This window comes from Equus caballus, chromosome 6, assembly GCF_041296265.1.
Source record: "Equus caballus isolate H_3958 breed thoroughbred chromosome 6, TB-T2T, whole genome shotgun sequence".
In the NCBI taxonomy this organism is placed as follows: domain Eukaryota; kingdom Metazoa; phylum Chordata; class Mammalia; order Perissodactyla; family Equidae; genus Equus; species Equus caballus.
Window position 1 is genome coordinate 50628922 of NC_091689.1, and position 144179 is coordinate 50773100.

The 144179-nt window shown below is 33.6% G+C and overlaps 3 protein-coding genes across 9 annotated transcripts; all 3 read right to left on the reverse strand.

The window, feature by feature from the left end:
• Nucleotides 1-1190: 1190 nt before the first annotated feature.
• LOC100062823 (NKG2-A/NKG2-B type II integral membrane protein) lies at nucleotides 1191-101494 on the reverse strand. 5 transcript variants are annotated; one of them, XM_070269879.1, is made up of 7 exons: nucleotides 16513-16653; nucleotides 14556-14750; nucleotides 14089-14184; nucleotides 13551-13604; nucleotides 12862-13013; nucleotides 2918-3021; nucleotides 1191-2687 (listed from the first exon to the last, which is right to left on the reverse strand). In XM_070269879.1, the coding sequence occupies exons 2-7, from the start codon at nucleotides 14740-14742 to the stop codon at nucleotides 2567-2569; spliced, it is 714 nt and encodes a 237-aa protein (XP_070125980.1). In that variant the 5' UTR covers nucleotides 14743-14750; nucleotides 16513-16653; the 3' UTR covers nucleotides 1191-2566. The 5 variants fall into 5 exon arrangements, with proteins under 5 accessions (XP_070125980.1, XP_014595993.3, XP_070125978.1 ...); XM_070269877.1 differs by lacking the exons at nucleotides 2918-3021; nucleotides 12862-13013; nucleotides 13551-13604; ... (1 more) ...; nucleotides 14556-14750; nucleotides 16513-16653 and adding exons at nucleotides 93102-93205; nucleotides 97497-97648; nucleotides 98270-98323; ... (1 more) ...; nucleotides 99279-99473; nucleotides 101243-101494 and having other exon boundaries at nucleotides 2477-2687; XM_014740727.3 differs by lacking the exons at nucleotides 1191-2687; nucleotides 2918-3021; nucleotides 12862-13013; ... (2 more) ...; nucleotides 14556-14750; nucleotides 16513-16653 and adding exons at nucleotides 91176-92871; nucleotides 93102-93205; nucleotides 97497-97648; ... (2 more) ...; nucleotides 99279-99473; nucleotides 101243-101484.
• LOC100062789 (NKG2-A/NKG2-B type II integral membrane protein-like) lies at nucleotides 21138-51139 on the reverse strand. Of its 2 annotated transcripts, none has more exons than XM_070269880.1 (6): nucleotides 50701-51139; nucleotides 50204-50302; nucleotides 49665-49718; nucleotides 48980-49131; nucleotides 21711-21811; nucleotides 21138-21392 (listed from the first exon to the last, which is right to left on the reverse strand). In XM_070269880.1, the coding sequence occupies exons 1-6, from the start codon at nucleotides 51014-51016 to the stop codon at nucleotides 21266-21268; spliced, it is 849 nt and encodes a 282-aa protein (XP_070125981.1). In that variant the 5' UTR covers nucleotides 51017-51139; the 3' UTR covers nucleotides 21138-21265. The 2 variants fall into 2 exon arrangements, with proteins under 2 accessions (XP_070125981.1, XP_023498884.1); XM_023643116.2 differs by lacking the exons at nucleotides 21138-21392; nucleotides 21711-21811 and adding exons at nucleotides 43526-44072; nucleotides 44302-44405.
• Nucleotides 101495-104222: 2728 nt separating the features above from the next.
• On the reverse strand, nucleotides 104223-110162 carry LOC100062846 (NKG2-A/NKG2-B type II integral membrane protein). Of its 2 annotated transcripts, XM_003365155.5 has the most exons (6): nucleotides 109928-110162; nucleotides 109433-109528; nucleotides 108900-108953; nucleotides 108216-108364; nucleotides 106469-106569; nucleotides 104223-106149 (listed from the first exon to the last, which is right to left on the reverse strand). In XM_003365155.5, the coding sequence occupies exons 1-6, from the start codon at nucleotides 110112-110114 to the stop codon at nucleotides 106023-106025; spliced, it is 714 nt and encodes a 237-aa protein (XP_003365203.1). In that variant the 5' UTR covers nucleotides 110115-110162; the 3' UTR covers nucleotides 104223-106022. The 2 variants fall into 2 exon arrangements, with proteins under 2 accessions (XP_003365203.1, XP_070125982.1); XM_070269881.1 differs by lacking the exon at nucleotides 108900-108953 and having other exon boundaries at nucleotides 105246-106149.
• Between the last annotated feature and the right edge of the window lie 34017 nt (nucleotides 110163-144179).

The window sequence follows — 144179 nt, forward strand, 5'->3', positions numbered from 1 at the left end:
TGTAACGAAGTCACAGGGCTAATAGGGTGCGTGTAGAATTTACACTCAAGTGATCTGGTTTCGTTGCCTGTGTCCTAATCTTTACACCATATTGCTTACTCCCCATTTGTACATGGATCAAGGACCTTGGTGAAAGCATCTATATGATGATCTTTAGCACTATACAAAACTACTTGACCAGAATTTTTGGCAGAGAGGAAACAAAAATCTAGATGGGAAGTCAAAAAAGTACTAATTTTTTTTCTATTTTTCAATATTTTTATTTTAGGAATAAACTTGCCTCATGAAATATAATGAGACAAATATTCCTATGGCTATTACGGTAGATTAGCTTATTTATCAGTGAATCTATATTTCCTCCTTTTGACTGCAATAGAAGTGTATACTTTACAGATAATTAATAAGTTGGCCATGTGACTTCTTTTGACAATGTAATGTGAATGGGAAATGACAGCTTATGAGTTCTGAGCTCCAGTATTAAGCAGCACATTTCTGCTTGCCCCTCTGAGAGCTGCTAATCTCTGCTACATAAGGTCATGTAACAAGTAACCCACTGTTTTGAGGATAAAATATAGAAAGAAGATCTGAGCTGAATGTGTGATTTAAAGCCAAACCCACATATGCCCAGCCTACACGAACTGAAACCCAGCCAAACCACAAATGGGTGAATGAGAAATAAATGCTTATTTTTAAATGTCAACACCAGCTTGGGTTTTTGTAACACAACTTTAGCATTTAGTTACATCTACCACTTACATATTACATGAAATTAATTTTTAATATTCATGTATTTTCTCTACATGAATACAAAGAATAAATATAGAGAATATAAAGAACATATACATAATCAAAGAGATAAATGTGTATGATGTATTAATTTATTTTCTAAATAGTAATGTGTAAGCTTTCTCCCTCTTATAAATTAATTATGGTGGAAATATTTCTGAGTTTTTGTCAACTTACAAAAGTTTATCTCGAATTCTGTCAATAACCAGTTGCTTGACCCATACAAAGATTTTTATCAACTTATTTAATGTTTTCTTGATTAACATTTTATGTTTTCCATCAAAGTATTTTCTAATCATGATAATAAAGAGTGACAGAAGGGGAAAGATAGAAAATTTAGTAAAACAAGATGTGTCCTAAAATATCTGAAATCCAGTAGAGGAAAAGAACAGACATGTAAAAAATAACAAAGGACACTGTTTATTACCCCATGAAAATGCCAACCTCCACCAAAATTAAATCTAACCATTGATCATGCTGCACTAAAACAAATTCAAAAGACACAGGTTGGTTTCATTCCTTGAGGAAGTGGGGCACACCCAAATGACTCTTGTACAACAACCTTGTGGTTATTGCATATACCTTTGACTGCCAGTTAACAATTTATTACTCTCACCTCCAAATCTATCCTTCAAACCCTGTTCTGAGATAAGGTAGCTAGATCCTATAAACTTTTCTCCCTTGTCAGAGCGCATGATGTTAAGTTGTGTAGTAAAAGGCACTGGACAGGCACTGCAGGACACAGGCTCTTCTTCCTGGTTTCATGGTGTTCTCTCTCCTTTGGCTACTATGTGGCTGTGGTATTCACTCTCCAGAAAGTTTTTAGGTCCATTCCTATTTATAGTTCCCTGTGCTCTACCCTCTGCCTGCTAACACTGGCAGGGAGGTCTTCCTTGTTGCCAGTCACAGCCTGAGATCCATCCTCACCAATTTCAGCCTACCGACTGAGGAATCAATCTGTCCCAGGGCAATCCAGTGAACATGTCTGCCATGAAGTTGTCTGCAGCCACACTGTCTTCAATGATATCCAAAACCCATCCTTAAGCAGTAGACCTGGCTACAAAGTAGATTCCTTCCTTGGGGGCTCTCCTTTAACCCTAAGGTATTCTTTGTAATTTTCTATTATCCCCTCTTCCTAGGCTATCCTCTAGAAACAGTTAATAATGTTTTACATCAGGCCTCCCCTAGTTTCCGTCTCTTGAGTTGACTCTGACTCATACACCTTACCATTCCAGGCTCTTGAATTCTCATTTTGAACAATTTCAAGGTCTAGGACAAATGAATTAATTTGAAAATATGAGTGGAATTACTCACCTCATTGAGACTTAGGAGTAACAGTTTTTGATTTTAGGTTTTGTCATTTATATATGATTATTTTAGTAAATAGTAAAAGTTTAAGAAACATATAATATGTACCTGGGTATATATTTAAAAATAATATAAATAAAGATTTAAAAATAATTCTACAACAACAAGAGTGAAGCCCCAGGCAAACTATGGACTTAAGGTGATTATGATACATCAATGTGGATTCATCCTTGGTAACAAATATACCATTCTGGTGAGTGATGTTGAGAATAGGGGAGGCTGTACATGTTCAGGGACAAGGGGCATATGGGAAATCTCTGTACATTTCTCTTGATTTTGTTGTGAACTTAACGCTACTCTAAAAAACAATATGTTAAAAAAATTCTAAGAAAATAATTGTATGGCTTTTCAAGAAACTACAAATATATTCTTTACAGATGGTGACAGTAACATTACACCAAATTTAGTTAAGCTAAAGTGCCTGGTGCTTACAAACATATATTTTTGTTTCTAAACAAGATGCAGGAGAAAGTTTGTTTTCTGGAAAATCCAAGAACGCACAATTCTTATCCCTCCCTGAAGATACTGGGAACCTGAAATACACAGATATCATTTATCTTAGTAAAATATAACGATATTTTGATGAATAAATATTATATTTAGACTAATAGTTATATATCTAATTCTGAATATTTCCCATGTATTTTTTCTATGGAAAAGTTTAAAGAACTGTTTTTATATAATTCTTCATATATTGCTTCCTTTTTCTTTCTAAGATTAATCCCTTTAAGGAATAAAATATAAAATTTCTCAAGAAACTTACAGTTTGGAAGAGATAGTTGAGCCATTTGGCCACACCCATGCATTATTACTGGTGCTGTGACAGAGTCCAATCCATGAAAAAACATAGAAGGAGTTCAGAAAATTCTATAGAAAAGAAATTTTATTAGAATTCAAATAAATTTTTATACTAATTTAAATTTGGTAATAACAAACAAAGTTATTTATTTTTTTACTTTAGAGAGTCTCTCAATTTACAATATGTTACATATTGGACAATTAGGTAAATGTATTAGTATGACTAAGTGAAGAGGACAAACTGACAATGACACAATTTCAAGGCTCTGAGAATTGATCAAAGACAAACAATAATTTGTGAAGTGGAAAAAAATAAAGCAAATTTGTAGTCTTCTGGTCTAGTACTGCTCCAATGTCTACCCTCATCCACACCCCATCTCACTGAGCAAAAGAATTGTAGTATTTACAATTTGAGGAAGGCTGCAAAAACAATGCCGTAGTTGCCAAAGGTGTAGATTTGATTAGGAGAGAAGAATGGGTCACTAAACAGTCCACTACTTTTTCATTTCAAAGTGCTGAATTTTCTAGGTAACTAATGAAGAAAATATGTACTTTTTCTAGTTCAAGGTTATGGTGTCCTTTGTGTCAAGCATAGTGCCAACCATAAATATAATGGCAAGGTACTAAAAATGAACGTACAATAGAAGAGATGACGTTAGGTCTACACATCCTTGACTGATGGAAAAAAACATGCAGATCTGTAGAAGAGACCAAGATGATCCTCGTAACAAGTAAAAACCAAAGTAGATGTGAGAACTAATTACAAAGTTATAAGCATTCCCCAAAACACACACACACACACACACACACACACGTAGACAAATGGTAGACAGTGGAAGCCCTACTGACTTGCAATATTTGAATACAACCGTTTACAAGAATTACTGGTTGACAACTAAGCAATGCAATCACAAGGGTAATTCCTAGGAAGTCAAGCTAAAAAATAAACAATAAGAATTTGAAAAAACTGGGCAGAACTATCACAGGCACACTTCAGAGGAAAAGATTCTGGAGAAAAGTTTATGCATGTTCTAAAAGGTAATAAATCTAAGAAACATGAAATGGAATCCATGTTTACCACACTATATTATAAAGTGTCTACTTAAAAAGGAAGAAAACTTGCAAAGAAACTAGAAAATGTCTTCCATATTCAGGGAAAAAGTCAGACAATAGAATCTTTTACCAAGATTAAATGTTAGATGTATTAGAAAAATATTAATTATTATAGACATACGCAAATTATAAAGTAAACTATGTTCAAATAACCTAATGAAAATATGATGGTAGTGACAAAACAAGTAGAAAATATCAATAGAGAAATAAAAATTTTATAAAACAATTGATTAGAAATTTTGTGTTGACAAACATATTACGTGAAATGAAAAATTCATCAAATTGAATCTACAGAAAATTTGAGATGCAGAAGAAAGAAGTGATGAAATTGAGGATGGAATGATAGAAATTATTTTTCCAAGAGGAAAAAGAGAGAAAAATTAACACAGCTCAGAGACCTTTGAGACAGTATCAAGAAAACCAAGATAGGCATAAATATAGTTTGAGAAGAAGAGAGACAGCAAGGGACAGCAAAAAAATTTTAAGCCACAATGAATGAACAACTTCTTAATTTATATTTCAAAAATATTGATAGACCCAAGGAGTCCAGCAAATACTAACATGTTGAACACATTGAAATCCATATCTGAAAACATCATAACAAATGAGTGAAGAACACTTGAAGACAAAGACAAAGAAATAATCTTGATGGAATAGATAGGATTATTAGGTGACTTGAGTCAGTGCGAAAATCAGGGAATGGGTGAGATGTCTCCCACCTCCAGCAACACTTAGACCACATTATGTTCACATTTGTCATGGATGCTATTCCAGTATGGAGGGGGATGACATTAGCAAAATGGAAGAATAAGAAGCCTCAGTCTCTTGTTCCCCCATGAAAACAATTTAACAATATTTTCAGAAATAAACCCACGTATATTTGGTCTAATGATTTTTGGCAAGGATGTCAAGACCATTTCATGGGAAAAGGACAATGTCCTCCACAGACATGTTGGGAAAACTGGCTCTTCACATTCAAAGAATGATTTTGGATACTTACATTACACCACATACAAAAGTTAACTCAAAAAGTATTAAAGACCTAACATAAGACCTAAAACACCTAGCAAAAACCATAGAGGGAAAGTTAATGACATTGGATTTGGCAGTGATTTCTTCAAAATGACACCAAAAGTACAGGCAACAAAAGCAAAAACAGACAAACGGTACTACATCAAACTAAAATATTTTGTGCATTAAATGGCACAAGGTACAGAATAAGAGAAAATATCTGCAACTGATATCTGATAAGGGGTAAATATCCAAAATATATATAAAAAAAAAACCTCCTCCAATTCAACAGCAACAATAAAGAACAAGTAACCTAATTTAAAAATGGGCAAAGGAATTGAATAAACACCTTTCCCAGGAAGATATCCAATGGCCAACAAGCATATGAAACGATGCTCAATATCTCTAATTATTAAAGAAATGCAAATCGAGACCTCAATGAGATATCACCTCTAACCCATTAGAAAGGCTACTATCAAAAAAAAAAATAACAAGTGTTGGAAAGGATGTGGAGAGAAAAACAACTCTTGTACACTGTTGGTGGGAATGTAAATTGGCCATCCATTATGGAAAACAGTATGGAGGTTCCTCAAAAAATGAATAACAGAATTACTACATGAATCAACAATCCCACTGATATATGTGGAAATAGATCCAAAAGAATTGAAAAAAAGATCTTGAAGAGATATTTATACATCTATGTTCATAGCAGTCAAGAATGTTCGATGTTCAAGATAGCCAAGTGGTAAAAGCAACCCAAATGTCCATTGGTGGATGAATGGAAAAGAAAATGTGGTATATACAAACAATATGACATTATTCAGTCTTAAAAAGGAAGGAAATCCTGTCACATGCTACAACATGGATGAAACTCATTCAATATGCTAAGGGAAATAAGCCAGTCACAAAAAAGTGCATGATTCCACTTACATTAGGTTTCTAAAGTAGGGAAACTCATAAAATCAGAAAGTAGAATGGCAATTGCCAAAGGTTGCATGTTTAGGGGGATGAGGGAATTTATTGGCTATAGAGTTTCAATTTTGGAAGTTGAAAAATTTCTAGATATCTGTTGCATGACAATGCAAATATAGTCAACACTGATAAATTGTACACTTGATCTCTTTGTAGTGTATACAGATGTAGAATTATAAGGTTGCACATCTGAAACTTATATAATAAAAGAAAGATTCTCCTAATTTAAAAAAATGGTTAAGATGTATGATATAGTTAAAATGTCACAGATAATTTGTAAAATATTATATGATTCCACTCTATGACATTCTGGAAAATGAAAAACTGTTGTAAATTTTATGCTATGTGTTTTTGAAATCAGCAAGGGGGACAAACTACCCATTACATATGGAAAATAACAACATGATTAATAGATGAGTTCTCCTCAGAAACAATGAAGGACAGAAGGCAGTGAATGACATATTCAAAGAAGTGAAAGTAGTGGAAAAAAAAACAACAAGACTCTGTCAAACAAAAATTCTAAATTCAGCAAAACAGTCCTGCAAAAAAGGTGCACTAAGGATCTTACAACATACATGGAAACAGAGAGAATTTCTTATTAGCAGAACTGCCTTCCCAAAATATTCTTCAGCTAAAAAGTAAAAGATACTAGATGGTAACTCATATCCACAAGAAGGAATGAAGATCAGCACAAATCGTAAATATGTAGGGAAATAAGAGTTTGTGTGTGTGTGTATGTGTGTTTTCTTCTCTTAATTTCTTCAAAAAATAAGGTTATTTAAGCAATAATTATAACACTGTATGGTTGGGTACTTATCATATATGGATACAACCTTGTATGGTAAGTAGGCACCTAGCGGGAGGAAAGAAAACTGTACTTTTTTAACATTTATTCATTTCTCTGGTGCAAAGACACCTAGAATGGTCATTTCAAGTCACCAGTGTGAAATCATAAATGCAGTGCTGGAAAGGATGTGCATAATTGGTGTTCACCATCCAGTGCTACCTGGCTTCAGTACATGGTTAGGAGTAATATTAAGACCATAAAGGAGCGGGGAAGGAAATGGAGCTATGTTGGTGCTAAGTTGCTGTATTTTACTGGAATTAGTCAGAATTAACTTGAAGTAGATCAGCTAAAGATATATTTGTAATACCCTCAGCAATTACTAAGAAGATAACTTAAAAAATATAGCCAAACTATCAATAGAGGGATTAAAATGGCACACTAAAATAATGTGTGTTTAACACACAAGATGTCAGGAAAGGTGGAAGAAAAGAAGAAGAGACACAGATATAGAACACATAGTGAAACAGCAGTCTTAAATCCAACTATACCAATAGGTATATTAAATGTGAATGAATAAACATGGCAATCAAAAGATAGATGTTGTCATATTGAATAAAAAAGTAAGATTCATCTGTACGCCCTCTATAGCAACCACACTTCAGATTCAAACACACAAATAGACAAAAGTAAAAAGATGGAAAAAGATATACCCTATAAACAAAACACATAAGTGAGCAGAAGTAGCTAATCTAATATCAAAGTAGCTGTTAAAACAAGAAATATTATTAGAAATAAAAAGAAACATTTCAGGGGCCAGCCCCGTGGCGAAGTGGTTAAGTTCGCGCGCTCTGCTTCAGTGGACCAGGGTTTCGCTGGTTCGGATCCTGGGCGGGGACATGGCATAGCTTGTGAGGCAACTCTCAGGCAGGATCCCACATGCCTCAACTAGAAGGACCCACAACTAAAAAATATACAATTATGTACTGGCAGGATTTGGGGAGGAAAAGGAGGGGGGAAAAAGAATATTGGAACAGTTGTTAGCTCAGGTGTCAACCTTTGAAAAAAAAAAAAGAATCATTTCAAAATGTTAAAACCATCAGTATAAGAGGAACATAAAACAATGAAAACATATATTCACCTAACCAGAGAATCCTCAAAAAAATGAAATGGAAACTATTGAGTCAAAAGGAAAAATAAACAATTCAATAATTATTGTTGGAGATTTAAAAGCTCTTCCTTCAGTAGCTGATAGAACAGCCAATCAGGAAACCAGAAAGACTATAAAACCACTAGGAACCAGCTTGATATAGCTGGCATATATAGAAAGTATTCTAGTTCATACATAAGTATCAATAATTTAAAAGAATTGTAACAATTCAAAGGATATTCTCTGAAGACAAAGCAATAAATTGGAAATCAGAAAAGATATATGGGGAATTCTCAAACATTTGCAAAGAAATACACTTCTGGAAAACGTATAGTTCAAAGATGAAATCAAAAGTGAAATGAGAAAATACCTTATAATAAATGATAATAAAATGAGAATATACAGAAAATTTACAGTGGAACTAAATTAATACTTAGAGGTAATTCATAGCGTTGTCTCACATTTAAAAGGGAGAATGTTGTAAATGAGTTATCTGAGCTGCTTTCCTCTCAAGCTTAAAAGAAGAATCAACTAAAGTTGTAGAAATAAGAAATAATAAACATATATTTAGTTGAAAGTTTATGCTGAAATCTGTCCAGCAGAATAACTCTTGGTAACCCCAAATGGAACGGTATCCAAACATTCCATGAGAATCAGCAATAGAATGGATAAATACATCCTAGTATCATTAGACAATGCAACACCAAGAAGGTGTGGACCATTTCCAACTTCACCCAACAATATGGATGAATCTCACAATTTAGCTTCACCTGAAAAAGCCCAAAGTAAAGAATATATATTTTGTGATTCCATTTATATAAGGTACTTTTTAATGAAGAAAAGAACATGAGATGGTCATTTTGTAGTGCAAGTAAATTTCAATTTCTCATTCCGGGTGATGGTTACACTTGATGAAAATTCAGTAAGCTGTAGGGAGATAGTATGTGCATCCTCCTGTATGTATATTATACCCCAATAAAATTATCATAAGACAATATTATGAAAATATGCAAATACATTTTGAAATGGACACAAAGTGGAAGAAATTCTAACAAATACAACTTGTGAAAACTAAAACAAAAAGCAACAAAAATACAGGAATTTTCTTATAACTTCTATTAGAAACTTATCTGTAATTCAAAAACTTCCCACACTCAGTCATAGACCATACTGATGCTGATGTAAGCGATACATGTAAAGAAAAATATAATGCCAATCTTACAAAATCTCTTGTAGGGTAGAGGAAAGAGAAAACACCTGCAGCAAGATGAAGGAGGCTAATAAAATGTATGCGTATTTTTGATGATAATACACACAAGAAAGAAATTACATGTCATTGGCAATCATAAAGTGATGTAAGCATTTCAGCAATATATAAAATTAATAGACTATGACACAAGGAGATTTATTGAAGCAATAGCATGTTGGATTTACATTTGAAATTCCATAAAATTAACCCATCACATTAACAGAGTAAAAAAGAAAAATGATGTCATCACTTTGATACAGAACATATTGATGAGATTAACAGTCATTCTTGCTTTACAAAAAAGGCAAAGTAATCTTTACAAAAATAGGAATAAAAAGGAAAAATCCATGCAAAGACCTAGAAGAGACCATAACTTTGAAAAAGGAGAACTGATATCAACTAGTACAAATTTACCATTAAAAAAACAGTGCTTAGAGTAAGGAATTGGCATAAAAACAGATGACTAGATCTTGAAAACTGTTAGAAAGTACAAAACTATACCCACACGTATATGGAATGCATATTTCAACAAAAATGCAAACTCATTAAGTGGAGAAAGTATAATGTTTTCAATAAATGTTGCAGAAAAGATTGGCTATCAATATGCAATGTAATAACAATAATTTTATCCATACGTCACACTATATGCAAAAATAAGCTCAGAATTGGTCACAAACCAAGGTGTAAGCTATAAAACCTCAAGATGTATTAGAAAAATCTACATGACCTTGGCTTAGGCAGAGATTTCTTAGATACAACACTAAAACTGTGATCCAGAAAATAACAAATTAATGAACAGTACCACATAAAATTAGAAAACTTTTGCTGTTTCAAGAGAAAAAAAGACAAATCATTGACTTGGAGAAAATATTTGCCAATTATACATACGATAAAAGAGTAATTTCCTGGAGGTAAAAGAACTCTCAAAACAAAAAACAAAACATATGCAAAATATTTCGATGGATAGTTCACCAAAAAAAAAAAAAAAATACAGATGGCAAATGAGTACATGAAAAGATGGTCAATATTATTAGTTTTAGGAAAAGTCAAACAAAACTACTACAGATCGGACCTCCTGTTCTGGGAAGATGGAGCGGATGTACTTTTCAGCGGTAGCACTTTTACTGTATAGTACTTCTGGAAAGAAGGAGTGGATGATACTTTTCACTATTCCTTCCATTAAATACGGCTAAAAACACTGGACACTGTATATAAGACAAACATGAGAAGATTCTGAAAAGTGATGAGAAAGCTGACGGAAATGGGACTTGAGACCTGAGGAGTGATATTGCAGTGAGCTCGCTGAGAATTTCTTTTAATCTCGGATATCCCAGGCTGGATGCTGGAGAAATAGGCAAACTAGAACTCCAGTGGGTACGGACAAAAATCCCAAGAAAAGACTTCTCTCTGCAAAGGACCAGGAAAGGGGCAGGCTAGATAAACAGAAACATTTTAGACTCTTAACTGCCTTATTCCAACCAAAATCCATAGAAAAGTTCGGTGAAAATATCACTCAGGAATGAAGGAGAATTTAAGATATTCTCAGATAAAGGGAAACTCAGAAAATGTGTCATCATCCAGGCCCAGTCTAAAAGAATAGATAAAAGAAATCATCTAAGCAGAAATTAAATGGATCTTCAAGAAGGAAGAGAGAACAAAAGAAAGAATAAAAATATCATTAGATACAATAGACTTTCCTTCTCCTCTTGTGTTTTCTAAATTGATAGTTGAAGTAAAATTATCAGTTGAAGAAATATTGAACATTCTTCCATGTAATTCTTGATATATGTAAATGAAATACATAGGAAGATTATAAATATACATAGTAAAGGGACATAAAGGAAAGTAAGATTCTCCATTTCACTCAAACTGCTGTAGACTACTACAGACTATACAGACTGTGATAAAACATATATTATCATCAATACTAATATAATATAGAATACATATTATCCATATAAAGCAGACTAGAGCACATATGTATATATGTTTATAAACATAGGAAAGATATTTATGAAAAGAAAGATCATCTTTGCTATAAATTATGCTCTATCAATTAGGTAATGATGTAAAGAAGTATAAACTTCACTTCCATCTCATCTTCACATGCATCACAAATACAGCATCACAAAAAATAAATTCCCAATGGATTATAGACCCAAATGTAAAAGTTAAGAAATAATGAGAAAAGATAAAACCTAGAGAGTAATATAGAAGATTATATTCACAAACTTGGACTAATTTCTGAAAGGGGTCCAAAATAATCACTAACACCAAAAAAGAAAAATTGGACTCTGATCACATTAATAAATTCTGGTCATTAAAAGACTCCAATATGAGAGTAAAACTCAAAGTCACAAAGTCAAAAAAATTTATTTGCATCTCATAAACTCAAAAAGGAGCACATATCCAAAATATAACAAGAACTCCTAGGAAGGTAATTGACAGACATCGTGTAAGAGAAATGGTGGACAAGGCAAGGACAAGACAAGACACATGAACAGGCACTTCCCATTACTGCAAAAGAGATGTCTTAATGGTTAAGAGCCCAGAAAAATATGTTCAATCCACTAGGAATCAGTAAAATGTCTACTAATGTCATAATGATACTGTAATATAACAATCAGAACTTTAAAATTTCTGAGAGTACTAAGTTTTGGATCAAGAGACTATAGGATAAAATATGTATTTACACAAAACTAGGAAAATGTTTTGACAATTTAATCAATTGGACATACACATATATTTATGAACCTGCAATTTTATTCTGATGCATAGAGGACACTATATTATAATTATACAAAGTGCAATTATAATAATATAATAGTATTTATAAATTATCATATTTTTATAAATATAATCATGTTATATTAATATAATTTATTACATGACATATTTATATATAATATATAAATTATTTAATACATCATGTGGAAAAAGATATACACAAGAGTTTTCATAAAAAATTATCCATAATACCCGTTTTAAAAAGTAACTAAATTTTTACTCAGTAGCATAGATTAAAAAATGTCAAATCCATACAATACATAGCTGAAATTAACAAACTACAGGTAAATGCAAAAGTATGGATGAATTGCAAAAATATAAGGTAGGAGTGAAGAAGACACAAGAATGCATACTGAATCTTCCATTTATATAAATCTCAAAAACATGCAGTGATACTTTATAATGTTGAAAACCAGAACAGTGGTTAAGTGAGGAGGTAGCAGAAGTGTTGAGAGTTCACCCAGGGGCGGGCTGCCTGGGGCTGGAAACTTCTATTTCATGACCTGAATTGTAATTACGTAGGTCTTTTCAGTTTGTGATCAACTTGCACAATCATGATATGTTTAGCTTCCTTGATGCATGGTATAACTAAAGAGTAAAGTTAATTTAGGAAAAAAAGCATTTATAGAAACATGGTTTTCTATGAAAAGCAAGAAGTGAAAACTATCAAATGTGCATTAGTGACATAAAAATATAAATAAAATATAAAGTTAAACAATGGAATAACAACAGGCTTTAAAATAAAACTCTACAGATAGGTAAAAAAACATGGCTGAATTCTACAATATAAGATTGACTGAAATAAGCTTTTAATAAAATACTAGAAACAACTTAAAATCTTACCATTTCTTCTTCATTATCTATATAAAGCAGGTTAGAGTTCTTCGAAGCACACGCCATCAAGCTCTCATTCCATGCTTTTCTTTCAATACTAATGTAATAGCAATTGTTGGAATATGTTAACCACTCATTTGGACAATGACCACAACGATATTCTGAAGAAAGATTATGTATTGTTATTCAAAGCAATTGAATTTTTGAATTCTAAAAAATGAAAATTATGTACTTGCATAGGTGTAAACATATATGTACGTAACATATCTATACATCCTCACACGTTGGTACACATAAAGAAAACAAAACACACTTACATACACACTTACAGAGAAGGGCCAGTCTCTCATCCCCTAATTTATATGCCACTAATTTAGAATGCAAGCACACAAAGAAAAGTATCCACTCTGCACATGTCCTGCAAGTCAGCAAATGGAAGTATTTTAGATTAGTAAAATTATTTATCTCTTATCAGTAGGAAATTTGAGCCAATCCACAACAATGGGTATGGTGATTTTAAATGAAATTTCTTCATATTGTTGCATAAGAAGGAATACTCTCCTCTAATCATTATTTATGAACATTACTCAATTTTAATTCATTTCCACAAAAAAAATCTATTATCATTTTTTCTTAGCTTAAGATAGACATAAAATGTAAACTATACTAATATTAGAACTTTGAAAATCAGTATATACCTGTCTGGTTCCTTGTTATCGGGGTTGAATTGTTTTGCTCCAGAATTACAGTAGCTATAAAAATTAAAGTAATGCATATAAAAATTAATATCTAAATAAATCATAGCTTCTTACTTTAAAATTTAGTGTATTGTTTAGAATTAGAATAATCTAATTTTAGAAGATGTTACCAAAACATTAATAAAGTAATGAAGACCAAGGGAAAAATATCTCCAAAGCCTAAAGGACCAAGCCTTACCATCTCTTATAGTATTTGGTTTAATCAATCTTCAAGAACTAATTTGTTATTTCTCAATAAGGTCTTTCAGTCTCCTCAAGTATGTCTTTGAGTTATGAAATCAGAATACATACATACGCAAGACTTTCTATATTCATTCTGTTATTTATAATTTGACAAATTCAGAATAACCATTCCACATTTACTCTAAAACCATACATTAAAATGAGAGTTCTAATCCATAATATTATGAAACGTTTGGAGGCACTGACGATCATTAAAGTAAAAAGTTCCCTTATAATCTTTCAAAAATGTACTTACAGGTAATAACAGCTATTGTTACCACTGTGGATAACAAGACAAAGCAGATGATTCCCAGGATCCCAGCAACGAGCTTCCCCGGTGGTGATGGTAAATCTGCAGAGAGAAAAATGAAAACACTGAGAAAGGAGAGATGGAGACTACATACAAGGGAACTCACATGCACAGGAATCATACATATAAACTCGGACCCCAAACTCACATCTACCATTGTAATCTCTCTCTCAGAATATTCCATGGCATTTTCTGTAAACATAATGCTCCGTGAGCTGTTAGTCAAAAACTAGAAATTTTGACAATGCCTGAATGAAATTAGTCCTCGGATGTCGTATTAGAATGCCATATTCCAACTTCAAGCTCTGATCCTCACATATAAAAATTAGGTGAGCTTATTCCCTTTTCCCACACTTCTGCACCCAGCTGCCCATCCTAGAGCAGTTATACTGTGTGTCTGTTAGATGTTTTACCTTTGCAGTGGTCGTTCTTGTCATCCCCTAGAAGATCCCGAGAGGCATCTTGAAAGTTTAATTCCGCATAAGTTATTTCCTGTTCAGTTACTGAAATGGAGCTTTTAGTGCCCTTAGACTTCATTTGCTGTCTCCTTGAGTCCTTCACCATATTCAATTCTGCGTAGTTTTCTCTTTGGTTATTCATCTCTACAGCTGAGTAATGTCAGAGACAGTGTTCTATGAAAGCTGCACTTAAGTGGTTAATAAATGGTGTGTATCATAAGATCCCTAGTATACCTAAAGGGGTGGGGTGTGAGATGAGTAATAGTACTAATTTTGCAGATGAACAATGTAAAAGTGTGGTTCTAATTTCCTTAGAACTTTAAACATGTGTTTCGTGATAGTAGAAGTGGTTTTCAAAATAATATTATATGTTTGACACAATGCTATTTGTTGGAGAAATGTAAAGCAATAAATTAGTAAGGAATATAGAAGTTCATGAATAATAACATCCTTGTAACTTAAAGTCAGATTCCATAGAAACATTTTAATACTATTAGAATATTGGGTTAAAATTAAAATGCCGTATTAAGAAAAAAATGATGCACCAATCATTATGACAATTTTTAAATCCATTCATGGTTAAAAATTGAGTGTTAATAAGTTGGGGGAATAGTAGTGTTAGCATATATAGTAATTTCCTGCACTAAAATTTAGTGACTTACATTTATTTATTAAAGAGGATGAGATACTATCACATCATCTTTTATTTTGAATGATTGTGCAGATGTGAAAAGTCATTAAAATTATAAGGAAACATTTTATATGTTGAAAAATGTTAGATGACACACTAAATCTATTCAAAACCTAAACAATATTGAAAACAAAAAAAATTAAATATTTATTTGACATTAGAAATGGCCTATTGATTCAATGGCAAAGATGCAAAATCATAAAATGATAAATAAAAGTGTAGATCATTTATGGAAGAGCACTGTTGCTTCAAAATTCCAGAAAGATCCCATGGCTGTTAAAGTCAGTGAGAGTAGTTTAGTTGTGCAAACAGTTGTGATAAATCAGGTAATGTAATTTGATAATTCACTCAATGAGCTCTACAATCAGTGAGATCTGGAATTAATTCTGGTTTTAAAATTTGCAATGTACGACCTTTAAAAAGTTACTTAGTGTCTAACAACCTGGTTTACTAATCTAAAATGAGAATAAAAATATCTAATATATAATGCATGTAAAACACATATTACTCAATCTGGCTGCTATAAGATCTCAATAATATGCTTATTATTTTAATTATTGTTTTAACATAATTGCTATGTTATTGTTTCTGAACTATAACAATGAGACCATGTAACATAATTCATGAGAGAGGAGTCGCTTTATCAGTGTGGTGTATCTTTTTTGAACTATTTTGTGTAACTTAAAAAAATTTTTGATTGTTTATAGTTAACTTTTAACTAGCATTTTACAGAAGGTAACTCATCCTGATTTTGATTAAAAATAAAACTGCTTTTATTTAATCTAAGTACGTATACGAGGAATTACGTTTGACCTTCATGATTTGATGAATTCATTCTAAGAATCTTTTTTTAAAGGCTAGGCTAATTAAAAATAATATCTATTTATATCTATTTTGATTATAAAATCCAAAATTAAGTATTTATTGTCATGATGCTTATAAGATTTCACTTTTAGTTGTGTTGATTTACAAACCCAATTATGCATGTGTGTATGCATTTAACTAATCCTTCAAAGGCAGGAATTTGAATATTTTAAGAAATCCTCCTACATATTTTTTATTTTATTCTTGTTTTTACCTGCATTATTCAAATAAAGATACCAATGTTTTTTTCTGATTTGATTGTATACTCACTGTACCTCAGTTGCATCATATCTAGCATTTGTAATCTCCCACTAAATGAGCTGGCTAGTAGAGAGACAGGAGAGTAGCCACACATACCTTCTGTTAGCCAGAAAGTGGTGCATCCTGTAGGGGGAGGCCAGGTTACTCCTGTAAACAAACAATATCTGCGGTCTTCACACACTGCCTGGTGAAGATGCAGAGTGAAGCCATAGGAGAGACAGCAGATTTCTCATCAATGTGTCACTTAAAGTTTGAACAGGAAATTCTTACACCTGGGCTGTTTTGAAGACAGTTCATGTCCTCGCACACCTTCAGAATACAGGAAACTTTGAGCTTGTAGTGAGTCATTCAGTTTGTACATTAGTAAGTGCCTCTGAGACATTGTTTTCATATTCTAAAAGATATCAGGCGAGAGATACTTGATCACCTCATGCTGTTAATTTGCTTCCATCTCAATCACAAAGACTGAAAACCCAGGTCTTGTTGAGAGTATCTGAGATGTTTAAATTTTACTTTCAGACAAGTTGCTAAAATATGGCATTGCATACTTCTTTTCCTTATACCCTTGTTATGTCATTTCTATTATCATGGAAAAATTTCTTAAATCATAATCCCATTAACAGTGTATATTTAATGATATTTGTCACTAATTATTCTGAAGAATTACTATATGTTCAACCTTATTGTAACTGTTGCAAAGACATTGGTTCCCAAACGTATCTTCTCCAATTCTCTGCCCTAGTTCTTAAACTACCTACATTTAATTTTATTATTTTAAATACGTTATTTAGATTTCCCTTGATGAAAATAATTGTCTCTGGGAAGGATAAAACATTTAAAATATGGAAAAATATCACCATGCCAGAGATTGAGATATTAAATAACTACTCACTATATTATTCATTGATACATCCTACAATCATAACTAATTGTCTGTATTTTAATAAGAATATTTGTAGTAAATGACAAAAGCCGAAGTCTAGCCATGTAAGGGGAAGACAAAGATAATTTTTTAAAATTTCACGTAACCAAAAAATGAGAGGACCAAAAAGCAGACTTTTAAAATACAAGTTAAATGACACAAGCATCAAAAGAAATAAAACGTTAAATATAAATGATCTTGTTGGTATCAAATGGAATTCTTTTCATCATTCTTCACCTTGTATCAAGAAAAGGGAGAATGTTTGCCTATCATTTATATGGAAATCCACTTTCAATACAGTCACTAGGAGGTTGAGTTCAGACAATCTCAAACTAACTTTTTAAAATCTAGAAAAATGGAATTAAATCCATAGTTATGTCCTAGTAATCTGGACTAATATTTGAGCCTTCTATAAAAATGGCTAATGATGGCTGGCTATCTGTGTATTTCTATCATATTTTATTATTTTTTCAAAAACTAAATTGATAATCTCTCCTTTTCTATTAGCCACATTACAGAATTGTAACAAAGTATTCATTAATGATATCAAACAACGTAAAGTTCACTAATGTTACCTTTTTAAATTTGAAGTACTTATATCTACTATTCCTATAGTCATACACTTTGCTATTTTAGACTAAATAACGTTATATATAAATGTATGTAGGTATACACAAAAGTAGAAGTATGTGTTCACTTCCTGGCATTTAACTTCAATGAAATTTATGCTCAGACAATATAAAGCCACAATAAAAATTACTCAAAATAATAAGATCAATTATAATGTACTTTTTATGATATAAATCTATATATATATATATCATATACAATGAATATATAAATATATAAATATATATCATATATGATACATATATATAGTGACTAATTCTAATAATGGCTATACCTAGTGACCTAAGAGAGATGGATAAATTGGAAGTCAATAACAAGTGAAAATGTCCTTTTATATGATGGCAAATTCATTTTCAAAAAAATTGTTTTTTTTAATTATTATTATTATTTTTTTTGCTGAGGAAGATTAGCCCCAACCTAAGATCTCTTGAGAATCTTCTTTTTTGCTAGAGGAAGATTAGCCCTGAGATAACTTATGTGTCAATCTTCCTCCACTTTGTATGTGGGTCACTGCCACAGCAGGGCTGACGAGTGGTGTCGGTCTGCACCCAGGATCTGAACCCAGGAACCTGGGCTGCCGAAGCAGAGTGCGCCAAACTTAACTACTACATCACAGGGCTAGCCACAAGAGAAAACTTTTAAGCGAGAAATTAATTACTAAGGGACTGTAACTAAAGGAAATATTTAAGGATCCTCTAAATACGATCCTTTCTCTTATTCAAAGTGAAAACTTAGATATGCGGAAAGAAAGAAGAGCTGAAGAAAACGAATTATGTTGATATATCGAAATATGTATTTGTATTAGAATTCAAGGGGGCACACATTGCATAAGCAGAAAACAAAAGTAGAGGGCAGTTAGATCGTTTTGCTGTTTGAGAAGGGGTAAAAGTACTAATTTGGTAGACTTTAATGAGTAAAGAATGTAAGCTGAAAAATGTAGGGCACAAATAAAAGAATATCTAAAGCATTTAAATTAATAAATACTAAAAGAGGAAAGTGAAAACAAAATTAATTGTGAAAGATAAAACAAAGAAAAAGTAGAGTTTGAAGAAATAGTAGTGTTCACCCTAAATTAAAAAACTACATTATACTTAACAGTTAATTGCTTCTACATATTTGCACAAATAAATCAATAATATTATATTACATAATTTAATAATTCTATTTAATAAAAATAGAATAATATTCAATTTAAATTCCAAGAGTGTTTACATTTAAAATGTTTGTCTTGATGAGACACTCTTTTAACATAAGCATAAAGAAAGATGAAAGTAAAAGGTGAAAAAATACATGGCGCAACACAAACCAGTAGAGAACTGCTATAGTTAATGCACTGTCACAATGGAAGGCAAGAACCATTGTCAGAAATGATGACACATGTTTCATAAGGATAGATTGAGTATCCAAACCATTAGTGATGTGTTTTAAATCCACATGTTCCTAATAATATAAGTTCAACATAGATTTCAAGAAATTGGGAAGTGAAAAGTCATGAATGGAGCTTTAAATCATTTTCTCTCACTGTTTATCAAACAGGTATACCAGTAAGGTAATAAAGATTTAAACCAGATAATTAACCACTATATATATGGACACACACGCACACACATTATACTAATATAGAATACACATATATTTAACTTCACATGGCAATTTTCCAAAAATACACTGTATACTCATATTTCTAAGCACTTTAATATAAAATAAACAGAACTGTGGTGTCATGGCAGGAGCTGCTAGCCAACTTTGGCGCGTGTGCACTTGAAATGTGGGGATTCACATTTAATTTTTAATTCATTAAAAATAAATAAAATTTTAAGATCAGTTTCTTAGTCACACTAGCTATGTTTAAACAGAGATGGAACATTACCAGCTTCACAGAAAATTCTCTAACTAGAGTTAACCAAAAATAGATGTCAATAACCAAAACTTTGAAAACTCCTAACATACAGTTTGAAATTCAGTAACATTTTTCTAAATAACATATGAGCCAAATAATTAATCACAATAAATGTTTACAATTTTTATATGAATTACAGAGAGATCCGTCTTGTGAAATATTGATTGCCTTAACTGCATATCTTACAAAAAAAGAAAAAAGAAAGGCAGAAATGAGAACATGCATCACAAGAAACTAAAAACAGGAAAGCTAAAATTAGAGGAAATTAAGTCCAAATGAAGTACAAGGAAGAAAACAATAAATAGTGACAAATTACCACGGGGAACCCTAGTGGCCTAGTGGTTAAGTTTGGCGCACTCTGCTTCAGTGGCCCAGGTTCGGTTGGTTCCCAGGCGTGGACATACACCACTCTGTGAGTGGCCATGATGTGCTGGGGGCCCACGTACTAAAACATAGAGAAAGATCATCACAGATGTTAGCTCAGGGTGAATCTTCTTCAGCAAAAGAAAAAAACTATCAAGACACAACAAAATTACAGTAGAGAGGATCAACAAGGCCAAAGTTATTCTCATTGCAAACACTTAATAAAATTGATAAAAGACCGTTGAAGAAAAAAGTAGATAAAACATAAATCTTTTATATCTAGATTAAACATGAGAGTATCATTATAACATTAAACACATAATAAAACCATATAATAAATACATTTTAATATCTGTATGAAATAGAAAATACCTAGAAAATGGAAATTATTCATTGCCCTACAACAAACAGAAGCCTGAGTAAAACTAACATGCATTAAAGAAATTGGATTCCTTATATAAACCTTTTTACAAAAATATCTACAAGCTCAGATGGTATCAGTAGTGAATAATAACACTTGAAAATATAACAGTACTCTTACACAAAGTCTTCCACGTAACAGAAAAAGAGAAATGCTTCCCAAAATAGCCTTAACAACAAAATCTGTCAAGTATGTAGCTATAAATGAAAATTCAGTCTAATCCCTTTGGGAACATGAATGAAGAAAAATATGTTAATGTAAATATAACATAAGCACTGATTTTTATAAAAAAGACAATAAAGAATGATCATTGTGGTTTTATTTCTCTTTCTGTGTCTTATAGGTTTGCCTATTCTTGATATTTCATATAAGTGGACTCATAAAACATGCGAGCTTTAAAAAGGTCTGAATGCCACAAATATAATGTTGAGTAAAAAAAGCCAGACACAATATAAAGATGCTTGTACTTTTTGTTATGAATATTATATTCCAATCATTGCTTTTGAAAAAATTTTCATTAATAAAACAAATAATATAATTCATTTTAAGTCTTGTGCAATCATAATATTATTTCCATTTCATGAAATTGAAAGTTATCCAACAGAATCCAAACTCAGGTGTTTCCATTATAAAGCTTATGCTTGCAATTATATATAATTGGAGATCCACAACTTTCTGCTTTGAGGCCAGATGAGTATAGGAAAGCACAGTTATGTTTACCATATGATGATTCTGTTATGCTGTAATGGAAAAATGCATAATTCAGTTGTTATATGGTATGGAGACAATCCATAAAACAATAACATTTTCTGGGTAACTATAATAAAAGTATATTTTGAAAATGGATAATGACATTTTTCATATGACATTTAGTAAGAATTGATTATTAGGAAAACTGAGGAATCCATTTTTTAACATTTATATCAACATTTCATTACTTTTCAACATCTTTCTTCATATCTATAATTCAACTTAAACAAATGTATTACTATTATTGTTCTGAATTTTTCATTTTTTATATTTTCTTCTTCTATATAGCATTATTAAAAACAACTTACTTCATTTTGAAAGTTGAGCCATTTCTTGACATCCACGCATGATCACTGCTGTTACGAAAGACTCCAATCCATGATAGAAGTGATAGGGAATTCAGAAATTTCTACCCCAAAATAAAGAACTTTTACTTAAATAATCACTAAAAAAGCTTTTATTATTTGTTAACCTGCAAATAGTTTATTCTTTCATAGGATCTTTAATTTTCAGAATGAAATGAGAGTGTTAGATTTTAATCAAATGCCAAAGATATAAGTTGAAAAGGATTTTTCATTTTGCCAAAAACTTTCGTCATTGTAGTTTTGCTTAAAATTAACACTGAAACACTTATAATTAGTAATTTCATTTTCTTCTTATAATAATAAGGAAAGTTCCAATTCACGTAATTTAATAGATACAAATGTTGACAAAAGTAACATAGCAAGGCTTTAAATAAGTTTCCAGATACTGTGATATTAATTTCTTCAAATATTGTGATTATATCAATGTTTTTTCTACTATATTTCTCAATTAGAAGAAAGTTGTTGGATTACCATTGGGGAAATAAATGACATAAAAGCCTAAAATTTGGTTTTCTGGGCTCCACATAATTCTGAGCCTCAAATCGATCTGTTTCTATATTTATACAATCTTATTGTCCAGACAAGGTGTCATAGGCTAATTTCTCCTGGCTACTCCCTGCTGAGTACAACTATAAATTCAGGAACTACTGGAAAACAAAATTAAAGAAGAAATCTGAAAGATGAAAAGAGAAAGACAAAATGGATTGAGACCTTGGGATTCAGGAACAACAGAGTGATAGGACATCTTATATCCCGCATCCAACAGAAGGAAGTGACCTAGGCCACTGCTTCCCAGCAGCCAACCCAGCAATAGGAAGCCATTCCTCCACTGTGTTGAAACAAATCCTGTCCAGCAACACTAGGTAAGCCTTAGAAGCGTAATGGATCAGGAAACCCGCTAATAACCAGAAGCCAGAGGAAGTGCTTCTCTTCCCCCACCAAGAGACACCAGGGTGTGTGAGAGAGTGCAGAGGGGTGGAGGTGGGACCAGCAAAGGTAGTAAAGTACTCATGCTGGGAAGTCTTTTTATCCCTGTGGGCATGAGACTCATGTCCCCAGCCAGGGACATTGGATAGAACGGATTTCAAAATTTTGCATTCACATAATTCAGCAATGAAAACTAACAAACTACAGATAAATGCAATAATATGGACGAATTGCAAAAATATCATAGGAGAGTGAAAAGAGAGGAGGAAAAATGCACATTGTGTGATACGATTAACATGAAGTTGAACTAATCGAGGAGATTCTGTGATCGCAAAAGTCAGGGCAGCCGTTAAATAAGGAGAAATGAGAAGTGCTAAGAGTGCACCCCGAGGTGGGGCTGCTGAGGGCTGGAAACTTCTATTTTGAGATTTGATTTGTTATAACATGATTATATTCACCTGTGATCAATCTGTGCAATCATGATATGTTTAATTTCATTGGTGGATGGTAAAATTAAAAGGCAAAATTTATTTTAGAAAAAAACATTTATAGAAACCTGGTTTTCTATGAACAGTAAGAACTGGAAATTATCAAATGTACATTAGTAATATAAAAATATAAATAAAATATCATAAGGTAGAACAAAGGAGTATTGCAGAATTTAAATTAACCTACAATATGTACAAAAATATGGATGAATTCTGCAAATATAATATTGACTGAAATAAGCCTTTAATAAAGTATATGAAACATTTAAAATCTTACCATTTCTTCTTCATTGTCTATATAAAGCAGATTAGAGTTCCTGGAAGCACAGGCCATCAAACTCTCATTCCACGCTTTTTTTTCACTACCAAAGTAATAGCAATTGTTGGAATATGTGATCCACTTCTTCGGATAATGACGACAATTACATGCTGAAGAAATATTATGAATTGTTATGCAAAATAATTTGAATTTTAAAAATGAAAGCTAACTTACATTCTGCATAGGTAGAAACATATATGTACATAGCATATCTATGCACCCTCACAGGCTTGTACATATAAAACAAAGCACACTCATACACACACTTACAGACATGGTCAGCCTCTCATGCTCTAATTTATAAGCTCACATAAAACAAACACACAAACAAAAATATCCACTCTATAAATGCCTTGAAATTCAATGAATGAAACCACTTTTTTAGAATGTTAAAATTATTTATCTCTTATCAAATGAAAATTTGAGCCAATTGGCAACAATGTGTATGATGATTTTAAATGAATACATCTTCATATTGTGGCATAAGAAGGAATACTCTCCTATAATAACTTTTTATGAACATTTATTACCTTATTTTGTAATTCACTTTTCCCCCAAAAATCTATGATTTTTAACCAGCGTAAGACAGAGACAAAATAAAAACTATAGTAATATCAGAACTTTGAAAATCATTATATACCTTTCTGGTTCTTTGCTATCAGGGATGAATCGTTCTGCTCCAGGATTACAGTAGCTAGAAATATTAAAGTAATCATCATAAAAATTAATAGTGATCTAAATAAATCATAATTTTAGTTTCTTTCTTTGAAATTTGTTTTATAATTTAGAATTAGAATAATCTGGAAAAATATAATTACACCAAAAAATAATAAAGTAATAAAGATCGAGGGAAAAATATTTCAAAAACTTTCAGGACCAACTTCACCATCTTTTACAATATTTGGTTTAACTAATCACAAAAATTAAATTATATTTCTCAGTAAGATCGTTCAGTCTCCTAAAATACATCTTTGAGGTGTGAAGTCAAAATATAGGCATATATATTCATGTATAGTACTCTCTAAAATCATTCTGTTATTTATAATTTGACGAATTCAGCATAATCTTTCCACATTCAGTCTAAATTCATTCATTAAAATACGAATTCTATCCCTCAATATTGTGAAATGTATAGAGTCATTGACCATCATTAAGGTGAAAGTTCCCTTACAATCTTTCAAAAATTTACTTACAGGGAAGGAAGAGCATCATTTTTACTACAATATACATCAAGATAAAGCAGATGACTCCCAGGATCAGAGCAATGAGCTTCTCCGGAGGTGATGGAAAATCTGCAGGGAGACAAATAGAAACACTGAGGAAGGAAAGATGGAGATAATTCTTCATACAGTTTACATACAAATGCTAAGGGAATCAGATATTTATACTTGGAACCCAAACCCATATCTACCATTGTAATCTCTCTCTCAGAATATATTCTATTGCATTTTCAGTGAATGTAAGGCTCTACAAGTTGTTGGTCAAACACTACAAATTTTAACAATGCCTAAATAAAATTAGTCCTCAGATTTTATATTAGAATACCATATTCCAATTTCAGTCTCTGATCCTCACAAATGAAAAATATTATTTTCTACTCTTTCCTCACACCTCTGTGCCCCAGCTGCACACCCTAGAACAGTTATATTGTATGTCTACTAAATGTTTTACTTTGCAGCAGTCGTTCTTATCATACCATTGGAGATACTGAGAAGCATTTCCAATGTTTAACTCCACATCAGTGATTTCCTGTTCAGATACTGAAATGGAGCTTAGTGGCCTTACCTTTCATTTGACATCTTCTTGGGTCCTTAACAGAATTCAGTTCTTCGTAGTCTTCTCTTTGGTCATTCATCTCTGCTGCTGAGTAATGACAGGGACTTTGTTCTATGATAACTGATCTTAAGTAGTTAATCAATGGTGTATATAATGACAAGATTGATAGTATAGTTAAATGGGTGGAGTGTGAAGTGAGTAATAGTACTCATTTGCATTTGAACAATGTAAAAGTCTAGTTTCCTTAGAGCTCTATTTATTCACTTTCATTGAGGTATAATTGACATCCAACATAATATTAATTTCAGGTGACTTAAAGCTTTAAATAAGTGTTTTATGATAGAATAGTTTTTAAACGATATTCTATGTTTCACACAATGTTATTGGTTGGAGCAATGAAAAGCAATCAGTTAGTGTGGAATAAAGAAGATGATGGATAATAATGTCCTTATTAATTTAAAGTCAGATTCTACGGACACAATTTAACACTATTGGAATATCTGTTAAAATTAAAATGCCATGTTGGAAGAAAAATGATGCAGCAATTTTTATGACAATTTTTAATTCATTAATGGTTAAAGATTGTGTTCTAAAGTTGAGGAAATAATGGTATTAGCATACACAGTAATTTCCTGCACTAAATTAATTTTATTTAGTGACTCACATTTATTTATTGAAAGGGGATGAGGTGTTACCAATTAAACTTTATTTTGACCATGGAGTTCTGAGAAAATATTAAAATTTCAAAGATATATTTTATAAAGTTTACATTTATAAATTTTAGTCTCCAAAATTGCCCAAAACCTTGTAAATATTAAGAATAAAACAACATATTTTTTAAATATACACATGTAATTGGCAATTGATTTAATGACTAAGATATGAAACTATAAAAGATCGATAAAAGTGTAGATGATTTATGGAAGCACACTGTTGGTGCAAGCTTCCAGAAGGATCTTATGGCTGTGAAATCAGAGGGTAGCTTCAATTGTGTAAGCAATTGTGATTAATCAGAGAATTTAATTTAATAATTCAGACAAGGGGCTCGTTAGTCAGTAAGATCTGGAATCAATTCTGGTTTGGAAACTTACAACATGTGACCTATAAAAAGTTACTTAGTTTCTAGCAACTTCATTTACTAACCTAAAATGGGAACAAAAATATATACGATGTAATGCATGCAAAACACTTAATACTCAATCTGGCCTTTATAAGCTCTCAATAACGTGCTAGTTATTTTAATTATTATTTTAACACAGTTGTCTATTATTTGTGAACCTTATCAGTTAGACAGTCTAACTTAATTCTTTAGACAGGATTCTCTTTATCAGTGTGGTATACCTTTTTCTGCAATGTTTTGTTCAAACATTTGATAGTTTACACTTAAGTTTAAATTAGCATACTATGGAAATTAGCTCACTGTGATTTTTACTAAAAGTCAAACTACTATATTTAATCTATTACCAAAAGTCAAACTACTGTATTTAATCTAAGTAAATGTACCGATGGGTTACATTTCACCTTCACGATTGGATGAATGCATTTTAAGAATCTATTTTTAAAGCCTGGGCTAAATATAAAAAAATGTATAAAATAATATCTATACTGATTACAAAATCCAAAATTAACGGTTCAGTGTCATGATCCTTAGGAGATTTCACTTTAAATTAATTGATTTACAAATCCAAATATGCATGTGTATACGCACTTGACTAATCATTCACAGGCAAGAATTTCGATATTTAAGAAATCCTCCAACTTATTTCATGTTTTTATGTTTGTTTTTTATCCTTAATTATTCAAATAAAGACACTAATGTTCTTTTGGATTTGATTATATATGAACTTTTGCATCATCTCTAGCATTGGTAATCCCCCACTAATTGAGTTGAGCTAGTAGAGAGACAGGAGAGTAGCATCACATACCTTCTGTTGCCCAGAGAGTCGTGTATCCTCTAGTGGGAGGCCAGGTTACTCTTGTAACAAACGATATCTGCGGACTTCATGGACGGCTCTGAGAAGGCTCAGAGTGAAGCAATAGCAGAAAAAGTAGATTTCTCATCAGTGTGTCACTTCAAGTTTGAACAGGAAATTCTTACACGTGGGCTATTTTGAAGACAGTTTATCACCTCACCCACCATCAGAATACCGGAGACTTTGAGTTTGTAATGTGTCATTTAGTTTATACATTGGCCAGTGCCTCTGAGAAATTGTTTCCCTATTCTAAAAGATATCAGGGAGACATACTTGACCGCTTCATGCTATTAACTTGCTTCCTCTCAATCACAAACACTAAAAACTTCGGTTTTGTTGAGAGTATCTTAGAAGTTTAAGTTCTACTTTTAGACAAGGTTGCTAAATTTTGAGATTTCACACTTCTTTTCCTCATACTTTCATATGTCATTTCTATTATAGTGGAAAAAATTCTAAAATCATAATCCCATAAACAATAGATATTTAGTGAAATTTCTCATTAATTATTCTGAAGAATGACTCCATTATCAACTTATGGTAACTCTCACGATGATCAAGTCCCAATTTTTTTTTCTCAGTTCTTCTGCCTTTGTTCTTAAAATTCCTGCATTCAATTTTATTACTCATAAATAAATTATTTAGATGTCTCCTGATAAAAATAAATGTCTCTGGGAAAGAAAAAAACATTAAACAATATTGAACTAAGTCACCATGCCAGAGATTGATTTATGAAATTACTATTCATTATATTATTCATTGACTCATCCTCCATTTGTAACTAATTCTCTATGTTTTTTTTTTTTTTAAAGATTTTATTTTTTTCCCTTTTTCTCCCCAAAGCCCTCCGGTACATAGTTGTATATTCTTCGTTGTGGGTCCTTCTAGTTGTGGCATGTGGGACGCTGCCTCAGCGTGGTTTGGATGAGCAGTGTCATGTCCGCGCCCAGGATTCGAACCAACGAAACACTGGGCCGCCTGCAGCGGAGCGCGCGAACTTAACCGCTCGGCCACGGGGCCAGCCCCACTAATTCTCTATGTTTTAATAGGAATTTTTGTTGTAAACGACAAAAGCCCAAGTCTAACTATGTAGGGGGAAAACAAAGGTAATTTTTGAAAATTTCAGTACCTAAAAAATGGTGATAGCATAAAAAGTAGACTTTTAAAACACAAGTTAAATGACATATGAACATCAAAAGAAATAATTTATTAAATTTAAATGATCTAGTTTGTATAAAATGGAATTATTTTTTATCATTCTTCATTTTGTGTCGAGAACAACGGAAATGTTTAGCTATCATTCCTCAGGAAATTAAACAGTGTTAGAGCATGCACTCTCAACAAGCTGATATCACTGACAAGGGGACAAAAATGGGTTCTGGAGGACAGTGAAAAAAATCTTATTCATTTTATATATAAAGCACAAATATACATAAAGTACATAAAGAGAGGTGTAGTATATTTTTGGTTTTGAATTTTCATGGGGCAGGCTAAGAAAATATGGCTGTAATGGCTCCTTAGTGGGTTGAGGACAATAATGAAAAAAAAGGTTGAAAATACGGTACTAGATGATAAGATGCAAGAGGTAACAGGGCTCAGATCAACCAGGCTTTTTAAGGCTTTAGCTAGGTTTGAACAGATGAATAACATGATCTGATTATATTTTAATAGTGTCAATTTGGCTGCTGAAGTGAAATACAGAATAAGGTCAGAAATAGGGAGACCCTTAAAATAATCCAAGCAAGAGATGATGGTGGCTTAGACCACTGTAAAGAGTGGAAGTGGTGAGAAGTGACTGGATTCTGGCCTATTTTGAAGTTAGTGTTAATAGGACTCTAACATAGAATGTGGTCTGAGAAAGAAGGACAGAAGTCAAGGATGAAGCATGACTTTTGCTTTGACCAATGGGAAGCATTTTGTTTCCATTAAATGAGTTGGGAAAGATTATACATGAGGTAGATGTGGGGCAGAGTGGTCAGACGTTTGTTTTCTGATTGGACATGTCAAGCTTGATTTATCTATTAAACATACAGCTGAAGCTGTTGCATAGGAACTCAGATATCTAAGTCCTGAGTTAAATTTTGAGATTTGGTCTGGAAAGTATAAAATTGGGGTTTTCAGCATATACGTGGTGCTTGAAACTAAGGGACTGATAATATCACCAAGGAAATTCGATGGGAAAAAGAGGAAGTCCAAGGACTGAGCCTTGTTGCACTCAGAGATAAAGAGGGAAAGGTGAATTCAGCAAACAAGACAGAAAGATATACCAAGGAGACAGAAATAAAAACCAAGAATATGTATTGCCTTGGGTGCCAAGTGAAGAAAAGCTTTCCATGAGGCCTGAGTGAACCACTGTGTCTAATGCTGCTGCTACCTTGAGTAAGATGAGAATTTATTAATGGATTTACAAAGTAGGGAATAGTTTGAGTGTTACTAGGGCAAACATCCAATGTGATTGGTTTAAAAAAAAAAACAGGAGAAGAATTTGAAATAGTTTTACCATGATGAGCCAGATGTTTATTAAATGTATGTTTTCTGATGATGATGAATTGTTCTTCTTGTATCTGAGTATCATATGTGTCATCAATCCTGAGTATAATCAGTTCTGGTCTCTTCTAATATTACTTGTCTTCATTTCCCTATCTTTCCATCCCGGAAAATTTATCCTTCATGTCTTAGTATCTTTTCTAGTTTCTACAGTTTCTCTTTTCTTCAATTGTTCTTTCAACTCAATTACTTTCTCCCTAAAGGTTTCTAATCTGGTTCTTCAATCAATCCACTGACTTTTCATTTAAATAATTTTGTTTTAATTTCTAGAATTCCTATTTGTGACTTTTCCAAATTTTTCTGGCTTCCTCCCATCACACAAATCTCAGGCACTAACTTCTTTTTTAATGTGTTCCTTTCTATCTCTTATATTTTATTGATTTTAATATATATAATTTATAATCTATATTCCAGAATTACATCATTTGATATCTCTTTTTTTATTGCATGACTTGAAATTTTGAATTGTGGCTTTCAAATTCTACACAAATTCTACCTGGATTGAGAATGTCTCTAGACATTTTCTATTTACACTTTTTTCTATATACCTTAATTTTATTTTATATGTATAGTTGTATGTTTATATTTTGCCCTCAATCATCACAAAATATCAATCTTCCTGATGGTTTTAAGGAGATTCCTCATCCCTCAAACCTTGCTTATATTTTTATTTCTTATTTCTCTACTTGTTTTTTATGCTGAGTATCTCTGAAGGGGAGGCAAGTTCAGATTTAAACTCTTCAATCATTACATGCTGCTTTTTCTACTTGCTGTTTTATACCAAAGTAGTAGCTGTTGAGATGAAGAGACATTTAACTATACACACAAAAGCCATCATTTTCCCAATATCATTTCAGGAAGTATCACTACTTCTGTTGGAAAGTCTTGTCTTGGATCAATTAATTTCTTGTTTAGACTTATTACCCTGTTCTTTTGGTTGGGGATTTTCTCCTCACAAGTTTGGTGATTCTTACTTGTCTGTTCATATTGATAACTGGGACTTTAAATTTGAGCAGTGTTTTTCCTATCATGAAATAGTATTTCTATTAATTTGTTAACTAATCATTCAGATATGCAAAGAAGCTTACCTCTGGCAATAATTGAAATTGTGGGAAGAACCTTGCCGCTGGACAGGGTATGTAGATATATTCTGACTTCTGGGATTTCCATACCTCCTGCAGGTAGTCATAACTGGTGGTATGCTACTGTCTTAACTACACTTAGCGTAAAATCTGGTATCTCCTATGCCAAAAATCAAACTCTACAGTGCCTTTCTCTCAGAGTCATAATAACAGGGAAAATTTTACTGCTTTTTATTTTTCACAGCTCAACAAAAAGCCACGTAGCCTTGATCATCTTTAAGTAAAATTAAAAAATTTAAGGAAGGTCTTTAATTTCTTGCTCTGACAATGGTCCTAAAGATCCAACTACTATTATTGTCTGCTACCTTTAAGCTGATCTTGTATCTCTTATTTATGTTTTATTTGCTGTACTTGCCATTGAATGATTTAATTTATAATTTAATTTGATTTACTTTTAAACTTAATTTAAATTTTGTGAATCCCATTGCATTTGTTTTATCATGTCAAGTAATTTTGAAAAAACATTTTTGTATTTATTTTATATTTTGTATTTATTTTAAGAGTTGATTATTTTATAAATATTTTTTCCTGTGGTTTCAGTGAATTTACCACTAGAAGTAAAATAGCCACAAAGGCTAAATCTGTTCATCTTCTATTTGTTTTTAAAGGTTGGCACCTGAGCTAACATCTGTTGCCAATCATTTGGTTTATCTCTCTCCCTAAAACCCTCCAGTACATAGTTGTATATTTAAATTGTGGCTCCTTCTAGTTGTGGTGTGTGGGACGCCACCTCAGTGTCTCTTGATGAGCGGTGCCATGTCCACCCCCAGGATCTGAAATAATGAAACCCCAGGCCGCCCAGGTGGAGCATGCAAACTTAACCACTCAGCCACAGGGCCAGCCCCTAAATCTGTTCATCTTGATCCTGTAAAGGAATAATATTTTAAAATTAAAATAATATTTGCTACTTTATATTTTATACTTATATTCAAATAGCCAAAAACTGCCAGTATTATAATATTCTCTTAGCATAGCTATGCCTTTGTCTCTAAAAAGCAGATAGAGGTTCTGTGTGAAAAGGTACATGTGAATATATATATATATACATCTATATAAATTGAGGGTACCAGAGTAAAGTAAATACACTGCATGGAAAGTTATTGAGAAAGCCAACTAAGGAAACACAGTTCTGTCTTGCCAGGAATCGAAAGGAAATAAGAAGCAAATACAGCATTCAAAACCATTATATCATTCGACATAGGTGAGATTTTCCTGCAATAACAATCCCAAAATACTGGAGGCTTCCATCAACAAATATTTATATCTGCAGCAAGAGTGCTTTATTTCTTACTTATGCCATAGGACCCCTCACCCACATCACCCTCACTCCTGGACCAAGTTTTATGGAGAAGCCTGTGTATGGAATATTGCTGGTCCTCGAGTCAGAGAAAAAAAAGCTACAGAAAACCATGAACTTCCTCTTAGTATTTCAGCTCAGAAATGTTCAACTTGAGATCCGCAGAGTGAAGATATATAATCCTCTCACCAGGCACATCAATACACCACAGCCATTAAGTTGAATTTAATGGTTACAGATTCAGCCAGCCTGATTAAATTGACTAGGCACGTGGAATAAATAAAACACTAGAAGTATATAACAATAGTGAAAAAACACATATATAAATATCTCGGAAATAAATATATATAAAAATAATAATATTAATAAATAATTTTATTTACATGTGTGTATATACATATACCTCAGAAATAAATGCTAGCAAGGACTAGACAATTCAAAAACTGTGAAAAGACAATATCAGGAAGACATGGAGGAGTTGTAATGTCAAATCATGTCTCTAGTCTTATTATAAGCATTGGTATTGGTCTCAGTTTAGGAATATGATGAGACGACTTTTCCAGTTACAACAATTGTGAAAGAGGTATGAATATCTTTCTTAGGACACGCATTTCTTATGCCTAAATATTTCGAAATCCAAAAGTAATCATAACAGCGAGTCAGATAAGAATGAAATTGCCAATTCAGAGAAAATGTAGAAGTTATGTCACCAGAAATGACCCACACTCAATACACTATCAGAGTTCCAGACACATAGAGATGAAAGGGAGAAAGAAAATTCATGGATTTTGAATGTACAGGTAAAGTACTTCGAGTAACACCGGTTAAGTTAAGTTGTAAACTTTTTGCATTTCTAACTTTGCAATATAAACAACATATCTAAGAGAAGATAATCTTAGAAGTTTATTTCTGATATATAGGCATACTGTCGAATTTAACTGTATCACGAAGAATTCTCCCAACATGCATGAGCTCATAAATCAAGTAAAGTGGACTATCAGCATTTAAAAAAAGCAGTCACTCAGAAAACATCAAGTCAGGATATTTTCCTTCGTTCAGATATCAAGTCTGCCGTTATATTTGCCCCAGTGATCGCTAGGCTCCGAGAAAATAATTTTGCCTATGATAAACTGTAAGGGCAGGGAATTCTGTTTTATTATGAAGATGAGGATGATGATATGGATGAGAGACTGTTGTTTGTCTCTTGTTGTTGTGGTTGTTATTCTTTTGGTGAAGAAGATTCACTCTGAGCTAAGATCTGTTGCGAATTTTCCTTTTTTTTTTTTTTTTTTGTTCAAGGAGGATGAGCCCTGACCTAACATCTGAGCGCATCTTCCTCTACTTTGTATGTGGATGCCTCCATAGCATGGCTGATGAGCGGAGCTGTCCACACCTGGGATCTGAACCCACGAACCCAGGCCACCAAACTGGAGTGTGCGGAACTTTAACCACTCAGCCACGGTGCCAGCTCAGAGACTAAAGTTTTAATAATTCTTTATGTGCTAATACATATTGGGAGATTTAAAGATAGGTGACATGAGATTTTTTAAGTCCATTTTTTTGTGGTCTGGAAAACACTACATCCACTTCAGAGGACGCAACCTAAATTGAATTTGCCAAAGGAATACTAACTTAATCCAGGCAACACAATCTTTATGGTGAAGAATAAATAGAATGAGAATCTGGCACAGATGAATTTTTTCCTTAATTACTCTTGGTCTTTTATATCATATGTGTTAATTCCAAAATTAAATACTTTTGGCTTTATAATTGGTTTCATCTTTGTGCCCTCTGTTCCTGCCTTCTTTGAGATTGTTTGAATACTTTTTAGAATTCCATTTCTATTAATATATTGGCTTCCAGACTATTCCTGTTTGCATTATAATTTTTATGGTTGTTCTAAAGATTACAGTATATACTCTTAACTTTTCACAGTCTGTGTAAACCGAGTTAATTTCATAGAACTTAAGAAATTTTGTATCATGCAGCTCTATTGACTCTTCAATCCCTTATGATATAGGTGTCATACCTATTGCATGTTACATTACATGTTATTCTCTGGTTGCTTTCAATATTTTCCCTTTCTCTGTTTCAGAAGTTTAGTTATTAGGTACCCCTTCATGATTTAGTTTTTTTTTTTTTTTTGAGTTCATCATAGTTTACATCAATGTGAGATTTCAGTTGTACAGTATTTCTTGACTGTCATCATATAAGTGCTCTCCTTCACCCTCTGTGGCTAACCCCCACCTCCCTTCCCCTGGTAACCACTGAACTGTTTTCTTTGTCCTTGGGTTTGTTCATATTCCACATATGAGTAAAATCTTCTGGTGTTTGTCTTTCTAAGTCTGGCTTTTTTCACTTAGCATAATTCCCTTCAGGTCATTCGATGTTGTCGCAAATGGGATGAATTTGTCTTTTTTATGGCTGAGTAGTGTTCCAATGTATATATTCCTCATCTTCTTTATCAAATCACCAGTGGATGGGCACTTGGATTGTTTCCATGTCTTGGCTATTGTGAACAGTGCTACAATGAACATAGGGGTGCATGTGTTACCATTTGGATTGTTGATTTCAAATTATTTGGGTAGATACCAAGTAGTGGGATAGCTGGGTGTATGGTGGTTCTATTTTTAGTTTTTTTAGAAATCTCCATACTGTTTTCCATAGTGCCTGCACCACTTTGCATTCCTGCCAGTAGTGTATGAGTGTTCCTCTTTCTCCACAGTCTCTCTAACATTTGGTCTTTTTGGTCTTAGTGATTATAGACATTTCAACAGGTGTAAGGTGGTATCTTAGTGTAGATATTTTTAAAGATTTGCACCTGACCAACAACTCTTGCCAATATTCTTTTATTTCCTGCTTTCTCTCCCCAAATCCCCACAGTACATAGTTTTATATTTTAGTTGTGAGTCTGTCTAGTTGTGACACATGGGATGCCATCTCAGTGTGGCCTGATGAGCTGTGCCATGTCCTCACCCAGGATCCAAACGAGCCAAACCCTGGGCAGCCGAAGTGGAGTGTGTGGACTTAACCACTGGGCCACAGGGCCAGCCCCTCTTAGTGTGGTTTTGATTTGTATTTCCCTGATGAGTAGTGATGTTGAACATCCTTTCATGTGTTTATTGGCCATCTGTATATCTTCTTTGGAAAAAATGTTCATATCCTCTGCCCAGTTTTTCATCAGGCTGTTTGTTTCTTTATCGTTCAGTGTATGAGTTCCTTATATATAATGGAGATTAACCCATTTTCAGATATATAATTTGCAAACATTTTCTCCCAATTAATGGGTTATTTCTTTGTTTTGATTCTAGTTTCTTTTGTCTTCCAGAAGCTCTTTAGTCTGATGAACTGCCACTTGTTCATTTTTTCTTTTGTTTCCCTTGTCTTAGAATACATGGTATTCAAAAAGATCCTTTTTAGTTCGATCTCAAAGAGTGCGCTACCTATATTATCTTTCAGGATTTTTATGGTTTCAGGACATATCTTCAAGTCATTGATCCATTTTGAGTTTATTTTTGTGTATGGCATGAGATAGTGATCTACCTTCATTCATTTGCATGTGGCTATCCAGTATTCCCAACACCATTTATTGAAGAGACTGTCTTTTCTCCATTGTATGTTCTTGGACCTTTGTCAAAGATTAGCTGTCTGGAGATGTGTGGTTTTATTTCTGGGCTTTCAGTTCTGTTCCATTCATCTGTCTGCCTGTTTTTGTACCAGTTCCATGCCATTTTAATCACTATGGCTTTGTAGTACATTTTGAAGTCAGGGATTGTGATGCCTCCAGCTTTGTTCTTTTTTCTCACGATTGCCTTAGCCACTTGGGGTCATTGGTTGCCCCATGTGAATTTTAGGATTCTCTGTTCTATTTCCATGAAGAATCTCATTAGGATTCTGATTGGGATTGCATTGAAGCTGTAGATTGCTTTGGGTAGTATGGACATTTTAATTATGTTTCTTGTTTCTATCTCTTTAGGACATGTGCATGGAATCTCTTTCTATCTCTTTGGGGCATTATCAATTTGTTTCAGTAATGTATTATAGTTTTCATTGTGTAAGTCCTTCACCTCCTTGGTTAAATTTATTCCTAGGTACTTTATTCTTTTAGTTGCAATTGTAAATGAAATTGCATACTTGAGTTCTCTTTCTGTAAATTCCTTATTAGAGTGTAGAAAAGCAACTGATTTTTATAAGTTGATTTTGTACCCTGAAACTCTACCATAGGTGTTAATTATTTCTATTAGTTTTCCAGTGTATTTTTTGGAGTTTTTTATATATATATAAGATGATGTCGTCTGCCAACACTAAGAATTTCACTTCTTCACTCCCTATTTGGATTCCTTTTATTCCTTTCTCTTGCCAAATTTCTCTGGCCAAAACTTCCAGTACTATGTTGAATAAGAGTGGTGATAGTGAGCATCCTTGTCATCTTCCTGTTCTCAGGGGGATGGCATTCAGTTTTTGCCAATTGAGTATGATGTTGGCTGTGGGTTTGTCATATATGGCCTTTGTTATGTTGAAGTAATTTCCTTTTATCCCCATTTTGTTAAGAGTTTTTATCATAAATGGCTATTGGATCTTGTTAAATGCACTCTCTGCATCTTTTGAGATGATCATGTGGTATTTATTCCTCAATTTGTTGATGTGGTGTATCACAATGATTGATTTGTGGATGTTGAAGTGTCCCTGTGTCCCTGATATAAATCCTACTTGATCATGATGTATGATCCTCTTTATATATTGCTGAATTTGGGTTGTCAAAATTTTGGTGAGAATATCTGCATCTATGTTCATCAGCGATATTGGCCTGTAGTTTTCCTTTTTTGTGTCGTCCTTGTCAGGCTTGGGTATCACAGTGATTTTGGCCTCGTAGAATGTGTTAGGAAGTGTTCCATCTTCCCTGGTTTTCCTGAATAGCTTGAGAAGGAGAGATATTAAATCCTTTCTGAAAGTTTGGTAGAATTCCCCAGGGAAGCCATCTGGTCCTGGGGTTCTATTCTTTGGGATGGTTTGGATGGCTTTTAGTCTCTTCCCTTGTGATTGGTCTATTCAGATTCTGTTTCTTTTTGATTCAGCTTTGGGAGGTTGTAAGAGTCTAAGAATTTAGCCATTTGCTCTAGATAATCCATTTTGTTGGCATATAATTTTTCTTAGTATTCTCTTATAATCCATTGTATTTCTGTGGTGTCTGTTGTTATTTCTGCTCTTTCATATCTAATTTTGTTTATCTGAGCTTTCTCTCTTTTTTTCTTTGTGAGTCTTGCTAGGAGTTTGTCAATTTTGTTTATCTTCACAAAGAACTAGCTCTTTGTTTCATTGATCCTTTCTAATGTCTTTTTTGTTTCAACAGCATTTATTTCTGCTCTGATTTTTATTATTTCTCTCCTTCTGCTGATTTGGGCTTTGTTTGTTCTTCTTTTTCTAATTTAGTTAGGTGTAATTTGAGATCCCTTATTTCGGATTTTTCTTTTTTTTAAGATGTGCCTGTATTGGGATGAATTTCCCCCTTAATACTGCTTTGCTGCATCCCATATGACTTGGTATGGTATGTTATCATTTTCATTTGTCTCCAGATATTGTTTAATTTGTCCTTTAATTTCTTCAATGATCCATTGTTTGTTCAACAACGTCTTGTTTAGTCTCCACATCTTTGTTCATTTCTCAGCTTTTTTCTTGTAATTAATTTCCAGCTTTATAGCATTAAGGTTAGAAAAGATACTTGTTATTCTTTCAATTTTCTTAAATTTGTTGAAGCTTGCCTTGTTTCCCAACATATAGTCCATCCTAGAGAATGTCCTGTGTGCACTTGATAAGAATGTGTATTCTGCTGTTTTTGGATGGAGTGTTCTATATATGTCTATTAAGTCCAACTGGTTTAGCTTTTAATGTAATTCCACTGTTTCTATGTTGATTTTCTGTCTGGATGATCTAGCCATTGATGTGAGTGGAGTGTTGAGGTCCTCTACTATTATCGTGTTATTTTTAATGTCTTCTTTTAAGTTTGTTAACAGTTGCTTTATGAACCTTGGTGTGCCTGTTTTGGGGGCACAGATATTTATGTCTTATTTCTTCTTGATAGATTGTCCATTTGATGATTATATACTGCCCCTCTTTGTCTCTTTACCTTTCTTATCTTGAAGTTGAGTTTGTCTGATATAAGTATTGCAAGACTTGCTTTCATTTTCCATTAGCTTGGAGCGTCATCTACCATCCCTTCACTCTGAGCCTGTGTTTGTCATTGGAGCTAAGATGTTTTTCCTCGAGGCAGCATCTTGTTGGGTCTTGTTCTTTAATCCATTTCACCACTCTGTGTTTTTATTGGAGAATTCAATCTATTTGCATTTAGGGTGATTATTGATTTATGAGGGCTTAATGTTGTCCTTTTATCACTTATCTGGTTTTCCTGCATTTCCTTTGTTTCTTGTTCTGTGTGTTTTGATCTACCCTTTGAATTACATATTTTTTCATGATGTGTTTGTTTGTTTTCTCCGTATTTATTATTTGTGTCTCTGTTCTGCTTTTTTCTTTAGCGATTATCCTCAGGTTTGTATTCAGTATCTCATGTATAAGAAAGTCCATTTTCTGATGGCCTCTTATTTCCTTAGTCTAAATTGATTCAGTCCATTTCTGCCTCCCCTCCTAAGTTGTTTTTCTCATATCTTATTCCATCTTGTGTTGGCATTTTGTGGTTAAAGTGAGAGGATTATCTTTATTTTTGGTGTTTTCCTTGCCTTTAGCTTAGTGCTATACGTGAGTATTTGCTATTCTATTCTGATTCTGTCTACCTATTTATCCCCTTACTCTGTGTTTTGTGACCTCTTTCTCCCCCTTTTTTTTCAGGTATAAGGGCCTTCTTTAGGATTTCTCGTAGCAGGGTCTCATCTCCTCCCACAAACACAACCTGGTTACAACAATTTTTGGAATTATTACCCTGAGTAGAAAACTGAAAACTGGATAAAAAGAACCCCCACAAGAAGGGACAGTCCTGACTGAGGCAGATATTCCTTCTGTAGAGAAAAACAGCCACCTCAAGGAATAGGGGAGTTTCTAAGCCAGCCAGGTGGGAGCCACCCTAATGTACACCCTCCATGGAGGAGTGATATCTGGAGTGGGGGCCAATACTGCTATAAGCATCCTTCAGACTCAGCACGATTGAGACGAGGGTCTTACTATCTGGCTTTGCTGGCTATTAACTGCAGCAAGGACACTTCCAGAAAACCTTGCAGACAAAACCAGAAAAAACCCAGGTCTTAAATGGCCCATGCACAAACTCACCCATCTCAAGAACTTAAAATCACCAGAGAGAAGGCTAACAGTCCTTTGGTGAAAAGACACACCTCGTGGGCTCTGGGTGCTTCTTGGAGAGAGGAGAGTCCTCTCTGCAGACTGAGACATTGGTGGGGTCCATTATTGTGACCTAGTCCTTGTGTGCCAACACAGACCCCTGCAGAAGTCATTGAAATTCTTCCCCTGGGCTGTTATCCCTGGGGTTTCCACACCCACTAGAGCACAGATTTAATCCACTTCAGCCAGGGTGGGCAGCCTGTCCTAGGGACTTTCCCAGCCCAACAGGAAATCCTCAGGTTACTTGTCAGCCTGCATTGACTGTGCCTTGATCCTCTACAGGCAGGAGAGTGTCCTAACTCTGTTGGGAAGGACCTGTGTGAGGACCAGGTGAACTGTGGGGGGCATTGGTGGGGAGGTGGTGGTCTTTGCAGGGGGCATCAGAGTACAATCGAGGGGTTTCGGAAGTGTACATGGACCAGGAATGTGTTGACAGTGTGTGTTGTCCTGTGGGGGGGTGAGGCTTATCAGCAGCAGAAGACCTGTGCTTCACAAATAGCCATAAAAAGGATCAGTCCCATGTTCCACAACCTGAAACAATTGAATGCTACCATGCCTAAGGCCAGCCCCACTCAGCTGCACTCCTAAGAGAACTGACAACAACCTTATGGGCCTGAGGCCTATAGAAACTGTAAGCCCCTGAGCCAAGCAACCAGCTACACTGGGTACCTACACAATTAACAGGAAAACTGCAACAGGAGTGTGCTCTTAGACCTTGTAACCAGTGGTGCTGAAGCTCCCCAAGCCAGATTTACAAACAGCTGGCTAGGAAAGGAGAAACTAGACTCCCTAGGTACCTGCACTAAGACCAACCCTGCCACAGCAGAAGGACACAAGTAGACCACAAAGGAGTCACTCCTGGATCATTTGTACTGGTGATGAGAAGGAAGCGCACTGCTGGGCCTCAAATGGCATCTCTTACAAAAGGCCACTTCTGCAAGTTATGGAGACAGAGCCGACTCACCTAATACTAGAGCTAAGCACAGAGAAAGAGGCATAATGAAGAGACAAAAGAATACATTCCAAGCAAGGGAAAAGGACAAAACCCCAGAAAAATGACTAAATGAAACAGAAAGAAGTGACCTATGTAACAAAGGGTTCAAACAAAAATCTCATAAGGATGCTCACAGATATTGGGAGAAGACTGGTGAACACTGATGAACACAGTGAACTCATCAACACAGCACTGGAAAATATAAAACAGAAGCAATCAGAAATGAAGAATACAATAGTGTAAATGAAAAATTCACTAGAGGGACTCAATAGCAGAGTAGAGGATACAGAAGAATGGATCAGTTAGCTACATGAAAAACTATAAGAAATCATCCAAGCAGAACAGAAAAAAGGAAAAAGAATTAGACAGAATAAGAACAGTCTAAGGGAACTCTGGGACAATATCAAGTGCACTAACAATCCTATTATAGGTGTCCCAGAAGGAGAAGAGACAGACAAAGGGACAGAAAATTTCTTTGAAAACTAATAGATGAAAATTTTCCCAACCTAAGGAAGGAAACAGACATCCAAGTACAGGAAGCACAGAGAGCTCCAAACAAGATAAGCCCAAAGACGCCGACAACAAGACACATTATAATTAAAATGTCCAAAATTAAAGATAAAGAGAGAATACTAAAAGCAGCAAGAGAAAGGCAACAAGTGATATACAAAGGAAATCTCATAAGGCTATCAGTGGCCTTCTCAGACAAAACCCTACAGGTGAGAAGAGAATGGCATGACATATTTAAAGAGTTAAAAGGAAAAACCCTACAGCCAAGAATACTCTTTCCATCAAGGTTGTCATTCAGAATGGAAGGAGAGATAAAGAGCTGCCCAGACAAGCAAAAATTAATGGTGTTTATCACCAAGAAACCAGTTCAGAAAGACATGTTGAAGGGACTTATTTAAGTGGGAAAGCAATGACTATAGATAGAGATAAAAATTATCAACAAAACCCCCGAAAAAAACATGCAATAAAATCTCTGGTAAAGGTTTAAATATAGTAAAGGTAGCAGATCAACCACCTGTGAAGATAATATGAAAGTTAAAAGACATAAGTACTAAAATTACCTATTTCAATGATAAGAGTGTAATGGATAGAGAGACACAAAACAGGACATTAGATATTATTTCAAAAACATAAAATGGGGGAGAAGGGGAGTGAAAAAGTAGAGCTTTTAGAAAGAGCTTAAGTTAAAGAGTCTATCAACTAGGTATAGACTATTATATACATGGAATATTATATACAATCCTCATGATAATCACAAATTAGAAACCAGTAAGAAATCAGAAACAAGTAAGCAAATAAGTAAGAGAAAAGAAATCAAACATATTACTAAAGAAAGCCATCAAATCACAAGAGAAAAAGAAAGGAAGAGAGAAGAACTACTAAAACACCCAGAAAAAAAGTAACAAAATGGCAATAAGTACATATTTATCAGTAGCTATTTTAAATGTCAATGGACTAAATGCTCCAATCAAAAGGCATAGGGCGGCTGAGCGAATAAAAAAACAAAAATCCATAGACATGCTGCATACAAGAGACACATTTCAGACCTAAATGCACTCACAAACTGAAAGTGAATGGATAGAAAAAGATATTCCATGCAAATGGAAAAGAAAAGAAAGCAGGGATAGTAATGCTTATATCAGACAAAATAGACTTTAAAACAAAAACTGTAACAAGAGGCAAAGAAGGACACTACATAATGATAAAGGGAACAATCCAACAAGAAGATATAACATTTGTTAATATCTATGCACCCACTATAGGAGCACCTAAATATATAAAGCAATTATTAACAGACTTACAAGGAGAAATAGACAGTAACACAATAATAGTAGGGAACTTTAACACTCCACTTACACCAATGGAAAGATCATCCAAACAGAAGATCAATAAAAAAGCACTGGCCTACCCTATGATCTACCATATGATCCAGCTATCCCACTGCTGGGTATTTATCCAAAGAACTTGAAAACACAAATGCATAAAGATACATGCACCCGTATGTTCATTGCAGTATTATTCACAATAGCCAACACTTGGAAGCAGCCTAGGTGCCCTTCAAGGGACGACGGATAAAGAAAATGAGGTATATATACACAATGGAATACTACTCAGCCATAAGAAATGATGAAATCCAGCCATTTGTGACAACATGGATGGAACTTGAGGGTATTATGCTAAATGAAACAAGTCGGAGGGAGAAAGTCAAATACTGTAGGATCTCACTCATAAGTAGAAGATAAAAACAAGGACAAACAAACACATAGCAACGGAGACTGGATTGGTGGTTACCATAGGGGAAGGGGGAAGAAGGGAGGGCAAAAGGGGTGATTAGGCTCACATGTGAGGTGATGCATTACAATAAGTTTTGTGGTGAACATGATGTAATCTACACAGAATTTTAAGTATATTACAATGTACATCTGAAAGCTATATAATGTTATAATCTAATGTCACTGCAATGAGAAAGAAAGGAAGGAAGGAAGGAAGAAATGAAGGAAGGAAGAAAAAGAGAGTTCTCATTACGAGAAAAACATTTTTGTTTGTAACTCATTTGGTGACGGATGTTAACTGGATTTTTTGTGGTGATCATTTTGCAATAGATACAAATATCAAATTATTACATTCTACACATGAAACTAATATAACATTACGTCAATTATATATATATTAAAAATAGATAATATTTAATAATGTTATTCTTTGTGATTTTCTTTTATCCTTTCTTAGTGGACTATTCTCAACAAATAGTTAATAATTCTTTGCATCAAATGTACCCTGATTCTGTCTTCTGACTTGACTCTGACTTATATACCTCGTCCCCCAAGGTTGTTACTTCCTTATTTTCAATGTCTTCAAAGATGAAGACATATCTTTTAATTTGAAAATATGAGTGGAATGATTCAACATACTGTGGCTAGCAATAACAATTCTCGATATTAGGATTTGCAATTTATACATGATTTATTTTAATACATAGCAAAAGCTTAAGAAATGTATAATATGGACTTGGTATATACTTTTAAAATTAATATCGATAAAGATTAAAAAATAGTTCTACAACACAGGAGTGAAGACTCAGGCTGACTATGCACTTTAGGTGGTTATGATGCATTAATATAGATTCATCCTAGGTAACAAGTGTCCATTCTGGTGAGTGATGTTGATAAAGAAGGAGGCTACACATGTGTTGAGACGGGGAGATATAGAAATCTTTGTACCTCCCTCTTAAATTTGTTGTGAAACTGAAACTTCACCAAAAAATAATATCTTAAAAAATAATTCTCAGCAAATAATTTATGGCTTTTGAGGAAACTACAAATATGTTATTTATAGATGGTGATAGTAGCATTATATCAAATTTATGTAAGCTAAAATGCCTGCTGCTTACAAATATATATTCTTCTTTCCAAACAGGATGTAGAAAAAGGTGACTTCATTGGAAAATAGAAAAATGCACAATTTTTGCCTCTCTCTGAAGATCTTGAGAACCTGAAATACAGAGAATCTTATATCATTATTTGTATAACTTCTTATTTTGATGAATTAACAATGTATTTAGACTAGTAGTTATAACCTAAAGTTGCATATTTTCCATACAATTTTTCTATGGAAACATTTGAATAATTGTGTTTATATGACTACTCGTATATTTATTTTTTTTCTTTCTAAGATTAATTCCTTCAAGGCATAAAATATTAAGAGTTCTCAAACAACTTACAATTTTGAGGAGAAACTTGAGCCACTTGGCCACATCCATGAATTACTGTTGTTTCTATCAGAGGGTGTAAGCCATGAGTAAACACGCAAGGAGACCAAAAAATTCTATGAGTAAAGAAATTTGAAGACAAGTCAAAAAAGTATTTTTATACTAATTTGAATTTTCTAACAGCAAATAAAGTTAATTCTTTTTAATTTATAGTCTTTCAATTTACATTACACTGTTACACACTGGACACATTAGGAAAACATAGTAGTATGGCTAAGTGAAGAGGACACACTGACAAAGACACAGTTTCAGGACTCTGAGAACTGATCAAAGACTAATAAAAATTTGTGAAGTATTTATTATTGGAAAAACTGCTGTATATTCAAGTAAGAATGGAACAAATTTGCGGTCTTCTTGCCTAGAACTGTTCCCATGCCTGCTCTCCTCCCCAGCCCAGCTCAATGAGCAAGAATAATTGTAGTTTTTACAGTTTCAGTAAGACTGAAAAACTCAGTGGTGTTGTTAGCACAGAGGCAGACTTGATTAGCAGAGGGTAATGAGTCACTAAATAGCCCACTACTTTTTCAGCTCAAAGTGCTATATTTGCCTGGTACTGAATGAGGGAAATCCATACTTTTTCTATTCCAAGGTTGTGATCTCTTTTGTGCCACACATAGTGCCAACCATAAATATAATGGGAAGGTACAAAAAATGAGAGTACAATAGAAGAGATGAGATTAGCTCTACACATTCTTGGATGATGGATAATGTGTACGTGTGTAGAAGAGACAAGGTGATTCCAGACTAGCTAAAATACTAAAATAACATATGTTTAACACAAAAGATGTAAGGAAAGGTGGAAGAAAAGATCAAAAGACACAAACTGAACAAATAGCAAATGGCAGACCTAAATTCACTATATTAGTTATTACATTAAATGTAAATGAATAAACATTCCAATCAAAAGATAATACAATATCTGAATAAAAATATTGAATGAAAAAAGTAAGATCCATCTATATGCTCTCCGTAGCAAACCACACTTTAGATTCAATGGCATAAATAGGTGAAAGTAAAAGGGATGGAAAAAATACACCTTATCACCAGTAACCATAGTGTGCAGAAATGGCTATTCTAATATCAGACAAAATAGCTGTTAAAACAGGAAATATTATAAGAAATAAAAAGGAACATTTAAAAATATTAAAGCAATCAGTACAAGAGGAAGATAAAACAATGAAAACATATAGTGACATAACAACAGAACCCACAAACCCATGGAGTGGAAACATAGAATTAAAAAGAAAGATAAACAATTTAATAAAGATGAAAATTTAAGAGCTCTTTCCTCAGTAATTGATAGAACAGCTAGTCATAAAATCAGTAAGAATATGAAAGCGTGTAAAACCACTATGAACCAGCTTGATATAACTGGCATATATAAAAAATATCTAGTTCATAAATAGGTATCACTAAGTTCAAAGGATTAAAACATTTCAAATTATATTCTCCGAAGACAAAGAAATGAAGTGGAAATCACAGCAGAAAGAAATATGGGAACTTCCAAAACATTTGGAAAGTGACACATTTCTGCAAAATCTATAGTTCAAAGTTGAAACCAAAAGCAAAATTAGCAAATACCTGATAATAGAATGAGAATATGTAAAAATTTTTAGGATGGAACTAAAGTAGTGCTTAGATAAAAAACATATTGTGTGAAGTTTTCAAAAGGAAGAATGTTCTAAAATGAAGGATCTGAGCAGCTTCCCTCTCAAGAAGCTACACAAAGAAGAGTCAATTAAAAGGTATAGTAGGGAGAAGTGATAAACATATTTTGTTGAAACTTTATGCTGAAATTCGTATGGCAGAATAACTCATGGAAGCTCCAAATAGAACAATACCCAAATATCCAAGAGCATCAGCAATAGAATGGATAAATACATTACAACATAATCAGACAATGGAACAGGAAGGAGGCATGGACCATCTACAACTCCATGCAACAATGTAGATGAATTTCACAAGTTTAGCTTTACCTGAAAAAGCCAAAAATAAAGAACACATATTGTATGATTCCATTGAAATAAAGTAATGTTAATGCAGAAAAGAATACGAAAGTGCCCTTTCGTAGTGTAGGTAAATTTCAATTTCTCATTCCGGGTGATGGTTACACTTGATGAAAATTCAGTAAGCTGTTGGGATATAGTATTTGCATCCACTTGCGTGTATATTATACCTCAATAAAATTATCATAAGACAATGTTATGAAAATATGCAAATACATTTTAAAGTAGACACAGAGTTGAAGAAATTCTAACAATTATGACTTGTGAAAACTAAAACAAAAAGAACTGAAATTACTAGAATTGTCTTAAAACTTCTATTAGAATGTTATCTATAATTCAAAAAACTTTCCACGCTCAGTTGCAGATCATTTCATATTGATGTGAGCAATATGTACCAAAAACATATAATGTCAATCTTATAAAATCTCTTGTAGGATAAAGAAAATAGAAAACACTTGCAACAAGATGAACGAGGTTAATAAAATATGTTATGTGTATTTTTGATGAGAATGTCTCAAAAAGAGAAATTACATATCGATTGCAATTATAAAGTGATATAAAGATTCCAGTGATATATAAAAATAATGCACGATGAGAAAAATAGATTTATTGAAGCAATGCCATGTTGGCTTTACATATGAAACTCCATAATATTGATCCGTTACGTTAACCAAGTAAAGAAGATAAAAGATGTGATCACTCTGATGCAGAAGGCATTGATAATATTAAGATTCATACTTGCTTAAAAAAAGGAAAAGCAAAATAATCTTTAAAGAGATAGACATAATGAGGAAGTATCCATACAAAGTCCTAGAACAAACAAGAAATCTTTGAAAAAAACTAATGTAACTAATATAAACTTACTATAAAACAAAAAGAATGCTTAAAGTACAGACTTGGCATGAAAATAGATAACTAGATCAATAAAACAGGTTAGAAAGTGCAAAGGTATACCCACGCGCATGTGGAATGCATATTTCAACAAAGATGCAAGCTCATAAAGTAGACATAGCATAGTCTTTTCAACAAATTTTGTGAAAACAATTGGATATTGTTATGCAAAATAAAAATAATATAGTTATTATTATTTTATACATACCTCAAATTATATACAAAAATAAGCTCAAAATTGGTCATAAACCTAGGTGTTAACTGTAAAACTTCAAGAAGATAAATTATCTATATAAAGCTGATTAGAGCATATATATGCATATGTATTATATATATATAAAGTTACATATGAAGAAAAGATCACCTTCACTATAAATTACGTTCCATCATTTAGATAGTGATGTAGAACAGCATAAACTTCACTTCCACCTCACAGCATCACAAAAAATAAATTCCTAATGGATTATAGACCTAAGTATAAAAGTTAAAAAATAAAGGAAAAAAATAAAACTTAGAGGGTAATGTGGGAGATTATCGTCATGAATTTCGACCAAGTTGTGAAATTGGTCCCAAATAATCACTAACACCCAAAATGATAAATTGGATTCTGATAACATGAGTAAATTCTGATCATTGAAAGACTCCAATATCAGAGTATAAAAGGTAAGCCACAAAGTCAAAAAAGCTATTTGCATCTCATGAAATCAAAAACAACCTCAAATTCAAAATGGCACCACTTCTAGGAAGGAAGAAGAAAGACAACACAGGAGAAGTGGGCAAGAGACAGGAACAGACGCTTCTCATTATCATGAAAAAGAATATTCTAATGATTAAGAGCCCAGAAAAATGTGTTTAATTTAATAGTATCAGAAAAACGCCTGTTAATATTAATGTTATAATGAAACTATTATATAACAATCAGACATAATACTAAAATTCTTGATAATATTAAGTTTTGCTTCAAGGGACTAATTGCTAAAATGTGTATTTGCACTACAAACTAAAAAACTGTGATAACAAAATAAATTTGACATACGCATATTTATGACCCCACAATTTCATTCTAATGCAAAGAAGACACTAAACTATAATTATACAGAAATACAATTATACTTATAAATTAATATTATTATAAATATAATATTTATATTACACGAAAATAATTTATTGTATATGAAATATTATTTATAATATGTAACTTATTATAAATACAATATATGTGGGAAAAGACATACACAAGGACTTTCATAAAATAATTATTCATAATACCATCTTCAAAAGCAGCCACATTTCTCTCAGTAGAATAGATTAAAAAATGTCACAATCATATTATACAGAAGTGAAAAATTAAAAAAATACAGATGAATGTAATAATATGAATGAATTGTTAAATATCATATGGAGGTAACAGAAAAAACACATAAAATGTATACTGAATGTTCCATTTATATAGTGTTTAAAAATAAGCAAAGATAATTTATAATATTAAAAATCAGAATAGTAGTTAAGAGAGGAGACAAGAGAAGTGACAAGAGTACACTCAGGGGCTGCTGGGGGCTGGAAACTTCTATTTTGTGACCTCATATGTAATCATACGGGTTTTTTCACTTGCGATCAACGTGCACTTTAAAATAAAAACTACCAATAAGCACAAAAATTTGGATGATTTTCACAAATATAATATTGACTGGAATAAGCTTTTAGTAAAATGTTGGAAACATTTGAAATCTTACCAGTTCATCTTCGTTATCTATATAAAGCAGGGTAGAGTTCTTAGATGCACAGGCCAGCAAGCTCTCATTCCATGCTTTTCTTTCAATACTAATGTAATAGCAATTGTTGGAATATGTTAACCACTCCTTCGGACAATGACCACAATGATACGCTGGAAAAAGTTTATGAATTACTATCTCCGAATAATTTTAGTTTAAAAAATGAAAATTAGCTTACATATTTGCATAGGTAGAAGCATATATGGACATATCTTATCTATGCACCCTCACAGGCTGGTACATATAAAACAAAACGTACTCATACACACAGTCACAGACAGAGTTAGCCTCTAATCTCCTAATTTATGTGCTCATATAAAGCAAAAAAAACAAGAGAGTGGATATTTAAACTCTATACATGTCTTGAAATTCAATGAACAATACCACCATTTTAGAATAGTAAAATTGTTTGTCTCTTATCAGTAGAAAATTCGAGCCAGTCAGCAACAATGGGTATGGTGATTTTAAATGAATTTTCTTCATATTGTTGCACAAAAAGGGAGACTGTCCTATAACTATCATGTATGAACATGTATTACTTGATTTTGTAATTCATTGTCCCTCCAAAAATCTATTATTTTTAATTAGCTTAAGATAGAGACAAAATAAAAATATACTAATATTAGAACTTTAGAAATCAACATACCTTTCTGGTTCCTTGTTACCAGGGATGAATTGTTCTGTGCCAGGCTTCCAGAAGCTAGAAAAATGAAAGTAATTTTTATAAAAAAATAATATTGATCTAAATAAATCATACAAATATTAGTTTCTTACGTGGAAATTTAGTGTATTGTTTAGAATTAGAATAATCGAAAAAAATATGATTTTACCAAAAAATAATAAAGTAGTGAAGATTAGGGGAAAAATATTAAAAACCTAAACTTCACCATCTCTTACAGAGTTTGGTTTAACTAATCTCAAAAATTAATTTAAATTTCTCCAAAAGTTCTTTCAATCTCCTAAATATGTCTTTGAGTTATGAAATCAGAATATATATATATATATATATATATATATATATAATATTCTCTATAATCACTCTGGTATTCTTTTGAAAAATTCCACATTTACTCTAAATGCATACATTAAAATGAGAGTTCTAATACATAATACTGGAAATATTTAGAGACACTGATGATCATTAAAGTGAAAAGTTCTCGTATAATCTTTAAAAAATTTACTTACAAGGAATAACAAGTGCGATTGTTACCACAGTGGACAGCAAGACGAGGCAGATGATTCCCAGGATCCCACCAATGAGCTTCTCTCGAGGTGATGGGAAATCTGCAGGGAAACAGAGAAATGGAAACACTGAGAAAGGAGAGATGGAGACAATTGCTTAGACAGTTTACATTCAAGAGAACTCACATGCACAGGGAATCATATGTATAAACTTGGAACCCAAACCCACATCTACTACTCTAATCTTACTCTCAGAATATACTATTTCGTTGTCAGTAAATATAATGCTCCGTGAGTTGTTGGTCAAAGACTACAAATTTTAACAATGCCTGAAAGAAATTAGTCTTCAGATTTTGTTAGAATATCGTATTCCAACTGCAACTGCAAGCTCTGATCCTCACAAATAAAGAATATGTGAGCTTTTTCCCTACTCTTCCCCACGTCTGCATCCCCAGCTGCACATCCTAGAACAGTTACTGTGTGTCTATTAAATGTCTTACCTTTGCAGTGGTCCTTCTTGCCATTCTCTTGAAGATCCTGAGAAGGATTTCGAAGATTTAATTCAACATAGGTTGTTTCCTGCTCAATTACTGAAATGGAGCTTTTAACACCCTTAGGTTTCATTTGCTGTTTCTTTGAGTCCTTAACCAGATTCAGTTCTGCATAGGTTACTGTTTGGTTATTCATCTCTGCAGCTGATGTCAAGGGCTGTGCTGTATGGAAACTGTCCTTGAGTGTGTGATAGACGGCATGTATAACAACAAGATGCCTAGTATAGGCAAATGGGTGGAGTGTGAGGTGAGTAACAGTACTCATTTGGCAGTTAGTGTCAAAGTGTGGTTCTAATTTCCTTAGAGCTGTAAACGTGTTTCATGATGGAATAAGTAGTTTTTAAAATGATTTTCCACATTTGATGCAAGATTATTGGCTAGAGAAACGTAAAGCAATAAATTAGTGAGGAATAAAGTAGTTCATAAATAATGTTGTTATACTTTTAGTCATATTCCTCAGAAACATTTTAAGACTATTAGAATAACTGGGTTAAAGTTAAAATATCACATTAGAAAAAAATGATGCACCAAGTTTTATGACAACTTTTAAATCCATTCCTGGTTAAAGATGAGTGTTCTAAAGTTGGGAGAATAGTAGTGTTAGCATATATAGTAATTTACTGCACTAAATTAGTTTGTTTAGAGACTTACATTTATTTATGAAGCAGGATGAGGTGTTACCAAATGATCTTTTATTTTGAATGATTGTGGAGATTTGAAAAGTCATTAGAATTTTAAAGAAATATTTTGTATATTGAAAAATGTTACGTGACACACTAAACTTATCCAGCACCTACTAAATAGTGAAAATTAAACAATATAAATCATTCTTTAAAATACTTATTTAACACGAGTAATGGGCATTTGATTCAATGGCAAAAATATGAGAGCATAAGATGATAAACAGAAGTGTAGATAATCTATGGAAGGACACCGTAATTTCAAATTTCTGGAAAAATCCTCTGGCTGTCAAAGTCGGTGAGGGCAGCTTTAGCTGTGCAACCAATTGTAATAAATCATGTAATTTATTAATTCAGTCAATGAGCTCTGCAGTCAGTCATTTTGGAATTAATTCTGGCTTTGAAACTTACAGTGTGTGACTTTTAAACAATTACTTATTGTGAACTAAGAGTGGCTTGCAAAAATACATAAAATATAGCAAGATAGCAGAAATTTAAAGATTTTAAGAAAAATGTGGGAAAAGTACAGTTAGTTCAGGAATGTCAGAAGGAACCAAGCATAAGGGAAATGAAGAGAAGGAAGAAAAGTCTAAGTATGCTAAGGTCATTCATGGCCGAGTGGTTAAGTTTGCCAGTCTTTAGTCATAGCTGAAAATCAGTAGCTACTCTCTAATGTTGAAAAAAATGCAGTTTAAAAATGTAATGACCTAATCTCTTAAGGTTTTTTGAATTTTTTTTTAATTCGAGAGAGATACTCCAAGGCCTAATATGACTTTGTAATTAAAAACAAGTATTTAGTCTAAAGTTAAGAAATTACTTCTGTTTCAGGTTTATTATTAATGCATGTTAAATGTTATAATTTAACTAAAAAATGCATTTAGAGTATTATCCCATCTGCTCCAAAATTATTTTCACTTAGCTATCTACCTTTATGTTTATAGATACAAGGACACATTGTATCTTAAATGCTAATTCAGCAAATATTTAAAGTGATTATTCCATCATATAGATTTTGGCTGATTTTTTACTTTCTTTGTAATTTTTTATATTTAGTTCTTTATACATAGTGACACTGTTCCATTCTTATGAAAATAATGAATATACTCTTCTTTTTTTAAAGTTAGTGTCTAGCAACCTAGCTTTACTAGTCTAAAGTGAGAAAAAATATGTAAAACACTTAATACTCAATCTGCCTTTTATAAATTCTCGATAATATGTTAGTTATTTTAATTATTATACTAACACAATTTTCATGTCATTATTTACAATTTCTATTTGTTAAACCACGTAAAGTAATTCGTTAGACAGATGTCTCTTTATCAGTGTGTTATATCTTTGTTGCAATGTTTTATTCATTTTTTTAGTTTTTTTATTGTTTATAGTTGTTTAAATCAGCATTTTTGAAACTCACCTCAAGCTGATTTTTTATTAAGAATCAAACTTCCTTTATTTCATTTAAGTACATGTGTGAGAAATTACCTTTGACCTTCATGATTTGATAAATTCATTTTGAATCAATTTTTAAAGGCTGAACTAAATATAAAATATACATAACTTTATCTATATTGATTACAAAATGCAAAATTAACTGTTCATTGTCATGATGCTTTTGGTATTTCACTTTAAATTTTATCATTTTACAAAGCCAATTATGCATTTGTATGCACTTCACTATTTCTGCATAGGCAATAATTTGAATAATTTAAGTACTCCTCCAACATATTTCATGTTTTATGCCTTTTTATACCCTGAAATAAAGATACTAATGTTCTCTTTGGTTTGATTGTGTATTAACTGTACCTCTGTCACATATCTAGCATTTGTAATCTTCCACTAAGTGACATGGGCTAGCAGAAGAGTAGCCACACATACCTTCTGTTGTCCAGAAAGTGGTGCATCGTCTAGTGGGAGGCTGGGTTACTCTTGTACACAAATAATATCTGTGGTCTTCACAGACTGCCCTGTGAAGGCTCAGAGTGAATTAATAGTGGAAAAAGCAGATTTCTCATCTATGTGTCACAGGAAATTATTACACTTGGGCTATTTTGAAGACAGTTTTTCTATCACACACCTCCAAAATATAGGAGACTGGGGTTTGTAGTGTGTCACTTAGTTTGTCAATCAGAAGTGCCTCTGAGATATTGTTTTCATATTCCAAAAAATATATGGGGAGAGAGACTTGACTACCCTATGCTATTAACTTGCTTCCATCTCAATCATACACACTGGAAACTTAGTCCTTGTGTAGTTGTTCAAATTTTACTTTCAGACAAGTTGCTAAATTCTGACATTACATATTTCTTTCCCTTATCCTCTTACTCTGCCATTTCTATTATCATGGAAAAAATTCTGAATTTTAAATGTCTCTGAGAATGATAAAACATTAAACAATGTTGAACTATATCATCATGCCAGAGATTGAAACATTAAATAACCACTTATTATATTATCATTTATTCATCCACCAACTATAACTGTCTTTGTTTTAATACGAATATTTGTTGTAATAACTAAAGCCCATGTCTCACTATGTAGATGGTAAAAGAACATATTTTTAAAAATTTTCATTTAACCAAAAAATTGAGAGGGGAGAGTAGACTTTTAGAACCCCAAATGATACATGAACATCAAAAGAAGCAAAACTTTAATTTAGATGACCCAGGTATAGCAAAAGAAATTCTTTTCATCATTTTTCATCTTGTATGAAGAAAGGGGAAAATGTTTATCATTCCTAAGGATATTCACTTCTAATGATGTCTCTAGGAGACTGAATTTACACAAACTCAAATTAACTTTCTAAAATTTAGAAAAATGGTAACTAAATCCACAGTTACGTCCTTGTAATCTGGGCTAATATTTGAGACTTCTATAACAATGGCTAATGTTGGCTCACTATATGTGTATTTCTTTCAATTATATTTTAGTATATTTTCATAAACTGTTATTAATTTCCCTTCTATTAGCCCCATTATAGAATTATAATGCTCAAGTCATTTATTACTGATGTCAAATAATGTAACATTCACTAACATTGTCTTTTAAAATGTCTTTTTAAAGTTGAGGTACTTATATCTACCATTCTTACAGTTATCCAATTTGGTGTTTTCACTGAAATGATATTATATATATCATTGCTTTTAATTATGCATAAAAAAATGGGTTTATTCTACTGACATTTAACTTTAATGGAATGTATGTTCAGACAATATAAAGCCAAAGGGAAATTACTGAAAATAATAAGTAATTAGAATTTATTCATTATTATATAAAAATTATATATATATATTTGTGACTATTTCTAATAGTAGTAATATCTACTATTGACTTAAGAGAGATACATAAATTAGAAGGCAATAACAAGTGAAAATATGATTTTAATATCATGGCAGTATGTATTCATTTTGAAAGATTATTTTTTTTAAGGGGGAATTAATTATCAATTCACTTTAAAGAAAATATTTAAGGATTTTCTAAAGACAAATACTCTTATTCTAAGTGAAAACCTGGATATGCAGAAAGAAAAGAAGAGTTGAAGAAAAGAGATGATGTGGATACATCTATATGGATACTGAATGAATAAAATATTAATGATAAGGTTTCAAATTGCAAAATGTATATTTATATCAGAATTCAAGGGAGCAAATACTGCTCAAGCAGTAAATAAATGTAAGGGATTGTTAGGTCTTTTCATTGCTTGAGAAGGGGTATAAGTACTAGTTTGTTAGACGTTAATGAGTAAAGAAAGTATGCTATAAAATGTAAGGCACTAATAAAGAATATTTAAAGCATATTAAATTAACAAGTTCTTATAGAGGAAAGTGAAAATAAAAATATTTATTGTGAAAGATAATAAAACAAAGGAAAAGTAGAGTTCAAATAAATGGCAATGTTCATCTCAAATTAAAAAGTAACTATATTATGCTTAACAATTAATTACATCTACATATTTACACATATAAATAAAATATATAATTAACACTGTATTGTATAATAATCAAAATTATATTAAATATAAATAGAATAATTCTCAATTTAAATTCCAAGAATATTGATATTTAAAATAACTGTCTGCAGTCCTAATGAGACACTCCTTTAACATAGGCATAAAGAAAGATAAAAGGAAAAAGATGAAAAAGTACACCACACAACACAAACCAGTAGAATACTACTATTTAATGTATAGTCACAATATAACGCAAGAACCATTGTTGGAAATGATGAAGCATGTTTCGCAATGAAAGGCTGAATATCAACACCATTAGCAATGATTTTCTTGAATCTGTGTGTACTCAGTAATGCAAGTTCAACACGCATTTGAAAAAAGTGAAGAAGTAAACAATCAGAAGTGGAGATTTAAAGAATTCTCTGTCACTGCTTATCAAACAAACAGATATATCAGTAAGGGTATAGAAAGATTTAAACAAGACAATTAACCAATCCATACACACACACATACAAGTAACATAGAACATTCCTTTTTAAGTTCACATACAAATTTCCCATAACTACACTATTTACCCATATTTCCAAACCTATTAATAGAAAACATATAGAACTGTGGTGTCACTGCAGTAGCTGCTAGCCAAGTTCGACAAGTGGAACTTGAAATTTGGGTATTTATCTTTAATTTGTAATTAATTAAAGCTAAATAAAATTTTAAAATTGCTTTCTCAGTCACCCTAGCCACATTTAAACAAATATGGAACACTTCCATCTACATAAAAAATTCTCTAACTACAGTTTATCAAAAACAGATGGTAATAACCAAAAATTTGAAAATCTTTATATGGTTTTAAATGCAGTGATAAATTTATAAATAGCATATGGGCCAAAGTAATGATCTTAATGAATGTTTCTCATTTTTATTTGAATTATAATGAAAATATAACAGCAAAATTCTGTCTTGTGAAATATTGGTTGCATTAAATGCATGCCTTACAAAAGAAAAAAAAGCAGAAATCAAAGCATGCTTTACATGAAACTAAAAATGGAAAATTAAAATTGGAGGAAATTAAATTGAAATGAAGTAGAAGGAAGAAAACAATAATAGTAAAAACTGAAAACAAAGAACAAAATTACGGTAGAGAGGATCAACAAGACCGAAGTCATTCTCATTGAAAACGCTTAATCAAATTGCTAAAAGACTGTTGAAGGAAAAAATTAACACAAATCTTTTATATCTAGATTAAACAAGGGAATATCACTATGGTTTTTACATGTATTAAACAGATCATAAAACCACATTATGAATACATCTTAAGATCTATATGAAATAGGAAATTCCAAAAAGTGCAAATTACCAAAATGCAGTACAACAAAGAGAAACCTAGGTAAACCTAACATATACTAAAGAAATTGAGTTTATTATATAAACCTGTGTACTAAAATACTCTACAAGCTCTAATGCTATCAGTAGAGAATAATAACGCTTGAAAATATGACAGTACTCCTACACAAAGTCTTGGAGGTAATAAAAAAGAGAAGTGCTTCCCAATACAGCCTTGATAACAAATTCTGTCAAGTACACAACATAAATGAAAATTCAAGTCTAATGTCTTTGTGAGCATGGATGATGAAAAACTACTTAATCTAAATATAATTTGCACTGATTTTTTCAAAGAATAATACAGAATGATTATTGTGGTTTTATTTCAGAAACACGATTGGTTTGAAAATTGAGAAATAAAGGTAGTTTACTTCATAAACATTATACCGAGAAAACATTTATCATTCTATTTGATGCAAAAATAATAAAAAGATGACATCAATTGATTATAAAATCTACTAGAAAAATAAGAATACTTTGGAATTATTTTAATATGAGAAAGGTATTATTAAACAAAAACCTTTAAACAAACCTCATACTTAAGGATGAAATATTGAAATCTTTTCCCCTGAAATAGGAAAGGATATATATAGAACCTTTTACTGTACCTTCTATTAAACATCGGAAATAAAACCTTAACCAGTAAAAATAAGCAAGGAATAAACAGTATTTGCACCTGGAAAGAAGAAACAAAAGCGTGATTATTTAAAGATGAAATAGTTGTTTATATGTACATATGAAATGATAGCGTTATTATACAAAAGCAGGGAAGTCATTAGATATAAGATCAACATACAAACCTCAAATGCATTTCTACTCAAAGCAGCAAAAATTAATAAAGGAAATTTAGAAATAATGAAGTCATTTATAAAAGCATGACTGTGAAATACCCATATTTGTGTAAGACTTCAGTATAGAAAAATACAAAATATAATAGAGAAATTAAAGAAAACCTAATACATAGAAGTATAAAGTATGATATTGATTAGAAGAGTCAATATTGTAAAGATGACTAATCTGTACACATTACTTTAAAGGTTAAATGCAGTCCCAAACATTATCCCAAGAGTTGTATGAAAAACTTTGTTAAGGTATAATTTATACAACATCAAATCGATCCATTTAGAGTGTAAAAATGACTGACTTTTAGTACATTCACAGAGTTTGTAACCATCACCACTATCAAAATTTAGGAAGTTTTCATCAATCCAAAACGAAACACTGTATGGATTATCAGTCATTTCCTGCTGCCCTTTCCATCAGCCCTTGGAAACTACTAATCCACTTCCTGTCTCTTATGGGCTTGCCTGTTCTTAATATTTCATATAAATGGACTCACACAACATGCAATCTTTTAAAAAGGTTAAATGCCACTAGCATAGTTTTGAGCAAAAAAAAGCCAGACGCAAAAGTAAAGGCATCCGTACTTTTTGGCGCGTATATTTCAATAATTGTTTTTGAGAAAACTCATTATTAAAATAAATAATATAATTCATTTTAAGACATGCAATCATAATACTATTTCCATGTTATGAAACGGAATGTTACCCAGCAAAATTTAACCTCAAATGTTTCTATTCTAAAGCTTCTCCTTGCAATTTTATCCATTTGGAGATCCACGATTACCTGCTTTGAGGCCAGATCTGTGTAGCATGGCACAGTTATGTTTTTCAGATGATGATTCTGTTATCCTGTAATGGAGAAAAATGCATAATTCTGTTGTTATATTCTATGGAGGCGATCCATGAAACAATAGCATTTTCCATGTTACTGTAATAAAAAATATGCTGAAAATGGATCTTGACATTTTTCATATAATGTTAGCAAGAGTTGGTTATTAGAAAAACTGTATAGTCTATTTTTTAATATTTATATTAACATTTCATTAATTTTCAACATCGTTCTTCATGTCTATAATTCAACTAAAACAAATTTATTAATATTATTATTCTGAATTTTTCAATTTTATATCTTCTTTCAATCTTATATCTTCTATGCAGCATTATTTTTAAAATCTTACTTTATTTTGGAAGTTGAGCCATTGGGTTTCATGTATGAATGGTCACTGATGTTAAAAAAGACTCCAGTCCATGATAGGAGTGATAGGAATTCAGAAATTTTTACTGTAAAATAAACAGTATTCATTTAAATAATCATTAAGAAAGTGTTCGTCATTTTAAAAAATACAAGTAGTGTATTCTTTCACAGGATCCTTAATTTTCAGAATGAAATGAAGTGTTAGATGTTTATCTAACACTAGGATATATTAACGTTGAAAACCACCTTTTCATAGTATCAAAAACTTTCATCAATATTTGTAGTTTTGATTAAAATTCACTCAAACATTTATACTTAGTAGTTTCATTCTTCTTCTTATGTTAATAAGGAAAATTCTGATTCATGTAATTTAATAGTTATCCACGTTGACAAAACTATCATAGCAACGATTTAATTAGGCTTCCAGATACTGTTATAATCATGTCTTCAGATACTGTGACTATATCAATGTATTTTTCTATTATGTCTCTCAGAGGTGGGGTTTTAGAAAGGAATTAACAGATTGCCTTTGAGGATTAAATGACAAGGAAGCCAAAAATTTGAATTTCTGGACTCCACATCATTCTTTCACTAGGTAAGCCCCAATCTGTTTCTAAATTCGTGGAATCCGGTGGTCAAGAGAGGGTGTCATAGACTTATTTCTTTCTGCTGCCCTTTGTTAAGTACTACTATAAATGCTGGAACAGATGAAAGATACAAGTGAAAGAGAATTTTGAAAGATGGAAAGAGAAAGACAACATGGCTTGGGACACTAGGATTAGGGGACAAGAGTGACAGGGCATCTTATATCTCCCACCAAACAGAAGAAAGCGACCTAGACTGCTGTATCCCAACATCCAACCTAGCAATACAAGGTGCCTCAGGAAAGCCATTCCTCCTCTGTGTTGAAAGGAATCTGTTCAGCCACACCTGGTAAGCCTTACAAGGGTGATCCTTTATGAAACCTGCTAACAATCAGAATCCAGAGGAAGTGCATAGTGAAGGGTGTGAAGGGGGAAGTAGGGAGTAGAGGTGGGACCAGCAAAGGACCTCCCTTGACTAAAAGTACTCAATCCAGGAAGCTTCTTTATCCCTGAGCACATGAGTCTCATGTCATCGACCAGAGACATCGCATACAATGGATTTTAAAATGTTATATTTCCATAATTCAGCGAGGAAAATTAACAAACTATAGATAAATATAATAATATGGATGAATTGCAAAAATATCATATGGGAGTGAAAAGAGACAGGAAGAAAAATGCATATTATATGATTCCATTAATATGAAGTTCAAAAATAAACAATGATAATTTATAATATTAAAAATCAGAATAATGGCTAAATGACAAGCAAGGAGAAGTGATGAGAGTATATCCAGAGGTGGGGCTAATGATGGCTGGGGATTTCTATTCTGTGAATTGATTTGTAATTACTTGGTTCTACTCACTTGTGAGCGACATGCACAATCATGATATGTTTCGTTTTCTTGCTGTATGGTAAAATTAAATGGCAAAGTTTATTCTAGGAAAAAAGCACTTACAGAAATATGGTTTTCTATGAAAAGCAAGAACTGGATATTATCATGTGCACTGGTGGTATAAAAATATAAATAAAATACTATAAGGTCAAACAATGGAATAGTAACAAAGTTTTAAATAAACTACAAATATGTACAACATATGGATGAAGTCTATAAATATGATATTGACTAAAACAAGTCTTTAATAAAAATGTATGAAACTTTTAATATCTTACAATTTCTTCTTCATTATCTATATAAAGCAGGTTAGAGTTCTTAGAAGCACAGGCCATCAGACTCTCATTCCATGCTTTTCTTTCAATACTAATGCAATATCAATTGTTGGAATATGTTAACCACTCTTTCAGACAATCGCTACAATGATATGATGAAGGAAAGATTAAGAATTATTATCCAAAATCAATTTGAATTTTAAAAAATTGAAATTAATTTACATATTTGCAAAAATATAAACATATATGTACATAACATATGTATGCACCCTTATAGGTTGGTATATATAAACAAAACAGACTCATGCACATTTACAGAGAAGGGACAGCCTCTCATCCTCTAATTAATGTGCTGACAGAATGCAAACACACATGGAAAAATATCCACTCTATATATGTCCTGAAAGTCAACGAATCAAAGTAGTTTATTAGAATAGCAATGTTATCTATCTCTTATTACAGCAGTAGGAAATTTGAGCCAATTGGCAACAACGGGTATGGAGATTTTAAACGAATATTTCATCACATTGTTGCGTAAGAAACACCACTTTCTTATGATCATTACTTATGAACATTTATTACCTGATTTTATAAGTTACGTCCTGCCAAAAAAAAATCTGTTATCATTTTTGCCAACCATAACATAGAGACAAAATAAAAATTGCGCTAATGTAGGAACGTTGAAAATCATAATATACCTTTCTGGATCCTTGTTATCAGGAAGGGATTGTTCTGCTCTTGTATTATATATAGTTCCTAGAAAAATTTAAAGTAATCCATATAAAAATTAATATAAATAAATCATAATGATTTTAGTTTCCAACTTTGAAATTTGGTGTATTGTTTAAGATTAGAATAATCTCAAACAAAATTGATTTACCAATAAAACTTAATAAAGTAATAAAGATTTGTGGGGGAAATATTTAAAACAGTAAAGGACCAAACTTCAACATCAGAGTAATTAGTTTAACTGATATTAAGAATTAATTTGTATTTCTTAATAAAGTCTTTCAGTCACCTAAAGCATGTCTTTGAGTTATGAAATCTGAGTATGTATATAACATTATCTATACTCATTATTTTTACTTTTGAAAAATTCAGAATAACCATTCCATATTTAGTCCAAATATGCACATTAAAATGAGAGTTGTATTCTACAATACTATGAAATGTTTAGAGGCACTGTCACCGTGTAATCTTTCAAAAATTTACTTACAGGGACTAATGGTTTCATTTTTACTATGATGTACATCCAGACAAGGCAGATGATTCCCAGAATTTCAGCAATGAGCTTCCCTGAAGGTGGTGGTGAACCTGCAGGGAGAGAAATGGAAATAATGAGAAAGGAGAGATGGAGACAATTGTTTAGACAGTTTGCATACAAGGGAACCCACACGCACAGGGACTCATACATATAAACTTGAACTCCACAACCATATCTACCATTGTAATCTTTCTCTCAGAACATGCTATTGTATTTTCCTCAAATACAATACTCCATAATTTGTTGGTTAAATAATACAAAATACAAAAGTGTCTGAATGAAATTAGTACTTAGATTTCATATTAGAGTACTTTATTTCAACTTGAAGCTCTGATCCTCACAAATGAAAAATATGTGAGCTTATTTCCTACTCTTTCCCCATACTTCTGAAACCCAAGTGCACATCCTGGAACAGTTATTTGGTGTGCCTATTAAATGTTTTACATTTATAATGTTAGTTCTTGTCATTCTGTTAGAGATCCTGAGAAGCATTTTTGAAGTTTAATTTCGCCTAAGTTATTTCTTGTTCAATTACTGAAATGGAACTTTAGTGTCCTTAAGTTTCATTTGCTGTTTTCTTGAGTCCTTAACATATTTAGTTCTGCATAGGTTACTCTTTTGTTCTTCATCTCTGCAGCTAAATAATGTCAGGGATGGTGCTCTATGAAAACTAAGTAGTTATATGTAGCACTATAATAATTAAGCAGTTAATAAGTGGTGCATTTAATGATAAGATCCCTAGTATAGTCAAACTGGGTGGAGTGTGAGAGAAGAAATAGTACTCATTTTGCAAATAAACAATGTAAAAGTCTGCTTCTAATTTCCTTAGAGCCTTATATAAATGTTTCAGAATAGAATAAGTAGGTTTTAAAATTATATTCTATGATTGATACAATATTGGTTGGAGCAATAAAAAGCAATAAATTAATGGAGAATAAATAAATTCAAGAATAATAATATTCTTGAGCCAGCTCTGATGGCCTGGTGGATAAAGGTATACACTCACATTTGCTGGCCTGGGTTCACTTCCTGGTCATAGAACCATACCACCAGTCTGTCAGTTGCCATGCTATGGAGCAGCTCACACAGAAGAACTAGAATGACTTACAACTAAGGTATACCACTATTCACTGGGATTTTGGGGAGGAGAATAAAAACAGGAGATTGGCAATAGATGTTAGGTCAGGGAAAATCTTTCCCTTCAAAAAACAAAAAGAGTAATAATATTCTTATTAACTCAAAGTCAGATTCCAGAGAATTTTTTTCTTTTCTGTCTTTTTTGAATTTTGAAGTTTCATTTGTAAAAATTGTCTACACTCAATTCTAAGTCTGAGAATTGCTCAATTACTTTAGTAATTTACAAGTAATATCTATGATTTCTTTATTTTCTTTTAAAATTAATTAATTAAATTTGTTGAGATTACATTGGTTTACAACATTATATAAATTTCAGGTATATGTCACTATATTTTGACTTCTGCGTAGACCGCATCATGGTCATCACCAACCAAAAGTTTAGTTGTCATCTGTCACCATACACATATGCCCCTTTACCACTTTTGCCATCCCCCAACCCCTTGCCCTATGGTAACCACCAATCTGGTCTCAGTATCTATGTGTTTCTTTATCTTGCACATATGAGTGAAGTAATACAGTAATTGTCTTCCTCTATCTGACTTATTTCGCCTAGGATAATACCCTTAAGGTCCATCCATGTTGTCACAAATAGAAAAATTTTATCTTTTTGATGGGTGAGTACTATTCCATTGGGGGGGTGTGTATGTGTATATACCACATCTTCTTTATCCATTCATCCACTAATGGGCACTTAGAATGCTTCCAAGTCTTGGCTATTATGAATAATGCAGCAATGAACATAGGGATGAATATATCTTTATGAATTAGTGTGTTTGTATTCTTTGGATAAATGCCAAGAATTGAAATAGCTGGATCATATGGTAGTTATATTTTTAGTTTCTTAAAGAATCTCCATACTATTTTCCATAATGGCTGCACAAATTTGCATTCCTACCAGTGATGTATGAGTGTTCTCTTTTCTCCACATTGTCTCCAACACTTGTTATTGTCTTTTTAATAATAGCCTTTCTGATGGGCATGAGGTGATATTTAATTGTCGTTTTGATTTGCATCACCCTAATAATTAGTGATGTTGAACGTCTATTCATGTGCCAGTTGGCCATCTATATATCACCTTTGGAAAAATGGCTGTTCATATCGTCTGCCCATTCTTTTTTATTGAAGTCATAATAGTTTAAAACGTTGTAAAATTTCACTTGCACATTATTATTTGCAGTCATTGTATATATATATATATATATATATACCCTTTTACCCCTTATGCCCACCCTCTGACCCCTTCTTGACTGGTAACCAGTAACCTTTTCTCTTTGTTGATGGTCTGTTTATCATCCACACATGAGTGAGATCAGACAGTGCTTGTCTTCGTCCTTTTGGCTTATTTTGCTTTACATAATACCCTCAAGGTCCATCCATGTTGTTGCAAATGGAAAAATTTTGTGTTTGTTATGACTGAGTAGTATTCCATTGTATATATATACACCACGTCTTCTTTATCCATTTGTCAGTTGGTAGAAAGTTTGGTTGCTTCCATGTCTTGGCTATTGTGAATAATGCCACAATGAACTTAGGGGTGCATATGCCTCCTTTGATTGTTGATTTCAAGTTTTTTGAATAAATACCCAGTAGTGGGATAGCTGGGTCACATGATGTTTCTGTTTTTTAAGTTTTTGAGAAATCTCCATACTCTTTTTCTGTAGTGGCTGCACCAGTTTGCATTCCCACCATCAGTGTATGAGAGTTCCCTTTTCTCCACATCCTCTCCAACATTTGTTATTTCTCGTCTTGTTAATTATTGCCATTCTAACAGGTGTAAGGTGCTATTTCACTATAGTTTTCATTTACATTTCCTTAATCATTAGTGATGTTGAACATATTTTCATGTGACTGTTGGTCATCTTTATATCTCCTTTGGAGAAATGTCTGTTCACGTCCTCAGCTCATTTTTTGATTGGGCTGTTTTTTTGTTGTTGTTGAGTTGTGTGGGTTCTCTAGATATTTTGGAGATTAATCCCTTATTGGATATATGATTTACAAATATTTTCTCCCAGTTGGTGGGTTTCCTCTTCATTTTCTTCCTGGTTTCCTTTGCATTGCAGAAGCTCTTTAGTTTGATGAAGTCCCATTTGTTTATTTTGTTTGTTTGTTTCCCTTGACAGGGTAGACATGGTATTTGAAAAGATGTTTCTAATGCCAAAATCAAGGAGTGGGCATCCTACATTTTCTTCTAGGAGTTCAATGGTTTCACATCTTACTCTCAAGTCTTTAATCCAGTTGAGTTAATTTTTGTGTATGGTGAAAGATAACGGTCTACTTTCATTGTTTTGCATGTGGCCGTCCAGCTTTTGCAACAGGATTTATTGAAAAAATTTTCCTTTGTCCATTGTATGTTCTTGGCTCCTTTATCAAAGAAAAGCTGTCTGTAGATATCTGGGTATATTTCTAGGCCTTGAAGCTTGTTCCATTGGTCTCTGTGACTGTTTCTGCAATAGTATCATTCTGATTTGATTACTATAACTTTGTAGTACATTTTGAAGTCAAGGATTGTGATGCATCCAGCTTTGTTCTTTTGTCTCGATTGCTTAAGCTATTTGGGGTATTTTGCCATCTGTATGAATTTTAGGATTCTTTGTTCTATTGCCGTGAAGAATGCCATTGGTATTCTTATTGGGATTGCATTGAATCTATAGATTGCTTTTGGTTGTATGGTCATTTTAACTATGTATATTCTTCTAATCCATGTGCATGGAATATCATTCCATTTCTTTATGTCATCCTCAATTTATTTCCATAATGTCTTATCATTTTCATTGTATAGGTCTTTCACCTAATTACTCTTGAAAAAACCTCCAGTACTATGTTGAATAAGAGTGGTGAGCATGGGCACTCTTGTCTTGTTCCTGTTCTCAGAGGGATGGCTTTCAGTTTTTCCCTGTTGAGTTTGATGTCGACTGTGAGTTTGTCATATATGGCCTTTATTATGTTGAGGTACTTTCCTTCAACAACTATTTTATTGAGTGTTTTGATCATAAGTGGATGTTGGATCTTATCAAATGTTTTCTCTGAATCTATTGAGGTGATCATGTGGTTTTTAGTCCTCATTTTGTTAATGTGGTGTATCACATTGATTGATTTGTGGATGTTAAACCATCACTGTCTCCCTGGTATAAATCCCACTTGATCATGGTGTGTGATCCTTCTTATATTGCTGTATTTGGTTTGCAAATATTTTGTTGAGGATTTTTGCATTTATTTTCATCAGTGATATTGGCCTGTAATTTTCCTTCTTTGTGTTGTCCTTTTCTGGCTTTGGGATCAGGGTGATCTCAGCCTCATAGAGTGAGTTCGGAAGCATTCCATCTTCTCCAAATTTTTGGAAAAGTTTCAGAAGGATTGCTATCAAGTCTTCTTTGAATATGTGCTTGAATTCTCCTAAGAAGTCACCTGGTCCTGGACTTTTATATTTTAGGAGGGTTTTGTTGACTGTTTCAATCGCTTTTCTTGTGTTTGGCCTATTCAGATTCTGTATTTCTCTTTGATTCCATTTTAGGAGGTTGTGTGAGTCTAGGACTTTATCCATTTCTTCTAGCTTGTCCAATATTTTGGCATAGTTTTTCATAGTATTCTCTAATAATCGTGTGTATTCCTGTGGTATGCATTGTAACTTCTCTTTCCTTTCCACTTATATTTATATGAGCTTTCTCTCTTTTTTTCTTAAAGATTTTGGCTAAGGGTTTGTCAATTTTGTTTATCTTCTCAAAGAACCAGCTCTTAGGTTCATTGATTGTTTCTACTGTTCTTTTTGGTTTCTAGTTCACTTATTTTTGCTCTGATTTTTATTATTTCCCTTGGGCTGCTGACTTTGGGCTGTTTTATGATGCTTTTTCTAGTTCTCTTGGGTGTAGTTTAAGATTACTTATTTTGGAATTTTATTGTTTGTTAATGTGGGCCTGTATTGCTATGAATTTCCCTCTTAGGACTGCTTTTGCTGCTTCCCATATGAGTTCGTATGGTGTATTTTCATTTTCATTTGTCTCCAGGTATTTTTTAATTTCTTCATTAATTTCTTCATTGATCCATTGGTTGTTCAGTACCATGTTGTTTAGTCTCCACAAACTTCTCATTTTCCCAGCTTTTCCTTGTGGTTGATTTCCAGTTTCACAGCATTGTGGTTGGAAAAGATGCTTGACTTAATTTCAATCTTCTTAAATTTGTTCAGGCTTTCCTCATTTCCCAACATATGGTCTGGATTTGAGAATATCCCATGTGTGCTTAAAAGAATGTGTATTCTGTTGATTTCAGTTGGAGTGCTCTATACATATCTATTGAATCCATCTGGTCTACTTTTTCATTTATTTTCACTATTTCCTTGTTGACCTTCTCTCTGGATGATCTATCCACTGATGTAAATGGGGTGTTGAGGTTCCCTACTATTATTGTGTTGCTCTGAATTTCTCCTTGTAGGTCTGTTAATAATTGCTTTATGTATTTTGGTGCTCCTGTTTTAGGTGCATATATATTTATAAGTGTTATATCCTCTTGGTGGAGTGCCCATTTTTTCATAATATACTTCCCCTCTTTGTCTCTCACTGCCTTGCTTTTATTGAGGTCTACTTTGTCTGATGTAAGTATAGCAACACCTGCTTTCTTTTGTTTGCCATTATCTTGGAGTATCATCTTCCATTCCTTCACTCTTAGCCTGTGTTTGTCTTGGAGCTGAGATGTGTTTCATGGAGGCAGCATACTATTGAATCGTGTTTTTTAATCCATCCGCCCACTCTGTGTCTTTTGATTAGAGAATATAATCCATTTATATTTAGAGTGATTATTGATATATGAAGGTTTAATACTGCCACTTTATCACTTGTTTTCCAGTTCTTCTGTATTTCTTTTGTTTCTTATCCCATGTATTTCCAACAGCCAGTTCACTTTGGTGTTTCTCTATGATGATTTCCTCAATTTTCTCTTTACTTATCATTTGTGTCTCTGTTCTGGTCTTTTGTTTAGTTGTTACCATAAAATTTGTATAAAAGATGAGATAGCCCATTTTCTGATAGTCTCTTATTTCCATAGTTTAACCAGGTTCCATCACTTTTCTCTTTCCAGTCCAAGATATTGTTATCACAACTTATTTTGTGATGTGAGTGTGGTTAAAATGAGGTGATTATAGTTATTTTTGATGCTTTCTTTCCCTTCAAATTTAATGTTATAGTTAAGTGCTTGTTAACATGTTCTGATAGAGGGCTGCAAAATTCTGATTTTGTCTATTTATCTCCTTGCTCAAGGCCTTATAAACTCTTTCTTTTGTTTTCAGGTATGAGCCCCTTCTGCATCATTTCTTGTAGGGAGGGTCTTGTGTCAATGTAGTGCCTCAGCTTTTGTTTATCTGGGAAAGCTTTTATTTCTCCATCATATCAGAAGTATATTTTCACTGGATAGAATATTCTTGGCTGAAAGTTTTTGTCTTTCAAAATTTTGAATGTGTCATTCCACTCTCTCTTAGCTTATAAAGTTTCTGCTGACAAATCTGCTCAAAGTGTGATAGGGGCTCCTTTGTAGATTATTTTCTCCTGCATTTATTCCTTAATATTTTTCTTCATCATTGACTTTTGCTAGTTTCACTAATATATGCCTAGGAGAAGGTCTTTATATATTTATGTAATTAGGAATTTTATCAGCTTTGTTTGCATGTAATTCCAGTTCCTATTCCACGTTTGGAAAGTCCTCAACTATTATTTCTTTGAACAAGCTCTCTGCTTCTTTCTCCCTGTCTTCTCCCTCTGGAATATCTGTAATACTTATTGTGTTTCTTAATTGAGTCAGATATTTCTCAGAGAATTTATTCACTTACTTTTAGACTTAGTTCCCTCTCCTCCTCCATCTACAGCATTTCTGTATTTCTCTCCTTGAAATTATGGATCCTGTCTTCCATAATCTCAAGTCTATTTTGTAAGGACCACATATATTCCTCCATCCCATTCATTGTGTTTTTCATCTCCAACATTTTGACTTTTTTTCTGTAGTTTCAATTTCTTTTTTTTTTAAGGTTTTATTTTTTTCCTTTTTCTCCCCAAAGCCCCCCAGTACATAGTTGTATATTCTTCATTGTGGGTCCTTCTAGTTGTGGTATGTGGGATTTGCAGCGTGGTTTGATGAGCAGTGCCATGTCCACGCCCAGGATTCGAACCAACGAAACACAGGGCCGCCTGCAGTACAGCACGCCAACTTAACCACTCGGCCATGGGGCCAGCCCCTGTAGTTGCAATTTCTTTAGTGAAGAATTCCCTCTGTTCATTCCTTTTATTCCTGAGATCCCTGACATTGCTTAGCTGCCTTGATGTGAAGCGTTTGTACAGGCTGGGAGACAATTTGGAGACTTAAGTGTTCCTGTAATCCTCTCAGTGTCACTCACCAGCCACCACAAGGTTCTGTTGCCTAGATCTCTACCACTGAGGGAGGGAGAGGAAATACCCTTACCACCTTCCACTGCCTCCCAGGTGGGTCTAGCACCCCCACCTTCACAGATACGGCTACATGCATTGTTCAGATATCTATTGTATTATATTGATGTCCTCTGTTGATTTATGAATGTTATTTTCATTGTATGTTAGCAGAGAGAGACTCAGGGAAGAGCTCACTCCACCATCATACTGACGTCACTCCCACTGTCCATTTTTTGATGAACTGTTTATTTTTTGTTGTTGAGTTGTCTGAGTTCTTTATATGTTTTGGATAATAATGTCTTATCAGATATATGATTTGCAAATATCTTTTTTCCATTTGGTAGTTTGTCTTTTCATTTGCTCATGGTTTCCTTTGCCATGCAAACCTTTTTAGTTTGATGTAGTGCTTTTTAATTTTTTTTCTCTGGTTTCCCTTGCCTGTGGAGAAATGATAGTCAAAAAGATACTGCTAAGACTGATGTCAAGGAGTGTAATGCCTATGTCTTCATCCAGCAGTTTTATGATTTTAGGTCTTACATTCAAGTCTTTAATCCATTTTGGGTTGATTTTTGAGAATGATGTAAGATAATGGTTTATAATTTTTTTTCTGTGGCTGTTCAGTTTACCTGACATCATTTTTTGAAGAGATTTTCCTTTCTCCATTGTATCGTCGTGGTTCCTTTGGCAAAAATTGTTTTTTTGACAGCCAGTACTATGCTTTTTTTATTATTATAGCTTTGTACTATACTTTGAAATCAGGGAGTGTGATACCTCCAGCTCTGTTCTTTTTTCTCACGATTCCTTTAGCTATTTGAAGTCTATGGTTGTTCCATATAAATTTTAATACTCTTTGTTCTATTTCTGTGAAAAAAAGTCATTGGCATTCTGATTGAGATTGAATTGAATCTGTAGATTGCTTTAGGTAATATGGACATTTTAACTATGTTAATTCTTCCAATCCATAAACATGGAATGTCTTTCCATTTCTTTATGTCTTCTTCAATTTCTTTCAACAGTGTCTCATAGTTTTCAGAGTACATGTCTTTCACTTCCTTAGTTAAATTTATTCCTAAATATTTATTATTTTTATTGCAATTTTTAATGGGATTGTATTCTTGAATTCTCTTTTTGATAGTTAATTGTTAGTGTATAGAAATGTGACTGATTTTTGTATGTTGATTTTTTTACCCTGCAATTATACTGTACTTGTTAATTTTCTAATAGATTTTTGGTGGGTTCTGTAAGCTTTTCTCTATGTAGAATAATATCATCTTCAAATAGTGATAGTTTCCCTTCTTTCCTTCCAACCTGGATAAATTTCTTTTCTATTTCTTGCCTAATTTCTCAGCTAGGACATCCAATACCATGTTGAACAAGAGCAGTGAGAGTGGGTATGCATGTCTTGTTCCTGTTCTTAGAGGAATGGCTTTCAGATTTTCACTGTTGAGTATGATGTTGGCTGTGGCTTTGCTGTATACAACCTTTATTGTGTTGAGGGGCTTTCATTTTATATCCATTTTATTGAGAGTTTTTATCGTAAATGATGTTGATTGTTGTCAAATGATTTCTCTGTATCTATTGAGATGATCATGTGATTTTTATTCTTCATTTTGTTAATGTAATGTATCACATTCATAGATTTGTAGATGTTGAACCATCCCACTTGACCATGGAATATGACCCTTTTAATGTATTGCTGTGTTTCATTTTGTAATATTTTGTTGAGGCTTTTTGAACCTATATTCATCTGCTAATTTGCCTGTTATTTTTCTTTTTTGTATTGTCTTTTTCTGTTTTTTGTATCAGGTAATGTTAGCCTCTTAAATGAGTTAGGAAACATCCCATTCTCTTTAATTTTTCTGAAGAATTTGAGAAAGATAGGTATTACATTTTCTTTAAATGTTTGGTAGAATTGACCAGAGAAGCTATCTGGTCTTAGATTTTGTTTCCAGGGAGGCTTTTTATTTTGATTCAACCTCTATGCTTGTTATTGGTTTATTTATATTGTCTGTTTCCTGATTCAGTTTCAGGAGGTTTTATGATTCTAAGAATTTATCCATTTCTTCTAGGCTATCTAATGGATTGTGCAAGCTTTACTTTCTATTCTCTTATGATCCTTTGTATTTCTATGGTATCCATCATCATTTCTCCTCTTTCATTTCTGATTTTATTTAAGCATTCTCTTTTCTTCTTAGTCAGTCTAGCTAAGGACTTGTCAATTTCATTTACCTTTTCAAAGAAACAGCTCTTAGTTTCACTGATCTTTTTTATTGCCTCTTTAGTACCTATTTCATTTATTTGTGATCTTATTTTTATTATTTCCTTCCTTATTTTAGTTCTTTTATGTGTATTATTAGACTATTCATTTGAGATTTTTTCTTGTTTCTTAAGTTAGGCCTATCTTACTATACACTTCCCCCTTAATATGGCTTTTGTGCATCTCATAAGTTTTGGTATATTGTGTTTTCCTTTTCATTTCACTCCACACATTTCTTGATTTCTCCTTTCATTTCTTCATTGACCCAATTGTTAAGTAGCAAATTGTGTAGGCTCCTATTTGTGACTTTTCAAGCTTTCTTCTTGCACTTGTTTTCTAATTTCACACCATTGTGTTAGAAAAAGATGCTTGATATGTTTTCAATCTTCTTAGATTTCATGAGACTTGGTTAATTTTCACAAGACATAGTCTATCTTTGAGAGTGTTCCATGTGCCTTTGAGAAGACTGTGTATTCTGCTACTTTTTGGATGAAGCATTTGAAAGCATCTTTTAAGTCTATCTGGTCCAATGTTTCATTTAAGGCCAATGTTTCCTTCCTTACTCTGTCTGGACGAATTACCCATTCATGATAGTGAGGTATTAAAATCCCTAATATTATTGTGTTGCTGTCAATTTCCACCTTCAGGTCTATTAGTAGTTTCTTTATATACTCTGGTGAGCCCATATTAAGTGCATACATATTAATAAATATGATGTCTTCTTGGTGGAATGCCCCCTTTATCATATAATGTCCGTCTATGTCTCTTGTTACATTTTTGGCTTGAAGTCTATTTTGTCTCATGCAATTATGGCTACACTCACTTTCTTTTGGTTTCCATTTGCTTGGAGTATCTTCAGCCATCCCTTCACTCTGAGCCTATGTTTGTCTTTAAAGCTCAAATGTGTCTCCTGGAGGTAGCATACTTTTGAGTCTTGTTTCTTAATCCATTCAGCCACTCTGTGCCTTTTGATTGATGAATTCAATCCATTTACATTTACAGTGATTATTGATATATGAGGGCTTAATACTGACATTTTATCTTCTGTTTTCCTGTTCTATATTTCCATTGTTTCTTTTCCTTTGTGTTTCTGTCTACCATTTCGGTTTTCTGTGGTATATTTCTCAGTTTCCTCTTTTTTGTGTGTTTTGTGATGTGCTCTGAGGTTTTTTTTTGTGGTTACCATGAGATTGGTATAAAAGAGCTCATAGATGATATAGTCCTTTGCCTGCTCATAGCATCTTATCTCCATTTGTCTATGCAGATTCCATCCTTTTCCTCTTCCCCTAGAATGTTTTAGTTGTTACAAATTATCTTTTTCTGTGTTGGGAGTTTGTTACCAAATTGAAGTGGTTATAGCTATTTTTGATGCTTTCTTTCCCTTTAGCCTTTATGCAATAGTTGTTTACTAACTTATTCTGATATAGAGTTGCAATTTTCTGATTCTGTCTATTTATCACCTTGCTCAAAGCTTTGTAAATCTTTGCCTTTTTGTTTTAGGTAGGAGGGCTCTTTTCAACATTTCTTCTAAGATAAGTCTAGTGGCAGTGAACTCCCTTGGCTTTTGTTTGTCTGAAAGTTTCTTACTCTCCTTCATATGTGAGGGATAACTTTGCTGGATGAAGTATTCTTGTCTGATGGTTTTTGCCTTTCAATATTTTGAATATATCATTCCACTTTCCCCTAGCCTTTGGAGTTTCTGCTGAAAAATCTGCTAGTTGCGCAATGTGGATTTCTCTGTTAGTTATTTTCTTCTTTCTAGCCACCTTTCATATTCTTCCTTTGTAATTAACTTTTGACTTTTTTAATATAATGTACCTCAGAGAAGGTCTTTTTGTGTTGAAGTAATTAGGTTTTCTATTGACTTCATGAATTTGTACATCCAGTGTTTTCCCCAGGTTTGGGAAGTTCTCAGCTGCTATTTCTTTGAATAAGCTCTCTGTTCCTTTTTCACTTTCTTTTCCTTCTGGGATACTCATGATCTTTATGTTACTTTGCCTAATTGAGTTGGCTATTTCTGCTAGAAGTTTTCCTTTTTTTAATAAAAATTTTATGTCTCTTTCCTCTTCCACCTAAATTATTTCTAGTTTTCCATCTTTGAGCTCAATAATTATCTCTTCTATATGGTCTGCCCTATTTCCACTGCTTTTTACTTTATTTTTCTTCTCACTTAGTGTATTCAGGACCACATTTTCTGGGGTTTTTTGTAAGTTTCAATATCTTTGGTAAAGTTCTTTTTCTTTTCATTACCTTTATTCCTGAGCTCATTGAACTGTTTTTATGAGTTTTCTCATAACTCATTGCATGCCTTCATGGCAACTATTTTGAATTCTCTGTCACTTAGATCACACTCTTCCATGGCATCAAGTTTTGTTTCTAGAGAGTTGTCATTTCCTTTATGTGCTATTATATTACTGTAGTTCTTCACAGTGCTTGATGAGTTGTTTCTCTGTTGGTGCATTTGTGGTCACCAACACTTTCTTTTTCTTTTTTTTAGGAAGATTAGCCCTGAGCTAACTACTGCCAGTCCTCCTCTATTTGCAGAGGAAGACTGGCCCTGAGCTAACATCCGTGGCCATCTTCCTCTACTTTATATGTGGGATGCCTACTAAAGCACGGTGTGCCAAGTGGTGCCACGTCCGTACCCGAGATCTGAACCAGTGAACCCTGGGCCACCAAGAAGTGGAACATGCGAACTTAACCACTGTGCCACGGGGCTGGCCCCTAACCAACATTTCTGTATTTGGATAAAGCTTTGTTTACTTTTATTCTGGTTGCATTTATGTGCTTGTGCTTTTCCCCAACCGCTGTCTCTGCCAGAGGCACCATCAATGCCTTCCTTATACTGTTACTGCCTCCAAGGTTGCTGGTACCTTGCTGCTTACAAAGCTGAAGCAGTCATGGGAGTTGCCACTGGGTCACCATGCTGGAGCACCTATGCTACTTTCAGAGTTGCCTGGGTCATGTGTTCCCCTACTGCAGTGGTTGGGGACAGGGAAATTGATGCAGGAGCTGGAGTCACTAACACTCTGCCATGTTTGAGTTTGTGGGGTCTCCAGGTTCTGCTGCTATGTGTGCATGGTCTGAATTTTTGGCACCTCTGCAGCTGGTGGGGCTGTGGCTGTGGTATCCACTATTGCTGTGATCTGGCTCTCTGAGCATTCTCCTTTGGTTCAGGCACTGCCGCCACATTTGCCACTGGCACTAGGCTCACACTAGGGGTGCTGGCATTGCCACTGTGGGTGGTGCTGGATTCATTGGTGTCGCCACCACTGCTGGGGGCTGGTGTCCTGTATGTAGCCCCTACTACGGGAAGGACCTGTGTCAGATTCAGTGCAATCAGGGAAGTGGGAGTGGCCTGGATCACAGATGCCTCTGCATTTCCTGAAGGCTTAGGTCAAGGGGATGACTCACCATTGCTGGGGGATGGGGAGGGGTTCAGCCATGTGTGCCTCCACAAAGCACACCAGCACCATCACCACTGCGAGGGATATCCTCTTCTCAGTTGCAGGCACAGCTTCTGGAAGGACTGTTGTCAGAGGTGCTGTGAGGGGAGGGAACGGGCTAGGTCTCAGGCACGTCTGCATTTCCTGGAGCTTCAGGTCTTGGGTGCCACCCACCACTGCTGTGGGAGGATGATAGGCTGAGCCATGGGTGCCAATGTGGTTCCTGCAGCCTCTGGCCTATGGCACCAGTATGCTCTTCGTAACCTCTGATCAAGGGCAACACCACCACTGCTGGGAGTGTCCACATCATGGATGCAGCCTCTGCTGCTGGAAGGGCTGGTCTTGGGGTGCTGCTGCTGGGGAAGGGAAAAGGGGCTGTGTCACAGGTATCATCATGGTTCCCAGAGTCTCCAGTCATGGCCTGCAGTAACTCCTGGTTCATGGAATTCTCAGTAGTTCCAGAGCGTGGGCTTCCAGGATTCTTAGGGCCTCCATTCATGGGTATTACCTCTGATGTCAGGAACTGGTGCTACTGCTCCCCTAGTTCCAATGCTTCCTGGAGGTCCATTGCACTCCACTTCAGATGTACAGATAGATGGATTTCTCAGGTGTTTAGTGTGCTGTTCAGAGAGCCCTTTGTTAGTCAATGGATATTCTCCTGGTTGTAACTTACAGGGGAGAGACAAATAGAATAACTCACTTCACCATGATGGTGACCAATGGAAACATTTTAACACTATTAAAACAACTGGATTAAAACTAAAGTGATGCATTGGGATGAAAATGCACCAAGTTTTCTAAAAATTCTTAAATCTGTTAACGATTGAAGATTGAATGCTATAAAGTTGGGGGAATAGAAGTGTTAGCATATACAGTAATTTTCTGAACTAAATTACTTTTAGTTAGTGACACATTTATCTATTAAAAGAGGATGGCTTGCATCAATATTTACAAGTGTTATATCCTCTTGTTTGATTGTTCCCTTTATCATTATGTGGTGTCCTACTTTGTCTCTTATTACAGTTTTGGTGTTTTAAACTCTATTTTGTCTGATATAAGTATTGCTTCTGCAGGTTTCTTTTCATTGTCATTTGCATGGAGTATCTATTTCTATCACTTCATTTTCAGTTTGTGAGTGTATTTAGGTCTGAATGGTGTCTCTTGTATGCAGCATATATATGGGTCTTGTTTTTTTGTCCAATCAGCCACCCTATGTTTTTTGATTGGAGAATTTAGTGCATTGACATTTAAAGCAGCTATCAGTAAGTATGTACTTGGGGCCAGCCCAGTGGCGCAATGGTTAAGTGCGCATGTTACACTTTGGTGGCCCGGGGTTCACTGGTTCAGATCAAGGGTGTAGACATGGCATGGCTTGGCAAGCCATGCTGTCATATGCATCCCACATATAAAGTAGAGGAAGATGGGCACGGATGTTAGCTCAGGGCCAGTCTTCCTCAAAAAAATAAGTAAATAAATAAGTATGTACTTATTGTCATTTTGTTACTTTTTTTCTGTGTGTGTTGTAGTTCTTCTCTGTTCCTTTCTTCTGTTTCTCTCTTCCCTTGTGGTTTGATGGCTTTCTTTAGTATTAGGTTTGGGTTCCTTTCTCTTAATTTGTTATGTATTTATTATAGGTTTCTGGTTTGTGATTATCATGAGGTTCATGTACAATAAGCTTCATAAATAGCAATCTATATTAAGTTGATGGTCTCTTAAGTTTGACCTCTCACTCAAAGCTCTACTCTTTTACTCCCCTCCTCCCATGTGTTATGTTCTTGATGTTACATTTAACCTATATTTTGTGCATCTGTATCCATTACTCTCCTATCATGGAGATAGATAATTTTAGTGCTTTTGTCTTTTGACCTTCATACTAGCTTCTGATACCTTCACTTTGTATTTTCCTTTACTAGTGATTTTACTGTTGGGTGGTTTTTTTTTTTTTTTTTTGGTAATTTTCTTATTTCTTTCTGTGGTATTTTCTTTTCCTCTTAAATCATTCCCTTTAGTAGTTCTTGTAGAGCTTGTTTCTTGGTGATAAAATCCTTTAGTTTTTCCTTATCTGGGAAACTATTTCACTTTCCTTCCAATCTGAATGAATGATAACTATTCCAGGTACAGTATTCTTTACTGCAGTTTTTTTTTTTTGCTTTCAGCACTTTAAATATTTTGTTCCACTCCAATCTAGACTTGAAGGTCTGCAGAGAAGTCAGCTGATAGCTTTATGGGATTTACTTTCTATGTAACTTGTTGCCTTTTCTTGCAGCTTTCAGAATTCTCTATCTTTAATTCTTGACATTTTACTTATATGTGTGTTAGTGTGGCCTCTTTGGGTTTATCTTATTTGGTGCTGTCTGTGCTTCCTGTATCCAGATGTCTGTTTCCTTCTTTGGCTTAGGAAAGTTTTCAGCTACTATTTCTTCAAACAGATTATCTGCCCCTTTGTCTCTCTCTTCTCCTTGAATGTCTGTAATATGGATGTTTAGTGTGCTTGATTTGTCCCAGAGGTCCCTTAGACTGTCCTCATTCTTTTTAATTCTTTTTTCTTTTATCTGTTCAGCTTGAATGATTGCCTCTAGTCATTTGTCCAGCTCACTGATCCATTCTTCTGTACCATCTTCTCTGCTATTGATTCCTTTTAAGTGAATTTTCCATTTCCATTATTGTATTCTTTGGTTCTGATTGGTTCTTTCTTATTTTTTCCATTCCTTGGTTGAAGTTTTCACTGAATTCATCCATTCTCCTCCCAAGATGAGTGAGTGTCCATTTGACTATTAGTTTCCATTCTTTATCAGGCAGATTGTTTATCTCTGTTTTGTTTAGTTCTTTTTCTGATGATTTGCCCTGTTCCCTTATGTGGAACATATTTCTTTGTCTCCTCATTTTACCTATTTCTTTGTGCTAATATCTTTGTATTTGGTAGACCAGCTATGTCTCCAAATCCCAGAGGAGTGGCCTTATTTAAGAAACACCTTATGAGACCCAGCAATGTGATTACCTCTCATCACCAGTTCCAAACGTTCCAGGAGTGTCCCCTGTGTGGGCTACATGTGTCTTTCTGTTGTGGCAGGGTGTATCTTACTGCAGGTGCACAGGGAGGGTAGGCTGTCCCCCTGACTGCCTAGCTATAAGGCTCAGCTGTGTGCAGCTGCTATCGTGTGATCATTCACTTTATCTGGCATGGAGAGTCCTGGCAAAATTGACTGCAGTATCTAATAGCACATTCCTGTTGTAATTTTTCTAAGTGTGTAGGGACCCAGAAAGGCTGATTGCTAGGCTTATGGGTTTCAAATTTCTGTAGGCCTCTGGCTTACAAGGCTATTGTCAGCTATCTCAGCAATGAAGCTGGGTGGGCCAGCCCCAGTGTGGAAGCACACAATTATTTCAAGTGTGGGAAGGTGGGGCCCATTCCCCATGTGGCTTTTTGAGAAGCATAAGTCTGCCACAACTGACAAGCCCCACTACCTGCAAGCCCATGCACCCCATCAATGCAGTTCTGCTCCATGCAGATAGCCTGACCCACTGAAGTGGACCCACTCACCCCATTGCAGAGATCCCACACACCTCACCTATGTGGGCCCACACACAGCCCAAGGGCTTGCTTTTGGCTGGGCCAGAACCTAGGGTGGGATGTCTGCCTTGGCTGAGCTGGATTAAATCAGTGCTCTAGTTTGTGGGATTGACCACTTCACTAACAGGCCAGGAGAAGGACTCTAATGGTGTCTGCCAGCATCTGTGTCAGCACTCCTATACTAGATCACAATAATGGCTGCCACCAATGTCTCAGTCCCTGGAGAGGTGGTCCCAGCCTGGCAAGATCTGCCCTCTTGCTGAGATGCACCCAAAACCTATCAAGTGAGTCCCTTTTCACCAAAGGACTGTGCACTTTTCTTTCTGGTGATTTTAGGCTGCTTTCTGAAATGCATGAATTTGTGCATGGGTCCTTAAGAGCAGACTTTTTCTTTCCCTTAGGTGGAAATGTGGCTTTTTTCTCTCCAGAAAGGAATTTCTTCCTCTTCTACCTCGGTCAGCATTGTTCCTTGTTGTGGGAGTTCTTTTTATCCAGCTTTCAGTTCTCTGTCAGGGGTAAGTGTTCCAAGGGTAGTTGTAAACTTATTGTGTCCATAGGATGAGGTGACTTCAAGGTCCTCCTGCTCTGCCATCTTCTGAGCCTAACTGTATTTTAATAAGAATATTTGTTGTAAATGACAAAAGCTCAAGTCTAACTATGTAGGGGGAAAACAAAGGTAATTTTTGAAAACTCTACGTAACAAAAAATGGGGAAAACAGAAAAAGTAGCCTTTTAAAACACAAATCAAATGACACATGAACATCAAAAGAAGTAAAACATTAAACCTAAATGATCTAGTCTCAAATGGAATCTTATGAAATGGAATTATTTTAATCATTCCTAATCTTGTAACAAGAAGAGAGGGAATCTTTATCTATCATTCCTAAGTAAATTAAAAATGGAAATACCATGTGATCTAGCAATCTCACTTCTGGGTACATATCCAAAGGAATTGACACCATTAAATTGAAGAGATATTGGTATTCCCATGTTCATTGCACCATTATTCACAATAACCAAGGTATGGAAACAACCTAAATGTCTGTCAGTGTAAAAATGGATAAAGAAAATTTGGTATATATACAATGGATTATTATCAGCTATGAGAAAGAAGAAATCTTGTCATTGTGACAAAGATGAACCTGGAGGGCTTTATGCAATGTAAGATGCTGGAGAGAGAATGACAAATAATGCGTGCATCATTCACATATGGAATAAAAATGGATTAAATTCATAGAAACAGAGAGTAGAAAAATGGTTGCTGGTGCTGAGAAGTGGAGAAAGTAGGGAGAGGTTCATAAAAGGGTACAAGCTTTCAGTTATTAGATGAATAAGGTCTGAAGATATTGTGTATAACATGGTGACTATAGTCAATAACACTCTATTGTTTATACATAAAATTTACCAAGACAGTAGAGTTGAATATTCTCATCCCAAGAAAAGGTAAAAAGTAAGGCACTGATTTTTTTCTTTTCTTGTATTTTGAGGAAGATTAGCCCTGAGCTAATCTGTTGCCAATCCTCCTCTTTTTGCTGAGGAAGACTGCCCCTGAGCTAACATCTGTGCCCATCTTCCTCCACTTTATTTGTGGGATGCCTACCACAGCACGGCTTGATGAGCAGTGCCACGGCTGCACCCGGGATCCAAACCAGCTAACCCCAGGCCGCCAAAGTGGAACGTGCACCACCAGGCAGGCCCATGATTTTTTAAAAATCCAATTGATATGCAATCTTAATGAGTACAAAAGCTCTAGTTGAAAAGTTCCATGTATTATCTCATTCTTAACTGCAACTTTTAACAACTCTGTGAACATGGCCATTATTTTTGTATTGTGAGAAATATAATCGAGGTCAGAAAATTATGTGATGAGAGTATAGAGTCTTAAAAACCTGAAATTCATCAACACAAAAGAAAACAACTTTCCCAAAGTGAATGATATGCTTGTTCGTTAGCAAAGTTTTCCTATTTTGATAGAAAAATGCTGACATTTAAAGTTATAAGCTTGACTTTCATGACATAACCTTTTAATTTTTTAAATTAATAAAATGAAGAAATGTGTTTGTGGCATCAGGGAGATTATTGATATATTTCCATTATATCATTGGAGAGAGAAATAATAATCTGACTGATACCATTTTTTTTTAAAGATTTTATTTTTCCTTTTTCTCCCCAAAGCCCCCCGGTACATAGTTGTGTATTCTTTGTTGTGGGCCCTTCCAGCTGTGGCATGTGGGATGCTGCCTCAGCGTGGTTTGATGAGCAGTGCCATGTCCGCGCCCAGGATTCGAACCAACGAAGCACTGGGCCGCCTGCAGCGGAGCGCGCGAACTTAACCACTCGGCCACAGGGCCAGTCCCCAGACTGATACCATTTTTTAACCAATTGGCTTAGCTGTGCAATTAGTCTAAAATGAGTTATTTAGGAAGAATTCACTAAAAAGACAATTATGTAGTCTCGGGTGTCATGTTTAGTCATTGCATATCTTAGCCATTCTTTTCCTAGTTATTTTTTCTCTCCTCTGCCTTTTCAAACTGTCTCTAACCTATCAGAATCAGTAAATGCTATAGGATAATGTAAACATGGCCTTGTAAACTCTGAAGCATAAATAGGCAAACAATCACCATTTGGTCTGGTATCTCTGGTTCTGATGGGGTGAGTTCACAAGCAACTTTCAAACAAATCTTATCATTGACAAGAGATGACCCTTATGAGGAAACTGTGAAAAGAGTAGATGAGCAGCTTAAGCAAGTAATAAAATAAACACATTTTAAACTATATAAATTATAAATCTAATCCTTAAAAAAGTGATGTATATTACAAATAAGATTTGTCTGTATTTCAAATTAAAATTTTGACCCTTTCTAAACTGAGACTGATTCAGGTTAAATAAATCACAGTCTGGTTAAGGAAATTCGTATTACATTCTTTCATGTTAACAGTAGAACAACGGGATAATCTCTATGCAGATGAAAGCCTGTAATTTTACATCGTTAGATCCTTACCTTGTGGATTTTCTCACCCATTTATGGGAGAAATTCTAGTTGACTGGGCTCTATTACTATTCATCTCTTGCTATACTCACATGTTTTCCGTGTCATTTGAATTTTATTATCCTCAGTTTTGTTGACCCCTAAAAGAATGAAAGAGTTTGCCTTTAAGAAAGAACAAAAATACTATGTTAATGAAATTCAGAAATTTCTATCATACAAAATGTGATATATGTCTACATGTATATGAGTTAACCATTCCAAAATAATTACTAATACTATCTGTTAAGACCAAATACTTTATTTGTTTTGGTTGTTATATCTTAAAAGTGTTGAGAATATTTAATTGCAATGCCATGGAGAGATGAATCTTAAGTGAACTGCTGCTTCTGATTTTATTTTAGCCCAGGACTTTTTTCTCTCCTGTTCTTCTGAGAAACTTCACATCACTCTGACAACCTTTAATGTGTACATGATTGGACTCAATGTTTCACAAATGCCACATCAAATATCGATTCCAGTCACAATGACACTCAGATAAAAGATTTCAAACACCGATCTGCTATTTTTAACCATTTTCTGTTTTTCACAATTTACCCAGTAGTGACACACTACCCCTGCCCCACCACCAAATTCATGCCCCCTCTAAGGCCTGTGACTATGACCTTATTTGGAAATAGAGTCTTTACAAATGTAATCAAGTTAAGAGGAGGCCATATTGGAGTAGGGCAGGCCTCTAATTAATACATCCGATGTCCTACAAGAAGAGGGAAATTTGGACAAGGATACAGAGACACTGGGATAACACCATGTGATGACAGAGGCAGAGATTGGAATAATACATCTATAAGTCAAGGAGTACCAAGGATTGTTGGCTAAACTAAATCAAAAGAAAGACATGAAATAGAGTCTTCAAAGTGAACATAGCCCTGTTGACACCTTGATTTCAGACTTCTAGCCTCCAGAACCATGATAGAAGAATTGTTTGTTGTTTTAATCCCAAGAAAGTTAAAATATATAATATGTTATGTGAAATGAAGGAGAGTAACCTCAACTAAATTGGAGTCAAGTAACCTCAACTAAATTGGAGTCAGGAAGTAGGGGCAGCTTTCAAACCCTATTATAGGGGCCTGCCCCATGGCACATCAGTTAAGTTCACATGTTCCTCTTTGGAGGCCCAGGGTTCACTGGTTCAGATCCTGGTGCTGTGGCAGGCGTCCCACATATAAAGTAGAGGAAGATGGGCACAGATGTTAGCTCAGGGCCAATCTTCCTCAGCAAAAAGAGGAGGATTGGTGGCAGATGTTAGCCCAGGGCTAATCTTCCTCGAAAAAAATTTTTAAAAATCCTATTATACCTGCTGATTGCTCCAAACAAGAAGAGGCCAGCTTGCATCTCTGACAAGAAGTACAACCACTTTACTACTGAAGGAAGATTTCTCTCCTCCTGGAAACAGCCCAGCCAATGAGAAAAGCTGCAGCTCAGCCAATGAGAAACCATTGCCACCCTGAACTGTTACTTTCACCCAGTGGACTTTCCCTCATAACAGCCCCTCGCTAATTTCCCTTTTTCTGTATGAAAGCAAGCTCCTGCTTTTGTTCTCTGGGTTTGCTTATGGTTCCCAACGCATGCACATTCTGAAATGCAATTCTTTTGTCTAGTCACAAATGAACTTGTTTTGAGGGTAAAATAACATATGTATTTGCTTTTTAAGTTGACAGAAGATGATAAATGTTACATGAATATGCTTTTGAAAAGTGTAAGAGGTATGGGGATTGCCATCTATGACAGGAAGTGCCATTCACGTGAGTGTCATTGAGGAGGTAATAATAGCACAAAGACTTGAAGTAGGTGAGGCAACTAGCAATGCAGATGGGTAGAGAAGAACATTTCTCATAGAGCAAATAACTAATAAAACTTGCTGTTGAAGAAGCAAGGTGGACATATCTGAGGATCAGAAAGGAGGCTGATAGGGTTAGAGCAGTGTGAGTGAGGCTAATAGTGTTAGAGCATGCATTTCTAACAGAGGTGATGTCGCTGACAACGGGACAAAAATTGATTCTTGAAGGTAGTGAAAAAATCCTTAATTTAATGTATAAAGCACTGATATACATAAAGTACATGAAGAGATGTGTAGTATATCTGTGGTTTTGAATTTTTATGGGGACGGGTTGGGAAAACATGTTTGTAAAGGCTCTTTAGCGGTTGTGTTTGGGCGTGATAATGAAAAAAAGATGGCGAAATACTGTACTAGAGCTCAAGATACAAGAGGTAACAACGCTCAGATCATCCAGGCTTTTGTAAGGCTTTTGCTTCTTCATGGAGAAGCATGGAGAGCCACTCCTAGCTTTAAACAGATAAGTAACATGATATGACTATATTTTAATAGTCTTTTTGGCCGCAGAAATGAATAGAGAGTAATATCGGAAATAGACTCAAAATAACTCAAGCAAGGGATGATGGTGGCAAACAGAAATGATGAGAAGTTATTGGATTTTGGCATATTTTGAAGTTACTGTTAAGAGGACTCATGTAAATTGTGGCTTGAGAAACAAAGAAGTCAAGGATGAACTATGGTTCTTGCTTTGGGAAACTAGAAATATTGTAGTTCCATCAAATGAATTGGGAAATATTATACATGAAGTTGACGCGGGGTAGAGAGATCAGGAGTTTGTTTTTGGATTAGACATGTCGAGTATGAATTATCTAATAAACATCTGAGTAAAGATGTTGAATAGGAACTCAGATATCTTAAGTATTGATTTAAATGTTGAGAAGTGGGCTGGAAAATATAAAATTGGGCTTTTCAGCTTATATGTGGTGCTTAAAACAAAGCGATTGATAACATCACCAAGGAAATTAATGTACATTTACAAAAGGGAAACCTAAGGACTGAGTCCCGTAGCACTCAGAGGTTAAGAGGTGAAGGTGAAGAGGTGAAATTAGCAAATAAGACTGAAAGGCATAGCAATGAGACAGGAATAAAAATCCTAAGAAAACACATTGCTCTGCGTGCTAATTGAAGAAAAGGATTCCACAAGGCACGAGCAATCTATTGTGTCTAATGCTGAGTCTAATTCAAATAAGATGAGAATTTATTATTGAGTTTACAAAATAGGCAACAGTTTCAGTGTGCTATTGGGACAAAAGTTCAATGTGACAGATTTAAAGGAAAATAAAAAGAGAAGAATCAGAAATACTGTTACTATGATGAACCCAGATGTTTTTTAAATGTATGTTTTCTGAGTGCGATGGCTTGTGGTTCTTGAATCTGAGTATCATATGTGTTATCAACCTCAAACACAATCAGTTGTGGTCTCTTGTAATATTACTTGTCTTCATTTTCCATATCTTCCCACTTTGGAAATTTTATCATTTACTTCATAATATCACTCATAGTTCCTATCTCCTTTTCTCTTTTCTCCAATTGTTTTTTCACTTCACTAACTTTCTCCCTAAATGTTCCCATTCTTGTTTTTTAATCACACTACAGATTTTTCATTTAAAAGGTTTTCTTTTCATTTGTAGAATTCCTGTTGATGACGTTTCCAAATTTCTGTGGCTTCTCCTCATCACTCAACCATCAGATGCAAACTTCAGTTTTGGTGTATCCATTTCTATTTCTTATACTTTTATTGACTTTAAGTTTTTATACCTTATCTATAATCAAGAATTCCAAAATTTGGTGTCTTTTTTTTTGCCTGAGTTGCCATTTAGACTTGCGGCTTCCAAATGCTATGTGGCCTAGATTGAGAATACTTCTAGACGTTTTCTATTTTATTCCATTTTCTATTTATATTTTATAATTGCATTTTATATTTATAGTTTCATATTAAATTTTGCCCCCAATCATCACAAAATATCAGTCTTTCTGAAGGTTTCAAGAAGATGCCTCATCTCTCATACCTTGTTTCTTATTTCTCTATTTGTTATTTATGCTGAATATCTCCAAAGTGGAGAGGGGTTCATATTCAAACTCTTCAATCATACATGCTGCTTATTCTACTTGTTATTTTTACCAGAGTAGTAGCTGTTGAGATGAAGAGAGATTTAATTCTATATACAGAAACCATCATTTTTCCAAAATCATTCCAGGAAGTCTGATTACTTTTATGTGGAAATCTTGTCTTTGATCAATTAATTTCCTGTTCAGCTTTTTCTCCTATTATTTTAATTGGTGATTTCTCTTCTCAAAAGTTTGGTGATTATTTGTCTATTCATATCGATAATTAGTACTTTAAATACGAGCAATGTTTTTCTGTCATGAAATGGTATGTCTATTAATTTGCTAACTAATTTAGAGAATATACAAAGAAGTTTAGCAATATTGAAATTGTTGGAGGAATCTTGAAGCTGCACAGGGTATGTGGATATCTTATATTCTGACTTCTGAGATTTCCATACCTCCTGCAGGTGGTCGTAACTTGTGATATGCTACTCTTCACCACACTTCGCATAAAATCTGGTATCTCCTATGCCAAAAACCACATTCTAGAGTGCTTTTCTCTCAGAGCCAAAATAACAGGGAAAAATCTATTGCTTTTTAATTTTTCAAGTTTCAAAGAGGCCACATAGCCTAGATCATCTTTAAAGCAAATAAAATAATTTAATTAATGTCTTTAATTTCTTGCTCTGACAATGATCCCAAGCACCCAAATATTTTTATTACCTTTTACCTTGAAGCTGATCTTGTATCTTGTATTTCTGTTTTATTTGCTATATTTGCCCTTTAAAAAGTTCAACTGAAAATTTAAATTTTAATTTAATTTTGATGTGTAATTTAATTTGATTTATTTTAGTTTAACTTAATTTTCTGTGAATCCTACTGCATTTGCTTTATCATGTCAAATAATTTCACAAATTTTTTTCTGTGTTCATTTGATATTGTTTTCAAGGTCTAGTAAGAATAATTGGTTATTTTGGGGGGGCTGGCCCGGTTTCACAGTGGGTAAGTTTGCAAGCTCTGCTTTTGCAGCCTGGGATTCACAGATTCAGATCCTGAGTATGGACATACACACCACTCATCAAGTCATGCTGTGGTGGGGTCACATATACAAAATGAAACAAGGTTGACATAGATGTTAGCTCAGGGACCATGTTCATCAAGCAAAAAGAGAAAGATTGCCAACAGATGTTAGCCAGCACCAGTCTTCCTCACACACACATAAATGGTTATTTTTAAGTATTTTTTTCTTAGGATTTCAATGGATTTGCCACAGGAAGTGAAATAGCCATATGTGCTAAATTTATTAATCTTGATCCAACAATATTTTTAAATGGAAAAAAGTTATTTAATTTATTTTTCATTCTTATATTTAAATAGCCAAAAAGTGCCTGTATTATAATGTTCTCCCAGCATATCTATGCCTTTGTCTCTAAAAAGCATATGGAGGTCCTTTGTGATATATATACATATATATATATAGGGAATACTCTAGTAAAGTAAAAATGACTGCATAGAAAGCTATTGAGAAGTTCAATTATGGAAACACAATTGTCTTTGCCAGGAATCAAAAGGAAATACAAAGCAAATAAAGCACCCCAGACCTTTATATCCATCAACATAGGTAAGGTTATCCTGCAGTAACAATGCCAAAATATTGGAGGTTTGCAAAAACAAAACTTTATATCTGCAGCAAGAGAGTTTTATTTTTACTTATGCTGTAGAACCCCTCACCTGCATCAGCCTCACTCTTGGAAAAAGTTTTATGAAGCAGCCTCTGTATGGAACATTGCGGGTCTTTGTGTCAGAGAGAAAAAAGCTACAGAGAGCCATGAACTATCTCTTAATGTTTCATCTCAGAAGTGTCCAATTTGAATTCAACAGGGTGGAGCTATATAATCCTCTCACGAGGAACATCAATAAACCACAGCCATTAAATTGAATATAACAGTTACAAATTCAGCTAGCCTGATTAAATTGAATAGGCAGATGGAGTAAATAAAATGCTAGAAGAATATAGCAAAAGTGAAAAAAATATATTTTATATATATAAAGATCTAAGAAATATAAATAAATATATAATATATACATTTACAAATACATATATTTACAAATAATATATGTACACACATAATATCTCTGAAATAAATGCTAACGAAGACTAGACAATTCAAAAGCTCTGAAAAGACAATATCAGGAAGACACAGGGGAGTTTCCATTTCTCTTGAGACAGATCACATTTTTCTGCTTTTCATGTTCAGTTACTTTAAATGTTGAACTTCTTGTGAGGATCTGGATTCAGTTACATTTTTCTGAAGAGCGCTGATGTTATTTTTTTAGGAGGCAATTAAATTAGCTAGACTAGTCCTGAAAACTATCTCTTGGCTAGCAGCTCAAATCTCATTTTAATTCTCTAATTTATCCTTAGATTCATTCTTTTTTACTGAAGGATTGTTTTGGTGTCAACCGGGATTTGGGGCAGAGGTAATACATTAAATATTTTATTCCCACTCTCTGCCTCTCTCCTTTCTGCAATTCCTCCATTCTTTTCCAGCTGTGGTTGTCTTGAATTCTATCCTCTGTGTTTTTAGATAGGAAAGACTGCACGGTTTTATTGGAAATTTAGCCAAACTAAATGCCGTTGAAATTGGTCTGCTCTCAGGCTACAAGTGGTAAAACCAGGTAACTCTCTGTGACATTTCCTCTGTCTAAGTCTGAACTGTTTTTCCAAACTCATTGCCTTTTTTCCCCAGCCTTCAGGGTGATGTTTGTATGTGTGTGTGTGTGTTTGTGTGTGTGTCCGTGTATGTGATTGTTCAGATTTTATACAGGTTATCAGTAGTAGAGTCCAGGAGGATCATATTTAGCCCTATCAGAAGCAGAAGACAAATTCTTTTAGTATCAAATGTGTTTTTATCTTAATTTGAAAGAGATTTTTAATTGTTTTACTTCTGAGAACATCATGATCTCTACAGTGCTTATTAAATTTTGAGGTTCCTCTCTGTTGCTGGCATTTATTTATATGTATGTATTTATGCATTTTTCTATTGTAGTACCTTTATGTTGTTATTGAATTTTATTCCAGAATCTCTAATAGGGAATCTTGGATAACATTGACACATATAATTTGGAACAAAAGGTGAAATAGAGCAGAAAAATATAAACTTGGCATACAGAAAGACATTGGGCTCATTTAACTAGTGCATGGTTTTTATCCAACTCAGAGCCTTTGGGAGACGAAAACCTAAATTTTTCATGTTGCCATAGGAGGAGCCACAGAAAACAATGGTTGTAATTTAGGGGGGAGACTCACAAAATTAGAGCAGAATGACACTTATTAAATGATAATATTATTTTATCCATAGCTTTACACTCATTAATTGGCAGAAAATAGAATTTTCAGAATAGTAAATTGGGAACAGAAGATTGGACATACACAATCTAACCCTTCCTTCATTCTCTTTGGAACTGGCTGCCTGCAAAGAACACACATTTTGTTCTGCTTCAACATATAGTAAATTTTAAAAAGGCACCATCTTTCCTTGACATTAGTACTGAAATGATACTGTTCAACTCTGGAGTCCAGAATAGCAAGCCTGTTATTTTCCACACTGAAGGTAGTACATTCTCACAAAGTTAGACACAGAAAAAACTACCATTGTCATCTTTATATCACTGACTTCTTTGCGACTGTTCCATTCTAAATTCACCTTTGTTTAGCATCCCCCTAATATTGTTCCACATATATTTATATATACCCAGTATTTTGGAGGTATGACCTAAACTCATTCCACCAAGTAATTTCCATGGCTTATTACATACACGTACAAAACTTTAGGCCCCTTCTTTATGCCTTTCACTTGGTCTCAAATCTAGGAACCATTAAAAGCTATCTTGCCAACATTTGGCAATTCCTTTAAAATTTATTCAATTCAAAAGAAGATAGCATTTCCATATGTAAAAAAAGAACACATCGGGGAGGAGGCTAGGGTTCTTGACCAATAAGAAAAAGAACTGCAATTGAAACTTGATTTCAATAATGGGAATACATGTCCAGTAAATCATTACTCTCGTTAATGTTTACATATGACATATATTGAATTTGTTAAAAGTCTACTTTAAAATAAAAATATCTTTGATATATATAATTGAATTGTTAAATGAGATGTACTTTTGGTGCCTGGCTAAAACCAGCTTATTGGAACAACAGAGATTTTCATAGGTGAGAGAAGGAAGACAAAGTTTTAGAACTTGGATCCTCTTGCAAATCAGACTTCATTGAATAGTTAAGGAAGTAAAATGTGAAAAGATCACATATAGCAAACACTTAATATAGTTAGATTTTATTTTAAGGCTTTTTAGGCATTATATTATTTATTCCTAAGAGCAGCCTTATTTGGTGGCTACAATTATGGTCGTCAAGTGACAGGTAATAGAACTGAAGCATAAAGCTTTTAAGTAAAAATAACTGGTATTTAGTGAATATTTATTTGCCAGGAGGCGTTTTTCAAGTGCTTTTCAAATATTCTTCAAGTAACGTTATGAGTAAGAAATTATTTCTATCATATTTCACAAGAGAAGAAACTGTGCCAGCACGTTTATGTAACTAAGTCACAGGGCTGATAGGATGCATATAGAATTTACACTCAAGTGATCTAGTTTCATTGCCCATGTCCTTAAACTTTACACCATATTGCTCACTCCCCATTTGTACATGGATCAAAGACCTTGGTGAAAAAATCTATATGATGATCTTTACCACTATACAAAACTATTTGACCAGAATTTTTGGCAGAGAGGAAACAAAAATCTAGATGGGAAGTCAAAAAAGTACTAATTTTTTTCTGTTTTCCAATATTTTTCTTTTAGGAATAAACTTGTCTCATGAGATATAATGAGACAAATATTCCTATGGCTATTACGGTAGATGAGCTTATTTATCAGTGAATCTATATTTCCTCCTTCTGACTGCTATGGAAGTGTATACTTTACAGATAATTAACAAGTTGGCCATGTGACTTCTTTTGACAATGTAATGTGAATGGGAAATGACAGCTTATGAGTTCTGAGCTCAAGTATTAAGCAGCACATTTCTGCTTGCCCCTCTGAGAGCTGCTAATCTCTGCTACATAAGGTCATGTAACAAGTAACCCACTGTTTTCAGGATAAAATATAGAAAGAAGATCTGAGCTGAATGTGTGATTTAAAGCCAAACCCATATATGCCCAGCCTACACGAACTGAAACCCAGCCAAACCACAAATGGGTGAATGAGAAATAAATGCTTATTTTTAAATGTCAATGCCAGCTTGGGTTTTTGTAACACAACTGTAGCATTTAGTTACACCTACCATTTGCAGTTTACATGAAATTAATTTTTAATATTCATGTATTTTCTCTATATGAATACAAGGAATAAACATAGAGATAATAAAGAATATGTGTATAATCAGAGATAAATGTGTATGAAATATTAATTTATTTTGTAAATAGTAATCATATGTAAGCTTTCTCTCTCTTATAATTGAATTATGGTAGAAATAGTTCTGAGTTTTTGTCAACTTACTAAAGTTTATCTCAAATTCTGTCGATAACCAGCTGCTTGACCCACACAAAGATTTTCATCAACTTATTTACTGTTTTACTCATTAACATTTTATTTTTTCCATCAAAATATTTTATATTCATGATAATAAAGAGCGACAGAAGTGAAGAAATAGAAAATTTAGTAAAACAAGACACCTTCTAAAATATCTGAAATCCAGTAGAGGAAATGAACAGACATGTAAAAAATACCAAAGGGCACTGTTTATTACCCAATGAAAATGCCAACCTCTGCCAAAAATAAATGTAACCATTGATCATGCTGCACTAAAACAAATTCTAAAGGTACAGGTTGGTTCCATTCTTTGAGGAAGTGGGGTACATCCAAACGACTCTTGTACAACAGCCTTGTGGTTGTTGCATATACCTTTGACTGCCAATTAACAATTTGTTTACTCTCACCTCCAAATCTATCCTTCAAACCCTGTTCTGAGATAATGGAGCTAGATCCTATAAACTTTTCTCCCTTGTCAGCTCGTATTATGCTAAGTTGTGTAGTTAAAGGCACTGGACAGGCACTGCAGGAGAAAGGCTCTTCTTCCTGGTTTCATGATGTTCTCTCTCCTTTGGCTACTATAAGGTGGTGGCACGCTGTATGCATGCAGCTGTGGTATTCACTCTACAGAAAGTTTTTGTGTCCAGTCCTATTTATAGTTTCCTACCCTCTACCCTCTGCCTACTAACACTGGCAGGGATGTCTTTCTGGTTGCCAGTCACAGCCTGAGATCCATCCTCACCAATTTCAGCCTGCTGACTGAGGAACCAATCTGTCCCAGGGCAATCCAGTGAACATGTCTGCCATGAAGTTGTCTGCAGCCACTCTGTCTTCAATGATATCTGAAACCCATCCTTAGGGAGTAGACCTGGCTGCAAAGTAGATTCCTTCCTAGGGGGCTCTCCTTTAACCCTAAGGTGTTCTTCGTAATTTTCTATTATCCCCTCTTCCTAGGCTACCCTCTAAAAACAGTTAATAATTCTTTCCATCAGGCCTCCCCTAGTTTCTGTCTCTTGAGTTGACTCTGACTTACACACCTTACCACTCCAGGCTCTTGAATTCTCATTTTGAACAACTTCAAGGTCTAGGACAAATGGAGTAATTTGAAAATATGAGTGGAATTACTCACCTTTTTGAGACTTAGAAATAACAGTTCTTGATATTAGGTTTTGATGTTTATATATGATTATTTTAGTAAATAGTAAAAGTTTAAGAAACATATAATATGTACCTGGATATATATTTAAAAAATAATATAAATAAAGATTTTAAAATAATTCTACAACAACAAGAGTGAAGCCCCAGGCAAACTATGGACTTAAGGTGATTATGATACATCGATGTGGATTCATCCTTGGTAACAAATGTACCATTCTGGTGAGTGATGTTGAGAGTTGAGGAGGCTGTGCATGTGCAGGGACAAGGGCCATATGGGAAATCTCTGTATCTTCCTCTTGATTTTGTTATGAAATTAAAGCTACTCTAAAAAAAATACAAAAAATAATTCTAAGAAAATAATTTTATGGCTTTTCAAGAAACTACAAATATATTCTCTACAGATGGTCACAGTAACATTACACCAAATTTAATTAAGCTAAAGTGCCTGATGCTTACAAACATATATTTTTGTTTCTAAACAAGATCCAGGAGAAAGTTTGTTTTCGGGAAAATCCAAGAATACACAATTCTTATCCCTCCCTGAAGATACTGGGAACCTGAAATACACAGATATCATTTATCTTAGTAAAATATGACAACATTTTGATGAATAAATATTATATTTAGACTAATAGTTATATATCTAAATCTGAATATTTCCAATATATTTTTTCTATGGAAAAGTTTAAATGACTGTGTTTATATAATTCTTCATATATTGCTTCTTTTTTCTTTCTAAGATTAATTCCTTCAAGGCATAAAGTATAAAACTACTCAAGAAACTTACAGTTTGGAAGAGAAAGTTGAGCCATTTGGCCACAGCCATGCATTTTTACTGGTGCTGTGAGAGAGTCCAATCCACAAAAAAACATTCAAGGAGTTCAAAACATTCTATAGAAAAGAAATCTTATTATGTAAATAAATTTAAAATAAAATAAATAAATTTTTATACTAATTTTAATTTGGTGATAACAAATAAAGTTATTTATTTTTTTTACTTTAGAGAGTCTCTCCATTTAAAATACAATGTTACAAATTGGACAGTTAGGTAAATGTATTAGTGTGACTAAGTGAAGACGAAAAACTGACAATATTTCAAGGCTCTGAGAATTGATCAAAGACTAACAATAATTTGTGAAGTGGAAAAAAAATAGAGCAAATTTGTAGTCTTCTGGCCTAGTACTGCTTTAATGTCTACCCTCATCCCCACCCCAGCTCACTGAGCAAGAAAAATTTTAGTTTTTACGATTTGGGGAAGGCTGCAAAACCAATACTGTAGTTGCCAAAGGGGTAGATTTGATTAGGAGAGAACAATGGGTCACTAAATAGTCCATGACTTTTTCATTTCAAAGTGCTGAATTTGCTAAGTAACTAATGAGGAAACACGTACTTTTTCTAGTTCAAGGTTATGGTCTCCTTTGTGTCAAGCAGAGTGCCAACTATAAATATAATGGGAAGGTACTAAAAATGAAAGTACAATAGAAGAGACGACATTAGCTCTACACATCCTTGACTGATGGAAAAAATGTGCAGATCTATAGAAGACACCAAGATGATCCTCGTAACAAGTAAAAACCAAAGCACATGTGAGAACTAATTACTAAGTTTTAAGCCCTCCCCAAAACACACACACACACAAACAAATGGTAGATGGTGGAAGCCCTACTGACTTGCATTATTTCAATACAACCTTTTAAAAAGATTACTGGCTGACAACTAAGCAATGCAATCACAAGCATAATTCCTAGGAAGTCAAGCTAAAAAACAAACAATAAGAATTTGAAAAAACTTGGCAGAAATATCACAGGCACACTTCAGAGGAAAAGATTCTGGAGAAAAGTTTGCGCATGTTACAAAAAGTAATAAACCTAAGAAACATGAAATAGAATCCATGTTTACCACACTATATTATAAAGTGTCTACTTAAACACGTAGAAAACTTGCAAAGAAATTGGAAAATGTCTTCCATACTCAGGGAAAAAGTCAGACAATAGAATCTTTTACTGAGATTAAATGTTAGATGTATTAGAAAAATATTTTAAAGTAATTATTATAAATATATGCAAATTATAAAGTAAACTATGTTCAAATAACTAAATGAAAATATGATGGTAGTGACAAAACAAGTAGAAAATATCAATAGAGAAATAAAAATTATATAAAACAACTGAATAGAAATTCTGAGTTGACAAATATATTACGTGAAATGAAAAAGTCATCAGATTGATTCTACAGAAAGTTTTAGATGCAGAAGAAAGAAGTGATGAAATTGAGGATGGAATAATAGAAATGATTTTTCCGAGAAGATGAGAGAGGAAAAAGAGAGAAAAATTAACACAGCTCAGAGGCCTTTGAGACAGTATCAAGAAAACCAAGATAGGCATAAATATAGTTTGAGAAGAGAGACAGAAAGGGACAGGAAAACAATTTTAAGCCACAATGAATGAACAACTTCTTAATTTATTTCCCGGAGGTATAAAGAACTCTCAAAACAAATAACAAAAAATATGCAAAATATTTCAATGGATAATTCACCAAAAAAAAAATACAGATGGCAAGTGAGTACATGAAAAGATGATCAATATCATCAATCTCAGGAACATTCAAATTAAAACTACTACAGATCGGACCTCCTGTTCTGGGAAGATGGAGCGGATGTACTTGTCAGTGGTAGCACTTTTACTGTATAATACGTCTGGAAAGAAGGAGTGGATGATACTTTTCGCTATTCCTTCCACTAAACACAGCTAAAAACACTGGACACTGTATGTAAGACAAACATGAGAAGAGTCTGAAAAGTGATGAGAAAGCTGACGGAAACCGGACTTGAGACCTGAGGAGTGATATTACAGTGAGCGAACTGGGAATTTCTTTTGATCTCGTATATCCCAGGCTGGATGCTGGAGAAACAGGCAAACTAGAACTCCAATGGGTAGGGACAAAATCCCCAAGAAAAGTCTCTTCTCTCCAAAGGACCAGGAAAGGGGCAGGCTAGAGAAACAGGAAGCTTTTAGACTCTTAACTGCCTTATTCCAACCAAAATCCATAGAAAAATTTGGTGAAAATATCACTCAGGAATGAAGGGGAAATCAAGACATTCTCAGATAAAGAGAAACTCAGAAAATGTGTCATCATCCAGGCCCAGTCTAAAAGAATAGATAAAAGAAATCGTCTAAGCAGAAATTAAATGGATCTTCAGGAAGGAAGAGAGAACAAAAGAAAGAATAAAAATATCATTAGATACAATAGACTTTCCTTCTCCTCTTGTGTTTTCTAAATTGATAGTTGAAGTAAAATTATCAGTTGAAGAAATATTGAACATTCTTCCATTTAATTCTCGATATACGTAAATAAAATATATAGGACAATTATAAATATACATAGTAAATCGACATAAAGGAAAGTAAACCTTCTCCATTTCACTCAAATTGCTGTAGACTACGACAGACTGTATAGACTGTGATAAAATATATATTATCATCAATACAAAGATAATATAGAGTACATATTATCCATATAAAGCAGACTAGAGCACATATGTGTATATATAAGTTCATAAATATAGGAAAGATATTTATGAAGGAAAAGATCATCTTTGTATAAATTATGCTCCATCAATTATGTAATGATGTAGAAAAGCATAAACTTCACTTCCATCTCATCTTCACATGCATCACAAATACAGCATCACAAAAAATAAATTCCCAATGGATTATAGACCTAAATGTAAAAGTTAAAAAATAAAAAAAAAAGATACAACCTAGAGAGCAATATAGATTATATTCACAAACTTGGACTAATTTCTGAAATGGATTCAAAATAATCGCTAACACCAAAAAGGAAAAATTGGACTCTGATAACATTAATAAATTCTGGTCATTAAAAGACTCCAATATGAGAGTAAAAATGTAAGTCACAAAGTCAAAAAAAGATATTTGTGTCTCATAAAATCAAAAAAGAGCAGATATCCAAAATATAACAAGAACTTCTAGGAAGGTAAATGACAGACATCATATAAGAGAAATGGTGGACAAGACAAGGACAAGACAAGACACATGAACAGGCACTTCCCATTATTGCAAAAGAGAATGTCTTAATAATTAAGAGCCCAGAAAAATATGTTCAATCCACTAGGAATCAGTAAAATGTCTATTAATGTCATAATGATACTGCTATATAACAATCAGAACTTTAAAATTCCTGAGAGACTAAGTTTTGGATCAAGAGACTATTGGATAAAATATGTATTTACAGAAAATTAGGAAAATATTGGGACAATTTAATTAATTTGACTTACACTATATTTATGACGCTGCAATTTCGTTCTGATGCATAGAGAACAATATATTATAATTATGCAAAATGCAATTATAAGAATATAATAGTATTTATAAATTATCATATTTTTATAAATATAATGGTATATTAATATAATTTATTATATGACATATTTATATATAATATACAAATTTTTAATACATATGGAAAAAGATATACACAAGGGTTTTCATAAAAAATTATCCGTAATACCCATGTATTAAAAAGTAACTAAATTTTTTACTCAGTAGCATAGATTAAAAAATGTCAAATCCATACAATACATAGGTGAAATTAACAAACTACAGGTAAATGCAAAAGTATGGATGAATTGCAAAAATATAAGGTAGGAGTGAAGAAGACACAAGAATGCATACTGAATCTTCCATTTATATAAATCTCTAAAACATGCAGTGATACTTTATAATGTTGAAAAACAGAACAGTGGTTAAGTGAGGAGGTAGCAGAAGTGTTGAGAGTTCACCCAGGGGCAGGCTGCCTGGGGCTGGAAACTTCTATTTCATGACCTGAACTGTAATTACGTAGGTCTTTTCAGTTTGTGATCAACTTGCACAATCATGATATGTTTAGTTTCCTTGATGCATGGTATAACTAAAGAGTAAAGTTAATTTAGGAAAAAAAGCATTTATAGAAACATGGTTTTCTATGAAAAGCAAGAACTGGAAACTATCAAATGTGCATTAGTGACATAAAAATATAAATAAAATATAAACTCAAACAAGAATAACAACAGGCTGTAAAATTAAAAACTACAGATAGGTAGAAAAACATGGATGAATTCTACAAATATAATATTGACTGAAATAAGCTTTTAATAAAATATTAGAAACACTTAAAATCTTACCATTTCTTCTTCATTATCTATATAAAGCAGGTTAGAGTTCTTAGAAGCACAGGCCATCAAGCTCTCATTCCATGCTTTTCTTTCAATACTAATGTAATAGCAATTGTTGGAATATGTTAACCATTCCTTCGGGCAATGACCACAATGATATTCTGAAAAAAGATTATGAATTGTTATTCAAAGCAATTGAATTTTTGAATTCTAAAAAATGAAAATTAACTTTCCCACAACTAGAAGGACCTGCAACTAAGATACACACCTATGTATGGGGGGGTTGGGGAGATAAAGCAAAAAAAAGAAAATTAACTTACGTACTTGCATAGGTATAAACATATATGTACATAACATATCTATACATCCTCACACGTTGGTACACATAAAGAAAACAAAACACACTTAGATACACACTTACAGAGAAGGGCCAGTCCTTCATCCCCTAATTTATGTGCCACTAATTTAGAATGCAAGCACACAAAGAAAAGTATCCACTCTGCATATGGCCTGAAAGTCAGCAAATTTCAGAATAGTAAAATTATTTATCTCTTATCAGTAGGAAATTTGAGCCAATCCACAACAATGTGTATGGTGATTTTAAATGAAATTTCTTCATATTGTTGCATAAGAAGGAATACTCTCCTCTAATCATTATTTATGAACATTACTCAATTTTAATTCATTTTCACCAAAAAAGTCTATTATCATTTTTTCCTAGCTTAAGATGGAGACAAAGTGTGAACTATACTAATATTACAACTTTGAAAATCATTATGTACCTTTCTGGTTCCTTGTTATCAGGGTTGAAGTGTTCTGCTCCAGAATTAAAGTAGCTATAAAAATTAAAGTAATGAATATATAAAAATTACTATTATCTAAATAAGTCATAGTTTCTTACTTTGAAATTTGGTGTATTGTTTAGAATTAGAATAATCTAATTTTATAAGATTTTACCAAAACATTAATAAAGCAATGAAGACCAAAGGAAAAATATTTCAAAAGTCTAAAGGACCAAGCCTTACCATCTCTTAGAGTATTTAGTTTAATCAATCTCAAGATCTAATTTATTTCTCAATAAGGTCTTTCAGTCTCCTGAATTATGTCTTTGAGTTATGAAATCAGAAAACATACATACGCAATACTTTCTATATTCATTCTGTTATTTATAATTTGACAAATTCAGAATAACCATTCCACATTTAGTTTAAAATCATACATTAAAATGAGAGTTCTAATCCATAATATTATGAAATGTTTAGAGGCACTGACGATCATAAAAGTAAAAAGTTCCCTTATAATCTTTCAAAAATTTACTTACATTTGGTAACAACTATCATTGTTACCACTGTGGATAATAAAACAAAGCAGATGATTCCCAGGATCCCAGCAACGAGCTTCCCTGGAGGTGACGGTAAATCTGCAGAGAGAAAAATGAAAATACTGAGAAAGGAGAAATGGAGACTACATACAAGGGAACTCACATGCACAGGGAATCATACATATAAACTCGGACCCCAAACTCATATCTACCATTGTAATCTTTCTCTCAGAATATTCCATGGCATTTTCTGTAAACATAATGCTTCATGAGCTGTTAGTCAAAACTAGAAATTTTGACAATGCCTGAATGAAATTAGTCCTCAGATGTCGTATTAGAATGCCATATTCCAACTTCAAGCTCTGATCCTCACATATAAAAATTAGGTGAGCTTATTCCCTTTTCCCACACCTCTGCGCCCAGCTGCCCATCCTAGAGCAGTTAGACTGTGTGTCTGTTAGATGTTTTACCTTTGCAGTGGTCGTTCTTGTCATCCCCTAGAAGATCCCGAGAGGCATCTTGAAGGTTTAATTCCACATAAGTTATTTCCTGTTCAGTTACTGAAATGGAGCTTTTAGTGCCCTTAGGCTTCATTTGCTGTCTCCTTGTGTCCTTCACCAGATTCAATTCTGAGTATTTTTCTCTTTGGTTATTCATCTCTGCAGCTGAGTAATGTTAGAGACAGTGTTCTATGAAAGCTGCACTTAAGTGGTTAATAAATGGTGTGTATCATAAGATCACTAGTATACCTAAAGGGGTGGAGTGTGAGATGAGTAATAGTACTCATTTTGCAGATGAACAATGTAAAAGTGTGGTTCTAATTTCCTTAGAACTTTAAACATGTGTTTCATGATAGAAGAAGTGGTTTTCAAAATAATATTATATGTTTGACACAATGCTATTGGTTGGAGAAATGTAAAGCAATAAATTAGTAAGGAATATAGAAGTTCATGAATAATAACATCCTTGTAACTTAAAGTCAGATTCCATAGAAACATTTTAATGCTATTAGAATAACTAAGTTAAAATTAAAATGCCGTATTAAGAAAAGAATGATGCACCAATCTTTATGACAATTTTTAAATCCATTCATGGTTAAAAATTGAGTGTTAATAAATTGGGAGAATAGTAGCGTTAACATATATAGGAATTTCCTGCACTAAAATTTAGTGACTTACATTTACTTATTAAAGAGGATGAGATACTATCACATAATCTTTATTTTGAATGATTGTGCAGATATGAAAAATCGTTAAAACTTTAAGGAAACATTTTATATGTTGAAAAATATTATATGACACACAATCCATTCAAAACCTAAACAATATTGAAAACAAAAGGACAAAAAAATTAAATATTTATTTGACACTAGAAATGGGCTATTGATTCAATGGCAAAGATGCAAAATCATAAAATGATAAATAAAAGTGTAGATCATTTATGGAAGAGCACTGTTGCTTCAAAATTCCAGAAAGATCCCACAGCTGTCAAAGTCAGTGAGAGTAGATTTAGTTGTGCAAACAGTTGTAATAAATCAGGTAATGTAATTTGTTAATTCAGTCAATGAGCTCCGCAATCAGCGAGATCTGGAATTAATTCTGGTTTTGAAATTTGCAATGTACGACCTTTAAAAAGTTACTTAGTGTCTAACAACCTGGTTTACTAATCTAAAATGAGAATAAAAATATGTAAGATATATGTATCTAAAACACATATTACTCAATCTGGCTTTTATAAGATCTCAATACTATGTGTATTATTTTAATTATTATTTTAACCTAATTGCTATGTTATTGTTTCTGAACTATAACAATCAGACCATGTAACATAATTCATGAGACAGGAGTCTCTTGATCAGTGTGGTATATCTGTTTTGAACCTTTTTGTTTAACTTAAAAAAAATCTTTTGATTGTTTATAGTTAACTTTTAACCAGCATTTTACAGAAGGTAACTCATCCTGATTTTGATTAAAAATAAAACTGCTTTTATTTAATCTAAGTACATACACGAATAATTACGTTTGACCTTCATGATTTGATGAATTCATTTTAAGAATCTTTTTTTAAAAGCTAGGCTAATTAAAAATAATATATATTTATATCTATGTTGATTATAAAAACCAAAGTTAACTGTTTATTGTCATGATGCTTATAAGATTTCACTTTAAGTTGTGTTGATTTACAAACCCAATTATGCATGTGGGTATGCACTTAACTAATCCTTCAAAGGCAGGAATTTGAATATTTTAAGAAATCCTCCTACGTATCTTTTATTTTATTCTTGTTTTTACCTGCATTATTCAAATAAAGATACCAATGTTTTTTTCTGATTTGATTGTATACTCACTGTACCTCAGTTGCATCATATCTGGCATTTGTAATCTCCCACTAAATGAGTGGGCTAGTAGAGAGACAGAAGAGTAGCCACACATACCTTCTGTTAGCCAGAAAGTGGTGCATCCTGTAGGGGGAGGCCAGGTTACTCCTGTAAACAAACAATATCTGCGGTCTTCACAGACTGCGGTCTTCACACACTGCCTGGTGAAGATGCAGCGTGAAGCCATAGGAGAGAAAGCAGATTTCTCGTCAATGTGTCACTTAAAGTTTGAACAGGAAATTCTTACACCTGGGCTATTTTGAAGACAGTTTATGTCCTCGCATACCTTCAGAATACAGGAAACTTTGAGCTTGTAGTGTGTCATTCACTTTGTACATGAGCAAGTGCCTCTGAGATATTGTTTCCCTATTCTAAAACATATCAGGCGAGAGATACTTGATCACCTCATGCTGTTAATTTGCTTCCATCTCAATCACTAAGACTGAAAACTTAGGTCTTGTTGAGAGTATCTTAGATGTTTAAATTTTACTTTCAGACAAGTTGCTAAAATATGGCATCGCATACTTCTTTTCCTTATACCCTTGTTATGTCATTTCTATTATCATGGAAAAATTTCTTAAATCATAATCCCATTAACACTGTATATTTAATGATATTTGTCACTAATTATTCTGAAGAATTACTATATGTTCAACCTTATTGTAACTGTTGCAAAGACATTGGTTCCCAAATGTATCTTCTCCAATTCTCTGCCCTAGTTCTTAAACTACCTACATTCAATTTTATTATTTTAAATACGTTATTTAGATTTCCCCGATGAAAATAATTGTCTCTGGGAAGGATAAAACATTAAAAATATGGAAAAATATCACCATGCCAGAGATTGAGATATTAAATAACCACTCATTGTATTATCATTGATACATCCTACAATCATAACTAATTGTCTGTATTTTAATAAGAACATTTGTAGTAAATGACAAAACCCAAGTCTAGCCATGTAAGGGGAAGACAGAGATAATTTTTTAAAATTTCACGTAACCAAAAAATGAGAGGACCAAAAAGCAGACTTTTAAAAGACAAGTTAAATGTGACATGAGCATCAAAAGAAATAGAACATTAAATCTAAATGATCTAGTTTGTATCAAATGGAATCCTTTTCATCATTCTTCATCTTGTATCAAGGAAAGGGAGAATGTTTACCTACCATGTCTATGGAAATCCACTTTCAATACAGTCACTAGGAGATTGAGTTCAGACAATCTCAAACTGTTAATTTTTTAAAATCTAGAAAAATGGAATTAAATCCATAGTTATGTCCTAGTAATCTGGACTAATATTTGAGCCTTCTATAAAAATGGCTAATGATGGCTGGCTATCTGTGTATTTCTATTATATTTTATTATTTTTTCATAAACTAAATTGATAATCTCTCCTTTTCTATTTGCCACATTACAGAATTGTAACAAAGTATTCATTAATGATGTCAAACAATGTAAAGTTCACTGTTACCTTTTTAAATTTGAAGCACTTATATCTGCTATTCCTATAGTCATACACTCTGCTATTTTCGACTAAATAATGTTATATATAAAAGTATGTAGGTATATACAAAAGTAGAAGTATGTGTTCACTTTCCGGCATTTAACTAGTGAAATCTATGCTCAGACAATATAAAGCCCCAATAAAAATTATTCAAAATAATAAGATCAATTCTAATACACTTTTTATGATATAAATATACACATTTATGTATATCATATACAATAAATATATAAATATATATCATATATCATAAATATATAAATATATAAATATAGTGACTATTTCTAATAATGGCTATACCTAGTGACCTAAGAGACATGGATAAATTGGAAGTCAATAAGTGAAAATGTCCTTTTATATGATGGCAAATTCGTTTTCAAGAAAATTGTTTTTTTTCAATTACATTTTTTTTGCTGAGGAATATTAGCCCCAACTTAAGATCTGTTGACAATCTTCTTTCTTGCTTGAGGAACATTAGCCCTGAGATAACATATGTGTCAATCTTCCTCCACTTTGTATGTGGGTCACTGCCACAGCAGGGCTGACGAGTGGTGTTGGTCTGCACCCAGGATCCGAACCCAGGAACCCAGGCTGCCAAAGCAGAGTGCGCCAAACTTAACTACTACATCACAGGGCTAGCCACAAGAAAAATTTTTTAAGCGAGAAGTTAATTACCAAGGGACTATAACTAAAGGAAATATTTAAGGATCCTCTAAATAAGATCCTTTCACTTATTCAAGGTGAAAACTTAGATATGCAGAAAGAAAGAAGAGCTGAAGAAAACGAATTATGTTGATATATCAAAATATATATTTGTATTAGAATTTAAGGGGGCAAACATTGCATAAGCAGCAAACAAACGTAGAAGGCAGTTATGTCTTTTTGCTGTTTGAGAAGGCGTAAAAGTACTAATTTGGTAGACTTTAGTGAGTAAAGAATGTAAGCTGAAAAATGTAGGGCACAAATAAAAGAATATCTAAAGCATTTAAATTAATAAATCCTAAAAGAGGAAAGTGAAAATAAAATTAATTGTGAAAGATACGAAAACAAAGAAAGGGTAGAGTTTGAAGAAATAGTAGTGTTCACCCCAAATTAAAAAACTACATTATACTTAACAGTTAACTGCTTCTTCTATTTGCACAAATAAATCAATAACATTATATTACATAATAATTTAATAATTCTATTTAATAAAAATAGAATAATATTCAATTTAAATTCCAAGAGTGTTTACATTTAAAATGTTTGTCTTGATGAGACACTCTTTTAACATAAACATAAATAAAGATGAAAGTAAAAGATGAAAAAATACATGATGCAACACAAACCAGTAGAGAACTGATATAGTTAATGCACTGTCACAATGGAAGGCAAGAACCATTGTCAGAAATGCTGACGCTTGTTTCATAAGGATAGATTGAGTATCCAAACCATTAGTGATGTGTTTTAAATCCATATGTACCTAATAATACAAGTTCAACATAGATTTCAAGAAAGTGGAGAGTGAAAAATCATGAATGGAGCTTTAAACCATTTTTTCTCACTGTTTATCAAACAAACAGGTATATCAGTAAGGTTATAAAGATTTAAACCAGACAATTAACCACGATATATATGCACACACACACACACACACACATTATGCTAATATAGAATACACATATATTTAAGTTCACATGGCAATTTTCCAAAAATACACTGTATACTCATATTTCTAAGCACTTTAATATAAAATAAACAGAACTGTGGTGTCATGGCAGGAGCTGCTAGTCAAGTTTGGCAAGTGTGCACTTGAAATGTGGGGATTCACATTTAATTTTTAATTAATTAAAAATAGATAAATTTTAATATCAGTTTCTCAGTCACCCTAGATATGTTTAAACAGAGATGGAACATTACCAGCTTCACAGAAAATTCTCTAGCTAGAGTTTACCAAAAATAGATGTCAATAACCAAAACTTTGAAAACTCCTAACATACAGTTTGAAATTCAGTAACATTTTTCTAAATAACATATGAGCCAAATAATTAATCACAATAAATGTTTACAATGTTTATATGAATTACAGGGAAATTATAACAACAAAATCTGTCTTGTGAAATATTGATTGCCTTAACTGCGTATCTTACAAAAAAGAAAAAAGAAAGGCAGAAATGAGAGCATGTATCACAAGAAACTAAAAACGAGAAAGCTAAAATTAGAAGAAATTAAATCCAAATGAAGTACAAGGAAGAAAACAATAAATAGTGAGAAATCATGATGGGGAACAGCCCTGGTGCCCTACTGGTTAAGTTTGGCACACTCTGCTTCAGTGGCCCAGGTTCAGGCATGGACATACACAACTCTGTGATTGGCCATGATGTGCTGGTGGCCCACGTACTAAAAAAGTAGAGGAAGATCATCACAGATGTCAGCTCAAGGTGAATCTTCTTCAGCAAAAGAAAAAAACTATCAAGACACAGAACAAAATTACAGAAGAGAGGATCAACCAGGCCAAAGTTATTCTCATTGCAAACACTTAATAAAATTGATAAAAGACTGTTGAAGAAAAAGTTGATAAGACATAAATCTTTTATATCTAGATTAAACATGAAAGTATCATTATAATATTAAACAGATAATAAAGCCATATAATGAATGCATTTTAATATGTATATGAAATAGAAAATACCTAGAAAATGGAAATTATTCATTGCCCTACAACAAACAGAAGCCTGAGTAAAACTAACATGCATTAAAGAAATCAGATTCCTTATGTAAACCTTTTTACAAAAAAATTCTACAAGCTCAGATGGTATCAGTAGTGAATAATAACACTGAAAATATAACAGTACTCTTCCACAAAGGCTTCCTGGTATTAGAAAAAGAGAAATGCTTCCCAAAAGAGCCTTAACAACAAAACCTGTCAAGTATGTAGCTATAAATGAATATTCAGTCTAATCCCTTTGGGAACATGAATGAAGAAAAATATGTTAATCTAAATATAACATAAGCAGTGATTTTTAAAAAAGACAATAAAGAATGATCATTGTGGTTTTATTTTGCTTTCTGTCTCTTATGGGTTTGCCTATTCTTGATATTTCATATAAGTGGACTCATAAAACATGTGAGCTTTTAAAAAGTTTGAATGCCACAAATATAATGTTGAGTAAAAAAAGCCAGACACAATATAAAGATGCTTGTACATTTTGTTGTGAATTTTATATTCCAATCATTGCTTTTGAAAAAATTTTCATTAATAAAACAAATAATGTAATTAATATTAAGACTTATGCAATCATAATATTATTTCCATTTCATGAAATTGAAAGTTATCCAACAGAATCCAAACTCAGGTGTTTCCATTATAAAGCTTATGCTTGCAATTATATATAATTGGAGATCCACAACTTTCTGCTTTGAGGCCAGATGAGTATAGGAAAGCACAGTTATATTTACCAGATGATGATTCTGTTATGCTGTAATGGAAAAAAATGCATAATTCCGTTGTTATATTGTATGGAGACAATTCGTAAAACAATAACATTTTCCGGGTAACTATAATAAAAGTATATTTTGAAAATGGATAATGACATTTTTCATATGACATTTAGTAAGAATTAGTTATTAGAAAAACTGAGGAATGCCTTTTTTAACATTTGTATCAACATTTCCTTAATTTTCAACATCTCTCTTCATATCTATAATTCAACTTAAAGAAATGCATTACTATTATTGTTCTGAATTTTTCTTTTCTATATTTTCTTCTTCTATATAGCATTATTAAAAACAACTTACTTCATTTTGAAAGTTGAGCCATTTATTGACATCCACGCATGATCACTGCTGTTACGAAAGACTCCAATCCATGATAGAAGTGATATGGAATTCAGAAATTTCTACCCCAAAATAAAGAACTTTTACTTAAATAATCACTAAAAAAGCTTTTATTATTTGTTAGCATGCAAGTAGTTTATTCTTTCATAGGATCTTTAATTTTCAGAATGAAATGAGAGTGTTAGATTTTAATCAAATACCATATAAGTTGAAAAGCATTTTCCATATTGTCAAAAACTTTCGTCATTGTAGTTTTGATTAAAATTAACACTTAAACACTTATAATTAGTAGGTTCATTTTCTTATTATGATAATAAGGAAAGTTCTGATTCATGTAATTTAATAGATACAAATGTTGACAAAACTAACATAGCAAGGCTTTAAATAAGTTTCCAGATACTGTGATATTAATTTCTTCAAATGTTGTGATTAAATCAATGTTTTTTTCTACTATATTTCTTGATTAGAAGAAAGTTAATGGATTGCCATTGGAGAAATAAATGACATGAAAGCCAAAAATTTGGTTTTCTGGGCCCCACGTAATTCTGGGCCCGAAATCTATCTGTTTCTATATTCATAAAATCTTATTGCCCAGACAAGGTGTCATAGACTAATTTCTCCTGGCTACTCCCTGCTAAGTACAACTATAAATTCAGGAACTACTGGAAGACAAAATTAAAGAAGAAATCTGAAAGATGAAAAGAGAAAGACAAAATGGATTGAGACCCTGGGATTCAAGAACAACAGAGTGATAGGACATCTTATATCCCGCATCCAACAGAAGGAAGTGACCTAGGCCACTGCTTCCCAGCAGCCAACCCAGCAATAGGAAGCCGTTCCTCCACTGTGTTGAAACAAATCCAGTCCAGCAACACTAGGTAAGCCTTAGAAGCGTAATGGATCAGGAAACCCGCTAATAACCAGAAGCCAGAGGAAGTGCTTCTCTTCCCCCACCAAGAGACACCAGGGTGTGTGTGAGAGTGCAGAGGGGTGGAGGTGGGACCAGCAAAGGTACTAAAGTACTCATCCCAGGAAGTCTTTTTATCCCTGTGGGCATGAGACTCATGTCCCCAGCCAGGGGACATTGGATAGAATGGATTTCAAAATGTTACATTCACATAATTCAGCAATGAAAATTAACAAACTACAGATAAATGCAATAATATGGACGAATTGCAAAAATATCATAGGGGAGTGAAAAGAGAGGAGGAAAAATGCACATTGTGTGATACGATTAATACGAAGTTCAACTAATGGAGGAGATTCTGTGACAGTAAAAGTCAGGGCAGTTGTTAAATAAGGAGAAATGAGAAGTACTAAGTATACACCCGGAGGTGGGGCTGCTGAGGGCTGGAAACTTCTCTTTTGTGATTTGATTTGTAATTACATGATTCTATTCACCTGTGATCAATCTGTGCCCTCATGATATGTTTAATTTCCTTGGTGGGTGGTAAAATTAAACGGCAAAATTTATTTTAGAAAAAAACATTTATAGAAACCTGGTTTGCTATGAACAGTAAGAACTGGAAATTATCAAATGTGCATTAGTAATACAAAAATATAAGTAAAATATCATAAGGTCAAACAAAGGAAGATTGTAGAATTTAAATTAACCTACAATATGCACAAAAATATGGATGAATTCTACAAATAAAATACTGACTGAAATAAGCCTTTAATAAAGTATATGAAACATTTAAAATCTTACCATTTCTTCTTCATTGTCTATATAAAGCAGACTAGAGTTCTTAGAAGCACAAGCCATCAAACTCTCATTCCACGCTTTTTTTTCACTACCAATGTAATAGCAATTGTTGGAATATGTGAACCACTTCTTCGGACAGTGACAATTATATGCTGAAGAAATATTATGAATCATTATCCAAAAATAATTTGAATTTTTAAAACAGAAAATTAATTTACATACTCACATAGGTATAAACATATATGTACATAACATAGCCATGCACCCTCACAGGCTGGTATATATAAAACAAAACACACATGCACACTCTCACAGAGAAGGATCAGCTTCTCATCTCCTAATTTATGTGCCCATGGAAAGCAAATGCAAAAGCAAATCACCCACTGTATACATGTCCTGACATTCAGTGAATGAAAATAATTTTTAGAATGATAAAATTATTAATCTCATATTATAGCAGCAGGAAATTTGAGCAATTGACAACAAAGGGTCCAATGATTTTAAATGAATATATGTTCTTATTGTTGTGTAATAAGAAATACTCTCCTATAGTCACTATTTATGAACCCTTCATTGCTCGATTTTGTATTTATTAACCCCTAAAAAAACCTGTCATTTTTGCCTAGACTAAGGTAGACACAAAATACAAACTACACTAATATCAGAACTTTGAAAATTGTCACGTACCTTTCTCGATTCTTGTTATCAGGGATGAATTGTTCTGCCCCACTACTTTACTAACTAGAAAAATTAAAGCAATCCTTTTAAAAAATTAATATTGATCTAAATGAATCAGAATAATTTCATTTTCTTAGTTTGTAATATAGTGTATTGTCTAAGATTAGAATAATTCAGAATAAAATTGATTTTATCAGGAAAAATAATAAAGTAATGAAGATTTGTGGGAAAATATTTCAAAGCCTAAAGAACCAAACTTCACCATCTCTGATAGTATTTGGTTTAACTGGTCAGAAAAATAAATTTGTACCCCTCAATAAGGTTTTTCAGTCTCCTAAAGTCTATCTTTGACTTATGAAATCAGAATACATGTATATGTAGTATTTTCTACAATCATTCTGTTATTTATACTTTTGATAAATTCACAGTAACCATTCTACATTTAGCCTAAATGTATACATTCAAATGAGAATTCTAGTCTATAATACTATGAAATGTTTAGAGTAAGAAGTTCTCTTATAATCTTTCAAAAAGTAACTCACAGGGAATAACAACTATCGTTAACACAGTGGATAACAAGACAAGGCAGATGATTCCCAGGATCCCAGCAATGAGCTTCTCTCGAGGTGATGGTAAATCTGCAGGGAAACAGAGAAATGGAAACACTGAGAAAGGAGAGATGGAGACAATTGTTTAGATAGTTTACATTCAAGGGAACTCACATGCACAGGGAATCATATATATATAAACTTGGACACCAAACCCATACCTACCAATGTAATCTTTCTCTCAGAATATTCCATTGCATTTTCAGTAAATATAATGCTCCATGAGATGTTTGTCAAAGACTAGAAATTTAACAATGCCTGAATGAAATTAGTCCTCAGATTTCATATTAGAATACCATGTTCCAACTTCAAGCTCTGATCCTCACTAACAAAAAATTTGTAAGCTTATACTCTACTCTTTCGCCATACCTCTGCACCCCAGCTGTACATTCTACAACAGTTATACTGTATGTTTATTAAATGCTTTACCTTTGCAGTGGTCATTCCTGTCATTCCCTTGAAGATCCTGAGAAGCATTTTGAAGATTTAATTCAGCATATGTTATTTCCTGCTCAACTACTGAAATGGAGCCTTTAGTGACCTTAGGTTTCCTTTGCTGCCTCTTTGCATACTTGGCCACATTCAGTTCTGCATAGGTTACTCTTTGGTTATTCATCTCTGCAGCTGAGCGATGTCTGGACTGTGCTCTAAGATAAATGTACTTAAGAATAAATGGTATATGAAATGACAAAGTCCCTAGTTCTGTAAATCTGGGCGGGGTTGAAGGTGATTATTAGTGCTCATCTCGCAGCTGAAGCATTTAAAGTCCTGCTTTAAAATTGCTCAGAGATTTAAACAAGTGTCTCATGGCAGAATATACTTTTATAAAGATGTTCTACATTTGACAATATATTATCAGTTGGAATAATGAAAAGTGGTAAATTAGTGAGGAATAAAGAAGTTTACGAATTATAATATCCTTATTAAAGTCATATTCCACAAAAAAATTGTAACACCATCAGAATGACTGTATTAAAAATTAAAATGCTATGCTAGAAAAAAGAGATTCACCAATATTTATGATGATTTTTAAATTCAATAATGATTAAATACTGGTTGTTCTAAAAATGGGAGAATATGAAAGTTGGTATATAGATTAATTTCTTACACTAAATTATATTTATTTAGTGACTTACGTGTATTTATTAAAGGTGTTATCAAATGGTCTTTTATTTTGAATGGTTGAAAAGTTCTGAGAAATCCTTAAAAGTTTAAAGAAGTACTTTATATGTTGAAAAATGTTACATTATACTCTAAACTTAGCCATAACCTGAGCAGTATTGAAATAAAACAACAAAATAAGATTAAAAATTACTTTACAATTAATTGATAATTGATTTAATAGCTAAGATATGGACATATAAAATGGTAAACTGTTGGTTATTTATGTAAGAGCACTGTTGTTTTAAACTTCCAGAAAGATTTCATGGTTGTTAAAGTCAGTGAAGGTTGTTATGGTTGTATAAGTAATTGTAATATTCCAGATAATATAATGTAATAATTCAGTCAATGGGTTCTGTAGTCAGAGAGATCTGGAATTAATCTGGCTTTGAAATTTACAGTGGGTGACCTTTAAAAAGTTACTTAGTGCCTAGTGACCTAGTATACTAATCTAAAATGGAAATAAGTGTATGTAAGTTATAATGCATGTAATAGTACTGGACCTGTCACTTATATACCTTCAATAAATGTTTTTTTAATTATACTTTAGTCACAATTTCCATGTTATTATTTCTGATTCTTATCAGTTAGACCTTGTAAAATAATTTAAGCAGGAGTCTCTTTAATGAGTACAGTACATTTTTTTGCTGTTTGTTCAATTTTTTAAAAATCCTTTTGATGGTTTATAATTAATTTTAAATTAGCAATTTGCAGACGCTATCTAATGCTTATTTTTATTAGAAATTAAGCTGCTTTTATTCAATCCAAGTAAGTGTGTGAGTAATTATGTTTGGCCTTCATCATGCAATGAATTCCTTTTTAAGAATCTATTTATAAAGCTTAAGCAAAATATAAATTAACATATTTTTACGCAAAAAAATCTTGCACTCATTATAAAATCCAAAACTCATTGTTCCTTGTGATGTTTATGAGTTTCACTTTAAATTATATTGATTTACAAACCCAGATACCCATGTGTGTATGTAACTTGACAAATTTTCTACAGGCAATAATTTGAATTCTTTAAGAAATCTTCCAACATGTTTTATGCTTTATGGTCGCTTTTTACTCTAAATTATTTAAATAAAAACACCAATGTTCTACTTTGATTTTGTTGTATACTAATTGTAACTCAGTTGCATCACATCCAGCATTTGTTATCTCCCACTAAACGAGGTGGACTGGTGGAAAGACAGGAGAGTAGTGACACATACCTTCTGTTGGCCAGAAAGTGGTGCATCCTCTAGTGGGAGGCCAGGTTACTCTCATAATAGAGGACTGATATAGCTGGGTAATAAAAGGAGAAATTTTAAAATGCAGATCCAGGACAGGAGTAAACAATATCTGTGGTCTTCACAGATTGCCCTTTGAAGACTCAGAATGAAGCAATAGTGGAAAAAGTAGGTCTCTCATAAATGTGTCAGTTAAGGTTTTGAACAGGAAATTCTTACACTTAGAGTTTTGAAATCAGTTTATCTCACCACACATCTCCAGAATATAGGAGACTTTGGGCTCCAATTGAAAGGACAAATGGACCTCTAAGTGCATTGTTTAGATGGCCATTTTCAAATGCCTCTGAGAAATTGTCTTCATATTCTACAGGATATGGGAGGACAGACACTTGACCACCCATGCAGTTAACTTGTTTCCATTGCAATCACAAACACTGCAAACTTGGAGGATCTCAAGTTTTACTTTTAGAATAAGGTTGCTAAATCTTGGCATTGTATACATCTTTTCCTTATTTCCATACTATTTCATTTATATTCTCATGGAAAAGTTCTGAAAATCATAATCCGATTATCAACATATATTTAATAGTATTTGTCACTAATTGTTCTGAGGAATTACTACATTCTCAACCATATTGACCTGGTATACAAAGTCCATCATTCCCAAAATAGCATCTTTATTTCTCTGCCTTTGTTCTTACATTCAATTTTATTCCTTATAAATAAATAATTTAATATGCATATTTCCTCTGATAAACATAAATGTCCCTTGGAAGGATAAATATAAACAATATTGAGCTATATATATATGCTAGAGGTTGAAATATTAAATAACTACTTATTATATCGTTCATTAATTCATCGTCCAGTCATGACTAGCTGTTTATATTTTACTGGAAATATTTGGTGTAAATAACAAAAACCCAAGTCAAACTATGTGGCACAAGAGAAGTTAATTTTTAAAAATACCGTCTAACCAAACAACGGGTAGGAGAGTGAAAGAAGACTTTTAAATAATCAGTTAAATGACACAGGAATATCAAAGAAACAAATGTTAAATTCCAATTGTCTCCATCATATCAAATGGAATTTTTTAATCATTTAATCATTATCTTGTGTCAAGAAAGGGGAGAATGTTTATTACCCATCTTTCCTAAGGATATTCACTTCCATGCAGCCTCTAAGAAATTGAGTTCAGATTCAAACCCATATCTTAAGTTTTGCTAAATCTAGAAAAATGGCATTTACACCGTAGTTATGTCTCTGCAATTAGCACTAATAGTTGAGCTTGTCATAAAAATTGCTGATCTTAACTAGCTATACAACTGTTGCCAAACTTTTTTTTTTTTCCTGCTTTGTTTATCTCCCCAAACCCCCCGTACACAGTTGTATATTTTAGTTGCACGTTCTTCTAGTCGTAGGATGTGGGACGCGGCCTCAACGTGGCCTGAGGAGCGGTGAGGATCCGAACCCTGGGCCGCAGCAGCGGAGCATGTGAACTTAACCACTCGGCCACGGAGCCGGCCCCTTAAATATTTCTAATAATTATATTTTCTTTTATAAATATAAATTATATTTATATTTTAAATAAATAATCTTATGTATGTGTGCATGCATTTATATTTATTAGAAATATATTTATTAGAAATAAATTTATTTCCATTTATTCCATTTTATTATATTTTCGTGAAGTAAATTAATAACATCTTGCTCTAATTTTTCTATTACACAAATTAGAGAATTAAAACAATGAAATAATTTCTTGACAATGCCAAATAATGTGAGGCTCACTATTGCTCTCTTTTTAAATTGAAAACACTTATGTCTAATATTCCTACAGACATCCACTTTGACGTTTTCATTTAAATAATGGTATACATCATATACTTTGTTATATGTAATAATATGAGTTGATTCTTCTGGCATTTATGTTTTAGTGAAATCTATACTTAGATAATATAAAGACAATAAAAATAACTCAAAATAAACTTGAAATCATATAAAGAATTTCCTTTAAATATATGTATATATGAACTCTGAAGATATAAACTACCAAAAATGTGGGAATTGTTGAAATTTATTTTATGTGAAATAACTCTCTGTATATAACTCTCTCTCTATATAACATATATTTGTATGTTATATGAATATAATAATATAGAAATATATTAATATTAAAATATTAAGAATATACTTATGATATACATGTAGCATAAATACATATGACTGTGACTATTCCTGATAATAGCAGAATCTAATGTCTTGGCTAAAAAAGAATTCAATATTTCGTCAAAATAACCTAATATAATGGGAAAATTAAGTCATTTTTAAGGAGCAAATTTAAAAAGAGAGAATTTGTTACTAACTGAGTCTCATTAAAGGAAATATTAAAGGATCTTCTTCTAACAGAAGAAAACCATGTCAAATGAAAGCTTAGATATGCACAAAGAAAAGAAGAGTTAAAGGAAATAAAATTGGGTGTACACATCAAAAAATGTATATAACGATAAAATATTAGTGATATAGATTCTAGTTGAAAAATATACGTTTGTAAAGATGTGAATGTGGCAACAAGCAGTAAGTAGAGAGGGTAATAAGATTGTGAGAAAGGATAAAAATACAAATTTGTTAGAATTTTAATGAAAAAGAATATATGCTGTGAAATGTAGAGCACTATTGAAAGTATAATTAAGGCATTTTGAACTAAAAAGATTTGATAGATGGAAGCGGAGAAATAAAAACTATATTTAATCCTAAAGAAGAATGAAAATAATGCCTATTTGTACTTGCAAATGGGAAGGAAATAGTAAATGATAGATTTTGACCCAACAAATGATAATTATATTAAATATAAATAGAATAATTTTCAAGTCAAATCTGAAATATGTCCTATAAGTTCATCCATGTTGTTAAAAATGACAGGATTTTCTTCTTTTTTAAGAGTGTGCATTATTCCATCGTATAGACATATATTCATGCATATGTATTACATTTTCTTTAGCTATTCATCTGTCTGAGACACATCTTTAATGTAAGCAAAAAGGAAAGATGAAAATAAGAAGAGAAAATATATTCTGTCTAACACAGTTCAGTAGAAAATCGCTATATAAAGGTATTATCACATAATAAGGCAAGACCATTTTTGGAAATAAACAAGTATGTTTCATAATGATTGACTATCCAAATAATTTGGATTACAATTTTTCAAAAATTTCTATGTATCTAAAAATACAAGTTCAACATAGATTTGAAAGAAGAAATAAACAATTAACCACAACTGGAGATTTAAGCACTTCCCTCTCATTAGTTATCAAACAAGTTGGTATAATAGTAAGGCTATAAACATTCAAATTTAAATTAAAATTAGGAAAATTTACCAATACACACACACACCTACATACTCACATGCACACATAAGCACACAAGACCTACTAGTACAGAGTACATTTTTTTCAAGGTCACATGGAACTTTTCCCTAAATATGCTGTCTGCTCACATTTCTAAGAAAATAAATTAAAAAAATATATATAACTGTGCTGTCAATGCGTTAACCAGGAGCCAAGTTTGAGAGGTCGGTGCTTGAAATGTGGCTATTCAAACTTAAATTTTAATTTATTAAAAATAAATAAAATTTAAAAATTGATTCTTTGGTTCCACTAGACATTTTTTAACAATGGATGTAGAAAATTCCATCATCACGACAAATTCTCTAACCATAGTGTACCCTAAATAGAGATCACTAAAAAAAGTGGAAGATCTTATATAATTTTAATTTAGTAATATATTGATAAAAACAAATGGCAGATTGGGGATCATAATGCATGTTCATAATTTTGTATTAAATACAATGAAAATATATTAAATGTCTTTATTGTAAAATTGATTGTCCTAAATACATATATTAGAAAAAAATAAAGTAGAATATCAATAACTGAGCATCAGCACAAGAAGTTAAAACTGAAAAGCAAATTAAATCAAAATTAAGTATATGGACAAAAACAATAAACAGTAGTATTAGAGCAAAAGAACAAAAATTATGACAAAGAGGACCAATAAAGTCATAGGGTTTTTTATTGAAAAAGTTTAATAAAATTGATATACTCACAAAAAAGCTGTTGAATAAAAAAATAGAAGGCACAGAAAATTTATATCTAGAATAAAATAGGAGCAGTTTTATAGTTCTTAAAGATATTAAATACACAATTAAAGTAAATTATGAGTAAATTTTACTATCTATATGAGATAGAAAATTCTTAGAAAATATAACTTAACAAAATACAGTACAACAAACAGAAAAATCTGAGAAACCCTGCATGTATTAAAAAACTTACTTTTTTTTTTATAAACCACTTTATTGAGACATGATTGATATACAAAGAGCTGGACATATTTAACGTATACAAATTGAAGCGTTTGGAGATAAGTATATACCCATGAGACAATCACCACAAAACTATCCATAAAACTGTCCATCACCTCCAAAAGTTCCACCAACTTTATATTTTTTCAGTATTTTCTTCTTTTGTGGTAAAAGCAGTTAACATAAAATTTACCGTCCTAGCAAATTTTAAGTATACAAAACAGTAATGTCAACTATAAGCTCTATGTTCTACAGTGGACCCCAAGAATTCACTCATCTTGCATAACTGAAACTTTGTACCCTTTGATCAATACCTTCCCATATGCCCTACCATCAGTCCCTAGTAACCACTATTCTACACTCTGGTTCTATGAGTTTGACTATTTTAGATTGCTCACAATTCCGGGATCGTGCAGTATTTGTCCATTTGTGTCTGGCTTCTTTCATTTAGTATAATGTCCTCTAGGTTCATTCATTTTGTCACAAATGGCAGTATTTCCTTCTTCCTCAAGGCTAAATAATATTCCATTAAATGTACATACCACATTGTCTTTCTGTGTTGATGGACATTTAGGTTGTTTCCACATCTTGGCTATTGTAAATAATGCTGCAATTGACATACATGTGCAAATATCTCTCTGAGAGCCTAACTTCAATTCATTCTGATATATCCTCAGAAATGGAATGGCTGGGACAAATGGTTATTCTTTTTTGAATTTAAAGAGAAGCCTCCATACTGTTTTCAGCAATGGCTGTACCAATTTACACTCCCACCAACAGTGTATAAGTGTTCCCATTCTCAATATCCTTGGCAATATTACTTATCTTTTGGCTCTTTTTTAAAAAAATATAACCAGATAAAGAGGTGTGAAGTGTTATCTCATTCTGGTTTTGAGTTGCATTTCCCTTATGATTAGAGATGTTGAGCATTTTTTCGTATACACGTTGTCCATTTGTAAGTATTTAGTGAAATGTCTATTCATGTCCTTTGACCATTTTATAAAACGATTTTTGGGTTGCTATTGAGTTGTATGAATTCCTTATATGTCTTACATATTAACCCCTTATCATACATATAGTTTCCAAATATTTTCTCCCATTTTTAGGTTGATTTTTCATTTTGTTTATTGTTTCATTTGCTGTCTAGAAGCTTTTTAGCTTGATGGAATCCCATTTCTCTATTTTTGCCCTTGCTGCCTATGCTTTGGGGTTCATATCCAGGAAATCATTGATAGGTTTTTTTACTGATTTCTCTTAGTAATTTTATGGTTTCAGGTCTTATGTTTAAGTTTTTAAGCCATTTTGAGTTGATTTTTTGTGCATGGTGTGAGATAAGGGCTCACTTCCACATTCTTTTGCATGTGGATACATAATTTTTCCAGCACCGTTTATTGAAGGAATTATCCTTCCCTCATTGTGTATTTTTGGCCTCTTGTCAAAGATCAGTTGAATGTATACACATGGCTTTATTTTTAGGACCAGATGGCTTCACAGGTGAATTCTACCAAACATTAAATTCTCTTCTATTAGTCTATGTGTCTGTTTTTTATGCCAGTACCATACTGGTTTGATTACTGTAGCTTTAAAATATATTATGAAATTAAGAATTGGAGTACCTCCAGCTTGCTCAAAATTGCTGTGAAAAATGACATTGGGATTTTGATAGGGATTACATTAAGGTGGTATGGACATCTTAACAATATTAATTCTTTCAATCTATGAACATGAGATGTGCTTACATTTATTTGTGTCTTCTTCAATTTCTTTCATCAATGTTTTATAGTTTTCAGTGTAAAAGTTTTTAACGACCTTGGTTCAATTTATTCCTAGGTATTTTATTCCTCTTTGGTGCTATTTTAAATGGGATTGTTTTCCAGTTTCTTTTTTGGATAAGTCATTATTAGTGTATAGAAATACGATTGATTTTTGTATGTTCATTTTGTATTATGAAAGTTTAAAGAATTTGTTTATTAGTTCTAATCGGTTTTTTTGCATATGTGTTTGGAATCCTTGGAGATTTTTACATATGAGATCACACCATCTGCTAACAGAGATAATTTATTTCTTCATTTCCAATTTGGATGTCTTTATTTCTTCTTGCCCAGTTGCTCTGGCTAAGACTTTCAATGTTATATTGCATAGAAGTGAGAGTGAGCATCCTTGCCTTGTTCTGTATCTTAGAGGGAAAGCTTTTAGCTTTTTTCACCATTGGGTATCATATTAGCTATAGGCATTCCATAAAATACTTTTATTGTATTGAAGTAAGTTCCTTCTGTACCTAATTTTTTGAGAGGTTTTATCATGAAAATGTGCTCAATTTTGCCAAATACTTTTTGGCATCTATTGAGATAAACATGTATTTTTTACCTTTCATTCTTAATGTGATGTGTCATACTGATTGATTGTTGAACATATATCCCATGGATAAATCTCACTTGAGCATGGTGCATCATCCTTTTTATGTGCTGTTAAAGTGATTTGCAAGTATTTTATTGTGAATTTTTACGTATATTTTCATCAGGGGTATTGACTTGTAGTGTTTGGGTTTTTTTTTTTTTTTAATTCTTGTGGTGATTTTGTCTGGCTTTTGGATCAGGATGATGCTGATATGATAAAATGAGTTTGGAAGCATTCCCTCTTCTTCTATAATTTGGAAACACTTAAGTGTGTATACATGCTTAAAAGTGTTAATTTCTCTTTGAATATTTGTAGAATTCACCTGTGAAGCCAGCTGGTTCTGAGCTTTTCTTTGTTGGGTAGTTTTTGGTTACTGATTAAATCTTCCTGTTTGTTATTAGTCTGTTCAGGTTTTTTATTTCCTTTTGATTCTGTTTCAGTAGGTTTTACGTTTCTAGGAATTTATCTATTTTGTCTAGGTTTTCCAATTTGCTTGTAATTGTTCAGAACACTCTCTTATGATCCATTTTATTTCTGTAGCATCCTTTGTAATGTCTCCTCTTTCATTTCTGAATTTACTTGAGATTTTTCTCTTTTTCTTAGTCTAGATAAGGGTTTGTTGATTTTGTTTACTTTTTGAATAAATAATTCAGTTTCTTTGGTATTTTCTATTGTTTTCTTATTCTCTATTTATTTCTTCTGTAATATTTCTTACCTTTTCCTTCTGCTAACAATTTCTTTTTCTTTTTCTAGTTTGTTAAGGTGTAAAGTTACTGTGTTTATTTGAGACAATTCTTCATTTTTAATATAGCTGTTTATTGCTATAAGCTTCCCTCGTAGACCTACTTTTGCTACATCCCATAAGTTTTGGTATGTGGTGTTTCCATTTTTGTTTGCCTTGAGGTAATTTTAAAATTCCCTCTGATGTCCTCTTTTACTCAATGATTGCTCAGGAGTCTGTTATTAATTTTTCCCATTTTCTCACTGTTATTTATTTTTCAATCTGTTGTGACCAGAAAAGATATTTGGAATTATTTGAATCTTCTTACATTTTTAAGACTTGTTTTGTTACCTAGATGTGATCTATCCTACAGAATGTTCCATGTGCACTTAAGCAGAAAGAGTATTTTACTGCTGTTGAGTGAATTGTTCTGTATATGTCTCTTAGGTCCTCTTGGTCTATAATCTCTTTCACTTCTGCAGTTGCCTTATTGATTTTCAGTCTGGTTGATCTATTCATTATTGACAGTGGATATTGTAGCTTCTTAGTATTAATGTATTGCTGTATATTTCTCTGTTCAGTTCTATGTTTGCTTTATATATTTAAGTGCTTTTTTAAAAGGTTGACAGCTGAGCTAACATCTGTTGCCAATCTTTTTTTTTCTTCTTCTTCTCCCACAAAGGCCTCTGGAACTTAGTTGTATATTCTAGTTGTGAGTACCTCTGGTTGTGCTATGTAGGATTCCACCTCAGCATGACCTGATGATTGGTGCCACGTCTGCCCGCAGGATCTGAACCCATGCAACCCTGGGTCACTGAAGCAGAGCACTCAAACTTAACTACTTGGCCATGGGGCTGGCCCCATAAATCTTTTTCAGTCTTTCCTTGAGCCTGGGAAAGGACTCGTAGGAACAATATTCCCTGAGTTTGTGCATATTTTAGTAGTATTTAGGTAGCCTTTATGTGTAAAGGTCAGTTTGGCTGGCTAAAAAGTCTTTCACTAGCAGTTTCTTTCTCTGAGTATATTAAATATACTAATTCATTATCTTCTGGCATAAAATGTTTCTGTCAAAAAAATCTAAAGCCAACCTGATTTTTTCTTTAATAATTGACTTAATATTTTTGCCTAGATACTGAAAATATTTTTTCTTTAAAATCCAATGTTTTTATAGTGTGTACTTTTAATATGTATGTTTAAATCTTCATTTATTGTCAATTATGTCTTCCATGGATCACACCATTAATGTTGTATCTAAAAAGCATCACAAAAATACTCCAAACAACCCAATTAAAAAATTGGCAGAGGATGGGACCAGCACAGTTGTGTAGTTGTTAAGTTTGCTCACTCTGTCTTGGTTGCCCAGGATTTTTAGGCTCAAATCCTGGACATAGACCTACACACCACTCATCAAGTCATGCTGTGCTGACATCCCACATATAAAATAGAGGGAGATTGGAAACAGATGTTAGCTCAGGGCCGAACTTCCTCACCAAAAAGGAAAAAAAGCTTTATTGAAGAATAATTGACATACAATAAATGTGATATTTACAGTGTACAATATTAAAAGTTTTGACATATATACACGCCTGTGAAACCGTTGACACAGGTACAGTGAACATATATATCAGTATAAAAAATTTGTGCAAATTTTTATAATCCACAACTTGTGCCCACTTGCATCCATATGTGACCACTGACCTGCTTTCTGTCACTTTAGATTAGTTTGCATCTTCTAGAAACTTATATAAGTAGAATTATGTAGTATGTACTCTTTCTTTCTGACTCGTTTCACTCAGCATAATTATTTTGATATTCATTCATGTTGCTGTGTATCAATAGTTTATTCCTTTTAATTTCTGAGTAATAGTTCATGTAAATTTATACCACCATTTGTTTATCCATGTATCTTCTGATTGACATTTGGTTTATTTCTAATTTTTGTCTATTACAAATATAGCTGTTATGACTATCAGTGTACAATTTTTTATGTGGAGACATATTTCCTTTTCTCTGAGTTTCTCTACCTAAGAGTGGAATAGACGAGTCATGTAGGTTTATGCTTGTTTTTTTGAAAACTGCCAAAGTTTTATAAAGTGGTCGTGCCATTTTATATTCTCACTAGTAGTGTATGAGAGTACTGGTTTCAACACAGCCTTGCCAACAATTGATATGATCAGTTTTTTAATTTTAGCCACTATACTAGACAATATATGTCATTGTGATTTTAACTTACATTTCTTTAAAGACTAATGATGACGAGTGTCTTTTCATATGCTTATTTACCATTCATATATATTTGTGGTGAAGCGTCTATTCAAATATTTCATGAATTTTTATTAAGTAGTTTGTTTTCTTATAATTGAGTTTTGCAGGTTGTCTATCTCGACACATTTTTTTTTTTGGTAAGATATATACTTTGCATACATTTTTTCCCTGTCCATAGCTTGTCTTTTCTTTCTCAAGTGGGAATAGCAAATGCAGAGTAGCTGCATCCAAAACAGCAGCTAAACCACTCATTTTACTGGTGGAAATGTAAAATGGTACAACGACTTTGGAAAACAGTTTGCCAGTTTCTTTATTCTTGGGCATTTACCCAAAAGAATGAACTTTTACCCATAAAGAAACTTGTCCATGTAATTTCACAGCAGCTTTATTTGTAATGGACCCAAAGTGAAAATAACCAAAATTTCCTTCAATAGGAGAATGGATAAACAAATTGTGACACATTCATGCAATTGAATACTGCTCAGCAACAAAAAGAAACAAATTGGCACACGCAAAAACTTTGATGAATCTGAAGGGCATTAGGCTGAGTGAAAAAAGAAGCCAATCTTAGAAGATTCCATAGTGTACCATTTCATGTACATGACATTTTAGAAAATACAAAAATTATAGGGATGGAGAAGAGAACAATGCTTAGCTAGGGTAACAGATAAGGATGAAGCACAGTATAAAGGAATTCCTTTGTTGTGGTTAGATTAGTTTCTTTCTTGATTGTGGTGGTCACAGAAACATAGATATGTGGTAAAATTCCATAGAACTATACATACACAGACATGAACATACACAAGCGAGTACATGAAAAAAACAGTAAAGGAATGAAGTGAGAAGGATCATTCACTAGAAAACTCCAGGTGCTTGGTTCCCTACAGAAACATCAAATGAACAATATAAGGACCCAAATAGCTTTGTAAGGGCTCTAGAAACCAGTTAAGAAGTTGTAGCAACCAAATTCCCAACCAAAAACAAAACACCCTGCATTCTCAGTAATAGAAAATGTCACAGCATTTTGCTTACCCTTGTCCCACATCCTCCCAATCACGGAAGTGCGTGGTTGGGAGGAAACTGTCAAATTCCTAACTTCTCCCTCTGGATATAAGGAAAAGAGTGGAACATGATTGTAGCATTCTGGCTTGTCTGGGGTCTTCTTGAGGAATTGGTTTCTGTCTCACTTGACTCAGAGCCCTTATGGGAATGGTGGCATGGTTGAATACCAGGGTGGTACGCCAGTGATAGGTGCTGTGTTATATTTCAGCTGCAGGGTTTTGAAGTGCCACAGGCTCCTGAAAGCAAGAGAACTGGGGCACAATAATACAATAGAAATCTAAGGCATCTGAAAAGAAGCAGTTGTGAGATTTTCAGGGAAATTAAGACATTGGAAAGTAACCATATGCAGGTGAACTGGATTAAAAGCACCTGAACCACCCAGGAAAGACACAACAAAAAAGGTTTGAGAGATCTCTGAATCTTTATGCCAGACTGATTAGTGAACATCTCTCCCTGCACACACCAGGCTGTAAATACTGGGAGAGATGGATGTTTCTTTATATGCTCAAATCTCAATGAAATATCACAAGGCATACAAAGAAACAGGGAAACAGTCCCCTCAAAGGAGCAAAATAAATATCTAGAAACCAACCCTAAGGAAATGTAGTAGTCTGAGTTGTGTGTAATGAATTTACAACAACTTTAAAAACATGCTCAATGAGTTAAAAGAGAACACAGAAAGAAATGTAAAACCAAAATCAGGGAAAGTATTTATGAACAATATGAGAATGTTAATGAAGATTTAGAAATTATATCAAAGAAACAAATTCTGGACCTGACAGATACAATAATTGAATTAAAAATGAACAACAGGGATTCAGTAACAGACTCGACCATGCAGAGAAAGAATCAGTGAGTCTGAAGATAAGTCATTTGAAACTATTGAATCTGAGGAAAAATAAAAAGAAATTTAAAAAGTGAACAAAGTCTAAATAACATATGAGACATCATCAATCAGACCAATATACACACTATAAGAGTCCTAGAAGAAGAGAGAGAGAAAAGGCCAAAAGCCTTATTTAAAGAAATAATGGCCAAAAAATTCTGAAGTTTAAAGAAAGATGTAAATATAAGAAATTCAACAAACTCCAAAAAAGATAAATCCCCAAAATCCACACTGAGGCATATTATAATTGATCTGTCTAAATTCAAAGACAAAGAGGCTCTTGAAAGCAACAAGGGAAACATGACTCATCACATATAAGGGAACCTTTATAAGATTATAAGCTGATTTCTGAGCAGAAACCTTGCAGGCCAGAAGGCAATGAGATTATGTATGTAAAATGTTGGAAGAAAAAAAAAAGTCAGCCAAGAATACTGTTTCTGCCAAAACTGTTCTTCAAAAATGAAGGCAAAAAATAGTGCCTTCCCATATAAATAAAAGCTGAAAGAGTTCATTACCAAAGCCCTGCTCTTCAAGAAATGCTAAAGGGATTCCTTCAAGTTAAAATAAAAGGATGCTAGACAGAAACTTAAAGCCATACAAAAATACAGAGTTCTTTGGTAAAGGTAAATATGTGGACAAATGTTAAATCTGTGTTATTGTATTTTGATTACTAAGTTCCACTTTTAATTATTTTATAGGATTTAATAGTCAAAAGCATGAAAATAACTATAAATGTATATTAATGGGTATAACATATGTAAAGGTGTAAAGAGTGACATCAATAACTTAAGATTTGGGGTGAAGTTATAAAAGAGTAGAATATTTTATGTGATTGAAGTTAACTTGACATTAGTATTAGTTTAAAATAGATTGTTATAATGTTAAGATATTTTATGTAATCCCTATGGTAACTGCAAAGAAAATATCTGTAGAAAACACAAAGGGAAAAAATAAAATAAAAGTCTTTCACCACAAAAAAATCAATGAAACATAAAGACAATAAAGGAGGAAAGGAGAGACAAAAATGCCATAAGACATACAAAAACAAATAAAATGTCAATAGTACATCATTCCTGTCAGTAAATTCTTTAAATACCAACGTGTTAAATCTCTCAATCAAAAGACATATATTACATGAGTGGGTAAAAAAATAGAATCCAACTCTATACTGTCTATGAGAGACTCACTTTACATCTAAGTACATGCTTAGCTTGGAAATTAAAGGATGGAAAACATATTCCATGTACATAATAACCAAAAGAGAGCAAGTGAGGCTGTACTAATATCAGACAAAATAGATTTTAAGTCAAACACTGTTACAGGAGACAAAGATGTACATCATATAATGATGAAGGGTTAATTAGGAGGATATATTCATTATAAATATATCAGATATCTTAAATATATGAAGGAAACAGTGGGGTCAGCATACAAGACTGAAGTCTTCTAACAATGGTGGCAACACTCATGAACTCAGTAACTCTGGCAGTGTCACTGCCAGCACCCCCAGGTAACCCAGGAGCAATAGCACAAGCAGTTCACATGGCAGCAGCACTTGAATCTATGGAGAGTCCATGGAAAGTCAGGTAATAATGACAACAAAACCCATGACCTCTGTGCCCCCCAAATGCACATCTGCCTGCCCCACCCATAGCAACAGCAACGGCAGACCCAACTAAACCGAACATGACAGAGGTGCCTGCGACCCAAGCTCCCAGCCCACTGTCCTCCTCCCCCTGTCTCAGTGAGGGAACATGAAGCCCAGGTAACATGGATAGCAGCATAAATGCTTCAAGCCTGGTTACCCCATTGGTGACACCTGAAACTGCAAGGACATCAGAAGCAGCAAGGCACCAGCAACCTTGGAGGCATGAACAGCACAAAGAGGGCACTGATGATGCCTCTGGTAGAGGCACTGGAGGGTGGAAAGTGCAGGATCTCAAATACAAAAGAAACAGTTCAGAGTCAAAGTAACCAAAGCCTTACCAAAATAAGAAAGGCCTTTGCTCACACAAGTGTGCCACCAGAGGAACAACTACTCAAGCACCATGAAGAGAACTACAGTAACACTGTAGCACAAAGAGAAAATGACAACTTTCCGGAAACCAAACTTGAAGTCATGGAAGACTGTTATCTACTGACAGAATTCTAAGCAGTTGTCAGGAAGATACTCAATGAGTTACAATAAAGCTCAGAATACAGTTCAAGGAGTTCATAAATAAAATTAATGAACACAAGAAGTATTGCACTAAAGAGATTAAAATTATTTAAAAAAACAAAAAAAACCCCCAGAAATTCAAGAGATGTCCACAATTAATGAGATGAGGAATAAAGTGGAAAGCATTAAAAATACAGCAGATCATACGGAAGAGAGAATTAGGGCTAGAAGATAGAAATCTAGAAATGACTCAAGTGAAAGAGGAGAGAGAACTAAGATTTTGAAAAATGCAGAAATTCTACTGGAAATATACAATTCAATTAGGAAAAACAACATAAGGATAGTGGATACCCAAGAGGAAAAGGGGGAGAAAGGAGCAGATAGCTTATTTAAAACAATAATAACTGAGAATTTCCAAAACCGAGGGAAGAAATTGGATATACTAAAACATGAAGGTAATAGAACACCTAATTATATCAATGCGAAAAGGACTTTCTCCAAAGCACATTATATTATTAAAAATGACAAAAGTGAATGACAAAGAAAGAATATTAAAGGTGGCCAGAGAGAAGAAAATAACTACAAAGGAATGCACATTAGGCTATCAGTGTATTTCTCAGCAGAAACTCTACAGGCAAGGAGAGACTGGAATGATTTACTCAAAATATTAAAGATAAAAACTATCAGCCAAGAATAATCTATCCAGCAAAGTTATCCTTTAGATATGAAGGAGAAATAAAGGCTCTCCCAGACAAACAAAAGCTGAAGGAGTTCACCACCAAAGACTTCCCTTACAGGAAATATTGAAAGGAGCCCACCTACCTAAAACAAAAAGGCAAAGGTATATAAAGCTTTCAGCAAAGTGATAAAATAGACAGACAGAATGATAAAATTAAAACTAAAACTGAATTATAATATAAAGCCTAAAGAAAAAGAAAGCATAAAAAATGACTATAACCATTTCAATTTGGTAACAAACTCACAATACAAAAAGGAATAATTTATGACAAAAAAATAGAAGTAGAAGAGAAAAAGAATAAAACCTACATAGGCAAATGGAGATAAGATGCTTTCAGCAGAAAAAGGACCATCACATCTAAGAGAACTTTTATATAGACCTTGTGGTAACCAAAAAACAAAAACTCACAGAAAGTCACAAAACATAAAGAAAAACGTGGGTGAGTGGTTAAGTTCATGTGCTCTGCATCAGCAGCCCATGGTTTCTCTGGTTTGAATTCTGGGTGCAGACATGGTATCACTCATCAAGCCATGCAAAGGTTGTGCCCTAATAGCACAACCAGAGGCACTCATAACTAGAATATACAACTGTGTACTGGGTGGCTTTGGGGAGAAGAATAATAAAAAATGACGATTGGCAACAGATGCTTTCTCAGGTGTCAATTTTTAAGAAAAAAAATAAAAGGCTAAACTGAGAAACACATCATGGAATTTCATAAAACTGAAATGGCACACAGAGACACGAGGAAAAAGAAACCAGAAATAGAGAACAACCAGAAAACAAAAGATAAAATGGCAGCATTAAGCCCTGATGTACCAATAATCATTCTAAATGTAAATGGATTGAATTCATCAGTCAAAAAACACAGAATGGATGGATGGATTAAAAAGCAGGACAAAACAATATGCTTCCTCCAGTCTCAGCTCTAAAGACAGAAATAGGCTCAGAATAAAGGGATGGAAGATGATATTCAAAGCAAATGGCAACCAAAAGAAAGTATAGGTAGCTATATTTATATCAGACAAAATAGATTTCAAACAAAAAAAGATAAGAGACAAAAGATGACGCAAGATTTTCCACCAAGAAGACATAAAATTTATTAATATATATGCATTTAAGAATGAAGCACCAAAGAATATCAAGCAACTGTTAACAGACCTAAAGGGACAAACTGACAGTAACACAATAATAGTAGAGGTCTTTAATACCCCACTAATATCAATGAATAGGACATATAGACAGAAAGTCAACAAGGAAACATTGGCCTTAAATCAAACACTAGACCAGATGAAGGTATTAGATATATATACAATATTTCATCCAAAAGCAGCAGAGTGTACATTATTCTCAAGTGTACATGGAAAATTCTCAAAAATAGACCACATGTTGGGAAACAAGGCAAGCCTCCATTAATTTAAGATGATTGAAATAATATCACACATCTTTTCCAATCACTGTGGTAGAAAACTAGAAATCAAGTAGAAGAAGAAAGCTGGAAAAGTCACATATATGTGAAGACTAAACCACAAACTACTTAACAACTATTGGGTTGAAGAAAAAAATCAAAGGAAAAACCAAAAAATACCTGGAGACAAATGAAAATGAAAAAGAAAACACAACATACCAAAACCTATGTGATGCAACCAAAGCAGTAATAAGAGGGAAGTTTCTGGTAATACAGGCCTACCTCATAAACCAAGAAAAATCTCAAATAAACAATCTAACACTGAGAGTGACATCAGCATCATGAAAGAGTGAGTTGTTCTCTTTGTGTATCCCCTCTAAGTTACAACTAAATGGACATACATCAACCAACAGAGGATTCCCTACACAGCACAATAGGATGCCTTACATATCCATTCAGCTCTACTTCTGAAAGTTGGTGGAATGCACCCCTGGGAAGCAGTGGAACTATAGGCGCAGCAACCACCCCCTCACTGGTGGCAGCAATTCAGGACATGGATCCTCACGTAGCTGCCAGTGTGACTGTGAGTGGAGATAGGGACTGCCTAGCCCTTGTGTGAACACTTGTGGAATGACAGTAGCCCAGCCCATGGGAATGCCCATCAAGCTGCAGCAGTCCTGCCTACTTGAATGCTCCCCAACAAGTGGCACCAATCAGCCCACACAAAGGCACCCCTCTCAGTGGTGGCCCCACCCACAGGAGCACAACCTGCCAAACAGCTGTGGCCTAGCCCACAGGAATACAGCTTGCCAAGTAACTCTGGCCCAGACTGCATGAACACAACCTGCTGAACAGTGGCAGCCCGGCCCACGTGAACAAATAGTGACCTGACTGGCACAATTACAAACAGACAGGGCAAGAACATGAAAAAGAGCCTCTACCCTCTGCCAGCAATGGCAGGTTGAATCTGAAACCAGAAGCATCGGGAATCACAGTAGAACTGTTGACCCAGCCCTCAGTGGTGGAAACCCAGACACTAGCTCCACCAGCAGTGGGGGTTGCATATAAGTCCCCAGGTCCCCAGGCTCCTACCAGTGACAGTGACATTCACGAAACTAGCACTCCTTGCAGTGGCACAACCAGAACCCCAAGGCAACCTTGAAAAAGCAGCACAGGTCATGCACCAGACAGAAGCATCAGAGCCTGCAGACAACCAGTGGAGGAACACAAGTTCCAGGTGACCGGAACCAAAGTAAGCAAAGCTGAACCCAAATAGGAAAAGGTGATTGCTACCACAAATGAGCTGGCAGAAGATCAATTCATCAAACACCCTGAAGATCTACAGTGATATGGCAGAACAGAAGGAAAATGACAACTCTCCAGGAACCAAATCTGAAGTCACAGATTACAATCTAATTGATAGAGAAATCATAGCTATCATAAAGAAATTCAACGAATTACAAGAAAAGCAAGGACAGTTCTAGGAGCTCAGGAATAGAATCAATAAATAGAAGGAATACTTCACCAAAGAGATGAAAGCTCAAAAGCAAAACAAAGCCAAACAAAAATTCTGGATATGAAGAACACAATGAGATAAAAAAATAATGTAGAAGGCATAAAAAATAGAGCAGAATTATGGAGGAGACAACTAGTGAGTTCAAAAATAGATGCTTATATATGCTTCAGGTGGAGGAGGAGGGAAACAAAGATTTTTAAAATGTCAAGAAATTCTTTAAGAAATATGTGACTCAATTAGGAAAAGTAACATGAGGAGTATAGGTATCCAGAGGGAAAAGAGAGGAAGAAAGGAGCAGAGAGATATTTCAAAGAAATGATAGCAGACAACTCCCAAACTGGAGGAAAGAACTGAATATACAAATATATTAAGACAACAGAACTAATTACATCAAAGTAAAAAGACCTTCTCCAAGACAAACAATATTAAAGCTATTAAAAGTCAATGACAAAGAAAAAATATTAAGGACTGCAGGAGAGAAGAAAGTAACCTAGAAAGGAACTCCCATAAGACTTTCAGTAGCTTTCTCAGTAGAAATCTTACAGGATGGGAGAGAATGGAATAATATATTCAAAATATGGAAAGACAAAATCTATCGGCCAAGAATATTTAATCTAGTGAAATTATCCTTCAGATATAACATAGAAATAAAAGATTTCCCAGATAAACAAAAGCTGAATGAGTTCATCACCACTGGACAAGCCTTAAAATAAATAATGAAGGGAGTTCTCCTACTTGAAATAAAAATACAAAGGTTTACAAAGCTTTGAGCAGAGATAAATACACAAAATCAGAAAATTGTAGCTCTCTACCAGATTAGGTTAGCAAACAAGCATAAAAGATAAAAGGACACAAAGCATTGAAAATATCTATAAACACTTCAATTTAGTCACAAAATCACCACAAAAAAAGAATAATTTGTGATAACAAAAACATAGAGTGGAAGAAGAAAAGGATAGCACACGCTTAGACTGATGGAGATAAGAGGCTATCAGAAAATGGACTATCTCATCTATAAGATCTTTTACATAAAACACCATGGTAACCACAAAACAAGCTACCACTACACCTGAAAAATGTAGAAAAAGGAGAGCAATGAAGACCAAAGTCAGTAGAAGGAAGGAAATAATAAAAACCAGTGGAAATAAATGAAATAGACACTAAAACACAATAGAAAGGATCAAAGAAACTAAGAGCTGGTTCTTTGAATGATAAATAAAATTATTAAACCTTTAGCTAGACTCACTAAGAAAAAAGAGCGAAGGCTCAAGTAAAAAAAATCATAAAAGAAAGAGGAATTACAATGGACACCACAGAAATACAAAAGGTGACAGGAGAATACTATGAAAAATTATACACCAACAAATTGCAAACCTAGAAGAAATGGATAAATTCTTAAAATCATATAACCTCCAAAAACTGAATGAAGAAGAAATAAAAATCTGATTAGACTACTCATAAGTAAAGTGATTGAAATGGTAATCAAAAACTTCCCAAACAGCAAAATGGCGGGGTGAGCTGACCCAGGACTCTTTCCCCTCCAAAGTGCAGCAAAGGATTGAAAAAAAAAACAAAAAAAAAAAACCTGAATTTCACCTAATGAACCTAATATTTCAGCTAATGAACCTAATGCCAGGACTCAGAGACCTACAGTATCAAAGGACAGAAAGCAGAGCCCCTACTGCCCGTCTCGGAGGAGTTGGAACGGGGTAAGAGAGAACATGCTCCATGCCCTAGAAACCGGGATGGCGGGGCGGGTCCAGGAAGGAGTGGGGAAGGGGCCCACGACCAGGGCATCGTCTAGGACTCCTGCCGCTGGTACAGTGGAAACCCGCTGGACCCCATAAATGCCAGACGGGAGACCAGAGAACAGAACTGATGGAATCCAGATCGGTGCGTAAGAGAAACCGCCCCCACCCCCACCCCCACCCCCACCCCGGCAAAGCGCACTGGGCGCCCACATCTTGCCCAAAGGCAGGGAGCTCAGAACACGTGGCTCTCGCCCCCCATCTAGTGGCGACAGGTGGTAACTGCAACCGAATTCTACCGCCATACGAAAAAACCGCTCCTCTACCATCCAGCAATTTATAAAAGCCCCAGACCAGAAGGAAAACAATAAAAACATAGAATTAAGTCCTGAGGACTTGGAATTAGGTAAACTAAATGAAAATGAGTTCAGAGCAGCTATAATAAAAAAACTCAATGAGGTAGAGAGAAAGATAGAGAAACAAGCTGAGTTCTGGAGTTACTTCACAAAAGAGATTGAAATTATAAAGAAGAATCAAACAGAATTACTTGAGATGAAAAATACAATGGACCAGATAAAACAGAATACGGATTCCCTGAATGCCCAGGTAGACTCCATAGAAGAGCAAATTAGCATAATTGAAGATAGACAGGCTGAATTGCTCCAGAGGAAGAAAGAGAACTAAGGATTAAAAGCAATGAGGAAAGTATTAGAGAGATAGCAGATTCAATGAGGAGAAAGAATTTAAGGATCATAGGAATTCCCAAGAACGTAGAAAAGGAAAATGGAGCAGAAAGTGTGCTTAATGAAATTATAGAAGAGAACTTCCCAAATCTAGGGATTGAGGGAGAAATGTGTGTAGAGGAAGAGTTCAGATCTCCTAGATTTGTCAGTGTAAAAAGACCCACTGCAAGGCATATAGTAGTAAAATTGGCAAAAAGGAATGACAAAGAAAGAATACTCAGGGCTGCATGAAATAAGAGAATTACCTACAAGGGAGCCCCTATCAGACTTTCAGTGGATTTCTCTGCAGAAACCTTACAAGCTAGGAGAGAATGGAGTGACATATTCAAAGCTTTAAAAGATAAAAATCTTCAGCCAAGAATACTCTATCCAGCAAGAATATCCTTCAGATATGAGGGAGAAATTAAATCTTTTCCAGACAAACAAAAGTTAAAGGAATTTGTAACCAAAAGTCCTCCACTACAAGAAATCCTCAAGAAGGCTCTCATACTTGAAAAAAGAAAAAAGGGAGAAAGGGGTCACAAACCACAGAGCAGGGAGACAGAGAAATAGAACCAGAATAGGATAGCAAATATTCAACTATAGCATTAGGATAAAGGTAAGGAAACTACCAAAGCAAAGACAATCTTATCGCTCTAACTACAAACTCATAACACAAGTTGGAACAAGAAGTGAAAATAATAATTTAGGAGGGGAAGAGCAAAGGGACTAAATTGGTCTAGGTCAAGTAAGTAAGAGACCGCCAGAGAATAGACTATATTATACACGAGATTCTAAATACAAACTTCAGGGTAGACACTAAACTAAACAACAGAACAGAGACACAAAACATAAATAAGCAAAAATCTAAGAAACCCAGCATAAGAAATTGCAGTATCAAATGGGTAGGATAAAGCACACAGGAAGAGAAAAGGAGGAAAGCCAGATAATGAGCAACAGATTGACAGCTTTAAGTCCACATGCATCAATAATCACTCTCAATGTAAACGGATTGAACTCTCCAATAAAAAGACACAGAGTGGCAAAATGGACTAAAGAACAAGATGCAACAATTTGTTGCCTCCAGGAAACACACCTCAGCCCCAAGGACAAACACAGGCTCAGAGTGAAGGGGCGGAGGACCATACTTCAAGCTAATAGCAAGGAAAAAAAAGTCGGTGTTGCAATTCTTATATCAGACAAAGTGGATTTCAAAATAAGACAGGTAAAGAGAAACACACAGGGACAGTATATAATGATCAAGGGGACACTTCATCAAGAAGAAAAAACACTTATAAATATCTATGCACCCAACATAGGAGCACCAAGGTTCATAAAGCAACTATTGACAGACCTAAAGGAAGATGTTAAAAACAATACTATAATAGTAGGAGACCTCAACACCCCACTCACATCAATGGACAGATCATCCAGACAGAAAATCAACAAAGAAATAGTGGAGCTAAATGAAAAATTAAAACGATTGGACTTAATAGACATATATAGATCACTTCACCCTAAAAAAGCAGAATACACATTCTTCTCAAGTGCACATGGAACATTCTCAAGGATAGACCATATGTTGGGAAACAAGGCAAGCCTCTACAAATTTAAAAAAATTGAAATAATAACAAGCATCTTCTCTGATCATAATGCTATAAGGCTAGAAATTAATTACAAGAAAAAAGCTGAGAAAGGCACAAAGATGTGGAGACTAAACAATACACTACTGAACAAGCAATGGATCATTGACAAAATTAAAGAAGAAATAAAAAAATACCTGGAAACTAATGAAAATGGTAACACGCCATACCAACTCATATGGGATACAGCAAAAGCTGTATTAAGAGGAAAATCCATCGCAATACAGGCACATCTTAACCAACAACAAAAATCTCAAATAAGCAATCTTAAACTACACCTAGCTGAACTAGAGAAAGAAGAACAAATAAAGCCCAAAGGCAGCAGGAGAGAAATAATAAAAATCAGAGCAGAAATAAATACCATTGAAACGAAAAAGGCGGTAGAAAGGATCAATGAAACAAAGAGCTGGTTCTTTGAGAAGATAAATAAAATTGACAAACCCCTAGCCAGACTTAGAAAGAAAAAAAAGGGAGAAAGCTCAAATAAACAAAATCAGAAATGAACAGGGAGGAATAACAACAGACTCTGCAGAAATACAATGGATTATAAGAGAATACTATGGAAAACTCTATGCTAACAGAATGGATAACCTAGAGGAAATGGATAAATTCTTGGACTCCTACAATCTCCCAAAGCTCACTCAAGAAGAAGCAGACAATTTGAACAGACCAATCATAAGGAAAGAGATTGAAACAGCAATCAAAAACATCCCAAAGAATAAAACCCCAAGACCAGATGGCTTCCCTGGGGAATTCTACCAAACTTTCAGAGAGGATTTAACACCTATCCTTTTCAAGCTATTCCAAAAAATTAGGGAGGATGGAAGACTTCCTAACACATTCTATGAGGGCAACATCACGCTGATACCAAAGCCAGACAAGGACGCCACGAAAAAAGAGAACTACAGGCCAATATCACTGATGAATATTGATGCAAAAATTCTAAACAAAATTTTGGCCACCAGGATTCAGCAATTCATCAAAAGGATCATAGATCATGATCAAGAGGGATTCATACCAGGGAAACAGGGATGGCTCAACATCCGCAAATCAATCAACGTGATACACCACATCAACAAACTGAGGAATAAAAACCACATGATCATCTCAATAGATGCAGAGAAAGCATTTGACAAGATCCAACAGCCATTTATGATAAAAACTCTGAACAAAATGGGCACAGAAGGCAACTACCTCAACATAATAAAGGCCATATATGACAAGCCCACAGCCCACATCATACTCAATGGGCAAAAACTGAGTGCCATCCCCCTGAAAACAGGAACGAGACAAGGATGTCCTCTATCACCACTCATTTAACATAGTACTGGAGGTCCTGGCCAGAGCAATCAGGCAAGATAAAGGAATAAAAGGAATCCAAATAGGGAGGGAAGAAGTGAAACTCGCTATTTGCAGACGACATGCTCTTATATATAGAAAACCCCAAAGAATCCATTGGAAAACTCTTAGAAGTAATCAACAACTACAGCAAAGTTGCAGGGTATAAAATCACTTTGCATAAATCAGTAGCATTTCTATATTCTAACAACGAACTAACAAAAAAAGAACTCAAGAACACAATACCATTCACAATAGCAACAAAAAGAATAAAATACCTAGGGGTAAATTTAACTAAGGAAGTGAAGGACTTATATAATGAAAATTACAAGGTCTTTCTGAGAGAATTGGATGACGACATAAGGACATGGAAAGACATTCCATGAACATGGATTGGAAGAATAAACATAGTTAAAATGTCCGTTCTACCTAAAGCAATTTACAGATTTAACGCTATCCCAGTCAGAATCCCAATGACATTCTTTACAGAATTAGAACAAAGAATCCTAAAATTTATATGGGGCAACAAAAGACCCCGGATTGCTCAAGCAATCCTGAGAAAATAGAACAAAACGGGAGTCATTACAATCCCTGACTTCGAAACTTACTACAAAGCTACAGTAATCAAAACAGCATGGTACTGGTACAAAAACATGTGCACAGATCAATGGAACAGAATTGAAAGCCCAGAAGTAAAACCACACATCTATGGACAGCTTATCTTCGACAAAGGAGCAGAGTGCATACAATGTAGAAAAGAAAGTCTTTTCAACAAATGGTGCTGGGAAAACTGGAAAGCCATATGTAAAAGAATGGAAATTGACCATTCTTTTTCACCATTCACCAAAACAAACTCAAAATGGATCAAAGACCTAAAGGTGAGATCTGAAACCATAAGGCTTCTAGAAGAAAATGTAGGCAGTACACTCTTTGACATCAGTATTAAAAGGACCTTTTTGGACACCATGTCTTCTCAGAGAAGGGAGAAAATAGAAAGAATAAACAAATGGGACTTCATCAGACTACAGAGCTTCTTCAAGGCAAATGACAACAGGATTGAAACAAAAAAACAACCCACTAACTGGGAAAAAATATTTGCAAGTCATATATCTGACAAAGGCTTAATATCCATAATATATAAAGAACTCTCAGAACTCAACAACAAAAAATCAAACAACCTGATCAAAAAATGGGCTGGAGACATGAACAGACATTTCTCCAAAAAGATATATGGATGGCCAATAGGCACATGAAAAGATGCTTGTCATCGCTGATCATCAGGGAAATGCAACTCAAAACTACACTAAGATATCACCTTACACCCATCAGAATGACAAAAATATCTAAATCTAATAGTAACAAATGTTGGAGAGGTTGTGGAGAGAATGGAACCCTCATACACTGCTGGTGGGAATGCAAACTGGTGCAGCCACTATGGAAAACAGTATGGAGATTCCTCAAAAAATTAAAAATAGAACTACCATACGATCCAGCCATTCCACTATTGGGTATCTATACAAAGAGCTTGAAGTCAGAAATTCCAAAAGTCCTATGCACCCCAATGTTCAGTGCAGCATTATTTACAATAGCCAAGACATGGAAGCAACCTAAGTGCCCATCAACAGATGAATGGATAAAGAAGTTGTGGTACATATATACAATGGAATACTACTCAGCTGCAAAACAGAACAAAATCATCCCATTTGCAACAACATGGATGGACCTTGAGGGAATTATGTTAAGTGAAATAAGCCAGTTAAAGAAGGATAATCTCTGTATTACTCCTCTCATATGAGGAATTTAAACATGTGGACAAAGAGAACAGATTAGTGGCTACCAGGGGAAAGGTGGGGTTGGGGGTTGGCACAAAGGGTGAAGTGGTGCACCTACAACACGAATGACAAACATTAATGTACAACTGAAATCACACAAGATTGTAACCTATCATTAACTCAATTAAAAAAAAGAAAAAAAAAACTTCCCAAAAAGTAAAAGTCCGGGACCAGATAGCTTCTCTGGTGAATTCTATCAAACATTCAAAGAAGATTTAATACTTATGCTTCTCAATCTCTTCCAAAAATTTGAAGAGGAGGGATGCTTCCTAACACTTTGCAAGTCCACCATTACCCTGATACCAAAACTAGAGAAGGACACCAAAAAAAGAAAAATTACAGGTCAATATCACTGATGATGCTAGATGCAAACATCCACAATAAAGTATTATCAAATCAAACACAACAATACATTTAAAAGATCATACGCCGTAGTCAAGTGGGATTTATTCCAGGGACACAGGGATGGTTTCACACCTGCAAGTCAATCAATGTGATACACTAAACTAACAAATGAAGAATAAATATCACATGAGCGTCTCAATAGATGCAGAGAAAGCATTTGACAAGATTCAACACTCATTTATGATAAAAACTTTCAATAAAAATGGTACCTCATCATACCCCATTATAATAAAGGCTTTATATGACAAACCCACAGCGAACATCATATCCAATGGTGAAAAACCGAAGGCTATTCCTCTAAGAACAGGAGCAAGACAAGAATGAATGCTCTCACTACAATCTTTCAACATGGTGTTAAAAGTCCCAGCCTGATCAATTTAGCAAGAAAAAGAAATAACAGGGATCAAAATCGGAAAGAAAGAAGTGAAACTTTCACTTTTCTTGGATGACATGACTCTATACGTAGAAAACCCTAAAGAATCCACAAAAAAACTATTAGAAATAATTAACAAATACAGTAAAGTTTTAGAGTAGAAAAACAACACAAAAAATCATTTGCGTTTCTATACACTAACAAGCAACTAGTAGAAATATAAACCAAGAATGCAATCCCATTTACAACTGCAAGGAAAACAATAAAATATCTAGGAATAAATTTAACTAGGAGATGAAAGACCTGTACACTGAAAGCCTTAAGTCATTGTTGAAAGAAACTGAAGAAGACATAGAGAAATGGAAAAATAATCCATGCTTATGGATTGGAAGATTTTGTTTTTAATTGAGTACATACTAGTGTACATCGATGTGAGATTTCAGTTGTACATTATTTCTTGACTGTCATCACATAAGTGCTCCCCTTGACCTCCTGTGCCCAACCCCCATCCCTCTTGCCCTGGTAATCACTGAGCTGTTTGCATTGTCCAAGTACTTTTTATATTCCACATATGAGTGAAATCATCTGGTGTTTGTCTTTCTCAGACTGGCTTATTTTGCTTAGCATAATTCTTTCCAGGTCCTTCCATGTCATTGCAAATGGGATGAATTTGTCTTTTTTTTCTGGCTGAGTGATATTCCATTTTGTATGCATATGTATAGGTATATATAGGTATATATATGTATATGTATATATATATATATACATATATGTATCACATCTTCTTTTTCCAATCATCGTTTGATGGGCACTTGGGTTGCTTACATGTCTTGGCTATTGTGAATAGTGCTGCAATGAACATAGGAGTGCATGTGTTACTTTGGATTGTTGATTTCAAATTGTTTGGGTAGACACCCAGTAGTGGGAGAGCTGGGTCATATGGTAGTTCTATTTTTAGTTTTTCTGAGGAATCTCCATACTGTTTTCCATAGTGGCTACACCAGTTTGCATTCCCACCGGTGAGTATGAGGGTTCCCTTCTCTCCACACCCTCTCCAACATTTGCTATTTTTAGTCTTACTGATTATAGCCATTTTAACATGCATAAGGTGGTATCTTAGTGTAGTTTTGATTTGCATTTCCCTGATGGTTAGTGATGTTGAACATCTTTTAATCTGTATATCTTCTTTGGAAAAATGTCTGTTCATCCCCTCTGCCCACTTTTTCATCAGGTTGTTTGCTTTCTTATTGTTCACTTGTGAGATTTCCTCATATATTATGGAGTTTAACCCCTTGTCAGATATATGATTTGCAAATATTTTCTCCCAATAAGTGGGTTGTCTCTTTGTTTTGATCCTAGTTTATCTGACCTTGCAGAAGCTCTTTGGTCTGATGAATTCCCACTTGTTTATTTTTTCTTTTGTTTCCCTTGTCTTGGGCCATGGTATTTGAAAAGATCCTTTATAGTTAAATGTCAAAATGTACTACCAATATTATCTTCCAGGGGTTTTATGGTTTCAGGTCATATCTTCAAGTCTTTGATCCCTTTTGAGTTTATTTTTGTGTATGGCATGAGATAGTGGTCTACCTTCATTCTTTTGCACGTGGCTATCCAGTTTTCCCAACACTATCTATTGCAGAGACTGTCTTTTCTCCATTGTATGTTCTTGGCACCTTTGTCAAAGATTAGCTGTCTGTAGAGATACGGTTTTATGTCTGGGGCTTTCAGTTCTGTTTCATTGATCCTTTCGCCTATTTTTGTACCAGGATCATGCTGTGTTGTTCACTATGGCTTTGTAGTACATTTTGAAGTCAGGAATTGTGATGCCTTCAGCTTTGTTCTTTTTTCTCAGGATTGCCTTAGCAATTCAGGGTCTTTGATTGCCCCATATGAATTTTAGTATTCTTTACTCTATTTCCATGAAGAATGTCATTGGGATTCTGATAGGGATTGCACTGAATCTGTAGATTGCTTTGGGCAGTATGGACATTTTAACTACATTGATTCTTCCAATCCATGAGCAAGGAATCTCTTTCCATCTCTTTAAGTCATTATCAATTTCTCTCAGTAATTTCTTATAGTTTTCATTGTGTAAGTCCTTCACCTCCCTGGTTAAATTTATTCCTAGGTACTTGATTCTTTTGTGATTGCAAATGGAACTGTCTCCTTGAGTTCTCTTTCTGTAAGTTCATTATTGGAGTATAGAAAAGCAACTGATTTTTGTAAGTTGATTCTGTACCTTGTACCTTTTCTGTAGTTGGTAATTATTTCTATTAGTTTTCTGATGGATTTTTTGGAGTTTTCTACATATATGATCATGCTGTCTGCCAACAGCAAGAGTTTCACTTCTTCACTCCCTATTTGCCTATTCTTTTATTCTTTCTCTTGCCTAATTGATCTGGCAAAAACCTTCAGTACTATGGTAAATAAGAGTGGTGATAGTGGGCATCCTTGTCTTCTTCTTGTTCTTAGGGGAATGGCCCTAAGTTTTCGCCCATTGAGTATGATGTTGTCTGTGGGTTTGTCATATATGGCCTTTACTATGTTAAGGTAGTTCCCTTCTGTCCCCATTTTGTTCAGAGTTTTTTTTATCATAAATGGCTGTTGGATCTTGTCAAATGCTTTCTCTGCATCTATTGAGATGATCATGTGATTTTTATTCCTCAATTTTTTGATGTGCCATATCATGTTGATTGATTTTCAGATGTTGAACCATACCTGTGTCCCTGGTATGAATCCTACTTGATCATGATGTATGATCCTTTTGATGAATTGCTGAATTTGGGTTGCTAAAATTATGTTGAGATTTTTGCCTCTATGTTCGTCAGCGATATTGGCCTGCATTTCTCCTTTTTTGTTTGGTCCTTGTCAGGCTTTTGTATCAGAGTGATGTTTGCCTTGTAGAACGTGTTAGGAAGTGATCCATCCGCCCTAATCTTTTGAAATAGCTTGAAAAGGGTAGGTGTTAAATCCTCTCTGAATGTTTGGTAGAATTTCCCAGGAAAGCCATCTGGTCCTGGGGTTTTATTCTTTGGGATGCTTCTGATTGCTGTTTCAATCTCTTTCCTTGCGATTGGTCTATTCAGATCGTCTGTCTATTCTTGACTCAGCTTGGGGATTTTGTAAGAGTCTAAGAATTTATTCATTTCCTCTAGGTTATCCATTTAGTTGGCATATAGTTTTTCATAGTATTCACTTGTAATCTTTTGTATTTCTGTGGAGTATGCTGTTATTTCTCCTCTTTCATTTCTGATTTTGTTTATTTGAGCTTTCTATCTTTTTTCTTTGTAAGCTGGCTAGGGGTTTGCCATTTTTATTTATCTTGTCAAAGAGCCAGCTCTTTGTTTCATTGATCCTGTCTACCGCCTTTTTTGATTCAACAGCATTTATTTCTGCTCTGATTTTTATTATTTCTCTTCAACATCACTAATCATTAGGGAAATGCAAATCTAAACTACAATGAGATATTACCTTACACCTGTTAGAATGGGCATAATTATCAAGACAAAATAAATGTCGGATATGAAGTGGAGAAAAGGGAATCTTTATACACTGCTGCTGGGAATGCAAACGGATGCAGTCACTATGTAAAACAGTATAGAGATTTCTCGAAAAATTAAGAATAGAAATTCCATATGGCCCAGCTATCCAAATAACCTGAAATCAACAATTCAAAGTGACTTATGCACCCCTATGTTCATTGCCGCATTATTCACAATAGCCAAGATGTGGAAGCAACCCAAGTGCCCATCAACTGATGAATGGATAAAGAAGATGTGGTATATATATATACAATGGAATACTACTCAGCCTAAAAAACAAAAATGTCCCATTTGCAACAACATGGACAGAGCTTGAGGATATTATGTTAAGCAAAATAAGCCAGACAGAGAAAGAAAAACACCACGTGATTTCACTCATATGTGGAAGATTAACAAACACACAGACAAAGAGAATAGATTAGTGGTTACCAGAGGGTTAGAGGGTTGTGGAGTGGGCATAAGGGGTAAAGGGGCACATATATGTGATGACTGATAAATGTTAATGTACACTTTATCTCTTACAATATTATAAATTATTATGACCTCAATAAAATGAAAAAGGTGAAAAAAACAGGTGACAAATTTGAAAAATGTTTGCTGCAAATGTAACCAAGAAGGGATTAATCAAGAATTGTTAAGGAATTCCTACAAATCTAAAGAGAAAATTTAAGAGAAAACTAAGAGAAACATGAACAGACACAAAAACAGGCATTGTACAGAAGAATGTGTTTGCCAATAAATACATGCACCTCAGTTTGTAAAAGGAAATGAAAATTAGCACCATAGTGAGATATCGCTTACAAACATTCATTTTGCCAAAATATGAAGTGATATTATAATATGTCAGAGAAGCTGAATATCAGTGGGATTGCTTATACATTGCTGGTAGGATATAAGTTGTTATTATGACTTTGATAAATTATTTGGTCTTATTTTAAAACTTTGAGCATTTGAAAACCTTATAACACTGCCCAATAGAAATTTATGTTATGAGGGAACTATTTTTATCTCTACTGTACAATATGATGGTCACTAGCCACTTGTGGCTATTGAGCACTTGAAATGTGACTAATATTACTGAAGAACTGAGTTTTTAAATATATTTAATTTTAATTAATTTAAGTTTTAAGTTAAATACCACACGTACTCCTAAATTACATTCACCATGTTGCTTCTTGTTGATGTTTATACAAAGATAAACTTATGCTTACAAATTTAAATTTTGATGATCTGTTAATGTTTTATAAACTATTTTTCTTCCTGTTTTTCTTAGACTGGCTTGCCGATTTTCTTGATCTTTTCAAAGAAGCAGCTTTTGACTTCATTGATTTTCTCTATTGATTTCCTATTTTCATTTTGTTCATTTCTACTCTAATTTTTGTTACTTTTTTTCCTCTGCTTACTTTGGATTTAATTTGCTCTTTTTTTCCAGTTATGCGATGTGCAAGCTTAGATTATTGGTCTTAGATCTTCCTTCTTTTCTAATATATGCATTCAACGTAAAAATTTTCCTCTAGGCACTGTTTTCATTACATCTCACAGATTTTAATAAGTTGTATTTTCTTTTTTATTTAGTACGAATATTGTTTCAATTTCTCTTTAGACTTCTTCTGTGATCCATGTGATATTTAGAAATATATCATTTAATCTCTAATTTTTTTGAGATTTTTCCACTGTCTTTGTAGTAGTGATTTACTTTAATTCCATTGTAGTATGAGGCAATAGTTCGCATGATTTCTGCTCTTTTGAATTTGTTAAAGTATGCATTATGGCCCAGAATGTGGTCTATCTTGGTGAATATTTTGTATGAGTTTACAAATAATACGTATTCTGCTGTTGTTGGCTCCAGTTGATCAACTGTGCTTTCCTATGAAACTATGTCCTTACTGACTTTCTGCCTGCTGGATCTGTCATTTCCTAAGAGAGGGGTGTTGAAGTCCTTAATTATAATAGAGGATTGATCTATTTCTCCTTTCAGTGTTATCAGTATTTGCCTTATGTATTATTGGTGCTCTGTTTTTAGGTGCATACATATTAAGGGTTGTTATGTCCTCTTGGAGAATCAACACCTTTATCAATATATAATGCTCCTCTTTAGCCATGACAATCTTCCTTGCTCTGAAGTCTACTTTGTCTGAAATTAATAGAGCTACTATAGCTTTTTTCTGTTTTTTGTGAGTATGGTATATCCTTCTCCATCCCCTTACTTTTAGTCTATATGTGTCTTTATGTTTAAAATGAGTTTCTTGTAGATAACATACAGTTATGTCTTGATTTTTATCCACTATTACAGTCTCTGTGTTGTAATTGGTGTATTTATACCATTGACATTTAAAGTAATTATTGACATAGGTGGATTAATATATACCATATTTTTAATAGTTTTTTATTCATTGCCCTTGTTCTTTGTTTGTTTTTCAGTCTTTTTTTCTACCTTTCTCATTTAAAATGAACATTTATCTGAGTCCATTTTCTCTCCTCTTTTAGTATATCAATTGACTTCTTTTTTTCTTTACCTTTTCATTAGTTGATCTATAGTTTGCAGTAGACATTTACAACTAATCAAAGTCCACCTTCAAACAACATTGTTTCAGGTAACTGCATTTTCACAGGTAGTGCACGTATCTTGTAACAGAGTGTTCTCAATTCTTTCTTCAGTTCCCTCAAAGCATTGCTGTCATTCATTTCATTTATCCATAAGCTACAGTCACAGAGTACATCGTCGCTATCAGTATATTGAACAAACTTTTATCTGTTAGATCAATTAGGAATATGAAACATAAAGTGCTTCCTTTCTTTCTTTAGATCTTAGTTCTGACCCATATCATTTCCTTCCTTCTGAAGAACTTCTTTTAACATGTCTTGCAAGGCAGATCTAGTGGCCTGAATTCCATCTGTTTTTGTCTGTCTGAGAAAGTCTTTATTTCTCCTTCACTTCTGAAGGCTAATTTCTCTGAGTACAGGATTCTATAATGACTATTTTTTTCCTTTCAACATCTTAAATATTTCACTCCACTCTCTTCCTGCTTACATGGTTTCTGAAAAGAAATCCTTGCTCCTCTATAGGTAAGGTTTTGTTTGGGTTTTCCCCCCTTTTGTTTCTCTTAAGATTTCCCCTTTGTCTTTGATTTTAGCTCTTTGAATTGAACATACCTAGGTATCGATTTTTTTTTTTC

What these genes read in the sequence shown, in the direction of transcription:
- LOC100062789 (XM_070269880.1), bottom strand. Translation starts at nt 51,016, where the DNA reads ATGAGTACTGTTACTCACCTCACACTCCACCCATTTGCCTATACTAGG. An exon ending in AATCGCACTTGTTATTCCTT is followed by an intron (nt 49,719 to 50,203) that starts GTAAGTAAATTT and finishes TCATTTTTCTAG; the next exon opens with CTTCTGGAAGCCTGGCACAG. An exon ending in GGCTCAACTTTCAAAATGAA is followed by an intron (nt 21,393 to 21,710) that starts GTAAGTTGTTTT and finishes TTTCCATTACAG; the next exon opens with CATAACAGAATCATCATATG.
- LOC100062823 (XM_070269877.1), bottom strand. Translation starts at nt 101,372, where the DNA reads ATGGCTTCACGCTGCATCTTCACCAGGCAGTGTGTGAAGACCGCAGTC. An exon ending in AATGATAGTTGTTACCAAAT is followed by an intron (nt 98,324 to 98,808) that starts GTAAGTAAATTT and finishes TAATTTTTATAG; the next exon opens with CTACTTTAATTCTGGAGCAG. An exon ending in GATAACAAGGAACCAGAAAG is followed by an intron (nt 97,649 to 98,269) that starts GTACATAATGAT and finishes ATCTTTTTTCAG; the next exon opens with AATATCATTGTGGTCATTGC.
- LOC100062846 (XM_003365155.5), bottom strand. Translation starts at nt 110,114, where the DNA reads ATGAATAACCAAAGAGTAACCTATGCAGAACTGAATGTGGCCAAGTAT. An exon ending in GATAACAAGAATCGAGAAAG is followed by an intron (nt 108,365 to 108,899) that starts GTACGTGACAAT and finishes ATATTTCTTCAG; the next exon opens with CATATAATTGTCACTGTCCG. An exon ending in GGCTCAACTTTCAAAATGAA is followed by an intron (nt 106,150 to 106,468) that starts GTAAGTTGTTTT and finishes TTTCCATTACAG; the next exon opens with CATAACAGAATCATCATCTG.